This window comes from Bos indicus x Bos taurus, chromosome 10 (genome assembly GCF_003369695.1).
Source record: "Bos indicus x Bos taurus breed Angus x Brahman F1 hybrid chromosome 10, Bos_hybrid_MaternalHap_v2.0, whole genome shotgun sequence".
In the NCBI taxonomy this organism is placed as follows: domain Eukaryota; kingdom Metazoa; phylum Chordata; class Mammalia; order Artiodactyla; family Bovidae; genus Bos; species Bos indicus x Bos taurus.
In genome coordinates, this window is record NC_040085.1 from 98,233,044 (window position 1) to 98,376,133 (window position 143,090).

Below are 143,090 nucleotides of genomic sequence, written 5' to 3' on the forward strand. Positions count from 1 at the left end.
CATCCTAATTTATCACCTGTGCCGGGGGCTATCTGTTGGGGGAGGTGAGGGATGGCCAGCTGGTTAGCAGGTATTTCAGCTCCAAGCTCTCATCCCAGTGTCTGTTTTCCTGACCCACTTTCGGTACCAGCTGTATGTAACAGGTTGGGCTCTCAAAAAGCAGATTCTGTGACAGAATTCAATGTGTAGGATATTTATTAAGAATTATTCTTAGAATCAACACCTGTGGAGGGAAAGGGAAAGAAGCAGGATGGGGCAGAGAGGGAAGTTGCGTTGCCCTGCTCTGCCAGTTGAAGCCTTAGCTGACCCTGGGGTGAGTTCTGTAGGTGGCATATCCTTAGTACGTTAAGAGGTGTCCTGAGTTGGGGCAAATGGGCCTGGCCTTTATATCCCCATTTTGATCAGTCACAGGATGTGTGAAGTCCTGTGAACAGGAAGTCACCTTAGGTAAGAAGGCCCTCTTCTTGTGAGGCAATCCCGGAAGGAGCTGATAGCTGAGGACTGTCTGATAGAGGCAATTTTCTGCAGTTGGGATAAAAAGTTCATTATTCTTGAAAGGGTACCTGAGTGGAATATCACAGTATCCATGCAAGGAATGTACTTATTTGTAAAAGAAAGATGAAAAAGTTTTTAGCTGGTGTTTGGCTAATCAATAAGGACTCCATAAACTATTGTATACTCGATAGGTAGTTACTTGAGGATATTTACAAGTGATAGAGCATTATTTGGCATTGGTTTTCTTTGGGATTGGAATGAAAACTGACCTTTTCCAGTCCTGTGGCCACTGTTGAGTTCTCCAAATTTGGCAGCACTTTCACAGCATCATCTTTCAGGATTTGAAAAAGCTCAACTGGAATTCCATCACCTCCACTAGCTTTGTTCATAGTGATGCTTTTTAAGGCCCACTTGGCTTCACATACCAGTATGTCTGGCTCTAGGTGAGTGATCACACCATTGTGATTATCTGGGTCGTGAAGCTCTTCTTTGTACAGTTCTTCTGTGTATTCTTGCCACCTCTTCTTAATATCTTCTGCTTCTGTTAGGTCCAGACCATTTCTGTCCTTTATTGAGCCCATCTCTGCATGAAATGTCCCCTTGGTATCTCTAATTTTAATGAAGAGATCTCTAGTCTTTCTCATTCTGTTGTTTTCCTCTGTTTCTTTGCATTGATCGCTGAGGAAGACTTTCTTATCTCTCCTTGCTATTTGGAACTCTGCATTCAGATGCTTATATCTTTCCTTTTCTCCTTTGCTTTTCACTTCTCTTCTTTTCACAGCTATTTGTAAGGCCTCCTCAGACAGCCATTTTGCTTTTTTGCGTTTCTTTTCCATGGGGATGGTCTTTATCCCTGTCTCCTGTACAATGTCATGAACCTTAGTCCATAGTTCATCAGGCACTCTATCAGATCTAGTCCCTTAAATCTATTTCACACTTCCACTGTATAATCATAAGGGATTTGATTTAGGTCATACCTGAATGGTCTAGTGGTTTTCCCTACTTTCTTCGATTTAAGTCTGAATTTGGCAATAAGAAGTTCATGATCTGAGCCACCGTCAGCTCCCGGTCTTGTTTTTGCTGACTGTATAGAGCTTCTCCATCTTTGGCTGCAAAGAATATAATCTATCTGATTTTGGTGTTGACCATCTGGTGATGTCCATGTGTAGAGTCTTCTCTTGTGTTGTTGGAAGAGGGTGTTTGCTATGACAAGTGCATTCTCTTGGCAAAACTCTATTAGCCTTTGCCCTGCTTCATTCCGTACTCCAAGGCCAAATTTGCCTGTTACTCCAGTTGTTTCTTGACTTCCTACTTTTGCATTCCAGTCCCCTATAATGAAAAGAACATCTTTTTTGGGTGTTAGTTCTAAAAGGTCTTGTAGGTCTTCATAGAACCAGTCAATGCACAATTGCACTCATCTCACATGTTAGTAAAGTAATGCTCAAAATTCTCCAAGCCAGGCTTCAGCAATACGTGAGCCATGAACTTCCAGATGTTCAAGCTGGTTTTAGAAAAGGCAGAGGAACCAGAGTTCAAATTGCCAACATCTGCTGGATCATCGAAAGAGCAAGAGAGTTCCAGAAAAACATCTATTTCTGCTTTATTGACTATGCCAAAGCCTTTGACTGTGTGGATCACAATAAACTGTGGAAAATTCTGAAAGAGATAGGAATACCAGACTACCTGACCTGCCTCTTGAGAAATTTGTATGCAGGTCAGGAAGCAACAGTTAGAACTGGACATGGAACAACAGACTGGTTCCAAATAGGAAAAGGAGTACGTCAAGGCTGTATATTGTCACCCTGCTTATTTCACTTATATGCAGAGTACATCATGAGAAACGCTGGGCTAGAAGAAGCACAAGCTGGAATCAAGATTGCTGGGAGAAATATCAATAACCTCAGATATGCAGATGACACCACCCTTATGGCAGAAAGTGAAGAGGAACTAAAAAGCCTCTGGATGAAAGTGAAAGAAGAGAGTAAAAAAGTTGGCTTAAAACTCAACATTCAGAAAACTAAGATCATGGAATCTGGTCGTATCGCTTCATGGGAAATAGATGGGGAAACAGTGGAAACAGTGTCAGACTTTATTTTTGGGGGCTCCAAAATCACTGCAGATGATGACTGCAGCCATGAAATTAAAAGACACTTACTCCTTGGAAGGAAAGTTATGACCAACCTAGATAGCATATTCAAAAGCAGAGATGTTACTTTGTCAACAAAGGTCCATCTAGTCAAGGCTATGAGTTTTCCTGTGATCATGTATGTATATGAGAGTTGGACTGTGAAGAAAGCTAAGCACCGAAGAGTTGATGCTTTTGAACTGTGGTGTTGGAGAAGACTCTTGAGCGTCCCTTAGACTGCAAGGAGATCCAACCAGTCCATTCTAAAGGAGATCTGTCCAGAGTGTTCATTGGAAGGACTGATGCTAAAGCTGAACCTCCAATGCTTTGGCCACCTCATGAAGAGTTGACTCATTGGAAAAGACCCTGATCCTGGGAGGGATTGCGGGCAGGAGGAGAAAGGGTGAGACAGAAGATGAGATGGCTGGATGGCATCACCAACTCAATGGACGTGAGTTTAAGTGAACTCTGGGAGTTGGTGATGGACAGGGAGGCCTGGCGTGCTGCGATTCATGGGGTTACAAAGAGTCAGGCACGACTGAGCAACTGAACTGAACTGAACTGAACAAATGATAGGACTTCAACTCAAAATAATTTAAGTAATACAAGAAATGTACTGTTTACATAATTAAGAAGATGGCATGGACTTCAGGAATGGATTGGTCTAGGAGCTCAAAAGATGTCATCAGGATGGGTCTCAGTCTCTCGCCACGTTCACACACCTGTCTCTCCGTCTCTTAAGTCTCGATCTCCTCTGCATCAGCTGGAGTCTGAGGCAGTCTGGCCTTGTGGACCAGAAGATGGCCACCAACAGCTCCAAGCCCACGTCCTGTCGGCTCAGCAACAGAGGGAGCCAGCCCTCACCCCTCATCCCACCCAGGGATGAGTAGTCTAGGGTAAATCTCAGAGCTGACACTCATTGGCCAGGCCTGGGTAATGTGCCCATCCTTAGAGCTGGTGGGGGTCGGGGGGTCGGGGATGAGATTAGCCCCTCTTGATGGGAAGTTGGGAAGAAGAGGTTCCCAAAGGAAAACTGAGAAACTCTGAGCAAAACAAAAGGGAGATGCTAGTTAAAAAACAGAAGCAAACAACCTAAAGACAAGTATCCATGCCCTCTACATCTGGGAAGACCTCTTTCATTCTACCTAGAGGATGAAGGGCATCAGACTGGTCTTGTCTATTTGGGGGTATGTGAAGGGTGTGTTCGGAGAAGGCGATGGCACCCCACTCCAGTGCTCTTGCCTGGAAAGTCCCATGGACGGAGGAGCCTGGCAGGCTGCAGTCCATCGGGTCGCTAAGAGTCAGACACTACTGAGCGACTTCACTTTCACTTTTCACTTTTCACTTTCATGCATTGGAGAAGGAAATGGCAACCCACTCCAGTGTTCTTGCCTGGAAAATCCCAGGGATGGGGGAGCCTGATGGCCTGCCGTCTATGGGGTTGCACAGAGTCAGACATGACTGAAGCGACTTAGCAGCAGCAGCAGCAGCAGCAGAAGGGTGTGTCTCATATGTCTACACAGGAAGCATCTCTGTGGCTTCCTGGCCCACTGGACCTGACTCTGGGGAATGTCAGGCTGGGTCCTGGGACGGAGGCTAAATGCAGGTGGATTGAGAGGCCACCTCCCACTCCAGTTTGTCCTTAAATCATTCCTTCTGCAGTTTTGCATCCACTCAGTACACATTTTTCAGCCTCTGCTTTTCCTGGCCCCAGTGCTAAGCCGGGGGGGGGGGGGTGGGCAGGGCAGGGGCAGCTGATGGCCCCTTTCCAGTGAGAGGCTGGGGGTGGCTGAGGGCCTGGCCATGTCGTGTTTATGGGACAAGGCAGCTCAGAGCTCATAGTTGAAGGGAGTCGGACCCAGAAGCCCCCAGCCTATCTGACCCCTGGGTGTGCTCTCTTTGCCTGGGCAGTGTTTTCAAGCATTTATTTACATTGGTGGTGGTTTAGTTGCTCAGTCGTGTCCGACTCTTGTGACCCCATGGACTGTAGCCTGCCAGGCTCCTCTGTCCATGGGATTCTCCAGGCAAGAATACTGGAGTGGGTTGTTGTTTCCTCCTCCAGGGAATCTTCCCAACCCAGGAATTGAACCTAGGTCTCCTGCATTGCAGGAGATTCTTTACCGACTGAGCTACAAGGGAAGTCCTTTATTTACATTACCATTACTGTATTATTTCATCATACCTCCTGTGAGACTGATTGAAGGTGTGTCTCCATTTTATATACCATTAAGGAAGAAAAGCTCACAAACCCTGACATGCCATCAGTTGCAAGATGAACCCCAAATTCAGTGATTTTCAAATGTGAAAACGTCATTCCTGACATTTAAAAATGGGGCTAGTTCACATTAAAATCCTGTATTCTGTTTTCTTCTGGACTGCAAACTCTGGCAATGCAGGACCCACATCTTTGCATGGAAACAGTCAGCTGGAGATAAGTGGGGCTTTCTTCTTCTGTTATTTAACATTTTTTACTTGTTTTATTTTAAATAGATAATACATTCTTAGAGTTGTAAATCAAAACAAAACAGAATAAAAAGAAAATCTGAACTCCCACACTTGTTGCCATCCAGTCTGTTCTCAACCCCTCACCACAAATAAACCCTTGTATTAGATTCTTGTGTATCCTCCCAGTTTTGGTTAAGGAAAACAAACACTAAGAATAGATATTCCTTTGAGTTTGATTTATAATGGTGGTGGTTTTAGCTTCTAAGTCGTGGCTGACTCTTGCGACCCCATGGACTGTAGCCCACCAGGCTCCTCTGCCCATGGGATTCTCCAGACAAGAATACTGGAGTGGGTTGCCATTTCCCTTCTCCAGGGGATCTTCCTGACCCAGGAATCCTGCATTGCAGGCAGATGATTTACTAACTGAGCTATTAATGATGTATCTGGCAGATATTTCCAAATCTGTAGAGAGTCGCTGGCCACCCAGAGAAGTCAGTTCTCCTTTAACTGAAGTCTCCTTGCCACCCACTTTCTTCTTTACGGACCCACTGGGTCCCTGAGGCATTGATACTGTGCAAGGACCTTGTCGGTGCCCCCTTGTGCCCCCTTGGGCTCCAGAGCACAAGGCCTTTCTGTGTCCCCCATTTCTTTGATTATAGGAAGCAGCTTTCATTTAGCCTCCATGACCTTCCCTGAGTTCTGATCAGCGGACTCAAGCAGTTGTTAATTAGGGAAGGGAGGGGATGCGAGACCAGGGAGAAACAAGCAGTCAACAGCAGCCTTGGGGCAAGGTTCTGTTTCCCCATCAACAGGTACACACGACCATATCTCTGAGCCGTTCTGCAGATATTCAAACCCCCTCCAGGTGGGAACATTAACGATTAGTCATATGCTGCCCACACGCATGTAGACCTCTGACCAGCTGGACCTGAAGGTTATGATGCAGACTCCCACTTACCTCACCACCAACCCATCAGAGGAATGTCCACAAGCTGATCACACCCTCTTTGAACAATTACTATAAAACTTCTCACTGTCTTCCACAAGTTGGGGCACATGGTTTTGAGGGTGTTAGCCTGCTGTGGCCCCCTTTGCCTGGCAAAAATAAAGCTCTCCTTTTCTACTTCACCCAAACTCTGTCTCTGAGACTTTATTCAGCATTGATGTATGGAGAAGCTGAGCTTTTGGCATCAACATTAGAGGGCACCCTCCTCATCTGTCCTGGGGACACTTGGTGAATGTCAGGGCAACGCAGGTGAGGAGAAAGATGGCTAGATAAATAGGAAGGAATATTTATGAGTCTTTCTTGGTGGTCAGCCTGTGTGTGAATGCTTCCAACTGATAGTAAAGGCTCTCTGGTGAGTGGATAAGAATGCAGGGCTGCACAAGGTCAAGGAGTTCAGAATCTTGCTAGGGGTGGGGAGGGGAGAATAACATGAAACAAAATGGACCATGATACCACCAGAGAGGAAGGTATGATCCTGGGTAAGTTAATTAAATTCTTTGAATTTCTGATGCCTTATTTGCAAAATAGGGATATTTTAGTTCCCATCTTTTAGGGTTATTGTGTACCTTAATGCAATAGTACAATGCCTGGCATATAGTAAGCTCTCAATATGTAATATCTCCGTAGGGGCAGGGTTGGGAGGAATAATAAGACTGCTTGGAGGTTACGATGAGTGGGGTTTTGAAGGTTAAGTAGGAGTTCACAAGATGGAGAAGTGGAAGTAGTACACTCTAACCAAGGAAATAGTATGGGGTCTTCTAGCTTGCCTTCAGGTGTTAACTCCATTTCAAAAAGAATGTAACTGCATCTCATACAAAAGATGTAGCCTGCCTGAGGTTAAGCATGCAGGGATGCAGAGCCGGGGCCCATAACCAATTCTGTCTGACCCTGAACCTGATGGTCAATGCTCACTTCAGCACTTGGGAGTGCTATCACTCCCTAGATTCAGTCACGTGGCAACTCAGAGTTTATAAGTTTGGTTGCTGTGGGATGTGGGCAACTTTGCTTTTTGAAGGAGGGGAGATCACCTGGTGCTCAAGAGCTCAAATCAGTGTCTTTCACCATAGCTTAGCTTTGAGCTCCTCTGTATAAGCTGCCCTCACAGATGAGTTTTCCACATAAGGAGTAAAATGACTGTGGGAAGCTCAAAGCTCTTACTGGGCCAACTCAGCCACTGTACAGGAGAGATGGAGCCTCTTTCCTGGTGGTTTCAGGTAAAGTCACAGGTAGGACTCTCTCACTGGTCAGACTTGGGTCACAGGCCATTGCCAAATCAATCACTGCACCTAGGAGCCTGGGGCCCTCTCATTGGTCACACCTGGGTCATGTGACCATCCCTGAACCAATCAATTGGCTAAAAGAATGTGGCCTTCTCACAGGTCAGACCTAGTCACATGGCTACTCCTGAACCAATCAAATGGCTAGAAGGTGTGACCCTCTCACAGATCAGACCTGGGCCACATGACCACACCTAAAGCCTTGGCATCCTGTGCTACAGGAGCTGAGAGTGTGGGAGAAGTGGTTCTGCAAGGTAATATGGGGTCCCACATCTAGAAGAAGAGGAGATGACATGTAAGCAGACTAAGTGGGTATTCGTCACAGGACCCCAGAGGAGCCCAGAGAAGTGGTTTGTGGAGACAGACCTGTCCATGGGTCTCCTTAGACCCAGGCTGAGGGAAATCAGGGGGTCAGGAAAGCCCTCATGCAGTCCTTTAGGGAAGGTAATCAGGGCCCCAGACAGCAGCACACCTGGGAGTACCATAGCCCTTGCTAGTGACTGGCCTGGTCACAGGCAGCCCCGTGGGTGGGGAGGTGGCATCCTGTTTCCTCCCCACACTTTGTGGATTATAGTTTGGAGTAAGGAGGTTTAAAGGGACTTCCCAGGTGGTGCAGTGGTAAAGAACCTGCCTGCCAATGCAGGAGACATAAAAGATGCGGGTTCAATCCCTGGGTTGGGAAGATCTTCTGGAGGAGGGCACGGTAACCCACTCCAGTATTCTTGCTGGAAGAATCCTATGGACGGAGAAGCCTGGAGGGGTCGGTGCAAAGGGTCGCAAAGAGTAGAACATGATTGAAGCGACTATGCACTCATGCACGAAGGAGGTTTAATGGAAAGATCTGAGCTTCTGTGATCCGTGGGCCCAACCCTGGAATCCATCTGACAAATCACTCCAGGGGTTCGAGGTGATTAAGCAAGAGGAGGAAAAGGCTTTTCCAAATTAGTACCAACCCCTGGAGGGACAGAAACCGGCCTAGGGGAAGCCAGAGAGGGGAGGCCAGTCCAGCAGCATCCACTCACCCTTTGTACAGAGAAACCTGTGTTTCCAGGGCAACAGCCACATCCTGATTGGACACCTCACCTTGCCAGGGAGTGCAATTTGAAACATTCTGGCGTATAATTTATTGCGAACATTCTGTGCCCCAGGCCTTGTGTCAAGTGCTTTACATACATGACCTCCTTTTATCTGTTCTGCGTGAGGGGGTATCATCGTCCCTGTTTTAAGTAGGAGAGATCCAAGGCTCCAAGAAGTTAGGCTCCCAAGGTCACACATTGTGAGGCAGAGACATTCGTTTAATATCCAAACCCTGGTTCTTCCAAACCAGGACCCCTTTGATGCTGGGGGATGGAGACCCATGTGCAGCCTGATGCCCTTAGAAGAGAGGCGGGTGGGTCTGCTGGCTGTTTCCTGCAGCCACTCAGCAGACGTTCTGAGAACACTCAGATGTAAGACCTAGGAAGGGACGTTCTGGCCCCAGGATCCCCTGCCCCAGACAGGTGCCTCCTTTTGTGGCCTCTCCTGGAGCCTGGAGCTCCCTTTGTCATCTAAAGCCTGGCAATTTAGGGCCCAGATGGAGGCCCCCAGGCCTGAGCGCTTCAAAGGGGAGAGTGGGAGGTTTGACAGGAGGGGTGGGAGTAGGCGGGGAGGGGCAGGGCTCAGAGCCCCAAGGGCTGCAGGAGGCGGAAGGCAGCTTCATTAGTCTGTCCCCAGGAGACCTGGCAGCCAGTTATTAAATGCTCCCTAGGATGGTGAGCTTGGCAGAGGGGGGAAGAAAGCAATTGTGGAAGTTGCGGGAGGTTGTCTGCCTCTGTCCAGACCAGGGAACCCCTTCTCATTATACGAGGGCACGGCTGAGACTGGGGTTCTCCAGGCTCTAAACCTGTGACCATGGTACCAGGACTTTCTTGGCAGTAGGGTTGGTGTCCTAAGCATCCTCGGATGCAGTCATGGAGGTGGATTGACCCCAGAGCCATCCCTAGGCCTCTCCAAGATGCACTGCCGTCCTGGAGTCTCCTTGGCTGCCGTGGGAGCTGTGGGGTCTAGCGGACCCTCAGTCCTTGCCTTGTCTGTCTCTGAGTATCCTGACAATTCTCTTCGTAGTCTTGAAGTGTCTTCCTGCTCCCAGTTGTGGAGAAATCTGTTAAGTGACTGAATTGTCTGGCCTCTCCTCTTCTCCCTTCCCAACACTCCGTTGGGCCATCAGCTTCCAGAGCCTCGAAGCTCATCTGTGCTAACTCACATTCCTCCCCTGGGGCTCAGACTCACTGCTGAACAGTTGCCTCCTGGACGTCTCCTGGGGCTGCTTCCAGGTTAAGTCTGCTCTGCCTCTGTGGCGCCACCACCTTGTAGAAGGGCTCCCACTAGAGCAGACCAGGAAATGCAGTTATTCCCAACTCCCTCCCTTCCTGGATGCACCATGGGCAGGCCACACCTAGCCTGTTCCATTCTTCATTAGCTCTTCAGTGTCTTCTTCTCTGCGCCCTTCTCCATGGGTGTGCCCTAGTTCATCTACCCTTCCTTCTTTCCTGGAATCTCCATGTGGGTCTCTGAACCTCTGCTTGACCCTCCTTGCTCCCTGTTCATATCTCTCTCCTGCTTAAAATTCTCCATGGCTCCCCACACCTGTGAGCTTCCCTGATGGCTCAACAGGTAAAGAACCCGCCTGTAATGCAGGAGACAAGGAGACATGGGTTCAATCCATGGGGTTGGGAAGATCCCCTGGAGGAGGATATGGCAACCCATGCCAATATTCTTTCCTGGAGAATCCCACAGACTGAGAAGACTGGTGGGCTACAGTCCAAAGTGTCACAAAGAGTCAGACACGAGTGAGTGACTATGGGCTTCCCTTGTGGCTCAGTTGGTAAAGAATCTGCCTGCAATGCAGGAACCAGGTACTGACTACACATGCATGCATGCCCCATGCCTGTGGATGATGTCTATATTCATCCTGGCATTCTGCACTCTACATGGCCCAGCCCCTGCTGGAGCCTCTGCTTCCATACCCCTTCCCAACCTCTGCATGCTCCACGTCCCACAATGTGCCATGTTTCTTGACACTCCGAGCCTTCGTTTCTGCTGTTCCATCTTCCAAGAACAACTTTCCCTGCTTTTGGTTGTGATCTCAGCTTTTGACTCCTCCAGGAAATGTTCCCTGAATATGTCCCTTCTCCCTGCCTTTGGTAGGTTTAGGTGCCTCTCCTGTGGGCTCTCATAGCATCCCATATGCTTCTGCATCATGGTACTTAGCACTGTCCATTCAAATTGACTACAGATCCTGTCCTCTGCTCCGAGCTGGCTGTGGGAGCCCAGAAGGCCAGGGTCAGGTGTCTGGTTGGTGTTCCCAGTATCCAGCTTAGGCATATGGTAAATGCTCAACCAGAACTGCAGAAAGAAATGAGATGTTGACCAATCTCTCTAATGTAACATCAGGGTCCTTTAATGTGTATATTACTCAGTAGTCATGTATGGATCTGAAAATTGGACCATAAAGAAGGCTGAGTACCAAAGAATTGATGCTTTTGAACTGTGCTGTTGGAGAAGACTCTTGAGAGTCCCTTGGACTGCAGGGCAATCAAACCAGTCAATCCTAAAGGAAATCAATCCTAAATATTCATGTGAAGGACTGATGCTGAAGCTGAAGCTCCAATACTTTGGCCACCTGATGCAAAGAACTGACTTGTTGGAAAAGACCCTGATGCTGGGAAAGATTGAAGGCAGGAGGGGAAGGGGATGACAGAGGATGAGACGGTTAGATGGCATCACTGACTGGATGGACATGAGTTTGAGCAAGCTCTGGGAAATGGTGAAGGACAGGGAAGCCTGGCATGCTGCCGTCAATGAGGTTGCAAAGAGTCAGCCACAACTGAGCAATTGAACAACAACAGCGTCACTATTGTGGCAAATCACCCCAAATTCAGTGGTTTAAACAGCACATTCATTCTTCTACAGTTCTGGAGATCAGAGATCCAATGGGAGTCAATCTCACTGGACCAGCCTCAAACGGTGGACAGGGCTAGGTTCCTATTGGAGGTTCTAGGGGAGAATCCATTTCCTTGCTTTTTCCAGCTTATGGGCCCTTTTCCACTTTCCTTGGCTTGTGGGCACTTTCCTCACTTTCAAGGTCTGGAATGTTGGCTTGAGTCTTTTTCATGTTGCCTTTCTCTGGTTCTCCCTTCTGGCTTCCTCTTCTTTAAGGACCCTGGTGATTACACTGAGCCCAACTGTATTCAGTTCAGTTCAGTTCAGTCACTCAGTCATGTCCGACTCTTTGCGACGCCATGGACTGCAGCATGCCAGGTCTTCCTGTCCATCACCAATTCCTGGAGTTTCTAGGATTATCTCCCATTTTCAGGTCAGATGATTAGCAACCTTAAATTCATCTGCAGGATTAATTCCTCTTTGCTGTGTATAGTAACAACATATTCACAGGTTCCAAAGATTAGGACGTGTACATTTTTGCAGGGGAACCCTGTTCTGCCCAACACAATGTGGAAGAAGGGCAAAGTAGTACTGTGTGAATTTACAGGCCAAACCCTGTGAAACTCTAAGAGTTGGGGAGACCAAGAGCAAAAGTGGTGGGGTGGGGTCAGAGAGTAGGTGATTTGATGCAGGTGAGAGAGTTTCTGAGAGAGCTGGAAAGGGATTCCTGTCTGCAGTGGTCAGATCTTCAGGTAACAGAAACCCACTCCAAACTGGCTTTAAGCACAAGGCAGATTTATTGACTCATGAAGCTAAAAAAGAACCACAGGTGAGAATTCCTCTCAGTATGGCTTGGTTGGGGTCAGAGGATGTCCCTGCAACTCCATTTCTCTTCATTTCCCAAATGGGCTCTCCATCCCAGGCTGGCTTAGTCCTCAATCCACACGAAATAACAATATGGCAGCAGCCATTCCTGCCCCATAGCTCAAGGTTCCAGAGCAGCTGCTGGGTCTCTGCTTTGCCTCCCCTGGCTCCTGAGTCTTGCCCACAACTGATAACAGGACCATGGGAATACTTGGTGCTGGGTGGATTGGATTTGACCCAATCCTGGGTAGAGAATAGGGGAAGAGTGGGTTCCCAAAGGAAATTCTGGGAGCTGTTTTACCACACGGGCAATGCTCCCTACACTGTCTTAGGACAGAGGGTAGCAGAGAGAGCACTGAATTAAGAGGAGACCCAGGTTCCCATTCTGGTTCTGCTGTGGGCTTGCTGTGTGACCTTGAGCAAGTTACTTATTGACTTCTCTGGGCCTGGCTGTAAAATGAGGGGGAGAGGTGGGATGCTTTCTAAAGGACCTTCCAGCATCAACAACCCTACCACTTGGGGGCATTTCCCATCTGTTTAGTCCATCTGTTTTCTTGTGCCTCTAGATACTAGTAGTAAGAATTCTTAGAAAACCCAGTAGTTTCTCTGTGGGGGAAGTTTCGGAGAGTAGGGCTAAGTTTGGGATCTGCAGTAGGGCTAGAGAGGCTTGATCTTCCAGATGAAGTGCTGGGTTCATGTGAGAATTTGGGGCCTGAGCAGGTGGTCAGGGACTACCACGACTTAGGGCTTGTCTGCCCCTGGGGCTAAACCTCACCCTGTGCCTGGTGTCAGGGCTTAGAGTGTGACCAGGTGGGGGTCTTTGTGAGAGTTGGGTTCATATACGGCTGAAGGGGAGACTCAGCCTAGGTTTGGTCGGCAGTCGGGGGCAGCTCCAGCTGGTGTGTGGGTAACTCTGGTGTCATGTAAAGGTGGCTCTGGCCACATGTGACCTTTCAGGCATTTATTCTCATCTAGCATATTATGTATTTTCCTTATAATTTTGAATCTCATCTGCCTCTCTGATCAGAATGTCAGCTCCATGAGCTCAGGCGGTGACTTGGTCCTCTGTGGACTCTCCAGCTCCTAGAATAGTGCCTGGCACGTTGTCCATGTTCAGTAAACAACTGTCAAGTACTAAATGAATGTGGAGGACATGCATCTAGGTAAAGCTACTGCTGTGTGCGCCAGACTAGCAGTTCCCCAACCCTGCTGCCCATACGAACCTCCAGAACTGACAAGAACCCCAGTGCCCAGGGGGCACCCCTTACCAATTGTATCAGAATGCCTGGAGGCCTGAGCCAGACATTGGTATTTTTTAAGGACCCCAGGTCATTGCACTTTCTGCAAAATTTGCCAACTGCTCACTACATTAGACCATGTGAAGTGTGGATGTGTGTGTGCCAGGGCTGGGGTGGGGGTGCATGTTCCACCTCGTGGGGACACACGAAGTGGGCCACACACCGGCAGGAGAAGGGGGACCGGTGACGAGCTGCAATGAGCTCAGGTTCTGGGTGCAGGATGGAGACTTTTGTCCGAGATCTCTATCACAGTCTCCGCACACCCGCCACGGAGGTGATTACTTTGCTATCACAGAATAGATTTTGGCTGTGAGTCAAGAAGAGCTCTTGCTTCCCAGCTAAACGATGGCAAGTCAATTTGAGGTCTCGGCTGGAGCTTCTGATTAGGGCTGGCAGCCAGGAGCCTCAGGCTGTGAGAGTCACTGCAGGGCTCAGCTAGGCCTTTGGGAGGAGGTGATAGGCAGGACCCAGGGGGCAGCCTTGGGGTCAGAGAGCCCCAATTTTCTCTTGCGGGGCAGGGGAAGCCTAGATGGGGCCACTGTCCAGATTTGGGAGTGCAATCTCCGTTTACTTAAAGTAATAATACTGAAAGTATTGGTCATCATTTATTGAGAACTTGCTATGTGCTAGGTATTTTAATACACTTGTTGCAAATTGCTGGGGAGTGCCGATACTATTATCCTTTTATATGGAGGCTCTGAGGGGTAAAATAATTTGCTCAAGGTCATTCCATTACAAGCTGGATTTGGGGCCAGAACTGATGGGAAAAATCCAAATGTTTGCTCATGGTGACTTACCATGTGTTGGTGTGTATGTCTGAATTTTCAGCTCCTATGACTATGTCATTCAGATTGGAGGGTCAGTGCCTAGCCCAGCATTTGGTCATGAGGAGGCCCTTGGGAAGAGTTTGCCATGTGGATGGATGAATGAAGGAATGTGAAGGACTACTTCACGATCCATGAAGTAGTCTGCCTCCAGGATGCCCCCCGACCTCCAATGCCCTTTCCTCCTGGTGCCCATGTCCTGTGCAGTATCCTCCCACACTGAATCAGAGCTAGTTTATGTGACAAACAGAAAATTGCAGAAATGATGATGGGTGACTTCTGAACCTGGGTCATGGAAGATGTTGCAGCTTCTACCTTGCTCTCATGGATTACTCACTCCAGGGGAGGCCAGCTGCCATATTGTGAGGACATTCAAGAAGCCCTCAGGAGAGGCCCTCCTGAAAAGGTAGCCTCCTGCCAGCAGCCAGCACCAGCTTGCCAGCAATGTGTCTGGGCCATCTTGGCCGGGGGTCCTGTAGCCCCAGTCAAGCCTTCAGATGAGACTGCGGCCCCAGCCTCACCAGAGATCTCAGTGCAGGACCACCAAGTCCAGTCACTCCAGAATCCTAGCAGCTGTGAGAGACAAGAGATGTTCATTGCTTGAAGCCACTAAGCTTTGGGGTAATTTGCTATGCAGTGACAGATAACTAATACATATTCCTAAGTTTCTTTTGAGCTGAAGAGAGCTTCCTGGAAAAGACAGTTACTCCCTTCTGCCTCCCTTCTCACTTGTGGCCCTTGTCTCCCAGCTTGTCTTGTGTTACAGGGAAAAGACATGAAATACATTTGGCTTTAAATCCAGGCTTCTCAATTTACTATGGAAATTAATTCTTTTCCTTCTCATTTCCATATCTTCTCCCTCCTCTCCTGTCCTCCTCTTCTTATTTGTCTTCATCAGTCTGCCCTTGGTAGAAGTAGCGTTTTGTAGTAATGGCTGTCACTTTTTAGGTACCTGCTCCATGCCGGGTACTGTGCCAGTAGACCTATAGACATTATTTTCTTTAATTCCTTAAGAGACCCTGGTGGTGTTAGTTAGGTTGGGCATTATTGCACTCAATACTTTTTTTTAAAGATAAAGAAACCAAGGTTCAGAGAAATTGAATCATCTGCCCAAGACCAGACAGAAAGAATCAGGATTCAAAGCCAGGATTGTCTGAAAACCAAAGCCTGTGCCTATTCCCATTATAAACCTCTACTTCTGAGCATTGGTGTTCTCCTGAGGAAAGTGAACACAAACCTGACCTCAGAGATTCCTGTAAGGATGAGCAGAGGTGATGCCTTTAAAGCAATCAACCCTGTGGATGCCATTTAGCAGGGGCTTAGTAAGTGGAAGCTTCCATCCCTTGCCCCATGTACTTTAAGATGCACTGCCTTGACCCTCTTGTAGACAAGCTCATGCCAAGTGCCTCTTACTATGAGAGTTAATGTGAGTCAATGTGGCCAAGAGCTGGAGTCCATGGGCCTGTCCCAGGATGGAGTGGGTGCCTGGCCCTGGGGCCCAAGGAGGTGGTAATATCAGCCCCTGGCCCCACCCATTCAGCCTGTACCCTGAGTCTGAACCATTCGGTGCTGGCCTGGAATGGGGAAGAGCCCTGCAGGAGCCTGCAGTCACAGTCAGTGCACCGTGGAGAGGCCAGTGTGCAGAGACAGCTCCAGCTGGAGAATCCCAGCTAAGAAAACATTGTCCTTGGGGGGTATCAAATCATCTCTCAGATAAGGCAGAACACCCCAATTAATTACAGGCACTAAGTGAGTGGTCTGAAAGCAGAGTTTTGCAGCCAATTAAAGGGATGCTGGAGGAGGCTTCATTAACTCCCTGTCTCCTGGCAGCTCTTGGTTTAGGACCTGTCCACTTCTTTCTGAAAGGATCTCTTCCACACTCTGGGGGACGGGAAACGTGCAAGCAGAGTGCCCTTCACTAGAGATGGCACAGGAGTAGCCTGAGTAGCATAGGAGGATGCATTTAGCTAAATCCTCTTCCCAGTCCAGGTTTCTTGATGTCCTGTGCTTTGATGCCTGTGGTGAACTAAATGGTCAAGACATCACTCCATTGGAGGGCTAGCCCAGCAATCACATGGTTTGTGCTTTTTCTGCCCTCCAGACTCCCTACTGGACTCTTTCTCAGGTGCCTCAAACCCAGAAACCCAGATCAAACTCATTATCTTCCTCCACACCTGTCTCCTAGCACCATTCTAGATCTTGGGGAATGGAACTATTAATACTTAAGATGGAGACACAGGCATTGGCCTGCACCCTCCCTCTCCATACCCCTCACAGCCAATCCTCATGTCCTGCCAATCTTCCCTCCTGTATGGCCTTCTGGTCTACCCACTTCTCCCCACTCACTTGCCACTGCCTGAGGTCAGGTATTGCCATCTCTGATCTTGATATTGCCCCAATTCCTCCCTAGGCTCCTAGTTCATCCTCTTCACCACCCTAATGGTCTTCCTCAATCTGATCAGGTCACACTCTTCTAAGGACCCTGCAAGGGCTCCCCACCACCTGCAGGAAGAGCCCAAGCTCCACTGTGTGATATCCCACCTTGGTTGATGTCCCCAGACTCTCAGCTTTTCACCAAGAACTCAAGTTCCTGTAGACATCTCTCACCTCTTCCTACCCTACTCCACCACCCATGTCAGACAATGCCAGCTCGTTTGCCTGCAGTGTCCTCCTCTACCAGCTTGACTCTTCCTAGTTTAAAATTCATTTCAGATGCTGCCTCTTCCAGGGACCCTTCCTCAAGTGCCTGGAGTTTGCCTGTATCATTGCAAATATTTAGGTGGGTAATAGGTCTGTTTATCTGCCCGTTTCTTCCACTAATGAGTAGATTTCTGGATGGAAGGGCTGTTAGTTGATGTTCTTGGTACCTAGAACTACCTAATGCTGCCTGGCAGGTGGTGGGAGCACAGTAAGTACTGTTTAACTGACTCTTTAGGACAAGACATTCAAGGCCCAGAATCAGAGGATGCTGGCATTTCCCACCAGGGCACTTTGGGGTGCATCTGAGGTAAAGGAGAGGAGAGGGAGGCAGAGAATAAACATCTGAACACCTGGAGCTGTTAGTTTACTGAGGAGGGACCTGGGCCTTGGAGGGACACTGGCTGGCCTACTTGTGGAGCACACAGGTGGGCTCCCAGGGGAGCAAGAAGCCTTCACGGACCACTTTTCTCCAACTCCCAGGCTAGAAAAGGGTTTTGGAACCTCGACCCCAGCTCTGAGAATGGCCTCAGTCTTGCAGAAGCCCCAAGAGAGCATACCATTGGCCCCTGCCCTGCTATGAGACACTTCCCCCACCACCCAGGGCGGAAGTTTGTGGCTTGGCTCCACTGAAGCTCTGCTCAACTCCTGCTCCTCTGTGGGGAAGGGGCTGCCTCGGGCTCTGTGGGAGCAGACTCTAAGATGACCCGAGGGATCCCTGTCCCAGTGTTTGTACCCTTGTGCAGTCCTTTCCCTGCAACTGTGGTTGGATCCTGTGACTCCTAACCAATCAGTTCAATTCAGTTCAGTCACTCAGTTACATCTGACTCTTTGTGACCCCATGGACTGCAGCACGCCAGGCTCCCCTGTCCATCACCAACTCCCAGAGCTTGCTCAAACTCATGTCCATTGAGCTGGTGATGCCATCCAACCATCTCATCCTCTGTCGTCCCCTTCTTCTCCCGCCTTCAATCTTTCCCAGCATCAGGGGCTTGTCCAGCGTCCTGCAGGAGGTGACAGTGGAACTGGGTCTTGAGAAGCTAGGGAGGGGACAGGTACTGTTCATTTTAGGCAGAGGGGACCGAATAGGCAAACATGAAACAGCATGAGACATGTGGGAACTACTCGGGGGTGGTTGTTTGAAGCACAGTTAGGTGGGGTCAGACCTGGCCAGCGGGGGTCATATCACACATGGCCATTTTGACAATGATGATTTTGCCCTGTAAACCACTGAAGGATGTTGGGCAGCAGAGTGACATGGCTAAGTCTGGGTTTTAGATGAGTTTAGGTGGGATGGGGTGGTGCGGAGAGGGTGGGTAGGAGGGAAGAGATACAGTTTAGGAGACTAGGGTGTGAGGAATGAGTGTCTATCCAAGCAGAGAGAAGAGGCTTAGCTTAAGGAAGGGTTATGCGGGGGAAGGGTAGCCAAAGGTGGTCTAGTCCTGACCCTCAACAAGGCCTGGCATGTGTCTGTGTCCAGAAGCAATGCTGAATGACATCCTTTCTCTGGGTCCCCGGCCTCCTGCACACAGCCTAGCAGAGGTAGAAACTCTATCAATGTTGGTGAGACAGCCAGTGACAGACTTAGTTGGACTATAAGAAGGCTGAGCACTGAAGAACTGATGCTTTTGAGCTGTGGTGTTGGAGAAGACTCTTGAGAATACCTTGGACTGCAAGGAGATCCAACCAGTCCATCCTAAAGGAGGTCAGTCCTGGGTGTTCATTGGAAGGACTAATGTTGAAGCTGAAACTCCAATACTTTGGCCACCTGATGCGAAGAGCTGACTCATTTGAAAAGATCCTGATGCTGGGAAAGATTGAGGGCAGGAGGAGATGGGGATGACAGAGGGTGAGATGGTTGGATGGCATCACCGACTCAATGGACATGGGTTTGGGTGGGTTCCAGGAGTTGGTGATGGACAGGGAGGCCTGGCATGCTGCGGTTCATGGGGTCGCAAAGAGTCGTACACCACTGAGCGACTGAACTGAACTGAACTGATGTGACTTGTCTCTGTGTCAGGATGCCACACCCAAGAAACTTGTGAGAAAGGGTGGCAAGAGATGGGGTGTGGGGCTTACAGTCAGGCTGAACCACCAGCTCCTGGGGTTGCCAGCTGACTTTGAAGGGCAGGATGTGAATGGCCCTGAATCTCTGGAGCCAGCCTTCACTCTGGCCTCAGTGGTTTCTGGGGGTCATTCATTGCCACAAGGTCCTGGCCAGAAGTGAAGGTAAAAGGGAAGGTTTTCTGGGGCCGCTCCAGCTCTGTGGGTTGGCCCCTCACTTCAGCTGGTGTCGCAAGTCACCCAGGCGGTGCCGATGGACAGAAGAGGACAGACAGACCGAGAGCTACTGTACAAGGTCTTTTCTTTGTGTCATGGTTGGTTTGGTACATCTTAGCATCTGCGTCATACAAAGGGGGAGCAACAGCCATGGCTTTTGGTCAGGTTCAGGGGGCATGAAGGGGTGCCCCTCCCCTCCCCCCAGGCACTGACACATTTAAAGGAAGCAGAGCAACAAGGACACAGCACAGAGGTGGGGAAGGGGCTCCCCCACATGGGTAGGATGGCCGTCCTCGCCCAGGCCTCACTGGGACCCCCAGCCCCCACTGCCCCAAGGGCCAGCAGGAGTGCCTCTTACTCTCTTTCCATGAAGATAGGGGACACCGGGGTGGGGAGGAGAGCAGGGGCTGTTTGTGGGGGGCACGTCCTCAGTGCCAGTCTGACCCCCAGCCCCTGTGCTGGCCCCCACATCCCAGCCGGATGGAGCAGTGGCGTGGCGGTGGTGGGCAGCCCTGCCAGCTGGGCTCAGGGGCTCGTGGGGCTGCTGCTTTGCCCCCCTTTTACTCTAGCCAGGAGCCTGTGGGGAGGCTGTTTTGCTCACCAGCTGTCTCATCTGAAAGGGACCTGAGCTGGAGTTATTCTGTACCCTTCTCTCTCTCTGGCTCTCGCCCTCTCTCACAGCCAGAAAGGTCTCTTGACCTTGCATTTGGAGGAGACTGCTTCCTAGTTAAGGACACCTTCTGGCCCTGGATTGGAGGATGTACCTGTGTGGAAACCCTAGCCCTCACCAGTGCCCAGCACAGGGGACCTGGAGAAGCCCGTTCTCTGGTCTCTGGCGGTCAGCTCCCAGGCACATTGAGGAGGAGGCCTTCCCTGGCAACTTGACCTCTTGTTCTGTTTTCACTCACGGGTGCTGATCACTCCTTCCTTTCTCCTAGCTAGGGGATGCCTCCCTTGTGTGCTGTGTGTGTGCGTGTGAATTGTGGGGTCACTCCCTCCCTGCCCCGCCTCCTGAGTGTGTCGCATGCACACTGCCCCATTTGGGTGTGATACACTCTGCGTCCTCCCATCAGCGGGCCTCACGTCCCTCTCACCCCATGTACTTCATGGGACCATCCATTCCCAACTAGAGTGCCCCACAAATATTCTGTGCCCCCACAAGTGTGTTGCCCATGACATCCTCTCTGGTCACATGTTAGCCTCTCTCCACAGTGAGGTCTGTGTCAGGAACGATGGTCATTGTGTTTCTCTGGACCCAGGAGTCATCCCCTGGAAGTGGGATTTCCCCTCAGCAGAAATTCTTCCCCTGTCTCCTCCTCTGGAAAGATGGCTAGTCCTGTAGCTCAGAAGCAGGCTGGAGGAGTCTGGGATGTGCACCAGCCTGAAGCCAGACAGCTTGGAAGGCACTCTCCTCTGGGAAAAGCCCTGAGCCCACTCTGGGCGTGCAGAGGGGCTGTGAAGACTGTGAGAGACACCCTCTGAGGGTCTGGTGCTCCTCGGGCCTGCCTGGGATGTCCTGCATGTATGAGTAGGTTCCCCTGTGCATCTGAAGCGCCCTGGGCCTTGGTCTCCACTGCCCATCTCGCATTCTCTGTGCCTTGGTACCACCTCTGAGGTCTGTGGGCCCTTGTCAAGAGGGAGACCTCTCTAAACACGTGGGGTCCATCCCTCTGTCTAGGTGGAACCTACACACAGGGTTGGGGAGGTCTGGGGCCCCAAGATTGGACCCCGTCTGTTTCTGCCTCAGGCCCCTGGGGCCCCTGAGAATGACCATCCTGCCCAGGATAACAGACACAAATAGACAAGCAGACAACAGGGGTGCAAGGTGGCTCCCCATCACAGACACAGGCACAGACACGGGCCCCTGGGGCAGGACACAGGGGCACAGCAGCGGTGGTAGGGGCGGGGGAGAAGGGCAAGTCCAGGGGACTGCAGCTGCTGAGGCCCTGCTCCCCAGAGAAGGGACAGACCAGGGGACTTTTCTGGTTCCCTAAACATATGGATTGTTTTGTCTTGTCTTTAAAGTATTGCAGTCTAACTGATATGGCTTTAACTATTGGAAACAGACAGAGAAGACACATGTCTGTCTCTGAAATAAAAGCATAAATTCACTAAAATGGAAAACCTGCAGAATGCAAACTGGGGCCAATGGGGCAGGGGCTTCGGGGCAGGCAAGTCGCCCCCTCCCTGGCCCCTGCTTTTGGGGTAGGCCCTGGTGGGGGCCAGCATGGCTTCTTGGGGCACTGCCTGGGTCTGTCTCAGTGGACTTCTAGGACTTCAGGCAGGAACCCCCCAAGGGCAGGAGGACTCCAGGCCAAGGACAAGGTCTCCTGTTGGATGTGGCCACCCGTGACTAGTGGTTTTGGGTCCAAGAGCAGCCATCTTACCTATCTTCCTTTTCCCCAAGCACACATCCAGCACACAACTGCTTTTTCAGAGCCCACACACATGCATACAATAGTCTCAGCATATCTGACAGCTCTCTCAAACATGTACTTTTACAACATTTAACACATTCTTATCACTCCTGATGTATACACTATTTTTGAAAACAATTGCAGACATGAGCTAACTCATGCAAGCTGTAACACACATACGAGATGGTTAGTTTGCACCTATGACACAATCTCAACTCATACATACCACCTCAAACAAGCATACATATACAAGGCTGCCTAACATACATGGATCTCTGACACAGGGATGATGACTAACACACACACAAAATCTCAAGACACTGTAATCACAGGGCTATATGTATAACCTCAGGACACACAATTGCTGGTACAGTCTCTGCCATGCACATTCATGCATGGCTGGACACACACCTTCCTCTCTCACGTGCTCCACGACTCCCTCGTTCTCACACAACTGACTGAGAAGGAGGCCTTGAAAATTTGGGGTGGGGGGAACAAATGTCCATCTCACATCCCAGAGGAGAGATTGTTCTTGGCCAGTGAGATGAATGAACAGACACCTTCTGTCAAGTGGGAACTGGCTTTTCCCCAAAAGCTTGGGGCTTTGGCCAGGAAGGTCAAAAGTGGTCTTCCTGGGGTCTGTGGAGCCCTGGAAGCCCATGAACAGGACAACGTGAAGAGGGGTGGGTAAGAATGGGGGCAGCGAGGCTGCGCCAGGGGGGGAGTCCCATGGCATAGGCCATCGCTGCCCAATGGCTCCAAGTGTTTTCCGGGGGCCTGGGCAGCCCCTTGGCTGGGCAAGCTGGGCCCAGCCTGGCAGTGGGGCTCCAGACCTAAGTGGAGTGGGGGGAGGGACAAGGGGCTGCCCTACCCTGGGGTCCCTCCATAGATGAGTCAAAGTCCACAGAGGATCCGTGTGGAGGGACTGGCTTGGCAGGGGCTGTGCCTCTTCGGGTGGGGGTGGTAGAGGGGTGCTCCTGGACCGGGTGTCTTTAGAGGGAGGCAGGAAGGAGAGCCCCAGCCTCCTGCCCAGCCCCGGGCCTGGCCACAACAGAGCAGGCCAGCCTCAGGCTAGGCCCTGACAGGCCAGACTTACCCTGACTCCCTTTCTCAGAGCCAGGCCACTCAACCCCTGCCCTGACCTGGAGGCCCACGGGGATTTAGAGGCCAAAGGTCAGCATGCTGGGCAGGGCTGGAATGTGTCATTACTTTGGCTGGCTGGGGACAGTGGTCCTCCTGGCAGTGGGGCGCATGAAGGAATGTATGGGCATCACCACACCAGCACAGACTTCAGGCTTCCGGAGGGGGCCTCCAGTGCCTCCCGCCTTGGGCTTAACACCTCCTGTTGGAGAGAAGCTGTCTTCTTCTTTTCAAGCAACTTGGGAGTGAGGTGATGGAGGCGGGATACCCTGGATGAAGGAGGGCATGAAGGAGTGCTGAGGGGGAGGAGCCCCTGGCCGGGGAAGTGGGGCAGAGGCCAACTGAGGTTTTCCCCTTCAGAACTGAGACTTAACAGAATAAAAAGAAAAGAAAGAACCAAAAAGAAAAGAAAAGTAACAAGTGGATGGGCCGGGGGTCGGGGCGGGGGGGCTGGTTACTTCTTGAACATGTCCTGCAGCGGCCCGGGCAGGTATTTGAGCACCGTGTCCAGGATGCTCTCCTCTTCCTCCTCCTCCTCGTCCCCGCAGCCTGCTGGGATGGCCTTCTTGGGCCGGGTCAGGCTCCCCTCGCAGGGCTGCTCCAGGGCCGCCTTCTCCTCGGCCTCCTTCTCCTCCTTTTTCTTCAGCCCATACTGGGGAGAGGAAGGGTGGAGAGGAGCGTGAACGGGGCAAGGAGAGAGAGCTGAGTCTCACGGTCATGCACGTGCAGCTGGGGCAGCCCATGGGAACTTGCTAAGCCTCGGGCCTCCCATCTGTAAAATGGGCATAAGGGCATCTTCCTTGTGGGACTGTGCCTGTCTTCTGTGGGTTTTTAACAAGAGAGACGATGCACGGGGTTTCTTTTAAAATAAATACCTGCCCTGTTAATTTCTCTGCTTTTGTTTGAAATCTTTCAAGATCTGAAAACTGAAGGGTCTCCCACATGCTTGGGGCCCAATTTTGGTGACAAAACTTGTCTTGAGCTTATGGAAGGCTACTTAGAGCCTTGATTTTTCTGCAGGGCAAGCAGACAAGTATTGAACTGGCACAGGGCGGCAGCTGCAAACCCACCGGAAGTGATGCATGACCGTGCTCGGGACACTATAGTCCTTCCCCCAAACATCTAAATTCTGGATTCCAAACTTGTATGGTCTCCAGGATTTTGGACACAAGGTCATGGACCTATAGCAGCAAACATTCAGGACTGTGTGCACTATCTTAGTTAATCTCCAAAACGGTCCTTGAGGGAGGGTGTTCTGTGACATGCATTTTTCTGATGAAAAGAGTGAGGCTCAGAGAGAACCAGGTCTAAGGCAAGCACCAAGATTCAGGGAAACCTGAGGTTGTGGGGCACCTCTTTTACACCCTACACTCTAGGATGGGCAGGAGGGCGGCGCTGACCTTGTCTCGTATCTGCTGCCGGACCTTCTCACGCTCGGCCTCCATGCGGGCGTGCTTGGCCTTGCGTTCCTCCTCTTGCTGCCGAAGTGCCTCCTGCCGCTCCTCTTCCTTCTTCTGCGCGTCAGGGTCCTTCTCCTCCTCTCCGCCCAGCATCTTCCCCATGTCCTTGGTGGCCCCTGTGGGGGAGGGTTGGGGAGGAAGAGGGCGGCGTGGTGGCAAGGCTGGCATAGGGAGGCCCGGGGCACTGAGGCCCCTGGGTTGGGAGTGGGGAGCGGGTGCGGGGGGCGGGGAGAAGGGGGTGCAGGACTAGGGCCTCACCTCCAAGGGCCTGCTTCATGACGAAGTCCATGCCTACAACGTGCGTTAGTGTGCCCTAGCCAGCAGCTGAATTTGCATGCAGCGCTCCAGGCAGGCCTGGCTTGGGGGCGATGCGGCTACCTGCAAAAAGAGGAGTTGGAGGTCAGATGGGCGAGGCCTCTGCATAGGCAGGATGGTGGAGTCAGACAGAGGAACGCCTCACTCTAGTTCGGCATCAGGCACCATCAGTCAGACCCTAAAATCCAGTGCTTGGTACTTCAGGGAAAGGGGATGGAAAGGAGCTGTTTCCTGAGCACTATGCTTCATGCAAGGCATGAGTGCGTGAGCATGCTCAGTCCTGCAGTCCTGTCCGGTTACTCTTTGCAACCCCATGGACTGCAGCCCACCAGGCTCCTCTGTCCATGGGATTTCCAAGGCAAGGATCCTGGAGTGGGTTGTCATTTCTTCCTCCAGGGGATCTTTCTGACCCAGGGATCCAACCCATGGTTCCTATGTCTCCTGCATTGCAGGTGGATTTTTTTTTTTTACCGCTGAGCTATCGGGAAGCCCTGTGCCAGGCACATATATGCTGTCAAATGACTTCTGATCCATATTTTAAAGCCTTCATCTTGTCTGTATTGTTTTAATTTGATTAAGTCCAGGAAAGCTGGAGAAAGTGCAGAATCTGGATGCAGGTGGAGCTGGGTTCTAATTGCCACCCTAACTCCTTATTTACTGTGTGACTGCCACACAAGTAGTCCAATCTCTTTGAGCCCCCGTTTCCTCCTCTGTAAGACAGAGATGGCAGTGCCTCCTTTCTCAGGGCTGCTGTGGAGACTGGAGAGAATTCCAGCCTGGGTTGCTGCATCAAGCCCTAGAAGGAGTGAGCTTGCATTTGGGGTCCCAGCAAATCAGAGGTGGGTGGAAAAATGAGAACAGCCCGCTTATATTGAACATATCCAGGCTTCTGAAATTAGACAAATGGAGAAATAAGTTATTTTCATTGCATCATACATGTAAGTTTTCTGTTTTATAGCTTAATACTGATTTTTATTTTGAATTATGCATAGGGAGTTAGAGAAATGGTAATATTCTTGGGGCTTAGGCCTTTAAAGTATCAAGCACTGGGTGTTGTAAGCACTCAGCTTATGTTAGTCCTCCTTTCCTTCTCCCTAAATCACCAACTTTCAGTTTCTATTATATTTTTTATTGTTATTTTTTTGCCTCAGAAGATTTTCTCCAAATAAACTCTTAATGGGAATCTCATTATGCAAAACATAAATATGGAACTATTCCAGCAGTGGTGGAGTGGAGGGGTAGCCTAGAGCCTTTCTCTACCCTTGGCCTCCTTCTTATGCTGATCTTCCTGCATCCCTGAGAATTTGAACCCAGATGCTCTAACTCTCAGACTCTTTCTTTTTATTTTAATCATTCAATTTCACTGGTGCCTTTGTAGGCAAATGCACCACAAATTCTTTCTCGGGTGTGGGGGGGACATCCATGAGCTAATCAAAGTGTGCCCTGATGGTCAACTGAAGCCAGACCTACTCCCCGAGGCTTGGGGGTCTTTATGCTTGGCGAGGAGGATAAAGGGGTCCTAGGAAATGGTGGCAGAGGAGTCAGGCCGGATATTACAACCAGGCTGAGTTCAAGGTCACTGGCTGTTTTCTGATCTTGGATTTTCCTCATTTCTTTCAAAATGAGGAGACGTATCGGCAGACTGAGATCTTTTAATACAATGGTCCTGGAAGTTCATCTGAGGACTTCTACGTGAACACATCACCTGATTATGGGTTGTTTTGTGGGGAGAAAGTCATGATGGAGTTGAAATCCATCCCCAGCGACTTTGGTATCAGACACACCTGGTTTGAAATCCTGCCCCCACCCCCAGTCCTCACTGGCTGTGGCTCCCTGGGAAAGCTTCAGCTTGTTCCCTGCAAAATGAAGGAGTGTTAAAGGCTAACCCTGCACTGATGTTAGAAGGGGAAGATAAGATACCGGTCAGGTGCCTGGTGTGTGGCTGGTCCTCCTTAATGTCAGCCATCGCTGACTGCATGTTTATGAAGACACTCCAGAAAGGAACAGGATTTCCAGGAAATGCAGGAGAACCCACCCTGATCCAGAATTCTGAGTTTGAAGGCGGCTCAGCTCAGTCAAGATGTTTTCATTTGACTAAAAATATTGTAAAGAGACTGCATTTCTAAGAACAGGAAACGAATAATAATCAAATGATTTCAGGAACTCTTGGGTTCCTTCTCTGTGTTTACATGCAGCTCAAGGAATTGCCAGGTGGTGGTGGAGGACGCAGGAGTCTAATTTGAGATGTTTCAAATTGGTCCACAGGGCACCTGGGCTTTAGTGCCTGCCTCATCCCTAACTTGCTGATCTGGCGAGTCTCTCTCCAAAGTCAGATGATCTACTGGGCCCTTTTCCCAGCTCTTCTGTTGAAGCAGTTCTGAAACATTTGAACTGCTCCCTACCCCACTGTATCCCCAAACCCCTCTCCTTTCTTGCTTCTGTGACTCAGTTCTTTCCTCGCCTCCTGCTCCTTCTTCCCTCCCTTCATTTGCTGCTTCTTTTCTTCCTCTTGTCTCTTCAAAGTGAGTTCTCCAGGACTCTGACCTCAGTCCTTATCTCTTTTTCATCTCTAATCTTTCCCTGGGGGAACTCATCCTTTCCAGGGGCTTTGATGGGCACCAACACTGATGACATCTAGGCATCTTTTCTGGGCACCAGATACTCATTCATCCAATAAGCATTAGTTGAGCCCCACCTACTGCATGTCAGGCAGTGTGTTAGGCACTGGGGAGATAACAGTGAACAAGACAAAGTCCTGCCCTCATGCAGATTACATTTTGGGGTGCATGTGAGTGAGTGTGTGTGTGTGCACGCACGTATGTGTGAAATAGGCAAATTAGTCCAGAAATACACTTGCCTCCCTCTTGAACGCCTCCCCCTGAATGTCCCCTGGCACCACACTCGACATGCCACCTCTCTATCACCAAACCATCTCCTTCTCCAGACTCCTCTGTTTCCTGCATTCATTCAGAAAACTTCGATTGCCACCATCCACGCCCCTGCATGCAAAGCAGTCAACTCAAGGACTCGAGTCTTCTCCATGCTACACCCCTGTCACTCCAGGGGCCTCTTACTCCCAGCTTGCCAGGATCATGGAGCCCAGCTTCTTGGGTCCACCACCAAGGTCCTGCGGCTGACTCCCAGCATGGCCCTTTCAGCTGCTGAGCCATTTGTTCACCCTAGTGAGACTCCCCCTAACCAGTTTCTTAAGGCCCAACCTACTCCTTCCTCATCCCTCTCAGCAGGTGATTTCCTTCTCACTCTGTATGATGTGGTTCAGCTGAAGGTTCAGGAGGCCTGGAGTCAGGCACATCTGACTCAGATCCCAGATCTGCCACTTTTTAGCTGTGTGATAGTGAGTAATCGACCTAACCTCTCTGAGTCTCAGTCTTCTTTATAAAGTAAGGATTGTAATAGCCTTTTGAAGGCTTAGAAATAATCTATGGAGTGCAGTTGGCATAGGATGGAAGTTCAGTAAATGGTGGCTGTCATCATTATCAAAACAATTAATGTTTTGGTAGTGTAAGCTCCCGGAGAAGGCGATGGCACCCCACTCCAGTACTCTTGCCTGGAAAATCCCATGGATGGAGGAGCCCGGTGGGCTGCAGTCCATGGGGTTGCTCAGAGTCGGACAGACCTGAGCGCCTTCACTTTCACTTTTCACTTTCATGCATTGGAGAAGGAGGTGGCACCCCACTCCAGTGTTCTTGCCTGGAGAATCCCAGGGACAGGGCAGCCTGGTGGGCTGCTGTCTATGGGATCTCACAGCGTCGGACACGACTGAAGTGACTTAGCAGTAGCAGTAGCAGCAGTGTAAGCTCCTGCACGCCGCAACCCCCCTCCATCCAACTCCCAAGGGAGAAAAGTCTCCCTCCTCCCCCCCGAAGCCTATCCATCTGCCTTAGCTTCAGAGTTTCTCTCTTTGCATCTTCTCCTTGATCCGTTTACTACTCCCATTCCCTCACATCGTCAATCTCTTCCCCTTAGGTGCCTCTCATCCCCTTCCTTCTCCAGCCCCTGCTCTGACGCCCATCTTTCTCTTAATCTCTGCCTCCTAGCTTCATGATCAAGTGGTTTCCCCTTGGTGTTACCACTTTTCCACCTCCCAGTCAAACGCTTTGTCTCTGTGAGATCAGAGACATGGAACTGCTGTCCTTGCTGTCGAAGCTGCCCTGGCTGGAGTTGCCAGAGTCCTCCTAATACCAGACCCAGGAGTGTTTCCATGGCCCTCCTCCTCCACCACCTCCATCCCTCTGCAGCATCAAGGCCGATGAAGACCCCTCACCACCCTTTCACTGGCTCCGCTGTTTTCAACCTTCTTCCTAAATCTCCTGAATTCCATGACACAGCCCTCCTGTGGTCATCATCCTACTTTTCAGATGGTCTTCCTCTATCTTTTGCTGACTCCCCTCCATGGCCCCTCACTCTCCCACTGTTTAAGGGGAAATTTCACCTCCCCTTAATGGTTTATGCCCTTCTTCAACCCTCTGTCTCTCCCCAAACCTGCACATTTAACTCTCTGCTAGATAGTCTCATTTTGGATCTATCCAAAGCTCCATCTCATCCTCATCTCTTTTTCCCCTTACCCTTACCAACCACCTTTTCCTTAGCATGCCTTGTTCCCATGGCCTCAGTGAAAAACACCAGAGTCGGTGAATGCTTCATTCATTCCTTCACTCACTCACACTACAAATGTTCTTTGAGCATCTTCTGTCTGCCAGGCATTGTTCTGGGTGCTGGGCTGCGGCAGGGAACAAGGGAGTCATTGCATTTGGTCTCACAGCATTCAGTCAGCTGCGGAGGTAGACGCTGAACAAAAACCGCAAAGGGAATTGGCAAGTTATAATTGGGATGGGCTTCTGAGGGAGAAGCCCAGGGATTATAGCTTCATAGTGTTTCCTGCATCCACACACCCCCTCTCCTGAGGCTGCTAATGCCATGGTTCAGGGCCTCCGTGTTCTGAATTTGCACATAACCGCTAACTCTATCCCTCCGCTACCTTTCATCCATCCTCCATAAGGCTGTCCGATTAATCTTCCCAAAGGGCAGATGTGCTCCTGCAAACATACCCTGCAATGGCTCCCCATGGCCTGGTTAAACCAGCTAGAGTCCTTGTGGTGACCTTCAGGTCCTGCACAGTCTAGCATCTGCCTGCCTCACCATTCATTTCCCATTCCTTGCATGTGGCTCGGTATCAGCTATACCTCCACATATATCCTTTCCAAAAACTCCTGGGCATCTGTTCAAGCTATTTCCACAGCCCTGGAACCTCTTAACCTCATCTCTGCCAGTTCAAGCCCTGGCCTCTCAACTTAGAGTGACCTTGAGCAAATGACTTTATCTTTTCTCATCTGTAAGATGGGGACAATAAAACTTATGCCCAATTCATGTTGTAAGCATTCAATTAAATAATGCAAATAAAGTGATCAGTCCAGCATTTGGCACATAGTAGGTTCTCAGTACATGTTAGCTGTCATCATCATCACCATCAGCAGCAGCATTAATTTTCAAAGGTTCCCTTCATACATCATTTTTGCCATAAAATTTCCCAGATATCTTTGGTGACATGTGATGGAGTCTTCCTCTTTTGAGACCCATGGCACGTTCTAGGGCAACCCTGCCTGCCTCCAGCTCATGCACCCTGTCCACCTATGCGTCTTTCCCTTTCCAGCCACTCTGAAATCTTCCCAGGGCAGGGTTTGTATCTTGTGCTTTTTTTTTTTTTTTCCTTTCCCAGAATCTACAATCTCTCCTAGCTAATGGTAGAGCCTCAGGACATGTTTGCTGGATCGAATTGAATGCTGTGTTTAGCGAGTATGTGGGAGTGTACTCGTTCAAGGTATGCTCCTGTGTGTTTGAACTTAGGCATCATTGTGATTCTTCGTGAGCGTGAGTGCAGGCGTTTGTGTAGATATGCCTGGAGGAGTGCTGAGGTCCGGCCGGGTTGCCTGCAGTTGATTTTGGCCAGACCGCCAGGAGGCGCTCCTCAGCGGGTCTGCGGGAAGCTTGGTCGATCCCTGCGCTGGAAGGGCGATGGTGGTGGTGGTAGTGGGGACGGAAGGCTGGGGGAGGGGATGCAACGAGGGGTGGGGGAGGGATGCTGCTGCAGCACCAGGTTTCCTTGCCCTTAGCGCGCCCGGGATGCAGCACGCGCCTTCAGCTTCCGCTCCCAGACTCTCCCAACTCATCCCAGCCCGAAGGCAGCTGAGGCACCTCCTCAGGCTCGACCATCTGAGCCCCGGGCAGGTTTTAGGACTGGGCCCCGCCACCCGACAAGCAGACTCGAGCACCTGCAGTGTTTGTTCTTGTGACTGTTTATCCGTTTTTGTTTCTTTTCTTTCTTTCTTTCTTTTTTCTTTAATAGCTCATGTCCGGGCCATGTTCGCTGCAACTCAATTCAACACTCATTTGCTTTTTGCGGGGAACTCTATGCAAATGCGGTACAATGACAGGGGATGTCCCCCCATCCCCCTCCCCACCCCCACCCCATGCTAGAAGGGAGAGCGCTGGGGGAGAGAAAGGAGCAGTGGAGGGTGGGAATGGGTAAGGAACTGGCTTCTGGAGAAAAGCGGAAGAGGCGGGGGCTTCGTAATTCTCCCAGCAGAAGAGGGGGACAGAAATCCTGGCGCCCCTCGATCGGTCCCCCGCGGAGATCAACGTAGCCGGCTGCTCAACCTGGAGCTCGTGGTTGGCCACTGAAAGCGCCCCTCCCCACCGCCCCCCAACACTCAGAGCTCCAACCTCAAGACCTGGCCGGGTCTCAAACTTTGCTGAGGGAGGGGGCAGAGTAGGGCCGGCGACTGTCCTAACTGACCCCAGGCAGCGAACAGGGGCAGCCTCAACCCCGGCCCCTCCTCCTCCACGACAAATAGAGTCCTCTAGATTCCCCACCCCCAGTCGACGTGTGGGCTCTCCTCCCCACCACCTTCGGTCTGTCCGCCCCACTCCCGCCGCCCTCTGACTCACTCCGATACCCGAACCGTACCCCTTGGCGGGTGTGTGTGTGTGGGGGGGTGTAGTCCCTCTTCCTGGGCGAAGAGGGCCTTGGCTGTCTCCAGGTTAACCACAAACCTAAAGTAGCTTAGATTGACGTGCCCCCATCCCTCCGCCAAGAGCTCGAAGTTGTTCTCTAGGTTCAGACTTGAGTCGCCCGCCGCCTTCGGGGCGGTCCTGGCTCCCCGGGAGCCGGGCAGTTTTGGGCTTCTGCCCGAGGGTCTCTGGCTCAGGGACCCACCCCTCCTTCCCAGTTGGCTAGCGCTTCACTGCCTTTCCCTTCCGCCTGCAGGCGTCCCCTTCTCGCGGGGAGCTGTCCTTTCAGCACCACCGCGAGCGCGCCCGGAGGGTCCCTGCAGCGGCCGCGCAGCCTCCGTTTCCAGCGCCCGGGTAGTCGCGGGGAGCTGTCCCTCCGAAAGCGGTACTCCGCAGCTTCCCGGGCTGCGCTGCGGCCTCGAGGCGAGAGCCCAGACCCTGTTGCCCACAGCCCGGCTCCGCCCTCCCGGCCCGCGGCCAGCACCGACCTGGCGGTCCTCGCAACCGTCTGAGCCACTGCAGGGCTCCGGCCGAACTCAGCGAGGCAGTTCCTTCTGCGATTCCAGCTCCCACTGCCGCCTCGTGCAACTCCGCCCGGTGAGCTGGGGCCGCGGCTACTGCCGCGGGCGGCTGCCGGAGGCGCCCTCCAATCACGCCCGTCAGCCAGGCCCTGACGTGCTACCGCTCCCCTTCCAGATGGGAAATTCAAATCTCTCTCTCTCCCCTCTCTCCCCCCCTCTTCTTCCTCCGGCTCTCTCCCCCTCTCTCCCTCTCTCTCCGTTTCTCCGTCTCTCCCTCCCTCTTCCTCCTCCCCCTCCGTTTCCCTTTCCCATTCTCCCTCCTTTCCCCTCTCCTAAAATAGAGATATCTCCCCTCTCCTTCCTTCTCCACCTCCCCTTCCACCTTCTCCTCCAGATACCCCAGCAATCCCTCCCGCAGGGATTTAGGATAGAGCTGCCTATCCCGGCCAGGCTCTCCGGACGGCAAGCTTGCTCCTTCAATATTCCAAGCGGTAGTGCGAGTCAGGAGACGGAGGGAGGGTGTTTTTTTTTTTTTTTTTTTTTTAAAAAGCAGAAATCCAAGATCCATTGCTCAGGAAAGCCCACCTTGAGCCGCTTTTTTTGGGGGGTGGGGCGGTGGCGGCAAGAATACTGGAGTAGGTAGGAGATCCTCCCGACCCAGGGATTGAACCCGAGTCTCCTGCATTGTAGGCAGACGCGTTACCGATGAACCACCAGGGAAGTTAGGAAAGCCCACCTTGATTCCTCCAGGCAGAACTGATCACACTTGCCTCAGCACTCGCTCAACCCCCGCTCAACCCCCAAGCACACCCCTGTTTCTCTGTTTGCTTGTCTCTTGCCTGTGAGCTCCTACAGGGTGACAGGACCACCGTCAGATCATCTTTGCAGCCCCTCCACATCCTGTCCTGTTATGGGAGCACTCAGGAAACGGATGGATCATATGGGCAAGGCCTCCATAGGCAGTAAGGAACATTCCACGTGGACCCAGAGGGAGAACACTGCTGCAAAACTGCTGTGGACCTTGGGCAAAGTGAAAGTGAAGTCGCTCAGTCGTGTCCGACTCTTTGTGACCCCGTGGACTGTAGCCCACCAGGCTCCTCCATTCTTGGGATTCTCCAGGCAAGAATACTGGAGTGGGTTGCCATTTCCTTCTCCAGGGGATCTTCCCAACCCAGGGATCAAACTCAGGTCTCCCGCATTGCAGGCAGATGCTTTAACCTCTGAGCCACCAGGGAAACCATTGCTAAGACGTTCTAGATCTGATATTCTGTGAAGAATAAGAATAAGGAATTCTTTGGCAAAGTTTATTCTGGAAGGCCATATTTTCTCTCCTTTGCCCAGGGAAGAAAAGGAACTACCAAGAGGCAGGACAACATATGCCCCCCCACCACCCCAGTCTTTCTTTCCTCCTCTCCTCACACTCATCTTTTCACTTTATGACTCTCTCCTTATGAGCCTCTCTATTCTGCTTGCATCTTTTGGCTCTAAAACGCTTCCTTTAATCCAGCCCCATGTGTAGGAAAATGGCTTCAGAGAGGAGGGGCCATGCACCAGGCCTTTGAAAGATTTGCTGGAGTTTATGCATCAATCAGGGTTATGTCAGAGTGGAGATGACTCCTGCTTCTGTAGGGGATGGCTTCCTTCCAAGAAGGGAGCAGTAAGAGCGGCAGAAGGGCAGGATCTGGGAAAGGCAGGAGGCCTGATTTTATTCCAATAAACGGGGACTATTCCTTTATTTATGTCAACAGCAAAGACCTCAAAATGCAGGACCCACCCCACCACCACCCCCAACCCCCCGCCGCACACACACACACACACACACACACACACACCAGAAGGCATTGGAAGACCTACCTTCCTCACCTATGGAGTCACTTTCTAAAGCTTATCTCAGGTTGTGAGACTGGGAGTAGGGGAGTCCCTTCCTTTATGGCTGAGTTTTCCATTCCATGCTGTGTTGGCCCATCAGCAGGCTCATTTAAGATTTTTCTTCCTTTTTTAGAGGCAGACACTAATGGAGGGGGCAGAGGGGAGGTTGTTTGATTAGAGTGACTTAGACTTGCCACTAATGCCTGGAGGGGAGTTCTGGGCAGAGAGATCTGACATCCTGTCATTTCAAGAGTCATAGTCCTCCTCTCTCCGCTCCCCTCTTTTTCCCTGTTCTCCTAGAACAGAAGCTCAGCGAGTGGATCTGGCTGGCAGCACTCTAGTTGCAATTTGGCTTTTTCCACAGTGGGCATCGCCTTTGACATGGATGTTGACTAAGCTGGGCTAAAAATCCAACTTAGCCTTCAGAAAAATACTAAGCTCAATTTTGGTCACAACACTTTAAGATAGATTTTAGTAGGCTCAAATATGATTAGAAAAGAAGCAGAGTGGTTAAGTGGTGGGTGTCTGGAAATCAGGTTAAATGAGAGATGGTTGAGGGATTTGAGGATGCATTTTACCTGGAGGAGAGGGTTCTTAAGTGGGATTAGCCCTTCAAGGACTGGCAAGTTTTGCTCAATTTGTAATTCCAGCACTTAGCATGCCCCTGGCAAAGCAGGCGCTAAAGAATGGCTGTTGAATGAATAAGTGACCATTGCAAGGGAAAAAAGGAACTATCATTTTTACCAGTGCTAATGACAGAATGGGGGCAATGGGGGAAAGGTAAAGGAAGGCCAACAGAAGCTCTAGGAGGAAGAACCTTCTGCCAGCTGGAGCTGTACAGCTATAGTATGGACTGCCCATGTGAGGTGCTGAGTTCCCTATCCCCAGAAGATAGCAGGTGGGCGGTAAGTGACAGCTAAAACCCCCTTTGAGCCCAAGTTTCTATGAGCCTATTAAAACTGCATGAGCTGACATGAGTCATGTCTAGCTGCAGAAAATCTTACTGGCGAATAAAAGGGCAGCTCAATCAAGTTTTGGTGGCTTTGTCCTTTGAACGACTAAGACATGATATTAGCCACTTCCTGTCAAAAAAAGATGGTAAAAAGATGAACACTTGCTCCTGTTACCACTGTACCAGTGGACAACGTTCAGTGTCACCACTGAACCAGTAGACATGGTTCCCAAACACTCTTTTATAATTGCCAAAATGTTGCTAAATATTGTGAACATTTCCTACTGATTATATTATTGCTAATCATATGACCATCAGGCCCCAGTTATGTCTTAGGTGCTCACTTTGGTGCTTTGCATAAAGTATGCTCTCTCCTCTAGTTCACACAGACCCCTATTTTCAAGATACAGAGGGCAAGGTCCAGGGAGATACGGTGAGTTTGGGGCAGATCCAAGACTCCAGCCCATGATGGCATGACACTGAGCTCCAGGGGCCTTCCACCAAGCTGGGCTGCTTCTCTTCTGACACATCCCACAGCCTATGGAAATGTAACTTTTGCTCTGCCGATATATTTTTTTTACATTGACATTTATCGTCTTCCCTGTTCTCCAGTTTCTCGCTTGAAAAAAGAAAAACCTGCTATGAGTTCACACTCGGATTGAGGTCCTCATGTCATGTGGGTTGTCAGCGTGTCCTTCATCTACTGCATCTCTAACCCAGCCTGCTGAAGTCCCCACCCCACCCTGAGTCTTGGACCTTGCAGAGCCTGCTCTGTAGACAGCTTCTAAGACACCTGCTAAAATATGAATATGGCTCTGCTTAAGGTGTCTAACCCTGGCTAGTGTTGGATTTCTACTCTTATTTATGAGCCCTGTGGGCTGGGGCAGGGGGCCAGGTTTGAACAGATTTTAAAAAATGATCATGTGCATGTCTCGAATGCTCACTAAGAAGCCAGTCAAGAGAGCGAATGTCAGTACTTTGTGTGAGGAGTGAGGGACAGTGTGTGAGGAGTGACAGCTGTCAGAGACTATAAATGTGATCAGTGAGAATGGCTCTTGTCCAAAGGTCAGCCCGTCTCTTCCCTGCAGCTGCCTCTGTCCAAAGGACACCCTGGCTGCCATGTGGGAGATGAGGAGGGTCTTGCTGAGCTGGCCCTGACCTCCGCTAGGAGATGAGCTGGTCAGTGCAGGGAGACATTTGAATGCTCCAGATGCTGACTCTACATCCTGCCATTCCTAACTGGAGCCTGGAGGGGCAGAGTTGGTCTTGGTTTGAGGGCATGGCTGCATGCCAGAGGAGGACCAGAGCTGTGGGGGTGGTGCACAGGGAAGGGCTCTAGGCCACCTTACTCCTCTGGTGAGTGCCTCCCCCCTTGTCCCTGATAAGGCTAGGGTGCCATCATTGTCGGGCTATGAGGTCAGGGGCCCAGTTTCTCTCCTTCAACATGGAGTGACACAGACAAAGGCAAACCCGCGGATGTTCAAAGCTGCGTGTGTGTGTGTGTGTGTGCCCACTTCTGGACGCCGTGCAGGTGGGAGTGGGCAGCATCCCTGTGGGGGCATACAGGGGCTAGCAGGGCAGGTGTGGGTCTGTCTCCACGTGTGGTGGTGTACCCCTTCTGACCTGAAGTGACTCTGGTGTGAGCGTGTGATTTTGTGTAGAGCTTAGTGGGTTGTTGTTACAGTAGAATGTGATAATGGCATGGGGTGATGGTTTGGGTGTAAGGCACAGGTATTATATGCAGCTAGACTCTTGAGTTATGACCAACCCAAAGAGCATATTAAAAAGCAGAGACATTACTTTGCCAACAAAGTTCCATCTAGTCAAAGCTATGGTTTTTCCAGTAGTCATGTATGGATCTGAGAGTTGGACTATAAAGAAAGCTGAGCGCTGAAGAATTGATGCTTTTGAACTGTGGTGTTGGAGAAGACTCTTGAGAGTCCCTTGGACTGCAAGGAGAGCCAACCAGTCCATCCTAAAGGAGATCAGTCCTGAATATTCATTGGAAGGACTGATGCTGAAGCTGAAACTTCAATACTTTGGCCACCTGATGCGAAGAACTGACTTATTTGAAAATACCCTGATGATGAGAAAGATTGAAGGCAGGAGGAGAAGGGGACGACAGAGGATGAGATGGTTGGATGGCACCACCGACTCAATGGACATGAGTTTGAGTGAACTCTGGGAGTTGGTGATAGACAGGGAGGCCTGGCGTGCTGCAGTCCATGGGGTTGCAAAGAGTTGGATACGACTGAGCGACTGAACTGAACTGAATGCAGGGTGTGCTCTGTGCAGCGACAGAGGGTGCCCTTTATGTAGACCGTGCCAGGTGCAAAAGTTCTGGGGCATGTCACCATGTCTGTGTGATGATGGATGTCCTGTGTGTTCCTGCCCATGAGGGATGACACCGTGTGTCAGCGTCAGTGTGGAGTGGTGCTGTCACTGATGGTAAGGGTGCAGGGGTAAGTGTGTCACAGTGAGTTGGCACACATGCCACTGTCCCTGTGTGGGACAGAGGGGCTTGCACGTGCAGCCAGGAGTGTGTCATCACCACCGTGCAGGCAGACAGCCTAAATGTGTCACCAAGGATGAGCGATACTTTCTTTTCCATTCCCCCACTCCCAGAGAAACCCCTGGTAACCCAGCCTGTCCCGTCTGGGAAGCCGGAAACTTTTGCCTCCCTTCTCCATCCTCTGCTTTTGTTTCTCAGGAAAAGAATCCCAGGTTCCTCAGCTGAATCCTGACCCTTTGGTGGCAAGTGGAATGTGTGTGGGAACATTCTGAGGAAACCCTCTCTATTCCAGACTCTGCTCCCCAACTCAAAGCTCCTCCCCAGCCCAGCATCTGCCTACCAGCTCCTCAGAGGTCCTCCCTACCATCCTCCCGTCCCCACCCTCCCAGATCCAGGCACTCATTAGCATGTCAGACAGTCCTCTTTCAGCCCACACGTTGTACCCTGGGATATCCCCACACAGTTGGCTTCCTCTCGTCCTGGGTTTTCCTAAAGCCTTACATTTTCATGTCTGCCAAACCAGTCTGCACATCCCCCCCCATCCAGCACAGGCACAGGGAGGATGTTTTGGGGTGAATCCTTCCTCTCTTGCCACAGGTTCTTTTTTGAGCTCTCTGCTTGGCTACTGCCTCCACTCCTCAAGCCTCAGCCCTTCCAGCTCTCTGGGACATGGTTGGATCTCTCTGTCCATCAGGAATCCCCCCGATGGTCCCGCATGCATGTGTCATCCCAGAACCAGCCAACGCACCCCACCAAGTTTCTTCATTTGAGTCCTAGTGCTGGACTTGCTCAGGCATATCAGTAGAGCATCAGCCTTTGGGCTGTGCCCTCAGGAAGTTCCCCTTCCAGAATGTCCCTCTAACCCCATGACACTGGGTCCCTTTTCCCCTCCCCCAAGTAAAAACCTTTACTCAGAAAGATAATCTTTAGACTTTGGAATCTTGTCCTTAGGCATATGGAAACAGAATAAGAGTTGCAGAATACTAGAATCATGAGCACGGAGAAGGCAATGGCATCCCACTCCAGTACTCTTGCCTGGAAAATCCCATGGACGGAGGAGTCTGGTGGGCTGCTGTCTATGGGGTCGCACAGAGTCGAACACGACTGAAGCAACTTAGCAGCAGCAGCAGCAGCAGAATCATGAGCAAAGGGCCATTTTAGAATCACATTTAGAATCACAGACTCTAGAATGACAGGCTCTCTAAGTGGTCGCCTCCTACTCAGATCCCATGCGATGGGGGGAAGTGTTAAAAAGATTGCAGACTTTTGGGGCTCATCCCATGTGAACAGGTAACAATCTTAGAGATGGGAGCCCAGGAATTTGCATTGGTTACCAAGACCCCAATATACCCTCTAGTTCTCAATACACCCACTAGTTCCCTGGTGGCTCAGACAGTAAAGAATCCACCTGCAGTTCGGGAGACCTGGGTTCGAGACCTGGGTTGGAAAGATCCCCTGGAGGAGGGCATGGCAACTCCCTCCAGTACTCTTGTCTGGAGAATCCCCATGGACAGAGGAGACTGATGGGCTACAGCCCATGGGATCATAAAGAGTCAGACACGACTGAGTGACTAAGTACGCACACTAGTTGAAACAGCCTTGTCTTGGGTCAGTAGAATCTGACTACCATATGATCCTGGGTCTTATAGGAAAAAAAAAGACTGGATCAAGGAATCATAGAATATTTTACAAGCTAAGTTTCAACTAATCACACACACGCACTCACACTTTGACAATGTCTTGAACTGCGGATTGGAAAGCCATCCTACAGTGTGATTTTGTTCCTGTTCTAGGAGGAATTTTTCTTTTGCAGCCTCGCCGCTCCTTTTGGAGTGGAAGGCTTTCCCCCCGTCTCTGCCTCCATGGTCTTGCCTCCATTTGTGGAGTTAAATGTTCTTTCCATCTGGGTGCAAAGGCGGCCGACAGAACCCCTGTGTTTACGGAGCAAGTGAGCTGGAAATGACTTCTACTTTCCATTTAGGACCAGCACACCCTGGCCCACAAAACAGATTTTGCTGCTTGATAAAATGAATCTGAGGGGACATTATCGCTGTTTTACTAAAGCAGTCGTAGCTGACGAACATGGACAACAACGGTTAGTAACCTCACGGAGCTTCTTCTGGTCAAGGAAATGAAAGACAGAAAATGCCGAGGGGCAGCAGAAGGCTATTTTGGAGACTGACGGGAATGCATGTGGGGGGTGTGTGTGTGTGTGTGTGTTTGGGGAGGGGGAGTGAAGGGAGGCGATTAAACATGCATGAAAAAGCACATGTATTTCAGCAGCACTGAAAAGGTACATTTCTGGCCATCTCACCCAATGTGTTCAACTCACAGATGAAGAAACCGAAACCCCCAAAGCGGGGGGACTTTCTAAGGCCACACGGCAAGTTACTGAAACCCCTAACTCCTGGATAAGTGTTCTTTCCCAGTTGCAGCTCAGCATCACGTTCTTAAAACACCTCCAGCATGCCAAGCACTGTTCTAGGGATGTTATAGACATCAACCCTTTCAGCTCATGACAATGCTATGTGGTAGGTCTTTTTCACTCAATTATTCTTTTATCAAGCATGTGTGGAAGGCCTCTGACACCAGGCAGTCTCCTAGGCAGACAAAGATAAGAACTTTCAGAGTTTCTCTTCTCCTCTTGATTCTGCAGCGAGAGATGCAAATATTCCCCAGAGAGATAACGCAGGACCAATTCACACGTTCAAGATCTTTTCAGATCGGAAGCTCTGATTTGAAGCACTCAGGAGTGAGCGGGGAGAGGTGCCCACCAACAGTCAATGATAAGACAACATACCAAGTGCTATCCTAGTGAAGAGGCAGCTCTGAGGAGGAGAATCAAAAACACAGCTTGCAAGACAGATGGGACTGGAAGCCCAGAGCAGGGAAGGACAGGGAGGCTGGCTCCAGGGCTGCGCGAGTCATCTCAGAGGCACCATGGAGGGGACAGCAAGGGCTCTGCTCACACAGAGAGATGGGTGAAATCTCAGCAGCTCTCTGCCCTTTCCGGAGACAGTGGCTTTTCTCTGAGACTCAGTTTCCTCTCAGTGAAATGGGTTAACAATCCCGAGCTCCCAGGGCAATTGTTAGACTCAGACAAGACAGTGCCTAGGGAATCACAGCACAGTCTCAGCAACCTCTTTCTCTCCAACAGCTGAGGAAGGTGGGAATTTCTTCTGGTGTCTGGGGCAGGGTGATCATTAGACAAAGCCTCCTTTTATGAACTTCTTGGTCAGAGGACTCTGCATCATGAGTCCTCTGAGTTTGGTTAAGTTGGGGTGAGAAAGGAGAATTGGAAGCTTAGAGGAAGCTGGGTTTGGGGAGGGGGATGTTTCTTCTCCGTCTTTACCCCTCCTTGGGCTTCCTCTCCAGCACAAGTGGGGTTGGAGCATCATGTCCTCTCATGTGAATTGCCTGGTAGAAGTCCAGAGGGGGCTTAAATTCGGGCCTGAGAACATGAAGAATTTTCCACCCACAAATCTAAAAATGGCTGCTCTGTGCCACTCAACCTCCAGTTGTTTCTTTCTGGCAGGAAAAAAAAAAACCACCTTTTATTTGGCAAACAAGCAAGGGGTTGGAAAGGTCTTGGGAACATGAAACCAGGGAGAAGCTGAAGGGTTTGAAGAGGAAGGAATTTTCATATCCTGAACCTCTCACTGGGCTAGGTGATTCATATCTTTATCCGCTTTAATCCCCACACAGACGCCTCCCATACCTTAAATGTCACCATGTCCACTTTATATTCAGGTAGTGATATTCACACTCAGAGAGGTTAAGGGCCTTGCGTGGGGTAGCACAGCTGAGAAGTGGCAGCAGCAGCAGCATTGGAACTTGGTAAGTCTGTACAGGTGGCCACATTTTCAGAGGGGGACCAGGTGGGTTTCTGGCAACCAAGCTAGGATCTGCAGCTTTGGGGCAACTGGTCCCAGAGTGTAGGTGATCCTGCTAGGGCACCTATATGGGGATCATGCCACAGGCTGGTCCTTTATGGGGCTGGGTGTTCCAAATCTGAGGTGATTATAGGTGATGGGGGCTGTAGGTCAGGGCCCTGAGGATTTAAATGAAAAAAATCCCCCCTCTGCCACACTTGGCTCACTTCTGCTCAGGCTGGCTCAACCTGACTCTTCACACTGGCATCTCACCATTGCTTCTGCCTCTGGTCTTCCTGCACGTTGACTTTCTAACTGGCTTCCAGATCTGTAGGAGAACCATAGCTTTCTAAAACACGGCCTGATTGCATCAGTCTCCTCCTCAAAACACATGGTGGTCACAGCTTATTTTGCCACCTCGCACCCACTCCTCCCGCGCGTGCCATCAGCTCTGGAGGAGCCAGCCTATGTATCTCATCTGGAGCCACGGATGGATCACATGACCTGGGCTAAACCAATCAGCATCTCGTTCTCCTTGGTTCCCCAGGTCAATTCAGGGATAGTCCCAGGACCCAAGTCAGACCAGTTGGGGCTACAGAGACACTCGATTCTGGAATTACTGCTTGAGCTAAAGGACGTGGACTCTCTCTCGCTTCACTGATCTCTATGAATCGAGTTTCCCAAGAGCTACCGTGAGGAGCTTCAGAATGGGGACCAGCTCAGAGTCAAAAAAAGGAGAATGGAAAAACCCTAGCCTGGTGACCTTCTTTTCCCCCTTGGCTCAAGCTGTACCTAGAGCTCTCCTAGATCTTATCATTTTTATGAGCCGATAACCACCCCTTCCCTTTTCGTTCTCCTTAAAGCTGCTTTAGTTTTTTCTCTTCTTGCAAAGAAAAGGATCTTAACTGACACAAAAAGTCCTTTAATGTCTTCTGATTGCCTTCAGGAGAAAGTGCCAACCTTTTAGACTGGTCCTTCAGGCCCTCCCAGACCAAACGGTCTCTCCAGCTCCATGAATGCCATCTGTGCTGCCCGACCCCGGTGCCTCTGCACCTCTGCCCACACTGGCTGCTCCCAGCAGAGGCCTGCCTGCCCTATTCCGCTTTGACTGGCATGGCTCAACTGAGGTAGAAAGGAACCCTTCTGGAAAGTGAGGCTGAGTCCGGGGTGTCCTATGTGTTCCCACGTCGACCTCTGCATTGTAGCACCCTTGAGATTTTACATTGGATGTTGATTTCCTTGTCTTTCTCCTGAGATTTTGAGCCCTTTGAGGAGGGGGGACTCACTGAGCATGAGGGATTCAGTCAGTCAGCAAATATGGACTAAGCGCCTACAACAGGCCAGGGACTCCTGTAGCTCCTGGAGATACCATGGAGAGAAGAAAACAACTCACAAACTTCTGTCTTGTCTGAGGGGGGAAGCAAACGCTGCTCCAGTAAACAGACACAGCACTGGGTTCATTTCAGAAGGCGCTCAGGCTGTGAGGTAATAGGGGAAGCCTGCCCCTGTCTCTGGGCTCAGAGGCTAGAGGAGAGCCAGGCTCAAAGCAGGCCCTCAGGAGCAGTTTTTTTCATGAATGAATATTGAACATCCCCAGACACCCGGGTGCCCCTCAGCCTTCCTTTATGACGACTGCTCAGAACTCTACCAGGACGTCTTTGTTAGTGATTTATTCCCCACTTCCAGCCTATGCCCCCTCTTGTGGGGATGGGGGGGGGGTCCCAGTGACATAAATGACATTTTTTGTTTGTGTGACACTCACCTGTCCCCATAGGGGTTAAACAAAGCCACCTTCTCTGTGACTTCGTGATGTGGCTCCACCTGCAGCTCGGTCCCGTGTCAGAAAGCAGGGTGCGCCTCTGCCTGACTTGGATCAAATCTCGGCCTGGCCTTTCTCTTTCCAGTCCTCGCTCTGTCGTCTCCCTCCACAGACCTGTCGCCAGCCCTTTGATCCCCTCTGTGACGCTCCTTTGGACTGTATCTGGCTCCATAAAGCCGATGAAACCTCTTCCTGCTTGTGTCACTCCCGGGCTCCGAAACCTTCGGTGACTCACTACTGCCTACAGCAAGCCCAGACCCACGAGGGGTTCCCTTGATCTGCCTCCTGCCTCCTCCGCCAGCCGCTCCCTGCTGCAGTCCACTCCACACTCTGAAGTTCACTTCGTTCCTCTATTAGTTCATATATCCTTGGTTGTCTTCTCCTACTGGGGTGTAAGCTGCTTGAGGGCAAGGAATGTGTCTTGCTCATTCCCGAATCCCCAACATCAAACAGTGAACTTCCTCGCTGTGAACGCTCCATGCCTGTCTCCAGAGGCAGCATCTGTGCATTGCATCGCCCTGCCACTTGCGGTTGAAATGGCTTGTGGGCCTTAAGACCTTCATCTTAGGTGCGGGAACTTGGAGACCTAGGCTCCTTGCTGGGCCACAGACCACAATAATAGTGCTAGCATCCTCATTTAAATCTTGTACTGCTCCCCTCTGTCCCCTTCTTTTTTTTTTTTTTTTGGCATTTCGTAGTCCATACACATAACCCCCGGGAGTCCCTTCCATGCCTTGGTCCCATCACTATGGTGTTTTGTCATTGGGATGTTTTTGGTGCCATTTGCTGTGGTGACCACATTTTGGCCTGTTTGGCATCTCTTTGACATCTTTTTGTTCCCTGCTTTTAGACTTTATGATCCCGGTGGGCATTAGACCCACAGCCAGCCAGTGAGCACTATGAGCTCACGCAGCTCTGGCCACTGTGATTGGCTCAGGGTTGGCAAGTGACGCAAGTTAAGCCAATGAGAGTCAGCTCTGGGACTTTAGTAAGAACCAATGAGAAAGAAGCTTTCTATTTCTAAGGGATTTGCAAGGTTGGCAGAATGTGGGCCTGAGCAGCTGGACCTTTTTGTCACCACCCAGAGAGAGCCTGCCTGAGGGTGATGCCAACACAGAGAAGAGGAGAGCCAAGAGAAGGGAAGGAGACAAATTCCTGATGGCAGCGTTTGAGTGTCCAGATCTCGATGTGCCTTTAAGCATCATCTGCTCGTGTACTTTTCCATTATGGGATCAGTAAATGCCATCTTTCTGCTTAAATTGTTTGGAATGAGGCTTCTATCTTCGCCACCTGTGAGGGACTTGCTGGAATCTGTGATGTTGGAGCTGTATGTCCCCTCCTTCCGAAAACTTCTAATCAAGCAGGCTCTGACCCTGGAAGGACCCTCTGTTTAATGTTCTCACATCCCAGGAAAGAAAGAGCTGCTCGTCCTGGTCCCAGTTTTCTCTCTGTCACCAGTGCGATGGTTCCCACGGTCATGTTGATTTCAGCGAGAGAAGGACCTCACATTGCCAAAGCCCCAAACTTTACATCCACAATTCCAGTTCACATATCCACATCCCCTCAAAAATGCACATATTTTTGGCCAAGAGCTATGCAATTTCACCCTTGAGTGGCATCAGCTTTCTTGGGCGGGTGCCATCTCTTTCTGGCGATTTGTCTGCATCTCATTTGTCAGTTGGAGTTGGAACATTTGCCCGTCAGAACAGTGCCTTTGGTGTCCCCACTTCCAAAAAGCAATTTGGGAGCAAGAATTTCCCTGAGGTCCTCCGCAGTCAAGGCTGACGCCGAGGCTCCCTCAGATAGTCCAGACTTCTCCTTTTCGTCTCTGAGCTCTCTCCCAGAACTGGGATCAGAAAGCATCTTGCTGGTCCTTTATCTGACCTCTTTCCATCTGATGGATGTGAAAGACTTAGGATTCTTGTCCCCACATTCCTTCTCAAGGTGACTTTTGGGGTGTCTTTGGACTACATCATTTCAAGGTCTCACTGTCCTGGGTAAGCTTCTTGAGCCTAAGTCATTAGTTTGTAAAGGTTTTTCAAAAGTTGCCTTTCTCCTTGCAATGCCTCTGAGGCACCTCTGTTTAGCTTATTGTTTTATCTTGTTTTGTTTCTGACTATAGTAGTCAGACCATGATGAGCTGTGGCTGGGAGAAGGAGGTTCTATGCAAGGTTGATGAGGCTCAAGGAAAGTTCTACCATCTTGATGATGCTGCCAACTCGATATGTGGCTTCCAGGGTCACTGTGGCAGGAAGGGAGAGCTGGAGTGTCACAGAGGTTCCCACAGCCTCAGCTGGGAGGCGATCTTGTGGGCTTGCTTCTGTTTGCAGCTCGAGATCCATGCTCCCACTTCCTGCCCAGCTCTGGGCCCACAAGCCTCATCCATATGGACCAATCACCAGGCTCCCTTTGCCCCTGAGCTTCTTTGTCTGTGTGTGTGTGTGTGTGTGTGTGTTTATGGGAGTTACTGGCAGGGATTAGAGGATGTTTAGAGCAAAATGAGAGCGGCCCTTGTCTGAAGGCCACTGCTCCTGTCAAGTGGTCCTTTCCGCATAGGTACCTGCTCCAGGTTTGGCAACTACTCCCTCCTTGCCCTTCAGCCTTGGAGGTGGTGATGGCTCCCCACCAATGCTGGCCCAGGGGAACCGCACTGTCCCCATGGGACATGCCTGTCCTGCCTATGTTTCCTCATCAGCAAAAAGGGGCATTGCCACTTTCTTTAAGATGCACTGGAGAGCTGAGATGGTGCATGTACAGGTGCTGGCACATGGAGGCATCCAGGGAATGGCAGCTAGAATTAGCCATCACATCCCTGCCTTGGAAAGAGTGGCATCCAGGTAACACGTTTCCCCATGCACCTGCTCAGGGTTGGGTGTGTCTCGGTGCTGGAAGAGGGGTGGGCAAGAGAGAAGAGGTATCTGCCTCGTGGAGTGTTTCTGGTAGGCGTGGTCAGGCAATTAACAAGTAAATGGAAAGACAGATTATTTCAGAGTGGTGAGTGCGCTGCCGGAACAGAAAGGGGAGATTTGCGAAAGAAAGATGGGGTAGGGGTGTCTGGGAAAGGCTTCTGGGGATGACACTGGAGCTTGGCCTGAATATGGGATGATGTGGGGCAGCAGATTTGGGCTGAAGGACCCCTCCCCTCCCCGAGCTGAGTGTGAGAGTGGCCTATTCCTGGAACAGAAAGGAGCCTGGGTGGGAGGAAGTGTAGGGAGCCAGGGGTACAGAGCTGGCATCCTCTGAGTCCTTGTCAGCCACACTGAGAGTCCAGGGTGTTACTCAGCTGGGATGGGGTCATTTGCTAGGAGGTCAAGGGTCAGGTCAAACTCATGCAAAGTCTCTGGTTGAATTTTGCTATCCCCAACCCCAAGTGCTCTGATCTCATCAGCTGGGGTAATTTCTTTCTCAAATTGCCATTTGGGGAGAACTGAGGGCCTCCGTTGCAGGGAATCTGGGGCCTGCAGTCCCTCGGGTCAGGCCATAGTCCCCTTGGATCCCCTCTGAGGGAGAGCACAGCTGCTGAAGCCCCTCTGTCCTCCAGGCACAGTGCGAGCCCTGCATGCATGCTCTCTCCTTTCCTGGCTCCACCTCCCAGAGAAACTGGCGTGATCCCCTCAGCTCTCTAGATGTGGAAACTGAGGACCCAGCACCTCCTGTTCCCTCCTCACCTCAGGACGGCTCCCTCTCTCCTGCAGCAACCCACACGGCATCCTGTAAATAACTGCATGTTCCCAACACCTCTCCTCCTTCTCCTTGGAAACCTGCTCTCTCTTTGGATTAGGGCTGCCTGGTTGTTAGATTCCCCTCTGTGGTTCAGAGCTGAGCATGGTGGAAGCGGGAGCTGAAACGCTGTATCTAAAGGCCTGGCCTCTTTCCCTCATTAGCTGGGTGACCTTGGGCAGGTCACTTCACGTCTCTGAGCCTCAGTTTCCTCACCTGAAGCTTGAGTAGTGGATGGTAACTAACGTTCATGATGGAGATCAAATGGGAATCTGTAAACAAGGGCCCAGCTGAGTGTGGGACAGGCTCAGGGTGATTCATGAACGTGATTTACTGCTTTTCTTGCTGCTCTCATCAGTTCTGCCTCCTAGATGTTTGGGTCGGGGAGGGGTAGATCAGGGTGCACACACTAGGGCACTGGTAGGATCAGACAGATGACAGACAGGGAACACAGCTGAGCTCCTTGGGAATGTCCTGTGAAGCAGCTGGTTCTCTGAGCAGACCTGCACAGAGCCTGTAACAGGGAAGGGAGTCTGGTCCCCGGGAGGAGGTAGCCAGAGTAGTCCAGGTTCTGATGCCCCCTCCTGGGAGTTCACTTTAACTCAGGGCTGGCTACAGACTCCCCCAGATTACAGGATCCACTCACTTAGGTTTCCTGTTGCCCCAGAGTTTCATATTTCCATCTAATTTCACCAAGTGGAAGGTCAAATATGGCCTTTTGTTGGCTTTTGGTGGATGTTCTGGAAGCAGGGGGAAGGGGCTTTATCTGCGGGGAGGGATGAACCAACACGACCCCTGAAGTTCAGAACCTGTGGACTGATGGTAGTGACAGGAGCCAACCTGACTGAGCGGCTGTGTGCTTCATACCTGCTACCCTGTTTATGCTGCGCGACCGCCTTAGGAGGTATTACCGCTGTGCCCATTTCACAGATGAGGGAACAGGCAGAGACAGGACAGGAAAGTTGTCAAGGTCACACAGCCAGAAGCTGCCCTTAAGGATTTGCATCCAGCCTGTCTGGTCCTGGAGTAGGTGCTCACCCCTCTGGGACCAGGGAATCTACCTGGGGGTGGGACTCACGCCATGACCAGGCTCAGGCTGAGGCGACTCTGAGAGATTTTTGAGCACGGTTAGTGTGTCCCCGACTGCCGTAGCCCAGGTCCCTGTGTTTCTGTGTGTTTGCTATGGCAGACACAGCTGTCTTATCTTATCCTGTAGCTTTTATTCTGCTCAGCAGCTTAGTACTCCCTTGAGGACCCACCCTCCCCTTGTTCTCTGGCCGTGTGGTTTGCATGGAGTCCTCTGGTCCTCTTTCCCTCAAGCTCTAAGGGACTGGTACATAACCCAGGCCTAGGGATGGATATGTGACTCAAGATGGCCCAGGGACACTCAGTCCTGAAGCTTGTTTTGGAAACATTAGAAAAATTCTCTTTCTGTTGGAGTTACTGAGCTGAAAAAGTGTGTACCTAGAGCTGCAGGGTCATGGTGTGGAGAGAGCCTGCCTAAGGGGGAAGCCGTGCCAGAGAGAAACTGAACTGATAGAGAGGGAGAGAGACTGACCCCTCACGATTTTGCATGACTCCTGGATCAAGCCTTTCCTGAAATCCAATACACTTGAATTTTTCAGTTACACGAACCAGTACAATCCTTTTTGCCCTTAAATCACTTTGTTTGATTTTTCTACTATTTTCTATTTCTAAAATAGGATTGACTGGCATTGTGCTAACTATTCCATGTATGTTATTACCTTTAATCCAGTGAGAATATTGGCGTGGTGCCCATTATGCAGCTGAGGGAACTGAGGCTCAGAGAGATTTGTTATACTGGCGAAGGTGTCACAGCTAGTACATGGCAGAGCTGGGATTAGACCTCAGGCATTTTGACTCTAGACACCTTGATCACTTTGCCTTATGATAGAAGGCTGGTTTTACCCCCTAAATATCTCTTATAATCTCTACTCTCCGATCTCATCCAGCTGCTCTCCCTGCTTCTCCTCTGATCCCCTTTAATCCCCACTTCCTATGAGAAAGAAGCCTTCACCATCTACACCCTCAGACTAAGCTCTGTTTCCTAGCAGACATTTTTATGGCACAATGTACTTTTTCTTCTTAGCTCCACTGGACTTCAACAATGATTTGTTCCAGGTTTATCTCTTCTGCTGGGTGGGAGTCCCACGGGGGCAGAGATGACGTCTGTTTGGCCATTCTGCAGTGCTGACGCCTGGCACAGTGCCTGGCCTGTGGTGGGTGCCTGGTAAATGTTTGCTGAATAAATGAATTGTGCAGTTTTTTCGCTCCCACGGTGGCCCTGGATCACTGTGCACCTGTTTGACTGCAGTTTTGTATCATTCTGACACTGCAAAATTTGCTTGCGCTCTATTCTAGTTCACTCTAGTGTAGGGTACCTATGACCTTGGATGCTTACTTATCTTAGTGTATATACCAGAGAGTGCATTCTTTGGAGACTGGGGCAGAGTCTCCAACCATCATCCCTCAAGTAGTAGGAATAATAATAACAACAACAATACAAGGAATAATACTAACAATGAGCACTTACTATTTGCTGGGCTCAGCTCTGAAGCTTTAACATGCATTGCTTCATTTAATCCTTATGCCAAATGTATGTGTGTATACTATGATGACCCCTTATACTTAAGGGCAAACTCAAGCTCAGAGAGGTTATATGGTCTCCTTTGTGTCTCTAGTTTAGAGCTCAGATTCTGTTGCATGCACTCAAGAGAACTTGCTCCCCTAGTGACTTTAATGCAGGAAGGCGAGCTGGGTTGGAAGGCAGGAGGAGTAGCAGAACGGCTGAAGGGGGGCTAAAAGGGCCTCTTGGAAGGAAAAGCATCTTCACTGTGAAGGTCAGTGGAGGGTTGAGCAGTGAGGCGGGAGGGGAACCCTGAGGGCATGGGGGTGGGGTAGGAAGAGAGCTCAGGGGTGCCATAGAAAGGGCACCGGATTAAGCTGGAGAGCCTGGGTTCCTGCCCTGGCCCAGTGCTTGCTGGCTGTGTGACCTGGGGTAAGGGGCTGCATGTCTCCAAGCCCACGTTGCAGAGCAGATATCAGCCTCGAGATAACACCTGGCAATTGCCTAGCCGGGGTCTGACACCAAGTAACAGGCACCATGCCAGGGGTGGGGTGCAAGCCACTTGCTGGGGCTGCTGTGAATTCCTCCGCTGCCTGAACTCAGGTGTCCCTCTCCAGACCCCTAGGAAGTGGGCCCTGTGACGGCCCCACCCTGCAGAGCAGGGGCCTGGCGGGCCACGTGGCCTCTTGGCTCAGCATCTCCCAGCATATGCGAGGCAGCTGGACCGTGCTCTGGCTGGGTGGGTCCACACCTCCCTTTACCCTTGCACTCTTCTCAAGAAGGTTGAACTTGGATTTCAGTGGGAGAAGGGGCCAGGTGGACAGTTACTCGCTTGGTACTGTCGCTTCTTTGAGGCTCCAAGTTTCTCTTTTCATGATTCTGCCTCTAGGGCCATGCCCTTTCTCCCTGGTGATCTCAGGGGGCAGCAGACAGGTATGTGTCAGCCCACGTGTGGGGGCCTGCGCTGGCACGGGGCCCAGGAAAAACAAGACCCCGAGCCCAGCCTGCTCTGTGAGCAGGGAAGCGCTGGAGCCGGCTTCTCAGGGGCCCCACCAGTCAGCTCCAGGGACGCCGCGTGGGGCTGGTGCCAGCCCCGGCCTAGAGGTGAGGCGCCCGCTGTGGCAGCCTCACTCCCTGGAGTAGCACCTTCACGGGTCTGTCACATCTGTACAGCACCTCTGCTCTTTACTTAACGTCACCCTCTAATTCCACTCACTTGCAAAAATAAAACCCTTCACTGCGTTCACTTAAAAAGGAAACCTCGACTTCCCGCTTCACACCGGAAAACCAGTGTCACTTGCTGTAACGGGGTAACGGTGTGCACACACACAAGGAAAAGGAGCTGCGTGTGTGTGTACAGCTCTGTGCTCGGGGGCGGGTGCGCCCCGCGCCTGAGGGCAGTGAAGGGGAGGGGCTTGTATTGGAGAGTGGTGAGGACTCGGCCTGAGCCTGTCTCCCAGGCGCGATGAAACCCTGAAAGAGAACTGAAAAGGAGGCGTAAACCCAGCCAACGACTTTGTCTCTAAAGAGGCACCTCCCAAAGGACCTGCAGTCATCGGGGGACCCAGGCTTCTGGGCCCCGGCAAATACCCGCAGACACCTCACTGCTCACCTCGCTTCCCCTCTGTCCAGAGGCCTCCTTGGCCTCAGCTCCTCCAGCACCGAGGAAGCCACGACCTTGCAGACTGGTTGCTGGAGGAAAGGCCCCAGGTCGAAACAGCTTTCCCTGTAGCCAAGCGGGAGGGCACTTTGTCTCTCTGACCCTCAGTTTCCCCATCTAGAAACTGGGGATGACAGTTCCTATTTCCAGGACTGTTTGAAAAATTAAAATGAGATGCTGTGTGTCAGAGTGACTTTGTATGGTGCCTGGCACAGTGAGCGGGACTCAGGCGGCGTGCCTTCCTGCCTTTTTATCCCAATCCAATCTAATTTAAAATTCTGCCGCCACCTTTGCTGCAATTCCATTTCCTATCTCACAGGCTCTTTTTTTTTTTTTTTTTTTTGTCTAGAGACTCTGACAGCCTTGAACTCAGATCTTCTCTCCTTCATGTCCTCCAGGGTCAGGTCACTTCTCTGATCTTCAATTTGCTCATCTTTAAAATGGGAACAACAGGGAATTCCCAGGTTAGGGTTTGGTGCTTTCACTGGCAGGCCCGGGGAGGAAATCCCTGGTCAGGGAATGGAGATCCCTCAAGTTGCAAGCATAGCCCCCAAACCCCCCAAACAAAAGGGAGCAATAGCAGCCACCTCATCAAGTTGCTGTGTGGGCAAGAAAACACATCATTGGCAAAGTTTGGTACACATGGACTGACTTATTTTTATGGTTTGTGACCCTCTGGGATGCGAAGATTGCTGAAGTGTTTCTGAGGTTGGACTGCCCATATCCTCGGGGGAAATTATCTGAGTTTGAGCCCACGTGAAAGACTTCTGAGTTCACGACAGGCGCGAGCTGGTAGCTCTGCAGAGGGGGATGTCGTGGGCTCCAGCTGAGGCAGCTTCTGTTTTTAGCTGGAACCATTGCTGCTGAGTCCTGCCCACCCCCAACCCCCCACTGCACCCCTCCCCCATGTGGGAAAACGGAACGTGGTGCAGAAATAGCCTGGTCCCAGGGGCTGCCCATGAGAAGGGCTTATTTTGACTCAGGATGCTGTAGAAGCTGTGGCAGGCTTGTCAAAATACATCTGCCTCTTCCCGAGCGGCCCACGGAACCTCAGACTGGCGCCAGGACCAAAGCACCGCTGCCAGACGTGCACATGTGGAACCGGGCCCCTGGGAGCCGAGGACAGGCCCTGCTTTGTTTCCAACAATAACCACCTCCCAAGCACTGGAGGGCAAAAAATAGATACCCTCTGACAGCGGCGTGGAGGAGCCCACCTGGGTCCCGAGGCTTGTTCATCGCAGTGACTCCCCCACCCTCTGCCTCATTCATCTCCGCACAGGGCCTGGCAGGGCCTGGGAAGTGGATGAGAGGGCATCACAGCCCTTCCTCTGTGGTCCTTACAGAGGAGCCTACCATGAGGGTTGTTATACCCATTTCACAGGTAGGAAATCTAAGGCCCAGGCCATGCAGTGACTTCTTGTGATGAGGCCTCTTCTCCAAGCCCTTCTTTGCACCTTGAGCTGCCGTCGCTTTCCCCCTGGGGTGCCCTTCCTCCTCTTAGGATGGCTCGTGACTCAGGACACACGTCTTCTTCTCTGCGCAGAGCTGGTCCCCGCCTCCTTGGGACTTGTGCCTGTTCCCAGATGGCTCTTGTTTGCCTGCCTGGTGACTTGGCATAGTGGCTCGTCTCAGAGATGGCAGCGTCTCTGCACTGCTGGGCTGAGCCTGGCCGGCCCAGGGTGGACCTGACAAATTTACTGTAGGAACGAATGGCTCTGGAGTATTTTCATCCAGGGGCTCCCCACTTAAACCCAGGGATTGACTGAGTGCTCAGTTAGGGAGCAGAGGAGGGCAGGCCTGCATGGGGCTCCCTAACCCGAGGGTAGCTTCAGGATGACAAGAAAACAGGCTCATGGCTTTAGAGGGTGCAGCCACCTGACCATGGGCTCTTCCCGTGCGAGGTGCCTCAAACTGGACTCCTGCATCTACCATCAGGACCGTTGTTAAGTAGCGGCTCTGTCATCTCCCTGTTTCCTCAAGCCCAAAGCCCCGGGCAGTGTGAATGCCCAGCTCTGAGTCTGGACTACCCACCCCATGCCATCTCTGCCCTTTCTCCTCCCCGTGGACTCCTCAGGCCTTACCAGCTCCCCCTGCACTGTGGCCCAGCCACCTGGTGTGTTTCCCCACCTCTGCCTGGCTCCCTCAGCCCCACCTCCCTCCATATCCCTTGCATGAGGCTGACTCACAGCTCCTCTGTGCGCTGAGCTCTGACCACGCAGTGCTGACCCTGCTCAAAACACTTGGCAGCTCACTCCTTTCTCCACCGGCATTTTTCCAGTGGGTCGTGCAGGTGTCCACAGGGATTCTGTGAGGAAGGGAGCCCTCCGTCAGGTGAGCGGGGATTGCTGGGCTAAGTGAAGTCAAACAGATTGTTCCCTGCAGGAATTTTCAGGGCCTTTGATGTGCTGTTTGGATTACGATTCTCTGAGAGACGACACAGCGCCTGGCATTTCTAGAGCTTATTTGAGCACAGGACTTTCCGGTATGGAAGGAACATCAAGGCGAGGGGTGTTCTGAGGCGTGCACTTGGGAAATGCTGCAGTGTTGGCTGGAGCCTGAGTGCCTTGCCCTGGAGGTCAAGGTCCTTCACAGCACAGCCCTAGCCTGCCTTTCCAGCTGCCAGTCCACAAACATCCAGAAATTTCCACCCAGAAAGCGACCCTTCAGATGCTCCCTGTGCCGGCTGCGGCTGTCTGCCGCCCCCTCACCCACCTGCCAGCTCACTCTTTCCGTCTGTCCAGAGCTGCCTTTGCTAAGAGTGAAGATGGAGTCGCTCAGTTGTGTCTGCCTCCTTGCTACCCCATGGCCTGTAGCCCACCAGGCTCCTCTGTCCATGGGATTCTCCAGGCAAGAATACTGGAGTAGGGTGCCATGTCCTCCTCCAGGGGATTTTCCTGACCCAGGGACTGAACCTGGGTCTCCCGCATTGCAGGCAGATTCTTTACCATCTGAGCTGCCAGGGAAGCCCCCAGCCCAAATGGCAGCGACTCTCCTGAGCGATGGCATGGGAGTTCTCCCGTCTTCCTCTGGCTCCATGGGTCCCAAATCTTGCTGCCCTCAGGTCATTCTGAACATGACTTTATTATGGGGAACTCTTTGGATCCCCTCTAATTTGCTTTTAAAAATTTGCAAACTTGAGTATTTTAACCCATATCAGTGCAAGCCCCTCACTTACGATGCATGTCTGGTGTATCTAGCTGCTGAGGGTGAGGCTGCTACGCAGACAGTGCCTCCCGTGTGTGTGTGTGGTGGTGGGGCATTAAGAACTCCTGATTCACTAGGCAAACAGGACGTGTGCAAAGCCGTGCTTCTGATGCTCAGCTCACAAGTTTATTCCCCCTAAAGGAATGATCTTATTAATATTCTGGGAGAGGCTAGCATTTACTGAGAGCTCTCATGGTGCACGATACTGTCTTGATGCTGTACACCTGGCACATTACCTATTGGCCAGAAAGGTGCCAGGAGGGGAGCTCCCAGGAGTGGAGCCATGGAGCGCTTGAGGGAACAACGTGGAAACGTGACCCCAGCCCAGGGTGGTACCAGAGCTGGGCTTCTGCTCTAAGGTCCCCAAGCAGGACTCACGTCACAGGACTCCTCTTCCAGGAGCCTTCCCTCACCCCACGGACCAGGCTGCCTACACTCAGCCAGAGCCTCTGCTCCTGTGTTTGAATCCCCCACTGGGCTGGGAGCTCCTCAAGGTCAAGGCTTACTTGTCTTTACACCTCCAGTCTCTAGCATGGGGTTTGGCTGCATGCATGGAGTCGTGTGCCTGAGGGAGGGATAAATGTGTCCAGGCCTAAGGAAGATTCCGGGCTTTTGTGGGAACAGTCCTGGGAAGATACAGGCTGAGGTCCAGCGCCCTGAATCTCACATCACACATTCCTATGAGTTTCCCTCTCCTTTGGCTCCAGGGTAGCTGGCCTGCCTGATGACTAAGAACATCACTTCTAGCTGCAAACAGCCACCTGGAGGTGGCTGGTGGCAACAGGTAGGCCAGCCCCACCCAAACAAGAGGACTGACTAACTTTTGTTCTCTGTTGGTACCTGCTGAAATGTGGACACGGTTCAGCATGCTCTACAGCACTGATTGGCATCAAAACACACCAACACAGTCTTCCTGGCATGCGGAGGAATCCTGAGAAAATGCAAATTAGATCATTGCATGCTTTTGATTAAAACCCTCCATTAGCTTTGGAAAAACAACAACAACTACACTTAAAATGAAATACGACATCCTGGGACTTTCCTGGCTCTTCAAGGCCCCCGCGGGAGCTGGGCCCTCTTGCCCACCATTTGCCCTTCATTAGCTCCACTCCAGTCATACGAATTCTTTGTCTTCCTTGCGCTGCCAAGCTTATTGCTGCCCCGGGACTTTTGCACCTGCTGTTCCTTCTGCCTAGGACACCTTTCTGCCATATCCTCACCTGGCTGGCTCCTTCTTGATATTCATATTTGCCTCAAACATCCTCTCTTCAGAGGCTGCCCCTCTTTTACTCTATCTAAATTCTATTTAAATGAGACCATCACTTCTTATCTCCATTTAATGGTCTTCATGTCACTTGCCGCTGTCTGAAATCGCTTTATCTTTTTTGGATGTGTTTGTTTACATGCTTATTGCTCATCTCTCCAGCTAGAATACCGTCTCCACGCAGGCAGGAACCTCCTCTGCTGTGTTCACTGCTGTGTCCCACCGCCTGTTTCACCCATTGCCAACAAGAGGGCAGCTGGGAGACAGTGGGGTGGTTTGGAATGTGGGCTTGGGCTGATGGCCAGGGTTCAAATCCTAGCCTGCCATTCACTGGGAGGTGACATTCTCACTGTACAGATGATGAAACTGAGGCACGAGGAGGTTTACCCTGCACACAAAGCACCCTGGTGGCCCTGGGGAGGAGTCATGGTCCCATTAGCTGTGGGGCTGGGGACAGGAGTGTGGGAGTAGAAGCTGGCGGTCCGCGGGCTTTGGACCTGTGTCCTTAAGCCTGCTGCCTGCACCTCCACTGAGTCGCTGCCTCTTTAACCAGCCTTCCCTCTTGTCACCAGGCCACCCCCATGTGGCCAGGCCCTCTGCACCAGCTGGACTGTCATTCTGGCTCTCTAGCTGGACTTGGGTTCCCTGAGTACCCCCACCCCCCTGTCCCAGATCTGACCAGTGTCACCCCCCTACACAGAAGCTCTCAAGAGCTCCTGCCTGCTTTCCAGACGCAATCCTGCCTCCCCCACGTGGTGAATAAGGATCTCTGCCATCTAGTCCCTGTGAGCCTCTAGGGCCTTAATCCACCTGCACCCAGCCCCCTGCCCCGGCATCTCTCCTTTAGTTGCTCTGAACTACCTGCGATTTCCTGAAAACATCCCGTCTGTTCTCGCCTCTGTATCTGGGCCCCTGGCTCCTCCCTTTGCCTGGGACACCCTGTTTGTCAACCTGGCTCATTTACCTCCCCAGCAGGCTCAGCTCCGCACCACTTCATCCGGACACATTTCCTGACCACCGAGTCTGTGAGCCCCATCAGCAGCAGTCCTGTCCCTGGATTCTCACCGTGCCTCAGCCTTGGTCGCTCGTCCGTCTTCCCCGCCCTTCTCTGTACCTGGCTCCCCGTGCCCCCAGCTCTGTAAGCAGGTGTGGTGGGCCCTGGGAGCCTTCCTGAGTTCCTTGGCTGGGTGAGGCACCCCTGTCTCTGGAAGCTGGCTGTGCACCCCTATCACACACTTACCATCCTGCAACTTCCCACCTTCCCCTCCAGCCTATGGGCTGTATGAGGGTAGGGATCTGTCTAAACGTTCTCCAGGGCCATGGCCAGGACCTGGTGTCCAGCAAGCACTGCAGACAGCTTACTGAATGAACAAGCAATGATTGTCAGCCCCGCGAGGCTGCTGCCAGGTGGTGGCTGGGAGCCACGCTGACAGCATCACTGACTGGAAACCTCACTGATTACAAGAAGACCTGAGCCTCACAGGGCACTGGCCAGCACAGCGTTTGGGGAGGGGCCCAGGCTGGGCCAGAAGCGCAACCTGCTGGGGGACCTGGGGAACCATGGTGCTCGGCTGTAGGCAGCTCTTTCTGCTACTGACTAGTCAGGCCTGGGGAAGCCGGGGTTAACTCCGTCGTGATTGGTACCAAGAAATGGAGCCTGTGTGGATCCAGGCATGTTTTGTATAGGCTGGCTGGTGCCTCTCTTGGAGTGGAGGGCCCTGGGCTGAGCAAGGCTTTCCACTCTATCTAATCCTGTCCTGGACTGAGATGAGGGCAGAGAATGCCTATCGGAGACTCAGGGTTCCAGGGACTGGCCCATTCCCACCCCCACCTACTTCGAGTTTCTGTGACTGCATGGAGGGGCATTGAATTCGATGTCCTTATAGACCTGAGTTCAAATCCCAGCTCCCCAGCTTCAGCCACAGCTCTGAGATGGACTGGCTGGCCAAAGGCGATGCGCAGGAAAGTGCTTTATCATGGTGCTAAGTCGTTCAGTCGTGTCCGACTCTTTGCAACCCTATGGACTGTAGCCCGCCAGGCTCCTCTGGCCATGGGATTCTCCAGGCAAGAGTACTGGAGTGGGTTGCCATTTCCTTCTCCAGGCTGCCATTTCCTTTGTCATTGCCAAGGGGCTAATGCAGCTCAGGAGGGGAGCTAGCTGGAGAGTTTCCATGGAGCAGACCTTCAGCCTGGGGCCATAAATGCAAGCTGGGTGGGGGAAGAAGAAGCCCCCAGCCCCAACCTGCTTCTCAAACTGCCTCGGATGCTGGAGTGCTGGGGAAGGGTAGGGGGGCTCACTTATAAGCGTTTTCCAGGCACAAATCCTGCTCACACTCCTCCACACAGCTCTTCCAACCCAACCTGTGCTGTGTTGCCAGAAGAATCTTCCTAAAATACTCCCATCATATCACTCCCTTGCTCAGAAGCTTCCTGTGGTGGCCCCATGTTGCCTGGGACGAGCCCACCTCCTCTGCCAGCACCCACAGCCTCGTGTCTCTCTGTCTCTGTACTCAGGGTCCCATCTGGAACCTCCTTTGTGTCCCTGGCACCACGGTCTCCTTGAGTCATCTCAGTGTCCCCGAAGATCAGAGGTGCCCCCTACCCATGTTGTATATGAGGAAGCTGAGGCTCATAGAGGTGGCCTGACTGGCTTTGCTCTTCCTCTTTGGAGCCGCAAGATTTCTCAAAAATCACTGCATCCAAGCTGCTTTCCTTTTGCAGATGAGGGAACTGAGCTTCAGAGGAGGGACTGATCTGCCCAAGGTCACTCTGCTACAAGTGGGTGGAGAAGCCTGGAGCCTGGGTCCCCAGCTTCCCACCCAGCCCTGTGGTCACGTCACCCCACCGCTGGGCTGACCACGTGCTCCCTTGAGCTGCCGGGGACACACAGGCGTGGAGCACTGGTGTGTCGTGCTTGCCCTGTGGAGTCACAGGTCGGCATTCTGGGGGTCCCGAATGGCTAGTGCTGGAACTGTGCCCACCCCTGGGGAGGACTGGCCTGGCACCAGGCTGAGGGGTGTGTGGGACACGGTCAGCAGTGAGTAACTGTAAGGCAAGCCTCAAAGGGAAGGGAGGAAAGAGCCAGGGGTGGCAGGAGGGTTGCTGTCCCCACTGAGGTCGGGTCCCAGTGATTCAGGAGGGGGAGGTGTGAGCCAGGAGACTGGTCGTTTGTATCACTCAGGCTGCAGAGGTTGAAGTCACAGGTGACTCCCCTTTCCTGCAACCAAGACCACCCATCCTGAGTTCCCTCCCAGTCCTGGGCCCCTGAGACCATCTCTGGCCTTAGAGGGTCAAGGGCTTGGGTGACCTTGGACACAGGTCTGTCCATCCATTCCAATAATCTCCCCTGGGCTCTTGCTCTGGGCCAGGCAGTGTGTCAGGCCCTACCAATGAGAGCCCTGCCCTTAGGAGGCTCTCCATCTAGCAGGGGCATCAGACAACACCTAAACAAACAAAAGACAAGGTAATGTCAGACAGTGATGAGTGCTCTGAAGACAGTGAGCATGGGATGGGGGGGAAGGGGCCATGGGAGGGCTTTCTCTCAGAGAGCAAGCCCTCCCGAGGAGGTAACATTTACACTGCAGGCTGATCTGCCAAGGGAAGGAAGTGGCAAGTGCAAGGGCCCTGGGGCAAGAATGACCTAGAGCTTTGCAGCAATGGACAGGAGACCAGTGTGGCTGGATCTTCAGCAGCAGGAATTTGGGGAACTGAGCCATGAGAAGCCACACGGGGCCATGAGGGTCCCAGAGAAGACTGGATTTTAGCGTAAGTGTAGTGGATCCTTGTAGAGTTACAAGCAGGGGAGGGACAGGTCCAAATGCCTTTTAAGAAAACCTCGCTGGGTGGTGTGTAGAGAACAGATTAGGGCAGGGACCTGAAACGGGGTTGATGGGATAGAAGCGGGTAGGTGGGTGGCTTCCTGGGAGAGGCAGACAGTGAAGGTGTTATGTGTTTGGCCTCTTAACATCTTAGAGCTTAAATTTTATGTTCCAGAAAAGGGATCTGCTAGTGACTCTTGCGCAGGATTGCTGAGAAGTTAACATGAGAAGCCTTCAGGAGAGTGAGCAGTTGGCCATGGCATCTGCAGCCATACGCTGTCCAGGGCGTTGGGAAGGCCTTCCGGAATCACAGGTCAGGTCCGTCTAGGGTTGCTGTCTCTAAGAACTTATCACTTTTGGAGATATTCTAGGCGGAGGGGGAGTCTGGAAGCCCACCAAGCCATGTCTCTAAGTCTATGCCAGCCTCTTCTGTCTCTCCCAGGGGCTACTGCATTGAAACAATATTTTCCAAAAATACAACCTAGCTCCCAAACAGAGATGCCTCTTTCCAGCCTCTGCAATTCACAAACACTCCATTTGTAGGACTCAATGTCCTACAGAATCTTGTAGGAGTTTTGTCCTACAGAATGTGTCTATAGAATGCCCTCCTCTGGAAATGCACTTTTCTACTCCCCCCTTCTCTACTCACTCAGTCTCAGAGGGTCTCAGTCTGCTCCTCTGGGTGTGACAAGTTATTCCTACCTCAGGGCCTTTGCATTTGCTATTCCCTCTGCTTGGGTTCCAAGGGAACATTTCATGAAAAGATGGGGACAGTAAAGGACAGAAACAGTATGGACCTAACAGAAGCAGAAGATATTAAGAAGAGGTGGCAAGAATACACAAAAGAACTATACAGAAAAGATCTTAATAGATCTTTTAAGATAACCAGATAGCCATGATGGTGTGATCACTCACTTAGAACCAGACATCCTGGAGTTTGAAGTCAAGTGGGCCTTAGGAAGCATCACAACGAACAAAGCTAGTGGAGGTGATGGAGTTCCAGCTGAGCTATTTCAAGTCCTAAAAGATGATGCTGTGAAAATGCTGCACTCAAGATGCCAGCAAATTTGGAAAACTCAGCAGTGGCCACAAGACTGGAAAAGGTCAGTTTTCATCCAATCCCAAAGAAAGGTAATACCAAAGAATGCTCAAACTACTGTGCAATTGCATTCATCTCACATGCTGGTAAAGTAATGCTCAAAATTCTCCAAGCAAGTCTTCAGCAGTATATGAACTGAGAGCTTCCAGATGTTCAAACTGGATTTAGAAAAGGCAGAGGAACCAAAGATCAAATTGCCAACATCTGTTGGATCATCAAAAAAGCAAGAGAGTTCCAGAAAAACATCTGCTTCTGCTTCATTGACTACACCAAAGCCTTTGACTGTGTAGATCACAACAAACTGTAGAAAATTCTTCAAGAGATGGGAATACCAGACCTCCTTACCTGCCTCCTGAGAAATCTGCATAATGTCAAGAAGCAACAGTTAGAACTGGACATGGAACAGTGGACTGGTTCAAAATTGGAAAAAGAGTACGTCAAGGCTGTATATTGTCGCCTTGCTTATCTAACTTATATATCATGTGAAATGCCAGGCTGGATAAAGCACAAGCTGGAATCAAGATTGCAAGGAGAAAATCAATTACCTCAGATATGCAGATGACACCACTCTTATGGCAGGAAGCGAAGAGGAACTAAAGAACCTCTTGATGAGAGTGAAAGAGGAGAGTGAAAAAGCTGGCTTAAAACTCAACATTCAAAAAGCTAAGATCATGGCATTCAGTCCCATCACTTCATGGCAAATAGATGGGGAAACAATGGAAACAGTGACAGACTTTATTTTTTTGGTCTTCAAAATCACTGCAGATGGTGACTACAACCATAAAATTAAAAGACGCTTGCTCCTTGGAAGAAAAGTTATGACCAACCTAGACAACATATTAAAAAACAGAGACACTACTTTACTGATAAAGGTCTGTCTAGTCAAAGCTATTGGTTTTCCAGTAGTCATGTATGGTTGTGAGAGTTGGACCATAAAGAAAGCTGAGCGCCAAAGAATTGATGCTTTTGAACTGTGGTGTTGGAGAAGACTCTTTAGAGTTCCTTGGACTACAAGGAGATCCAACCCGTCCATCCTAAAGGAAATCAGTCCTGAATATTCATTGGAAGGGCTGATGCTGAAGCTGAAACTCCAATACTTTGGCCACCTGATGTGAAGAGCCAACTCATTTGAAAAGACCCTGGTGCTGGGAAAGATTGAAGGCAGGAGGAGAAGGGGATGACAGAGGATGAGATGGTTGGATGGCATCACCAACTCGACGGACATGAGTTTGAGCAAGCTCTGGGAGTTGGTGATGGACAGGGAGACCTGGTGTGCTGCAGTCCATGGGGTCCAAAGAGTCAGACATAACTGAGCGACTGAACTGACTGACTACTTGGGCTGCTTTTCTCCTTTACCTTCACACGGCTGGTAGCTTCCCATTCAGATGGCAAGACAATTTCAGGCCACCCCCTCAGAAGCCTTCTCTGATTTTTTCTTACCCACAAGCTACCTTCCTAGTCACTGGGGATAATTGCTGTATTTTATTTTTCCCAGCAATTATTGTCAGTGGGGCCATTATCTGTGTGCTTGTGGGCTGTCTTCTCCCGCTAGACAGAAGACCCTTGAGGCAGGCCCTTGTCTGGCCCTGTTGGTTTCCATAAACCCAGCACCCAGTCCACAGTAGCAGCTCAATAAAGGTTGCTGAATGAATAAATGACCAATTCTTTTACATAGACACTCATTTTCCTGATGAAGAAAACAGAAGATGCTTGCCTTCTGGCACCTCCATTTCTCTCTCTCTCTCTCTCTTTTTTTAGTAGCAAATACTTTATTTCATGTTAAAGAAATTTCAGAATAAAAAATGTTTTTAATTTGACCCAGGATTATCTGCAATGGCAACCCACTCCAGTACTCTTGCCTGGAAAATCCCATGGACTGGCTGCAGTCCATGGGGTTGCGAAGAGTCGACCGAGTGACTTCCCTTTCACTTTTCACTTTAACGCATTGGAGAAGGAAACGGCAACCCACTCCAGTGTTCTTGCCTGGAGAATCCCAGGGACGGTGGGCTGCCGTCTATGGGGTCGCACAGAGTCGGACTCGACTGAAGCGACTTAGCAGCAGCAGCAGCAGCAGGATTATCTGCGTGCCATTTATCTGACTTTTTAATAAACATTTACAGGAATGTTTTGTCTGGTTATTACTAATTCACTATTCTCCTTTTTTGAAAATGGAAGTGTATCCACCGCGTTGTGTTAGTTTCTGGTGATGAGCAAAGGGATGAGTTATACACACGTACATGCATTCTTTTTCATACTTTTCCATCATGGTTTATTAGAATATATCAAATATAGTTCCCTGTGCTAAGACCTTGCTATTTATCTTGGGGGCCCCGTTTCTGTTGGTGGTCCCCACCCTCTCCCCACTGCCTTCCCACTGCCATTCAAAATTGCGACACAACCATTGGCTGTTCCTCCTTGCCCCGCCCCCAAATCCTGCGGGCCACTAATAGCTCCACTTGGACACTGCTTTCAGTCTGCAAAACTCTCCGGAGACAGCCTCTTTTTATTAATAACAAGGCTCATTAACCTCGTCCTACAGACAAGGAAACTGAGGTCAAGAGTGAGGCTGAACGTGCCACCCCAGGCTAGCCCCTGGAGGAGAACACAGTGAAGCAGACCTTTTGGGCGGAGGAGTTGTGAATGGCTGTCTCGGTGGTGGAGGGTGGGGTGGGGCCTCCCCAGGGCTCCGTGGCTCCTGCGAACCCTCTCATTGCTGGTTTGCCCAGTGCCCTCCTCCCCATAATTTTGAAGGGTCATCAATAGGGCCTGAAGAGCCAACCATCCCGTCTTGCTCTCTTGATCTCTTGTTAGCCTCTTGCTGGTGAGAAGTGACAGCCTTCTTCCCCTGAAAGGTCTCTTCAATCCTTTAGGTGATGGATTTAGGCAGAGACACTTGAGTGCCTCCATTACAAAAATGCGAGGAGACAGGAGGTGGTGTGTGCGCTCTGGTGAGGGGGTGTGTGTACACACGTGTGTGTTGAAGGTGTGTGTACCTGGATGTGGCGTGTGTGGATGCACATGACTCTGTGAGTGTGTGTGTGTGTGTGTGTGTGTGTGTGATATTGCACAGTGTGCATGAACCCGTGTATGTGGGCGGGCGGGGAGGGAGAGAGGGACCGAGATCATAGTATATGCTCCTGAGCTCCACTGTTTACAGCTCAGGGCTTTCTGGCTGGTGCTCCAAGGCTTCATCAGGAGCTGAGGAAGGTCAGGCTGCCACAGTGATACAGCTGAGCTTGGCCAGTCCTCTCAAGACTCTTGAGGAAGGCAGAGATGAGAGGGAGCCTTGGAGGAGGGTGTGAGCCAGGGCTGGCTTGTCTTTGCTGTCTGACCAGCCGCCCCTGCCCGGCTGACTCAGACACTGCCTGCCAGATAGTGACGCTGTCCCCCCGGCCCGCTGACCTCCCCGGCCACCGGCTGGCTGACCCTGCTGGCTGGGAGATGCGCCTCTCTCAGGAGCCTATTCCCCGGGAAGCCCGCCTCAGTCCTAGCTCAGCCTGAGGGCTGGCTGCTGTTCGGAGATATGAATTCTGATTCCCTTGGTAAATTAAGAAGGGTCTTTATGCCTTCCGACCCACTGTTTCCCCAAGGCCTCTGGACCTCATCTCTAGGGCTTCTGGTTGTACGTTCCCCAGTTTCCTCCTCTGTGAAATGGCCACAAGTCAAATGTGCTGTGAGAGTCGTGGAAAGGCAGAGCCAGCAGATCCCGGGCTCGGGAAGGCTGCCTCAAGTCCCAAAGGCCAGGCCCTTTGCCTGGGCCACGGCAGAACAGCCTGGCAACTTCAGGGGGGCAAGAAGGGCCACTGAGGTCGCGGGCCAGGCAGGGCCAGAGGAGCAGGGCTGAGAAGCTGGGAGCACAACCCCGTGGCCATGCCTCCATAGGCTCGAAGTGCTCAAAGAGATGTCAGGTTGGGAGGATGCCATGTGACTTCCTGTGAACGGGGAGGAAGACAGTCAGGTCGTGGGGGGACCTTTGTGGCAGCAGCTGAGAGCGGGAAATGGAGGGGGAGAGCATAGGTTTTGGAGTCAGGCTTGGCCCAGATCTCAGTGACCTCGAGAAGTTCACACCCCTTCTCCTGGTTTCCTCTTCTGTAGGATGAGATAATAATAGCTGTCTGGCTGTATCGTTGGGAGCGTTGGTTCACTGAACAGGAGCATGTGTGTGAAGTACCCAGCCACGCTGGGGGTCGTCAAGGAAATGATTATGAGGGGGCCCTAGTGGACCAGCTGCTCCTGACTGTACGTGGCCCTGTGGTACCACCCTGCAAGGCAGCCCCAGAATCGCCCCGCTAGGCAGCCTGGCTGCCATGTCCTCCTCTCAGCTCCCAGAATGCCCTGTATCCCCTCCTTCCCAGCGCTTCCTGTCAGACAATTATTATCAATTATTTGGATCTCTGTCTTCTCCATAATTCTTCAGCTCCTGGCAAAGGGGACTAGGGGAGAAATGCTTGTGACTGATTGAATGGTGTCTGTCTGTCTGTCTGCTGCATTGAGCAGTGAGCAATGGAAGGGCAAGGTCAGGGAAAGGTAAACAGATTTATTCAACTCCTTCTAGCTGTTCTACATACTTCACATCATTTCTCACTAAAACTTTGCAAGGTAGGTGTCATACTCCCATTTTGCTGATGGGAAAATTGAGGCTCAGAGAGAGGGGGGACTGGTCTGAGATCACTCACAGCAGGAGAGGAGGGGACCTGGATTCCCTCTCAGTCTGTGTTTCTAATCACCACGCCATTCTGACCTCAGGTGTAGAAGGCAGGCCCCTCACCTGTCCACCCCAGGCCCGCTGAGCAACACATATCCAAGAGCCAGCTCTGCAGTAGAGGTGCCTGTGTGTCCCTGTGAGCCAGGACCTCTGTCCTCTGGCGCTGCAGGGGGCAGGGGTGGGGTGAGGAGGAGGAGGCGGCTTGGGGTCCCAGGACCCTAAGGATCAGATCAGGGCTTTGTCCACAGCAGGCACAGGCACACAGCAGTTCCACGCTCCAGCTGTCTCCACCTGTAAGTTCAGGCTGTGTGTTCTGGCGTGTGTCTCCTGTGTGTCTGGGTTATCTCCATGTGTGTGACTGCTCCCTGGGTGGGCCTCTGTGTGTCACTGTGTTTGAACTCAGGTGAGCACATGGGTAAGCCTATGGTGCATCCGTTGGGGGTTTGTGCAAAATAAGCACCCGTGCGCCATGGTTTCCGACTGGGCCTCTGAAGTGTTTGTATCCAGGCGCAGGTTTGCAGTTTGGGGGGGATGTTTGATCACGTGCAAGTCTAGGGTGTAGGGTGAGAAGCAGCCACTGTCCTGAGTCTCACCTTCCCCTTCAAACTCTCTGCTTCTGGAATCATTCAGGTGACCAAATGTAACACTTTCCTTGTCTCTACTTTCAAGCAGTTCTGGCACCGCCTTTCCAGTTAGAGAGTTCTCAGTTCGAATCCCAGCTCCACCACCTGCTGTGCGGGAGGCTGGTGGGTTACTCACTCTCCCAGGCCCTGGTTTCCTCCGTCAAATTGTAGTGACGACCCGAGATGACACCCCTGTGCCCAGCACAGAGGAGATGCTTGGAGCTCAATGTGCTCAGAAAGTTTTGTCACACCGCGAGTAGTTCCTCTTGCTTCCCCACGTGTGTGGAAACCAGATATTTCCCAGATGTCATTACCAGACAGTCGCCTTGCTGTCTGGCCACGCTCATCGCTTTCTCGGACACCAACTAGTGCAGAAGAGGCGAGACCCTGTCAGACCTGCTGTATCTGAGAATAAGTGCATACTTGGCGATGGGGCCATGTGGCTGGTGTGATTGACTTAGCCCTGCCATGAATTGTGCGGACTTTTCACCTCTGTGGAAGGCCAGATATGAAGCTCTTAAACTAAAGACAGGTGTTTCCTATTTTTAAATGAATGGGTAACCAAAATTTTTGGAGCTACAGGCTTGATAAATGAACGTGTGAATTTGTTTTGAGGATCTTATGACCTTTTCGTCGGAGAAGGCAATGGCACCCCACTCCAGTACTCTTGCCTGGAAAATCCCATGGACGGAGGAGCCTGGTAGGCTGCAGTCCATGGGGTCACGAAGAGTCGGACACTTACTGAGAGACTTCACTTTCACTTTTCACTTTCATGCACTGGAGAAGGAAATGGCAACCCACTCCAGTGTTCTTGCCTGGAGAATCCCAGGGACGGGGGAGCCTGGAGGGCTGCTGTCTATGGGGTCGCACAGAGTCGGACACGACTGAAGTGACTTAGCAGCGTGACCTTTTCGAGCAGGGTCCACCTAGTGGTGAAGTCAGACATTGCAACTCAGCTCTATTCGGGCTTGTTAAATACCCAGGGGAAAACAAATTCAGGTTTAAATAAGCTTTTTGAGAGCTTCCACTGAGCCAAGCTTTGCACTGGGTTTGTCTCCATGTGGTCTCATTCTTTTGATTAGATGGCAAGCTCATTTTATAGGCGAAGCATCCAGCCTGCTAGGGGTCATTTGCTATTAAGTGATACGTCTGAATTTAAATCCTGGTCTCCTGACTCTGGGTCACCTCCACAAAGACGGCTGTTTTTTCAACCTCTTTCACAGAAATGGAATTCTCTTTTTAGAGAAATTTGAAAATAGATAAGAACGTTAGAATAACTTTGCTATCTGGGGTGGTTGTGGGCCTGGAGACCCCTGCATGGGTTCCTTCTCATCCCAGAGGTAGACCTCAAGTCCTCTTGTTGAATATTGGTGTTTCAAAAAACACAGCTGGCAAACCACATGCCCCCGCCAACCCCGACTCTACCAGAAAGGCCTGGCTTTGGAAACTCTGGGAAAGTGTAAAGGTGATTGATACAAGAGGGGAGATATGGAAAATGCTAGAAACAGCTGACTCCTACCTGGGAATGTACAAGTGGGAAGCTGCTGTTGCCCTGGATCTGCCAGGATATGTTAGGGTGCCCCCAGCTTCAACAAGATTCTTAAGCCCATGACTCTGTCCACTGTGACCCCTCCCTCCGGTTTGGGAAAAAGTGAAAGTGTTAGTCACTCAGTTGTGTCTGACTCTTTGCAGCTCCATGGACTGTAGTCTGGCAGGCTCGTCTGTCCATGAAATTCTCCAGGCAGGAATATTGGAGTGGGTTGCCGTGCCCTCCTCCAGGGCATCTTCCTGACCTAGGGATGGAACCCAGGTCTCTTGCATTGCAGACTGATTCTTTACCATCTGAGCCACCAGGGAAGCCTAATTTCTAGATGAACATTACAATAAAAATAAGTCATTTTGGAACAGGAGGGGGAAAAAATGAGGAGGGAAGGGGGCAAGGCACAACGTTTAAAAGAATGACATAGCCCTTGAGGATAGGGCATAAACTGATTAGAACCAACTAGACCAAAGATGTCAGAAGATTTGACTTCCAGCGGACCTTAAACCTCATTATATGCTCATTGTAATTTGGACTGCAAGGAGATCCAACCAGTCCATCCTAAAGGAGATCAGTCCTGGGTGTTCATTGGAAAGACTGATGCTGAAGCTGAAACTCCAATATTTTGGCCACCTCATGCCAAGAGTTGACTCATCGGAAAAGACTCTGATGCTGGGAGGGATTGTGGGCAGGAAGAGAAGGGGACAACAGAGGATGAGATGGCTGGATGGCATCACCGACTCAATAGACATGAGTTTGAGTGAACTCCGGGAATTGGTGATGGACAGGGAGGCCTGGCCTGCTGCAATTCATGGGATTGCAAAGAGTCGGACACGACTGAAGGACTGAACTGAACTGAACTGAATACATTAACATCTAAAGACATGCCCACTAGCGCCGTGACAGTTCTGAGGCTGACTATCAAAGGCCCAAAAGCGGGCAGTAGCCCAATTCCTACATATCTCTTCCCCTTCTCCAAACCAGTTGGAACAATCCTCCCACTCATTAGCCTATGGAAGTACCCACCCCACAAAACGAACCACCCCTTATCTCAGGGCCCTTCTCATCTTTTGAGAGGACAGAATTCTGTTTACAGGATGTGTGTCTCTCTAAATAAATCCACTTCTTACCTATCTCTTTGCCTCTGAATTCCTTCTGCTCTGAGATGTTAAAACTTGAGCTTCGGTAAGTCCTGATACAGATGAGCAATTTCAACTAAAAGACAGTTGGGTTCAACTCCCAATCTGAGTTTTGGCTGGGTTCAAATTCCATCTGAAGTGTGGTTTCAACTTTATTACCCAGAAGAATTTAGAGGTGTGTTGTGGTTTAAAAAAATACATTTATGAATTTGTTTTCTAACAACTTCACTGTCAGCAGCTGTGATTATCTTGCTTGCTCTGTCTCTCCAGTGAGACACGGACCAGCTGCAAGAGAGCAGGAACCTTGTCTATCACATTCTGCGGGCTCCCAGGGCCTGGCCTTGGGCCAGCAAGTTGGGTGCTCAGCCAGCAGTGGTGAATGACTAACTGAAACAAAGGGGAAGACTATTCCCATTTCACAGATGAAGAAACCGAGGCTCAGAGAGGCTCAGGGGCTGCCCATGATCAGGCAGCTGGTAGACAGCCAAGTCAATTTGCATCCAGCTACAGCTTTACTGTTCGCTGTGGAGCAACAATGAATTGGATGAATTTATTCACCCACCCCCGTCCTGCTGAGCAGAGATGGAGATTGACTAGACTCTTGCCCAGTAAGCCCCCAATTCGCCCTCCAGCCTCCTGGTCTGGGTCCCATTAACCTGTCTGCCGAATGGGGATATAAAGACAGAATCTCTCTGGGGCCTGGGGAGGATTAATCAGCAATTAGTGTGCAAAACATTTTCCAGACAAATGTTAAGTATTATTAGTATTTAAATTTAGTTTCATCTTCCCCTGCATCCAGACAAAAGGGAACAGATGGCCCTGGCTCCAGGTGGAGAGGGGGAGGGCGGGGCCGCGCCACACCAAGCGGGAAGTTTCAGCGCTCTGCCTTCCAATTAGCCCCTGCCTGATGTGGGAGCCCAGGGTGTCGCGCTGCAGTTGCAGGGAGATCTTAATAAAAGCCACGTGAAGGTCATGGGATAGCAGGGTTTGGGGTCTGAATTTCCCTTCCTAGCTGCCTGACCTTGGCCAGGTCAGTGCTCCTCTGCAAGCCTCAGAACAATGATATGTGCTTTGCAGGTTTGGAGTCGGGGGTGAATGAGACCCAGTGTGAGAAAACGCTGGCTGTGGCCCCCGAGCCGTGAACCAGGGTCTCCTTCTCATCCACGCCTTCAGGATGCCAAGCTTGGATCTGCTTTCCTCTGGAGAGGCTTTCTGGGAACTGAAAAACCCTGGGACGTGGAATCCTGGAGATGTGAACGCAAGCTCTGGCTCCACCACTTTTGGGTTCTCTTCTCGCCGTGACCACGAGCCTTACCTGTAAAATGGGCGTGATGCTGGTACCTGCTCTGTTGCCTTGCAGCATAGAGATTGGCTGAGACGCTGGCTTTGTAGACTTTAAAGGAAGGTATAGACGGCAGTGTTTGCTTCCTGTTTTTTGCTCCAGGCCTCTGTCCTTCGGGCTGTGGAGGACAGTAGTAGCAGGTAGGAGGCTTGGACAAAATCCGCATGTATCTCACTCTGGCTGAACCCCACTTCTGGGCCCCATCTCTCCACCTGCCCTCTTCAGTTAGGAGACCAGAACCCAGAACACAAGTGTTCACAAGTGGGCTCTGGATTCCAGAGTTGCAGGGAATGACCTGAGCAGGAAAACCAGCGTAGCCAAGATGGCTATGCCGTTCACGTTTTCCTTGGGGCCAGAAAATATGCCTGAAGTATATGGGCAGCAGAGGGACTGTGGGCAGCCTGATATGCAAGAAAAATGGGCTGCAGAGACATCAGAGCTCAAATCTAGAATCTGCCCCTTCTAATATCTGGGCCCCTGGGTATGCAGTTTTATCTCTCCAAGCCTTCATTTTCTGATCTGTAAAGTGGGAATGCTAACACCCTCAGAAGGGCCACTGCTGCTGCTGCTGCTGGTAAGCCACTTCAGTCGTGCCTGACTCTGTGCGACCCCATAGACAGCAGCCCACCAGGCTTCCCCGTCCCTGGGATTCTCCAGGCAAGAATACTGGATTGGGTTGCCATTTCCTTCTCCAATGCATGAAAGTGAAAAGTGAAAGTGAAGTAGCTCAGTCGTGTCTGACTCCTAGTGATCCCTTGGACTGCAGCCTACCAGGCTCCTCCGTCCATACGGATCAAATTAACAGAAAATATGGAACCCAAAGCTGGAGTGCCTCCTGGGATGACTCTGAGTTTTCTTAAAGCAGAATAGAAAGGGGAAGAACTTCCAGTTGGGTACACTGCCTTGACATTGCCATTATCCTTATTTTCTGTGCCTCCTTATTTTCTGCGCCCCTTCTGATAACAGCGCCTTGCTGTATTATCTGGGAAGCTACCATAGTTCTGTTGTCCATCCGCGTCTAGTTCATCAGATCACTGCACCCCTCTAGTTTAGGGAGGCCACGTGACCTAAGCCAGCAGTCCGCAACCTTTTTGGCACCAGGGTCTGGTTTTCTGGAAGATCACTTTTTCACAGTGGGAAGGGATGGTTTGGGGATCATTCAAGTGCGTTACATTTATTGTGCATTGTGTTTCTATTATTATTATTATTGTATCAGCCCCACCTCAGATCATCAGGCATTAGATCCTGGAGGCTGGGGATCTCTGACCTAAACAAGCCAATTTGAATGAAACCTAGGACTTCTGTCGGCATTACAAGGAAAGGGGTCCTGCCCTTCCAGCTGGCTAGGAGCTGAGGGACAAACACTTGATGCTCACGGCAATATTTTGTGACCTGAATTCTTATTTTGGGCTGCACACAGGCGCTGACAGTTGTTATATCATCTGAATTTATGTGTCATGGTTTTCTGTTTTTACTTAAAAAAAAAATCTAATTGTTTACAACCTGCTTAAAAGATATTAACATAATATAGTTAACTTTGATCTTATCTCAAAGCAGATATGCTCTGCTTAATTTTCAACTTCTTTCACTCTGCGATGTCCCAAATTGACCCCTTGGTCCTCCCTTCTGGCCTTTGCCCATGTTGTTGCCTCTGTCTGCAACTCTCTTCCCTGACCCTGCCCCAGCTTACACCACTGGGATCTTGCTTTTGCCAAGTTTTTTTTTTTTTTTTTTTTACTTCCCATGCTGAGCTGGCTGACTCTCCTGGCTATCCGTAACCCCTGTGCCTCTCCACAACCAAGCACAAATCATGTTATATTGAACTTGTCTATGGCTATCTCTGTCCCAGATACTGAAGTCTTTGAGGGCAGACCCTGCATCTACTCAGTTCATTGCGGGGTGCCAGCTCTGAGCACAGCGGCTGGCACATTGGTCCTGGATAAATGCTTGTTGAATGAATGAGCATTTATCACTATTCATGCCACAATCACAGCAATAATAACACCTACATGTGCACGTGCCCACGCTCAGTCGCTCAGTCGTGTCCAACTCTTTGTGACCCCATGGACTGTAGCCCGCCAGGCTCCTCTGTCACTGGGATTTCTCAGGCGAGAATACTGGAGTGGGGTGCCATTTCCTCTTTCAGGGGATCTTCCTGACCCAGAGATCTAACCTGTGTCTCCTGAACTGGCAGGTGGATTCTTTACCATTGAGCCACTTGGGAAGCCCCTATGTACGCATATCTCTGAACAGTCTATGAGCGGTATTCACATGCATCATCTCATCTGACTCTTCACAGAATTCTGTGCAGCTGGTGTTATTGCCTGATTTTATATTTGTGTGGACACTGAGGCCCAGAGCCGTGTGATGACTTCCCAAGCTGTGTAAGTGGCAAAACTACCTTTCAAAGGTGAGTCTTCCTGTCTCTAGATCCAGTGATTCCCCCTCCATTTCCATTTCATGCCAAGACGCTATTGGTTTGGAAAATACGGTAGGATTCACCCCGAAGTGAAATCGTGTGTTGAAACTGTGGCCAGCTGGAGGGGTGGTGCTCCAGGAAGGAGCACTGGTTTGTGATGGGGGCTGGAGCCAGGCTGCACTTCCAGGTTTGAGAAGTTCACAGCTCACAAGGAAAGGAGATGTGATGCAGGAGAACTGGAACAGGGAGCAGGAGGCTGGCAGTAGCTTAGCCCAGGGCCCGGGTGGGGTTTCCAAAAAGGGGCCAGTTATGACAGGAAGGAGAGTCCTCTCCAGTCTGGGGACCAGCTGACTCTGGAGATGAGATCTACTATCCTTTCTCTGGTCTCCCATCCCTACCTCAGACTCTTGTTGCCAAAGCTTTCAGACCACACCCATCTGAGGACTGTTGAATTAAGACTTCTCAGAGGGGGTAGAACCTGGGCTTTGGACTAGAAGCTTTGTTCTATTGTTTATCATTTCTTCCTGTCCATATTTTCCTGTTTAACTTTGACTCACCCTCAGGTCTCAGTTTAGAGGTCTCCTCCTCCAGGAAGCCTTCCCTAGTTCTCCCTGTTGGAAAAGGAGTCTTTCCTGTGCCCCTATCTTCCCCCTCCACACTTCTATCACAGCCATAAGTACCCTCAATCTATCACAGATAGATTACCCAAGTGGTGCCAGTGGTAAAGAATCTGCCTGCCCATGCAGGAGATGCAAGAGCCATGCGTTCAGTCCCTGGAGAAGGACATGGCAACCCACTCCAGTATTCTTGCTTGGGAAATCCTGTGGACAGAGAAGCCTGGCGGGCTACAATCCGTGGGGTTGCAAAAGAGTCAGACACAACTGAGAACACACTGCCACTGAGTACCCTAGAGGCCCCTTGTGGGTTTGTATTTCTTGACTGTGATTCTTTGAGGGTGAGGGCCGTGGTTTGTTCATTTCCACAGAGACAGTGCTTGTCATCTGTGAATGGATGTAGCCATACCTAATCACAGGGGGGCGGATTGTGAAGATTCAGTCATAAATAAGATTTTGAAAACCTACAAAATGTTATGGCTGACATGCGATGTGGACTAGTCACTTTCTTCTTAGCTAATGTTATGGAGAGCTTACTCCCAGCAAGCAGAATGCTGAGAGTCTCACGTGCGTGGTCTTGCTGGGTCCTCTCTGTGTGCACTTCCTTTCTTAGTCTGAGTAGTGAAGGGTTCTGGGCAGGGATGCTTTTTTATTAATAGAAGGCATGGAAAACTAGGAGGTCCAGCCGTGTCCCCTGAGGCCTCCCCATGTACTCTGACCTCAAGTCTTCTGGGCCTACATTGGCTCCTTAGAGGTGGACGTTTGATCCCATTTTCTTTGAACCCAAGGGCAAAGAAGCCCCCTACTGCCTAGGGCCTTGCTACTGACTTGACTGGCATTTCCAAAAGGAACATAGCTGAAAGCTTAGAGGACTCAGTGAAGAGATGGGTACAGACAAAAGAACAGCAGAAGCAGCAGTTTCCAAAGCCTATGTTCCCGGTCATGCAGACAGCCAGCTGGGCCTGGCAGAAAGGACCCAGACTCCAGAGTCCCACAGACATGGCTTGCCTCTGCACACTGTGCTCAGTCTCAAATAAGTCAGTTCATCTCTCTGAGCCTCAACTTTCTTTTCCAGAAATGGGGCCATCAGGACTTAAGTTTCTATGCTCTAGTAGGGACTCATGCCTGGCATGGCAAGGTCGTCACTGAGCTTCCTTCCTCTCCCCCATGGTCCTCTCATCCCTCACTGTGCTGAGCACAGGCTGAACACATGGAAAACAAGGAGATGCCACTGGCGGGCTGAGTCTCCTGCTCTGAGTCTGGGACTGCGCTCGAGTCCTGTCTCTAGCTCCTGCACCACTTTCAGGGCCAGGCACCTATTTGGGGCCCAGGACACGTTTGCTGAAGGAGAGTAGGTTCTACGTGGTGGAGATACAGGAGCACAGGAGAGAGAGGTGGAGGGTAGACTAAGGTGAGGGTGAAGGTATATCAGGAAGGAGCTGGATCCAGCTAGAATAAAGTGTGAGGATGTAAATAAGACCCCTTTGTATAGGCTGTGCCCCAGGCTTGGAATGCCCAACTTCAGTGTCTGACGTACTTACTGACATGCCACATTGCCTCTCTTCAATCCAAACTCAGATGTCACCTCCTCACTAGCTTTGCTCAATCTTCTGGGCAGGCTCACGTGCCCAGGCCTCTGTGCAGAAAAGCAGGTGCTTTTACCCCCAGGTCATAGTTTTTGGTTTACTTGCCTGACCTCCTGCAGCCTCCTTGGGGCGGGCACCATCGAGCTTCTCTTAGGATCTCTGTGGGCCCAGGGTTCAGTAGCCAGTCAGCTCAGCTCATGCTCTTTCCCTGAATCAAGGCTGTGTTATACTCGTGAATGTTCTGCTCGGAGCCCAGAACAGATGCGCATGTGCCTGGACACCTCTCCTTTCTCAGTCACCAGTTCAAAGCCCAGTGGGGATGAAGGGCTCAACTGACCCTTATTTGTATGGGAGCAGCTGTTGACCTTGGAAATGCAGCTTGTATGGTGTGATTGGGTAGACAGGCTTTTTTAATGGGGAGGAAGGGAACCGGATTCCAGTCCTTTCTTCTGCTGCCTGACGTCAGGCAAATCCCTTTCCTTCTCTGTGCTTTGAATTCTCCTTCTGTGACTTAAGCCGTGGAGATAGCAGGGGCTGAGCTCAAGAGATAGCTTATGTTCCTCCAGCATCTAAAATTACATCATTTACCTTCTGGGCTTCCCAGACACACATAAACACTTATGTGTATACACACCTACACACAGAAATAAACAGATAGAGCCTACCCAGACACACACACACACGCACACACATAGATTCACATCAACATACTGACCTTCAGAAGCAGAAACACCCAGTCACATGTCACACTTGCGCGAGACACAGAGACACTCGGGCTGCCATGGACACACACCACCCCCAGATACACAAGACTCCACTTTACGGTACTCAACAGATGCAAAGTCTCTGATACCCACGAGTGTTGGCGCACAGGCACACACACATCGCCTTTGAGGAATCGGAGGCCCCGTCCAGCTGGTAGGGTGGGGATGCTTTGAATGAGAAACACGGCCCTTCCCCTGGCACGTGACATGTCCCCCTGCCCTGTCTCCCAGGCCTGGGCCAGGTGGGGGCCCTGTGGTCCTCTAGGCTGAGCAGTGAGCGGGATAAGCGTCGCTTCCCACCAACAGGGGTGAAGACTGGGCAGGGGACCCATCTCCCAGGTTACTGCCTACGGATGAGCTTTTTAAAATAGCTTCCTGCTGTTTCCAGGAAAGCCCTGTGGAATAAAGACTCCAGAGACTGGATTTTACTTGTTCCTTGCTGTCTGTGTTGCTATGTGCAAAGTACCCCAGAGAGACCTCCAGCACGCCTGCCCAGCCTCCCTGGTCGTGGCTGTGGGCTGCAGCCAAGAGGCAGAGGCTGAGTGTATCTGATGGTGAGGGCTGGGGTGTGCTTCACCACTAAACCGGTCCCTCCTGGAGGAAGGCCACTGGCTCAGCAACCCTGGGTGGGGGCTTTCCGCACCTCCTGGGGGTGGCATGACATAGTGGTTTACACCTGGGTTCTGCCACTCCCTGGCTATGACCTGGAATCCCTTAACGTCTCCGAGCATCAGTGTTTTCACCTGAAAAATGGTACAAATCATCTCTCTCCCACGAATTGTGAAAATTAAACCACAGACTGTAGGTCCCATCCTCTCTCCCCCTGCATGCTGCCCTGCCTTGCTCCCCTTGCTGAGGCCCTGAGCTCTGTGTCTGTGGGCTCTGGGCAGTCGCCATCATGCTAAGGGTCTGGGCCTCATCCCCAGCTCTGTGACTCCTGACTGTGTGTCCTTGGGCACAAGACGCAGCCTCTCGTTTCTTCATCTATACTGCGGGACCTCTATTGTCCGTGTCTCAGGGTCATTTCTGGGTCGACAGGCCATGGAAAATACTCTGTCAGCCTGGATGTGGCCAGAAGACATCATCCCCACCCAGATGGAGACCTGGGAATGAGAAGACTTTGGACGGTGGAATTCTAGACCTTAGTGTTGAAGGGACTAGGTCAGTCCAGAGAGGGCAACAGCCTTTCTGAAAGGCCCAGTAGAATTCAGAGGGCAGGTATTGCTCCAGGCCCGCTGTTCCTCCTGATGCTTTGGCAAATGCTGACAGAGGGACTTGAGGTGCTGGTCTGTCTCTCACCCACTATCCTGGCAAAGGGGCACATTCCTAGGAGGAACTGATACTTCCTTCTGGCAGGTGAGCTGGTGAGCATCCTTGGGAAGGGAGCATGGTGCAAGGCATGTGGACCTCCTCCAGGGCCCTTTCCACTGCTTATTTGCTGGCTGATCTCCAAGAATTGGCAGCTTCTCTGAGCTTCAAATCTCCAAGAAATTGGGGATGCCTGCCTTGCAGGGAGAAGAAGAGAAGTGAGAAAAGCCTAAGACCACTCATGAAAAGGTAGAAGGAACGTTCTACCTCCATGACACTGGTTTCTGCATCAGCCTCTTCTGCCCTTTGCCTGACCTGGGGGGATGAGGCCAATTCGCAAGATGATTTGTGGGTGGAGGGCCCATCCTGGGTAAGAGAGATGATGCATGCTGGAGGCCAAGTCAGGAGTGTGGGGTATATTCTGCCCCAGGGGCTGCTTTCCCTCCACAGACCTGCCTGTCCCCCTGGCTATGAATCACAGCATCTCTACAAACAGAAGGTGCTTCACACCTGTAGGTTTGCTGGCCTGCTTTTCTTAGGCATTAGGAGCCTTGGGGTATACATAAGACAAAAGTTGCCTGAGTATACAGAGACATGTATGAATACCTGAGGCAAGACATTTAGATGAAGAAGAAGATAGAGTTATCTAGCTCACTGAGGCTCAGAGAAGGGCAGGACCTCACCCAAGGCCACATTGTAAGACAATGACTGAGGTAGAACTCAACCCTTGGTTCAGGAATCTCCCAGTTGGAAGAGTCTGAATCTTTTGGTACAACTTTCTATCCAAAAGTTCCTGCTTACGTGCCTCCAGGGGTGAGGAGCTCACTACCTTATACAGCAGCTTATTCATTTTGTGATAGCTCTGTCCTTGGATATTTCTCATTCACACTGAGCTAAAATTTTATCCCCAATGACTTGAACCTCTGCCCTGAAGACCAACATTGCATTGCTTCCGCAGGTAGATATTTGACAATAGGCATCACATGCCACCAGTATTGTGTTGTCTGGTCTCCAATTTTCCCCTGATCTAACAGATCTTTCGGAGAAGGCAATGGCACCCCACTCCAGTACTCTTGCCTGGAGAATCCCATGGATGGAGGAGCCTGGTAGGTTGCAGTCCATGGGGTCGCAAAGAGTCGGATATGACTGAGCGACTTCACTTTCACTTTTCACTTTCCTGCATTGGAGAAGGAAATGGCAACCCACTCCAGTGTTCCTGCCTGGAGAATCCCAGGGACGGGGGAGCCTCATGGGCTGCCCTCTATGGTGTCACACAGAGTCGGACACGACTGAAGTGACTTAGCAGCAGCAGCAGCAGCAGCAGCAGCAGCAGCAGCAGCAGCAACAGATCTTTACCATCTTAGTCTGTGGAGAGACCACCACACCTTGTCATATCTAGATTTCCAAAGAATAAATCATGAAAACATCAGAGGCTGCCTCAATGAGAATGTTCAATAAATGCAATAACAACTAGATTTTTTTTTATTAGTAAAGGCAAAATTGACTCAGAAGTAAAAAGGGAATTTTAAAGGCCTTTTCAATTTGTGATTCTCATGTGAGGCAGTTAATCTAAAAGTAAATAAAAGCATCCAAGTGCCAGAAAAAAATATGCAGTGAAATGTAATTTTTTGCGGGTAAATCTGACTCTACTAAATTATCAGAGAATTATACTTAAAATAGACTGTGAATTACTTGGGGAAGAGTCTGAGTCTTTCCATCATCACCCACAACAGCCAGAGCTGGCCAGGGCACACAGACTACGTGAACGGATAGTTTCAGTTGGTTGTTACTTTGAAAGTGCAAAAGGCCAAGCACATCTCCTTGCTCTAGACCTTAAAGATGTATTGAGCAGGCCTGGGTGCAAGATCTAATATAGATGCCAAACTCCGGAAGGCATAGTGGTCCTTCTGTATAGCTCCAGGCTGCAATGGAAAGGAGGTCAATAGCTGGTAGTTTTGCATACTAAGCACCCATTTCCCTTTCTTTTAGTAAGGCACCCCCATTTCCTTTGGGGGAACAGCTCCTCTCCCAGACTCCTTTCATGCATTAACTAGAATGAGCCTGGCAACCTGAAGCGCCAATAGATGTCACATGGCCAGGGTTTGGCCAATCAGCGCCGCCCATTCATCTGGGCTACAGTGATTGGCTCGAGGATGGGCATGTGACCCATGAGAAGCCAATGAGGCTCAGCGCTGGAAATACTGTTGAAGCTGTTGGGAAGCCTCTTTCTGTGGTGGGTTGCTAAGCTAGCGGGCTCTAAGTCTAGAACTGCAGGGACCCGAAGCTGACTGAACATGAAGCAAACACCAAAGGAAAGAAGAGCCAAGACCTGGAAAGAAGCTGAGATCTACTCTTATCATTCTAGTTGCCTGATTCAGCTAGGGAGGAAGCCAATCATCCTTTGAATTTCTCATCACATATGCCAATAAATTGTGTTTTTGCTAAATTTACTTTCAACTGAGTTTCTTTCACTTGCAACTGGGGGATGTGTTGACCAGTAGGAGAGTACAAGAGTTAAACTTCCTCTTCAATTTTGGAAGATAGCTGATAGGAAGTCATCCTTCTCCAAGCTTCCTTGGGAACCTGAGTTGGCCTGGACATTGGTAGGTCAGGTAGAGTAGAGGGGCAGGTAGGAGCCAAAAAGCAAGGTGCCATCTTGAGAGATTTCTTGCTGTCTCTCATCCCCACATCCAATCAACCATAAAATTCAATACATTCACCCTCCACAAAATCTCTCTAGCCTAGTTCAAGGCCCCTCTGATTTTTACATGAATTATCACTCATGTTTCCAAACATCTGCCTCTAGTTTCATCCTTGTGAATCTTTTTTCTACAAATAGAGAGCTCTTTCTAAAGTGCTAGTCTGATCACAGACACTCTTGTGCCATGGCTTTCCATGGCCAAAGCCTAGAATCCATTACCACTAGCAACGGCATTCAAGACCTTTCACTCTCTAACCTAACCCAACACAGTTTTCCTTTTGTCCACCCTCTTCCATTCATACAACCTAGAATCATCCTGAAAATGTTCTCCCATGGCCCTGTCTTTCCATCTGTCCCACTGTCTGAAATTGCCTTTTATACCAGGTTCAGCATAAACATCAACCTTTTGTGAAGTTTCCCCATGTTTCTCTCCCCACTCAGTCAGCCCCACCTATCCCTGGGCTCCCACACCTGCACAGAGTTCTAGCATAATCTCTAAACTGCCTGGTGGTCCTAGCTTGTCTTTGCATCCATCTCTCCCTCTAGTCTGGGAGCTCCTGCAGGGCAGAGCCAGACCCACTCATCCATCAGTCCTCAGCACCCAGCTCACAGCTGGCCCTGGGAGGAGCCTCACAAATCTCTGATATACTGCATATTGCCCAAGCAATTCTTAGTGTTCCATCCTACTTACCATGTCTATTGAACTTAATCATTTAAAACCATTTCGGGGTGGGAAGGACCAGGGAGTCAATTGCTCAACCTCCCCTTTGTCCAGGGCAACAACCATGGCAGGTCGAGGAGGTCGCCCTCTCCAGCTGCTGGGAGCTAAGATTTCCACTTAGGGAAATAAATGGGATTTTCAGGAGGGTGGGGATGAGGTGTAGAATTTTCAAGACATCTGACCTGATACCAACAAAACCAGACATAAGATGGTGATGGCCAGGAGAGCATTCACACTGGAGGGATAGGGCCTCGTCCCACACTTGGCTCCAGTCTTAGAATTATTGGACCAGAGGAGGACAGTCCATTTAATTGATAACAGAGGGAGAACAGAGCAATACTTTTCTTATCCCAAGTCTAGGAGATGCCCCCGAACATAAACAATCAGATCTCTCATGCTGACTTCTGTCAGTTTGGATTTTTAATAAATAAAGGAGAAGCCAATTCCAAATGCTGTACCCCAAGATCTGTGCTGGACTCTTAAACATCCATTGTCTCTTTTGACCTTCCACAATCACTCAAGGAACAAGATATTACCCCAGTTCCCCAGGTGAAAGAATGGAATCTCAGAGAGATAGGATCATTAACCAAATCACATGGTTGGTAAGAGGTGGGCAGAACTTGAGATCCAGTCTGAATGGCTGCCTTGTTTCCTCCCAGCTAAACCAGTGAGGTAGAATGAGTATGAATTTCACAGTCAATGGGAGAACCTGCTGGAATCCTGATCTTTCACTTTCCAGCCAAGGGGATTATGTAACCCACAGAGCTTCTTTGATGCCCAATTTCCTCCCATGCATCATGAGGCACAGTAACCTCTCCTCTCAGGGCCATTGTGTGAGAACAAAGTAGAAGAATATATCTCCTGAGTCAGGTGCATAGTAGGGTTCCAATGAAGGTGCTGGCTATGAGGCTTTTCCCCCCTGCCATCCTCTTACTTCCATATCCCTATCTCACTGCCAAGTTCTAGATCAACTGAAGCTGGAGAGGTCAGACCTCAGCCTTCAGTTCGCACTGATTCTGAGACTGCAGGCAAGTCCATTCATCTTTCTGGGTCTCAGTTTTTTACTCTGTGAAGTGAGCATGCTGCCAGAAGCCCTGTACCCCAGTTGCGTGTGTGTATGTGCTCAGTCGCTTCCATTGCGTCTGACTCTTTGCGACCCCGTGGATTTTAGCCTGCCAGGCTCCTCTGTCTATGGAGATTCTCCAGGCAAGAATACTGGAGTGGGTCGCCACGCTCTTCTCCAGGGGATCTTCCCAACCCAGGGATGGAACCACCATCTCTTGCATTACAAGCAGATTCTTTACCCAGCAAGCCACCTAGGAAGCTCCTGTTTTCCAAAGCAAGCCACCTAGGAAGCTCTTGTTTTCCAAAAACAGTAATGAATGGGGGTTGGGGAGAGAAAGTGGGTTTTTTCCCTAACAGCAAGGTGGGTTTGTCTAAAAATGTTGTCAAATTTCTCACTTTTGGGTTGGAGTGATATCCTTGTGACTTACTTCTTGCTGAACAAAGCTCTGACTGGCAGTTAAGTGTCTTTGATTAATAAAAAATGGGAAAAATGAATTAATCATGACTTAAATGCAGTGTGTTTGGGAAACAATCTTTAAAAGCTCAAATCTCCTGGGATCAGGAGAGGGGAAAAAAGTGTCCTTGATGGTGAAAGGCTGAGGACCCCCGACGTCCATGGACCCTCCAGCTGTGGACAGAGGACTGTGTGACTGGGGTGTGTGGGGCTGCCCCTAGGGACCAGAGGCTTGGTCCCTTTAAGGCTCTTCTCCCCTCCACCAAGCCCCGGCCTCTGCGGAGGAGGACATGCATTATTGAAAGCGCATTTCAATACCTATTCACTCTCCTTCTCCTCCTCCTCCTGTGGGTGGCAATCACAGTTTACATAATCTGTCTCTCTGTCCTCCCCGGCAGCTGCTCCCTTCTGGCTGAGAGGTTTGAGGAGGGGGAGGGAGGGGAGGAGGGAGACACATTAACTGTGCTGCCCCCGTCAAGGAGTGGCCAGGTTCCCTCGGAGTGAAACAGTGAGAGCAGACCTTGACACCGCACAGCCCTGAGTGCAAGTGTCACTGATGTGATGGGTGTGACCTTGCATGCATCACTCACCCACTCCTGCCCCCTCCCTGGTGATCTTGATCAACTCTCAAGGCCTCCACAATTGCCTCCGGGCTGATAGCTCTCAAATCTCTATTTCTACCCCAGACCTGCCTCCTGAATTCCAAGTTCATCTGTCAACAGCTTAAGGGACATCTCTGTACTCACAGGCAGCCTATGCTTAGCACATCCCAAACTTGTCCTGCTGGTTTTCTTCCAGACCATTCATTCGTCTATCTAGCCAATCATCCATCTCTTCATTCTTCCATCCATCTCCATCCATCCATCCCTCCACCCACCCAGCCACTCATCTATTCATCCAACCACTCATTCATTTATTCATTTCAACCACCCATCCGTTATCCATTCCTCTAACCATCTATCCATCATCCCTACATTCAAGCACTCATCCATCCATCCATCCACTAAGTGTCTAGCATTTGTCAATATGAAGGCTACCATAACACATAAGACAGGCACTGTGGTTTTCTTCCCAGCACTGTGAAGGAAACAGACAAGTAAATAGAAAGTTATAATGAATGTGATGAGTATGACGGTAAGGGAAGCATAAGGTGCTGTACCATGAGGGTGGTGGTCGTGATGGTACCCTATACAGCCTTGAGAGGTCCGAGAAGAATTTTGGAGGTGCTGACAACTAGGCTGAGACCTGAGAGACAAGGAGTACATCTTCTTTTCCTCTGTGTTCTTTGTCTGCATTACCCAGGTGAATTGACCCCCAGTACCCATTACCCCACAAAGAAGGCTGAGTGCCAAAGAATTGATGCTTTCTAACTGTGCTGGAAAAGACTCATGAGAGTCCCTTGGACAGCAAGGAGATCAAACCAGTCAATCCTAAATGAAATCAACCCTGAATATTCATTGAAGGACTGATGCTGAAGCTGAAGCTCTAATTCTTTGGCCACCTGATGCGAAGACCCAAGTCATTGGAAAACACCCTGATTCTGGGGAAGACTGAGGGCAGGAGAAGAAGGGGGCAACAGAGGATGAATGGCTGGATGGCATCACTGACTCGATGGACATGAGTTTGAGTGAACTCTGGGAGTTGGTGATGGACAGCGAGGCCTGGCGTGCTGTGATTCATGGGGTCGTAAAAAGTCTGACACGACTGAGCAACTGAACTGAACTGAACTGATGCAAAAACCCAAGTCATTGGAAAAGACCCTGATTCTGGGAAAGACTGAGGGCAGGAGAAGGGGGCAACAGAGGATGAGATGCTTGGATGGCATCACCAACTCTTTGGACATGAATTTGAGCAAACTCTGGGAGATAGTGAAGGACAGGGAAGTCTGGCGTGCTTCAATCCATGGGGTCACAGAGTCGGACACAACTTAGGATAAGTCATAAGTCACAACAACAACAACAACCTGTTAAGTAAATAAATAGGATATCCATTGTCCCTACTTGTAACAGTGTAACAGTGCCTCTCTGGGAGGACCTCGCCCTTTCCCACTCATAGTCATGGGTTCGGTAGGAGGATCACGTCATCACCAGCTCCGGGGTGAGTGTGTGACCCAGGTCTGGCTATAGGGATGGACTAGGAATCAGTTCCCTGAGATTCAGTCCCCACTGGGAATTTGGTAACCTATTTCCACTGGATTGACTCAGCTAGTGGAAGGTGGTTGCTGTGTTGCCACTCAGAGTGGGAATGCATGCCTAAGAATGATGCCAATGTGTGGAGGAGCAGACCCAAGAGCTGCAGAAAGAGATGCTTGAGGTTATCATTTGAGTCTCTGGGTCCAAGAGTGCGTGACACAAGCCATGTCAGACTTTTCTTTTTTACTTTAAGCCATTCTGAGTTGCATTTCTGTCCTTTGCAGTCAGAAGAGCCCTCATTAACGGTAAAGAGCCTCATTAACAGTAGGAAAGCATTTTCAGATCCTTTGTCTTATTTGATTTTCACAACAGCCCTAGGAGGCTGTTTACAGATGATGAAATGAAAGCTCAGAATGTTGAGTCAGTGAGACTCAGACCCAGGTCCTTCAGACACAAAGTCCACGCTTTATTCAGGATTTCTTGGAGGTTAAATAAGGAGGACACTGAGCAAGACTTCCACGTGAGAGGAGTGCACTGAGCAGCTAGCCCATAGGAGGCAATCTTCCTCCCCGTAGTCAGCCCACATTCCACGACACGACCGTGTTCTAATGTCTGACTAAAAGTCACCTCCTCCATGAAGTCCCCAGGAACCCCTCTCCTTGATTCCCTTCAGCCCCTATCTGTGTCTCCTTTATCACATCAGTCACTTACAGCCTCCCCATCTCACTTATTCAAGTGCATGACTCATCTCCATTCCAGGGAATTGCATGCTTTACTCATCTTTGATTAGACCCAAGCTCCTTGCCCCATGTCTGGCACCCAGTAGGGGCTCAATCCATTAAAAAAAAAAAAAAATCAGTATTTGAAGTAAATTAATGTCTGAAAAAGACATACATTTAGGATGTGAATTAGAGTGACAGGGGAAAAAAAAATAGAGTGACAGGGAGATGGTGGGGGGTGGGGGTGGTGATCAAAATGAGACACAGAGACAGACACACAGCGAATGAGTCAGCAAGAAGGTAAAAGGCAGAAAGAAGAGGGGGTCTGAGAAGAGAGAGTCCTGGGTGTAGGGAGCCAGGAGGGGCTGCTGGCCTTGACTGGGGCTCAGTTGGCCTTGTCCTATGTTGGGGCAACCAACTAGAAAAGACTGTTTTCTCCGAATCCAGTAAGATTGGAGGGTTCAACCTATGGGATGGGTAGGGAAAAGCTGGGGGATCGAGAAAGAATTCCCAGGACCCTCTCCCTGCCACTAGGGCCCAGAGTAGGCAGACTTTGAAGGAGCTGGTTCGAGAGGAGGGGGCAAAGCAGTTGGGAGTCAACAGCAGCTATGACCTTCTGTTGCAATGTCTTGGGATCTCCCCACAGCGGTGGCTGCGGTGACCCTTCCCTCCAGGAGTTGAGATTGGAACCCAAACCAGAGAAGGATATAGCCTTGCAGGCAATGGGCCTATGACTCTCCCACTCTGCTCTGGGACTGAGTGGTTGCCCACGTGTCCCCCTCCATCAAATCTTCCCCTTTCCCCATGTCACGGCTCTAAGGGAGGTAGAATAGGGAAAAGGAGTCCAAAATGGCGGTGGCTAAAAGACAGGGAAGGGAAAAGCCCACGAAAATAGAACAAAAGAAGGTCTGAGGACCAAAGAAGGTCTGAGGACCGGAGTGCGGATCTCAGGTAAAACAAACAACACTCCTGGCTGGCCCAATTTACATAGGACAGGCCCAGGGAGAGATAAACATATAAATAGAGGAGCCAAAGCTAGCTCTCTCTCTCTCTCTCTCTCCCACGTGCTGGGGTGCTCTTCTCCTTGTGTCTTTGGATCGACGTGTGCTCACGCCTCGAAGATGGATTTTCCTGCTATCTTCTAAATAAAATAGAGCTGTAACACTGATTTGTCTAAGAGCTATAACATGGTCCATTCGAGACCTGAGAGCTATAACATGGTCTATCCAAGACCCGAGAGCTGTGACACGCCAAGGGGGCTTTAATGTCCGTCACTCCAAATCTTTGTTGTGATGAGACAAAGAGCCGAAGAACATACACTCGTGTGACAGTACCATCCAAAGTGATCCTATTTACAGTAGCCATCTGCTTGTTTATTATCCATCTCTTCCCCGAAGGGGAAACTCCATGATGACAGAGACCTTGTGGGTGTCCCAGTGCCTAGCAGTGCTTGGGATGCTCACTAGATGCTGAGTGGATTAATGAATGGGAGGACAGGCAGGATGGCACTGTGGGGTGTGTGTGTGTGTGTGTGTGTGTGTGGTAGGAGTGGGAGGGTTGCTTGGAGGTGGCGTTGACAAAGCACTTCGCAAAGCGAGGCTCCCAAAATAAAGACGTCTGGGCTGAGAGCTGAGAGCCCTTGAGAAGAGAAAGGCCCTTCTGGGGTTAACTGTGTGGCTGTCAACCTGCATGTGGGCAGCTGTGGGGAAATGGAGCTCCTGGTGGGAGGGGAGGGGCGGCCTTCCTGCCCCTGCCACACCTGCGCTTGAGCAGTGAGGAACCCTCCAGGGCCTGTTGTGGCTGCCGGAGACAAAAGGATGCTGCTCCTGCCACTCAGGAAGGCAGGAGGCAAAGAACAGGGCAGTGGGCAGGATGGGGAGCCTTGTCCCCAGTCCTGGAAGGCTCAAGGGAGGGAATGGGAGTGTGTCACCTAGACTGGTGCTACCTCACGCCAGGCAGGGAGCTGGCTTGCTGGGTCCCCTCCACAGGCTCTGAGGAAGGCGGTATTGAAACGGATGAAGAGCGTAAAGGCCCAGGGAGGTAGTGACAGGTCGAGGGCCCACAGTGGGTGGTGGAAGGCGGGGATCTGACTTGGGTGGGCCTCGCTCCTCCTTTCACGTCACTGGGCATCCAACACAATATTGGGGTTGGTAGGCACGTGGCTTCTGATGGCTGCCCACCTTTGCTAGACTTCTGGGGAGAAGGAGGAAGGGAGAGGGGAAAGGGAGAGAGAATCTTTTCTGGTGTAAAATAAGAGAGATAAGTGTCTTTGTAGTTGTTTTTTTACTTTTCTTTCTTTTTTTTTTTTTTTCCTATTCTTTTTTTCCTCCCACAATGTCCCACTCTAGTCTGAGACTGATGAGGAAATGAATTGAGGGTCTGAGGCCCCCATCCGTGGGCTTCACTCTCAGCCCCAACTGTGAAACCTTGGGCAAGTCATTCCTCCCTGTTACCCCAGTCACCTCATCTGTGAGAGGTCGATAAGGAGGCATTTGAAGAAGCAGAGGAAGTAGATGAAGTCCAGCACCTACATGAGACGCCATTGGTATCAGCCAGAAATTTCAGAGAACCTACTTCTACCATCTCCACCATGCTACTTGGCCACCCAAGGTGACTTTCTGAAGTGCAACGTAGACCTTGTCTGTCCCCTTCCAAGGACTTGAATAAGTACTTCAGGAAAGATGATGGTCAAATGGCCAGCAAGCCTACACGTCAGTTTTCAACTTTACTAGTCCTCAGGGAAGTGCAAATTACAATCAGTGCATTCTCACAAGAATGGCTTAAATGGAAAAGTCAGAAAATGCCAAGTGTTCGTGAGAATATGGAGCCACTGGAATGTTCATGCAGTACAGCAGGGACTGTAAGTTGGGTCTACCATTTTGGACCAAAAAATGTTTGTTCTCCACAGGGAACCTGTATCCTCTTGGATGCATTGATTCTACTTCTTGGCATAAACGCAACAGAAATGTACATAAATGTTGATCCAAAGCCACGTAGAAGAATCTACATGGCAGAACTTTTCATAAGAGCCCGAGGTGAACACAACCTGAATGCCCCTTGGCACGAGAGCGGTGGACAGACTTTGGTACAGTTGCACAATGGAATGAAATTTAGCAATGAGGATGAACACCGTGAAAGAGTGCAACATGATGCAACAACACAAAAGACATAATATTGATTGAAAGAAGCCAGACACAAACACTGCATGATTTCATTTACATGAAGTTCAAAAGCAAGCGAGCTAATCAATGGGGTTAGAAGTTGAGACAGGGGTTCCTCTGCAGGGGATGGCGTCTGGGAAGGTGAGTGAAGGGGGCTTTGTGCACTGCTTTTAACTTTCTGTTTCTTGGTTGGTTACAGGGGTATGTTCATTTCGTGAAAATACATTGAGCTGTAAATATATGATATGACCACTTTTATGAATGTAGGTTGTGTTGCAATAACAATTTCCCACAAAGCCTCACACCTTTCCAAGCCTCCTCCTAGTCTGGGGCAGGGTCTCAGCTCTGCGCTGTCATTCCAGGCCCTCTGCTGCCTGCTCCGGCCACCCGACCATCACTCCCTGCCCTAAGCAGCGGGACAGTGCGTAGGTCTCTCCACAGGCCAGGATATTTCTTATCCTTGTGTCTTTTCCTACGTTGGCCCTCTGCCTAGCATCCCCATTTTTGCCCACCTCCTCATCCTTTCCTAAATCCCCCATCCTCAGGTGGGCCTGGGGCCCCTCTTCTGAGCTCTCACAGTCCCCATACTTCCCTTTATCTCAGCAACTCCCATCATATGGGTTTAATATTATTATCACATGGTCTTCCCCAGTATCAGGGCCTATGGCTGATTCATGACTCCAGTGCTCAGCATGGAACCTGGCATAGAGGACTGTGAATGCTTGCGAAATGAATAAAGGAATGTTCATTCTTATTCTGAACTCCTGTTGGCGCCCTTGTAGCTTCCCTTACTCCCAGGCTAGGCCCCCATCATTGTCCTGTGACAGTCTTCCAGATATTTCTCTTCTCTGTGATCTTGTCTCCCATGTGATGAGTTTCTCTGTCCTCTCTCTGTAAGCTGGAAATGGACTCATATTCCCCTTCTCTGAAACCCTCACCTCCTTCATTCTCACTACACTTACTTTCTCCTAGGGGCAGAGGTAGTGATCAGTCATCTAGAGAGGAGAGTTGGGCCAGGCACCTTTCCCTCCAACTCCAGTCCCCAGGGACATCAGATCCTCTCATTACAGATACCATGGGAGTGGTTCAAAAATGGAGCAGGATGCTTGGGGGTTGGGGGCCAGATATATAGTGGACTTCTTATCAACAGAGGCATGCAAATGGGAACTCGCTGACTGCACTCAGGAGTGCTATTGATAGGTTAGAGTCAGTCCTTTCAACCCAGTGGGGAAAAAGAAAGAAAGTGAATTCGCTCAGTTGTGTCTGACTCTTTGGGACCCCATGGACTGTAGCCTACCAGGCTCCTCTGTCTATGGGATTTTCCAGGCAATAGTACTGGAGTGGATTGCCATTTCCTTCTCCAGGGGATCTTCCCAACCCAGGGATTGAACCCGGGCCTCTCGCATTGTAGACAGGCTCTTTACCGTCTGAGCCACCAGGGAAGTGGGGAAAAAGAAATGATGTCACTTGAGGTACTACTGTGTGCCAACTAGGCCCTTTACATGTACCTCACAGACTTTGCACAATTGTTCTGGGAGGAAGGTGTTACCATTGTCCACATTTCCAAGATGATGAAACTGAGGTTCGGAGAAGTGAAGAGTCTTGCTTAGAATTTGACTTATTAGGAAAGAACTAGAATTTGAACCTAGGCGTTTCTGGCTCCCAAAGCTTGCCCTCTTTCTAGAGCATATCTACCATCCTGGGATTCCATTTCATGGAAACATCTGTGATTGCATTGTGCCCAGCCTGTAGAAGGCATGATGTGTGTCTCTGAGCTTCTGGGGGGCCCACTGACCCCCCCACCTGCCCTTGGCTGAGTTTCTGGCCAAGGGTGGCTGCAAGGGTCAGGATCCCTGAATGCATCGGCATTTGATCACAGAAGAGAGACCCTCTGAGTAGTGGCAATCATTCCCAGGCCATCATGGACCTCAGATGAGATGCCAAGGGCCCAGACGTGATTTCACTATAAATGGTTTGCTCATTGGTGTTTGACCTCTACTTTCCATCGATTTGATTTCCAGTTCCTAGTGTTTACTGATTGGGGAAAAAAAAGCTCAAGCTAATGAAATCTCTCCCTACTTCTTTCCTACTTTTCTGGATGTCATAAATGAAGAGGTGTTTCCATGCGGTGACCTTAAGAGTCCCATTGTTTCCTGTGAATGATGGGCCCTGGCTGCCTTCCACCCATATTTCCAGGCCTTTAGAGTGAGACTGGTCATGGGCCTCCTTCTGGCCAATGGCTGTGAAGAAAGCAGGTAAGTGTCGCTTCTAGGCTGAGGCTTGTAAGAGTGGGTGTGAGTTCTCCTGTGGCGCTCTCCCCCTGCTCCCTGATGATGGAGGTAGTCTGGTTCCCCAAGTCACTGCTCGGAAAGAAGCTGCCTGGAGAGCTGCAGGTCCCACAGCAGACTTCACAGGAGAGAGAAACAAGCCTTTGTTGTATTAAGTCACAGAGATTGCAGGATTAATTTGTTACCACCGTATAACCTAGCCACCTTGACAAACGCAGTCCCCACAGCCCCCCTTCAGCAACACCACAGCACCTCGTACATGTCAGGCACTGTGCTAGGAAGAGACATGAGACACAGTGGGTGTCCTCACCCTTGACGAGGCAGCAGATGAAAACAAATGAGTTTTTATAAAGCAGAGTGTCAGTACTGTGACAAGAAGAAGTGCAGCATCCACAAGGAATCCAAAGAAAGGGTGGACAAGGTGGAGGGACGAACAAGTCACAGAAGGCTTCCCAGCTGGGAAGTCCCTTCTCAGCTGGGTTGTAGTGGATGAATAGAAGTCAGTCCGATGGCTGCAAACTGGTGGTTTGTACCATTTGGTCAGCACGGTATTTTAAATGTTAATAATATTTAAAAATGAGGAGTCTTGTAAAATTCTGGATTTGGGGCTTCACTTTAAAAACTCAGGATAAAGGGATTTCCCTGGTGGTGCAATAGTTAAGAATCCACCTTCCAATGCAGGAGATGAGGGTTCGATCCCTGGTCAGGGAGGTAAGATCCCACAGGATGCAGGGCAACTAAGCTGGCCTGCCACAACCATTGAAACCTACATGATCTAGGGCCAGTGCTTCACAGCCAGCGAGAAGCCTCCACACACGCAGCTAGGCAAAGTCTTCATGCTGCAGTGAAGAGCCCATGCACCACAGCAAAGACGCAGCTCAGCCCCTCACCCCCAAAAGAATCCAGCTCCAACAACTGGCTGGAGCCGGCAGAGGCGTCCCCTCTAGACAGGCACGGCTATTCCAGGTCATCTCAGTTACCTTCATGCATTTGCTCCCTGCCAGCCAGCAGACAGTTGGGTTTGCAACCCCTGAGTGAGCAATTCTCATTAGACTTTGTCAACCCAGCAGATCCTTTTCAGCCATGAAAAGTCTGAAGAACCACGAGCCAGGCTTGTCCAGCCACCTTCGTCTCCCAGACCATCAGAGGCTCCAGGAGATCTTCATGGGAAGCACAAGAGGCCCTGCCTCGGCTGACCATGTCCCCAGAGTGGGAGGAACCCTGGTCCAGCCAGGGTGGGAGAAAGGAAGCCCCGTTATGGTCCCAGAGAGGCAGGCCTGCGCCTCCCACACACACCCCTTGTAGAAGACATGCGCTACTGGGCTTTGGCTGCCCAGAATCCATTTCTCCTCCTTTTAGTAATAGTCCTTCTATTTTCTTTTCAGGAACAACCCCTTCCTCAGTGTTCAAACTTGGAGTGAGTCTAATCAAACCTCCATGCTGTCTGTTGGCCAAGAGGAGGACACAGGACACACGGCAGGCCCGCTTGTGCCCCTCCTGGGGCTGTGAATCACATGAAGACTGAGGCGAAGAAGAAACAGCTGTTGTGGCTGATGCAACCCAAAGGGGAACTTAGGGAAAAATGACTTCAGTTCCTGCTCCCGAACTCCTAGTCTGCCCCAGCCCCTATCCTTTCCTGGGTCTGACAACAAGCCTGGCCTTTGATTCTGGGAGCTATCTGATACTGTCTTCATAATCCCTGCTTCTGGTTGAGTGAGGCTGAATGGTTTTCTTCCTACCAACACACCCTAACTCATACCCAGCCCCTCTCAAAGGCTGGTATGAATGGCCTGGGTTCACACCAGATTTACCCTGAGCACCTAGCTGTGGAGGCAGGCCTTGCCTGTCCCCAGTCCTCAGCTCCTTCCTCCCCTCTGTCAGAGCCACCTTCTGCAGGCCCAGCCTCACTAGGAACTGGGATCCCTCCCGGGCCCACCCTCTGGGGTCACCCCTAGCTGTCCTGACTACTGTGTGGCTGCTGCCCTGGTCAGCCTGGCAGCTCAGGGTCATCTGCCCAGCAATCTGACTACTCAGGATGCGGCCTCCTCTGCCCTCCCCAGGACAACGCTTGCCCCAAAGCTTGTGGCCAAGTCAGAAGACATCCTGCTTGTGGGCCGGCCTGGACTCTGGGGCCGTGCCTCTGCCAGCCTGAGTTTTTTCTTGGTCGAGGACTACCTTTATGTGTTTCTATGTCTCTATCCTACTTGTACTTTTATTATCTTTATACTGAACAAAAGTAACACTCCCTTTTTAACCTTTAAAACATGTACTTGAAAAGGGAACAGGAGATCCTTCTCATAAACAGAATACCTGTATTGTGTTCTATACATAGAAAGTAATAGTAAAAAAAAAATACATGGAAAAGACAACATTGTTATTCATTTTCAGCCAGATACTCTTGGCAGCTGAAGACTGGGTCTCTGTCTTGGAAATGAAGATCAACAAGCATTAGAGAGGCCTCAAGGAGATGCTCCCCTACAACTGAGACTTCCTCCTTGATGGAATCAGCTGAAGAGGAAGTAACTCTCTCCCGGGGGTATTTGACTTGTGTCTGAATAACTCTCCAAGTAATCTCATAGACCACTTGTGGTTGGCACCCGTGGATGCTGCCTCAGCAGCCTCTGTCTGCTTCAAGATCCTGTGGCCAGCTGACTGCCAGGACCCGCTCACTGCTGCCCTCTGGGGCTGGCCCACTGCTGCCTGCCTGAAATTGACCACTGCTGCCTGCCCCACCGGAGAAGGCAATGACACCCCATTCCAGTACTCTTGCCTGGAAAATTCCATGGATGGAGGAGCCTGGTAGGCTGCAGTCCATGGGATCACTGAGAGTCGGACATGACTGAGTGACTTCACTTTCACTTTTCACTTTCATGCATTGGAGAAGGAAATGACAACCCACTCCAGTGTTCTTGCCTGGAGAATCCCAGGGGTGGCAGAGCCTGGTGGGCTGCTGCCTATGGGGTCACACAGAGTCGGACACGACTGAAGCGACTTAGCAGCAGCAGCAGCCTGCCCCACGCCCATCAAACACTGGATTCCAGACTGACCAGGCCTGGACAATTGCTTTGCCCGAGTGGAGAGCTTGGTTCTAGGCTGAGCCATCCCAGCAAGGTACAGAAAGTTATAAGAATTCACCATCTTGAGCCCGCCTTAAATGACAGGCACTATGGTAGCTGTTTTATACACATCATTTCAAATTTTGCCACCTTACAGTCATTCATGTATCACCTTCATGATTTCTGCTGTTATCAGTGCTGTTCATTTACTTAGTGTTTTTCTTTAAATCGATTTGCCTTTCAAAAAGCAGAGAATTTTATTTTAAAAGGAAATGCTGTATTATTTTCATAAATCATGAAGTCTAATATGCTGCTTATATTTTTCTAACATGCATCAATCGTGAGCTATTAAAATAATAAATGTTTATCCCTAACCACCTAAAACCATCACACACACCATCAATCACAGGCGCACCAGCCTTTGGGAAATACGACAGCATCTTAGCTAATGCTCAAACATCCTTGGAAGAAGGATGGTTTACAGACAAGAATGTGGAGGCTCAGAAGGGCCCCATCTCATGTCCATAGGCGGAAAGTCTAGGGGCTGAGATTTGCATCCAGACAGCCTAACGCAGATGCCTAGACTATTTCAACACTGGTGCTTTCCAAATGATTTTTTTCAATCCAAAGAATCCTTTAAAAATGAAAATGTGTGGATACCCAATATACATGTGTGCGAAGTCACTTCAGTTCTGTCCAGCGCTTTGCGACCCCATGGACTGTAGCCCACCAGGCTCCTCTGTCCATGGGATTCTCCAGGCAGGAATACTGGAGTGGGTTGCCATGACCTCCTCCAGGGGATCATCCCAGCCCAGGGATCGAACCCACGTCTTACGTCTCCTGCAGTGGCAGTTGGATTCTCTTTACCACTAGCACCACTTGGGGAGCCCAATCCAATGTATAAAATAGATAAAATTGCAGGTTTAAAAATCTGAATGGCATGGTCTAGGGTGGGTCAGGGGAATTTCCCTGGCTCAAACTCATCCTCTGGTGGCCCCTGAGAGTCTGCCTTCAAAGCCTGGTACTCTGAGGAACATTATTTTAAACCTGCACTGTACCACTCTTTCTTGACTCTCCTTAGTCCAATTTTCCCTATAGGCCACACTTCTGAGGGACAGCTTTTGAATCTGTGCTATCCTTTCTGGCTGGACGTCTTCACCCTGGGCTTTTGCCATCTTGAAATCTTGACATTTTCCATCTTTCCCTCTGGAAATCTTCTACTGGCATTGCAAGCCTTACTCTGCTCTCATAATTCATTCATTGAACACTGGCATCTAACCTGTGCCCAGCTTTTTAGACGGCATGGGGGACTGAGGAGAGCAGATGCCGTGCCTCTGATGGGTTCTGAAGCCAGCGTGGGAGAGGGACTCACAGACACAGCTGCGCAGACTCACATCGCAGCCGCGCTTCACCAGAATCCCATTCATTTCCTCAGTTCCCTCTCCCTCAGATGCCTGGTCACATCCTGTGATGGGTGGTGACTGAGACGGAGCCAGCAGAGGGGACCCCAGCAGTGCTGGCTGGCCTCAATGTTGGGACTCCAGAGGTCTTGTCTGATTACTCACTAATGTTCCTGCATTGCTGCTCCTTTAGTAACCACTGCCGGATGGAAACCTTGAATTAGACTCATACTCCCTAAGAACCCCAAACCTCCCCTCCAGCAGGAAGACCAGTTTATGACTCTGCCAGCATCTGCAGTATGGGAGCTCTGCCTAACTGTGGGCTACCACAGGCCTTCTCCCCTCATGGTGGAGCTGATTTGGCCCCTCAAAGCTAGAGTCCATCTCCCACTGAAGTGGGTATCCCCCCAAGTCCTCTGTCTCCCAGGAAGAGAAGACTCTGTTGCCCTAAAATATGGAAAGATCCTCACAGAGTGCCAATAAGTTTTAAAGATTCCTGAAGGACACTCAGCCTTGCGGTGCCCCCACTGCTGCTACTTTTTGGCAATGGCCCTGTCCTCTCTGAAATGCCTGCATCTTTGGAAGGCTCTGAATGCCCAGAACAGCACACTAGGGGTCTCCCCTGTGGGACCATGTCTAAGTCAGGCTCAAGTTCTAGGAAGCTTCTCCCTTGGTAGTCCTTAATTTGAGTCCATTAACAAATGCAAAACAAGTCAGTTCAAGCCAAGTCAACTCAAGTCAATTCTACTCAACTCAACCCAACAACCCATTTGTTGTTGTTCAGCTGCTCAGTCTGAACTCTTTGTGATCTCATGGACTGCAGCACACCAGACTTTCCTGTCCTTCACTATCTCGGGAATTTTCTCAAACTCATGTCCCTTTAGTCAGTGATGCCATCCAACCATCTCATCCTCTGTTATCCCCTTCTTCTCCTGCCCTCAGTCTTTCCCAGCATCAGGGGCTTTTCCACTGAGTCAGCTCTTTGCATCAGGTGGCCAAAGTACTGGAGCTTCAGCTTCAGCATCAGTTCTTCCAATGAATATTCAGGGTTGACTTCCTTTTGTATCGATCTCCTTGCAGTCCAGTGCATAATTACTGCATACTCATACCTCAATGCATACTTACTGCACATCTCTTTGTCTTACTACCCTGAATCCAGCTCTTGTTTGGGGAAAGTTAGAATCTGACAACAAGACACAATCTTTACTCTCAAGGAGTTTTCTATTTTGAACCTAGATTCAGCACAAAATTTCCTGAGGGAATGGATACCTTCCAAAGGGGCCACAGAAAGAATGTCCCTTTCTGGCTTGGAGACAGTCCAACTGGTAGCTTAATCCCTGTGGTTGGCACCATAAGACTTTTCAAACCGCCCTTGGACTTGTCTGACCTCAAGACTTCAGACTGCAGAGTCAGTTGGCCTCTCACACTTCAGAGTAGGATAGTTTATTCATAAGAGTCCTGAGTAATTCATTCATTCATTTATTCATTCACAAACACGTATTGAGCATTTTATGTGCTAGGTACTTTACAGTCATTATACCATTTAATTCTCACAGCAATCAGTTTGGATGCAGAACCATTAAGTGGTCAGCTAGGAGGTAACTCAGCCCTAATTCCAAAGCCTGTTCTCTTTCTGTCTCATCCCACTGTCTCTTAGAACAATTGAGTAGAATTCATAATAAAGCATAGAGATCCCCGAATGCTTAAACAAACACATTCTATATGGAGGGAAAGAGTGGATTAATGAATGTTTTATGTGAGGCAAAATCCCACCTGACCAGTTTAGTAGAATGCTTTGAGAAGTGAACTATATACGGAGATAAAGGGTGACTTTTACAAAAAGCCTTTGTCAAGTTTTCATCCCAAAGCCTATTAATAAAATTGATTCATTATAGAACTGGGCAGAGGTGGGTGGTGAGTGGGAGGGAGTCTATTTTTGCATGGATAGAGAACTGGCTTAGAGACAAGAAAGAGAGGGTGGAGATAAATGGGTGCTTTTTCAAACAGGGAACTAGGATTCCCCAGGAATCGGCGCCGAGTTTGGTCTTATATAACACCAGCACACTAGCATCGAACCCCTAGTGTGCACAGGCCCTGTGTTAAGCATGGGGGTATCCAAACAAGCCAGGCTCAGTTCCCCTCTTGGAAGAGTCCACGAAAGGGGATGCTCAGGGACAGCTCCAGGTTTACAGAGAAGCTCCTGTGAAATGGCATGACCTCGGAGAGCAACTGGAGAAGGCTGCTGGGGGATGGAAGGGAGTGCCAGACAGCAATCAGAAAATCTGAGCTCTGGGACCAGCTGCACTACCAACTTTCTGTGTGACTCTGGGCGAGCCCCTTCCCTCTCTGGCTCCCAGTTTCTGCTCCTATACAATGAAGAAGTTGGATGAGATGAAGGGCTGTGGTGTCCTGGATGGGGGACAAGGATTTGGAATAGGGCTTGGTTATGAGACAGTCTGCATATATTGTGGCCAACACGTCTCTTTCTGTCCCTGAGCTGTGGTGGGAGAGACCACTCTGTCTCTGTCTCTCATTTGTGAAAAGTGAGGATGAGGCAAAGAGCCACGAGGTCTGTGATGCTGGGGCTCAGAGCCCAGCCTGGAATCCCTCAGTGGCATTCTCTGCGAGTGACTCAGCATCATAAATAGCTCCCATCTGGATGAGCAATGATATCTATAGCGATCAAGCGATCTCTATATCCACACACACTCTCTCTGTGCAAATATGTGGCTCAGTGTATGCTAAATACGAGGTGGCCTGGAGACGTTCCTCCTCTTAAAAGACTATTTGGTATGAAACTCAAGACTGTTTATTTAAAGAAACAAGTTTACAACTATGCACGTTGGATTACTGGTAGTGGGTGGTGAGGAAGAGGCGAGGTGGATGGATGAAGGGATGCTGGGTGTGATCCAAGCTTGGGGGCCACCTGGAAGAGGAACCAAGGCTGACAGGTCCACCTGCGGGGGTGGGGGTAATGAACATCCACATGAGACGCTTGGGATCCCGGGGTGGGGGTGCAGAGGGGAGTGTTAAGCTCATCAACGCAGAAGCTCAACAAAAGGCATAGGAACTGGGAGTGAGAGGAGAGTAAGCTGCCAGCTCTGCTCTGCCCTGCCATTGATCTTAGGCAATTCATTAGTTCACTCATTCATTTGTCAAACAAACACCAACCACATAAAAGGTATGTAGACCACTTGGGGATACAGACAGGAAAAAGAGGGTAGGAGCTCAGGCTTAGCCACCTGCAGCTGTCCGTCTTCAGGCAAGTCCTTCCCTTGCTCTGTGCTTCAGTTTCCTCATTTGTAACCTGGGATAATACCTCAAGGTGTTTTTGGGGAAGGGAGGGTCTTCACAGAATAAGGTAGCACACACAAAGATGTTCTTCTCTGTTGTAAGCTAGCGCCATTCTAACACGTTGCCAGGTTGACCCATCTCATTCCCACTGGGGAGTGCTCTTGGTGACCGCCAAGGGGAAGTGACGTCACGACCACCTTCCCCAGGAGCGGGGGTGGGGGGCGGGCGGTGCGCTCTGAACACCGCGTATGGGCGTGAGCCTGGGCAGTACCCTCACCTTTGCTTCCTGGCTGAGCTGAGATGCAGGAGCCTTCAGTTACCAGGCAGAGCAGGTAGCATGCCAGAGACCCACAGACTTCCTGGAACCGGGGAGAGGGTGGTAAGGGCGGGGCGGGGAGAGGGCTGCAGGGGGTGGAGCAGCCTCCTGAATGGGCATGCCTCCCCAGCCCCCTCTGACAGATGAGCCCTTGCCCGTGTTGAGGCCACACTGATCCTCTGGATCCTGGCAAAGGGCTGGGCAGTTCAGAATGGGGTCCTGCTTGGCAGGAGACCGAACCCTGACCCCACCTCACCTGCTCCTGACAGCAGTCGTCCGTCTTAGTCACCAGTTCAGGCAATGATGCTGCGGTACCACTGACCACACTGCTTTCTGGCTTCATTGTGATTTCTGACTGGTGTCAATGGGTGGGATTTACGGTCGGTCAGATATGGCTTTGAGTTCTGGCTTTGGGGAAATCCATTCCATTTCTCTGAGCCTCAGCTTCCTCCTGTATAGAATGCGGCTACTAATAGCACCAACCTCATGTATTGTGCCATATAGTTGCTTGTTATTATTTTTGGTTAGTTAATATTAGTGTTAGTCACTCAGTCGCGTCCAATCCTTTGTGATGCTGTGGACTGTAGTCCCCCCAGGCTCCTCTGACCATGGGATTCTCCTGGCAAGAATACTGGAGTGGGTTGTCATGCCCCTCTCCAGGGGATCTTCCCCACCCAGAGATTGAACCCGGGTCTCCTGCATTGCTGGCAGAGTCTTTACTGTTTGAGCCACCAGGGAAGCCTCTATTATTATTGGTGGTGGTGTTACATAAGATAATGCCTGTGAAGATTTCTATTTCATGGTAGCCCCTGAAATCCTAGTTACCTTCCTCTGCTCTCTTCTAGGAGGTACCAGATATACCTAAAAAGGCAAAGGGTACCCAGTAAGTATTTGTCGATCGAGCAATGCTCAGCAAATTCGCTAGATTTGCCTCCACATGGCTCAGAAGAACGAGGTCGATGCTCCGCTCCCAGATAGGTGCTCACACAGGGGCTGGAAGGGGGCATGATCCGCTCGGTTTGTGCAGGGGTGAGCATGGAGCCGGGCGAGACCCGGCAGCCTTCGCTCTTTCTCTCCCGCTGCAGTCCGCTCTGCTCTGGGCTGGACGCCAAGGCCTCAGCCACTGCAGGGACCTGAGCACAACCTGTCACCTCCTCCTCGAATATTTTCTCTTCCTGCCGCCACCAGCATCCTGCTTGCTGTGACACACGACGTGCAGATTCCCGTCTCGGCAACAGAGCTGGGGATGGGGGCTTGGCCCCAGGTCAGGGGTTCCAATACATCAGCCGACTCAAGGCCCTTTACGTCATTGGCGGTCTTCTGGGACCACCCTGGGTAGCACAGCCCTAAGCTGCTGGGTCTCAACAGCTCCCGGCACTATCACCTCCTCACAGAATCCCCTCTGCCCCCTCAGCCCCTCCACTGAGACAGGACAGGAGTGAGGAAGGGCCCTGCTGCCAGCTCCCCAGAGCCTGGCACTTAGCAGGGCTCAATAAATATCTGCTGACTGAGTGAATGAACAAGTAAATAAGAGGCTGGACGACTGTGCCAGGCCCTGTTCTAAACGCTGGTAACAGCACAGTGAACAGGGCAGGCAGGCTGCCTGCTCTGGGGAGGCTGACAGTGTTTGAATTTAAAGCTAGCAGCTGGATGGGCCAAAGGGCAGAGTAGCTTCTTCCTCGCTGGTGAGGTGGCGTGGGGGAGGGGGTCTCTGGTTGGGGCTGCTGGCTGCCGGGAGCATCTCTGAGCAGGGTCTGCGTGTAGAGTTGGGAGGCTGACCCTGCTAGGCAGATTGGGGTCAGTAGGTGTGAACTGTTACATTTGGAATGGATAAACAAGGTCCTACTGCACAGCACAGGGAACTATATCCAATCTCCTGGAATAAACCAGAATGGAAAGCAATAAAAAAACAATACGTGTATAACTGAATCATTTTGTTGTATAGCAGAAATTAACAAAACATTGTAAATCAACTGTACTTCAAAAAAACGGTGGGGGGTTGCCAAGGAGAGGAATGTAGGTGTTGTAGTCAAGTGCTTCGTGTCTACCTACTGCTGAGTCCCAAAGAGGTAGCATGTTGCCTGGCACATAGTAGGTACTTAGTACATTTTGTTTAGTGAGTGAAGGGTAGGCAGAGAGTGTGTTGGGACTACACAGGTCTAGGGACTTGTGGGAATCAAGGGTGTTAACTACTGGAGTTCTTATGACTCACACTTGAATGGGGCTTTGCTCTTTCTAGAGCTTTCATGCAATGGTGATTATGCTCACTGAGCAGGTGAGGGGCCCACTTGGCACAGGTTTACAAGTGAGCCCACTATGCTGGGTTTTAGTGTTATTGACATAAGCAGCAGCATGGTGACAGCAGTTTCAACGTAACTGAGTTGTCTCAAGTCCTTCACATCCACAATCTCTAATACTCTCATTAGAGTAGCCAAGGTCATACTCGTCATCACAGAGGAGGGCTCAGATGCTCTGAGAAGTGTTAATCTTGCACAGTTGGAACCCGGGTTTACTCTAGAGTGAGGTGTTAAAAAGCTCACAACCTAATTGGGACCCAAAGAGGAAAGTGGAGAGTTAAAATACGATGTGACATCCACCTGAGCGGGGGTTGGTCAGAGGAGACTCCCTGCCAGGAGGCGGTGGGAGGGCTTCCCTGAGATGAAGAGTCTGGAGCTGAGGCTTAGGGACAGTAGGGTTGGAAGGGTTTCCCAGGCAGAGGGAAGAGCATCTGAAGAGGCATCAAGAGAGCATGGTCTTCCCAGGCACTTGGAGGAGTGAGGTTTGGCCAGAGCCTTGGGGAGAAAGAAAGATGAGGCTGGGAGATTGTTGGTGCCAGGTTTGGGGGCTCAGTTTAGCAGGGTGTGGGCTTCACCCCGAGGATCCTGGAGGGCCCTGCCGGGCTTAGCTTTGTGCTCTAGAGAGCTCCTCTGGGAGACAGCTGATGAGTTGGGGGCCGGGAGGACTCAGCAGCAAGGCTTGTGTTTGATGAGGCGCAGGGCACAGGAAAGAGCCTCTCAGCCTCCAGGCTTGGGTGATGTGTCGAGTACAGAGATGTGGGTTCTCTGTGAGTCAGCCCTTCGGTTGGCTGACCCACCCTGCAGAGTTGGAAGCCCTCCTGCAACTCCAAGAAGACCAGTGGGTCAGGTCCTTATCTCTGCCCCAGCCTCAGCCCAGCCGAGCCCTCCTCTGCCACCTGACTGCTCCCAAAATCTGTCCTAGCAACCTCACAGGCTTCACCTTGGCAACTGCAGCCTCTGCACTCCCCTATTCTGGCTGGGCTGGAGTGGAAGGAGGAGTTGGGGTCCCTCCCATCCACCAGACTTGCCTTGCAACCCTGGCTGCCAGCACCCTTGGGCTGATCAGGTGGAGGCTGGCCTATGTGATGAGGCATGTGGGTCTGGACACTGGACAAGGCTCTGGACTGAGAACCTCGTGAGCTGTGTTCTGACTGCAGGGCTGGTGTGTCTGAGTAACCTTGGTCCAGGATCTCCAACTCCCAGGGCCTCAGTTTACCCTTCAGTAAATAAGGAGAGTGGACAAGACCATCTCTAGTGTATAATATTGTCTTATTCCAGTTATCCCCGTGTTTAATCTTTTCTGTGGTTATTGGTTGGATGCTCTGATGATGGCATGGATTTTAGTGTTGGACTGCAGACATTTAAATCCTGGTTTGCTTGGACAAGTCACTGCACATTTCTGAGCCTAGAGTACTTTCCTCTATAAAGTAAATAAACTGCATGCTATCTCACCCAAAGGATTGAGAGTCAGGTGATGGTATGTAGGAAAGTGCTTTGTAAATGACAAAGAGCTACACGAATGTTACCTATTTCATCACATGGACAGTGCTCAGTAATGATGTATTAAATGCCACCCACCCCAACAGCAACAAGAGCAAGCATTCAGTGATCTTTAGCACAACAATTTCATATTCACAACAACCAGTAAAGTAGCTATTATTATTTCCATTTTCCAGGTGAACAAATGGGGGGCCTCCATAATTAAGTATAGAAGGAGCTCAGCCAGACTCCCTGGCTTCAAAACTTGACTGTTCAAAATTTAATGAGGTGGCCACACCAGCATCTCGTCTCTCCATCTTTGGTTTTTCCTCTTGCCTCAAGTCAGGATGTAACTCAGGGTCTGGTGGGTACAGGGGCAACCTTGTCATTTTTTGTGCATCTTCCAAGTGCCAAGAATTGACCACTTTCTCAGGCGTTCACAAGCATGCCACCCCCTCCCAGGGAGTCCCGTTAAAATGCAGATTCTGATTCCATGGGTCTGGGAAGCAGCTGCACTTCTTCATTTCTAATAAGTTCCCAGAAGATACTGACTTTCCTGGTTTATGATCACACTTGGAGTAGCTGGGTCCCATGCGTGAGTGTGTGCTCCGTCACTTCAGTCATGTTCAACTCTTTGCAACCCTATGGACTGTAGCCCCCCAGGCTCCTCAGTCCATGGGATTCTCCAGGCAAGAATACTGGAGTGGGTTGCCTTACCCTCCTCCAGGGGATCTTCCTGGCCCAGGGATCAAACTCGTCTTCTGCATTGCAGGTGAATTCTTTACCACTGAGCCACCGAGAAGGCCCAGCTAGGTCCTAGAAGACTTTAAAGTGAAAGTGAAAGTGAAATCGTGTCCGACTCCTTGCAACCCCATGGGTTGTAGCCTACCAGGCTCCTCCATCCATGGGATTTTTCCAGGCAAGAATACTTGATTTTCCCTTCTCCAGGGAAATCTTCCCGACCCATGGATTGAACCCGGGTCTCCTGCATTGCAGGTAGATGCTTTACCCTCTGAGCTACCAGGGGACTTTATCTTATTAAATCCTGGGGATCAGGTTTAATTGGCCCCAGGGTCACAGATGGGGAACTGAGGCTTGAGATGCAATTTGCCTTACTCAGGATCCCACCATGTACAAGACGTGGGTTTGAACTGCTTGACTAATGCAGTGCCCTGGGGGTTGTGGGCCTAGCAGTGCCTCCAAGATGTGTGGTCCCTGCTTGAGCTCTCTCTCCACAACTGAAGCAAGCAGTGATCTCCGAGTCCCTGTTTGGAGATGTTTGTTTCTTTCAGTTCATCAAGAACAGACTAGTTTTAGATGCTGGCTCCCTGTGGGAACAGGGCCCTGGCCCAGGAAGTGTCCCTGCAGGGGAGTGAGCATCTGAGGGTCAGGATTACATCCTGCACATGAATGACTCATCTTTCAACCTCTTTTGGAATCCTGTCTTTATTTGAAAATATTTTGTATTTTAATCATCATAGATTTTTTGCATTAACCTTATTAAAAAATACTGCACAAAATGATATTTATGTTGATGGCTGAGCTTTTTAGCATCCCCTTACATTTTGCACCTAAGACAGGCACCTCTCCACCTGCCACCCCCCAGCCTGGGCCGGCCCCGTGTCTTCTCCCTCCCTCTCCTGCCTCGTGGCATTAGGATGCTGCCTTCGAGGCACTGCGGTGCCCACCCGGCAGCCAGCCAGCTGATGGATTTATTTCCCAGCAGGAGAATCCATCACTTTGCTTGCCTTTTGGCTGACCTGCTCTGGCGATGGCAGTGGGGACTATGGGTCTGAAGAGGTCCCAGGGATCTCTCTGATGTGGGCTTTGTCACATCATGTCCCTTATGGCTAGGGTAATAGAGGTAAATGACTCAGAACTTAGATTCTGTCACCTCTCTCCTTCAACCAGAGCCCTGCCAGCTCTGCCCTCTTCTCTCCCGCCTTCCCCTTTGCTCAGTAGGTTTCTGTCCTGTGGTCTCATCAGGCTTATTCCTACCCCAGAACCTTTGCACTTTCTGCCTGGACAGCTGCTTCTCCCTATCCAGATGTTGGTTTCAATGCCTCTTCCATCAAGCCTCCCCAGCCTGCCTTACCTAAGCAGCCCCACTCTCCTTAGCACACCCCCTCTTTTATTTCCTTCCTAGCACTTACATAACTTGGTGGACTTATATTTGTTTACTCGCTTATTTCCTCTGTCTCCACTAGAATGTGTTTTTATTTCATTCTTCACTGACTCTCCAGCTCCCGCAAGAGTTACTGGCCTGTCACAGGTGCTCAGTAAGTACTGAGGGACCAATGAGCCATATCCTGAGTTTCAGTTTCCACATTTGTGAAATGAAATACAACTCTAAGCCCACACTGTCAGAATCAGAGGCCAAACGGCCTGGGCGGACTGGCTGTAGTGTTCCCATTTCACAGTTGATGAACCTGAAGCTCAGGGAGGTGCAATGACTTGCCCAAGTTCACCCAGCTGAGAAGGGCTAGGGCTGGGGTTCTCCCCAGTTTGGAGAAGCACCCACTTCCATGCCTTGCTCAGAGGAGGCAGTCAGCAATGTGAAAACTGGATCTGAGTGCTCTGAGTATCTTGCCATCTGCTGCTTGAACTGCAAGACCCTACTTGCCCGCCCGGCTGTCACAGCTATCTGACAAGTCAGAGACAGGAATTCTAATGGCTGGTTTTTGTGGAACACAAAGTCCTGCTTCTTGCCAATGGAGAGATACATTTTCTCTGCATTGGCAATTACCACACTGAATGTCTGGGGAACGGTTCTCATCTTCCAGGCACTTTACCAAGATTAACTTCTGAACCCCATGCAGCACTGCTTGCTGCAGTTAGAGGGGGTCCCTGGGGGACTGTGGGCAGCAGTGTCTCTGTCACAGGGGAAGCTGGGGTTTGGAGGGGCTTGAGGCTCCCAAGTCAACATCTCCAGGAGTTTATTTTCCTAAGAGCAGTTTCTCCACTGTCCAAAATGCCCTGACCTTCTCAAGGATTCAAGGATTCTGACTTTCCCTGCCCCATTTGTTCATTGGCTCAGCAGTGTATCTACAAATATTTACTGAGACTATCCTAGGCATTCTTATAACCCTGAGGCTGCAATGGAGAACAAAATAAAATATATACTGTCCTGGCCCTCCTACAATAATGAATCTGTAGGGAGACAAATGACAGTGTCTAGTAACTGGCTGTGTGACTCTGGGTAGGTTCCTTTCTATTTCTCGGCCTTTGGGTTTCAGTTTATTCTCCACCCCTAATCCCCCCTGCTTAAGAGACTTTGATGACTTCTCACTGCAAAAAAAAAAAAAAAAAAGGAAAAGGAAAAAAAAAAGCAAGATGGGAAACTTCCCTGGTGGTCCAGTGGTAAAGAATCACCTTCCAAAGTAGGGGACCTGAGTTGATCCCTGGCCAGGGAACTAAGATTCACATGCCTGAGGGCACCTAAGGCCATGCGCCACAACTACTGCACCCACATGCTCTAGAGTTCATGCCCTGCACCCGGAGAAGCCCACACACCTTGACTAGAGAAAGTCCGAGTGCCTCAACAGAGACCCAGCGCAGCCATAACAGCCATTGGCTTGCAGACAAAAAACACGCAAACCAAGATGGGCCTCCCTGGCCTGATCTTCAAAATCAGGCCCCTCAGTGTTGGGCTCTAGTTGAACTTTCCCAGCACGTGTTCCCTGCCTTTCCACCCCCATTTTGCCACATTTTTATTTAACCAACACTCATTTGTCACTTTCTAAGTGCCAGGCATTGTCTAAATGCTTCACAAAATGTAACCTGTTTAATCCTAACAGAAACACCTTGAAATGTGTTGTAATTCTCATCTCCATCTTAAAGATGAGGACCCTGAGACACAGAGAGGTAGGTAATTTGCTTGAGGGCACACAGCTGCTAAATGGACCAGGCAGGCAGATGCCCTCTCCCTGCATCCACTGGCTCTGTGTTCCGTCTCTGCCTGTTTCGGAGACCAATCCTACCATCTCCTCTTCTAGATACAACTCAACAGACACTGCCCACCTCCAGGAAGCCTCCCCTGATGTCTTCTTGTCTCTGGGTTCCCGCGACGCCTTGCACATCTCCCCACAGTAGCCCTGCCCGCGGAATACTGTTGTTCTGGTTTGTGTATTGTCTTCTCTATTGGATGCTGAGCATCTCAACGGGGGAGGCTGTGTTTCACCCTCTCTACTCCCTCTTGCCCAGCCCAGCATTCCCAGATCATCCACTCTCCATGCTGCAACCAGAGGCAGCTTTTAAAAACAAAACTAGTTTTTATCACTCCACTGCTTGAACCATGCAGTGACAATCCATTGCACTTAGCAGGCTTTGCATGGCCTGGTCCCTGCCCTCCCCTCCTTATCGGCTGCCACTCTCCTTCTTACTCACTTGGCTCCTAGCCACTTTGGTTCCTGTCTGTCTGCAGACAGTCCAGGCTCACAATAAACGCTCTGTTGAGCTATTTCTTCTGCCTGGAACGTTTTGCCCCACATCCACACATGACTGACTTTTTTTGTAATTTGGGCTTCACTCCCATGTCTCCATTGCAGACAGACCTCCCCTATTGTTTGTTTGTTTGTTTGCTTAACTACTGTTTTCATATTTACCTTTTACTTATTGTTAATGACTGTGTCTATTGCAAGTCTGTAAGCCCCATGAGAGCAGGGGTTTGGAGGGTCTTGCTCAGCACATGGAACAGTGCCTGATATAATAGCCACTCAATGAGTTCATGTTGAAGGAAGAGTAGATGCTCTCCAGGGTCTCTTTGGGGAGCAACAATTCAACTAAGCCCGGATAATATAATATAACTTATCTAATTTGGTCTCATCTCAGGCTAAAAGCTGGGATAATTTCACAAGCTGAAATTCATGATCTTCATTACCCTCCTACGTCTTACCTGCAATCATACTCCTAGAAATAAGGCCACTTTATTGACTATTCTCTGCTGACTTCTCTTCATCAGGGATGCTTAAACTTCTTATACATGTTTTAATTTGTCCAACTAAGACTCAAGGAAACTTGTGAGATATTGCCCTCCCCATTTTGCAGGCAGGGACATCCCTGAAAAGCAAAACTGCTGACTTGAGAAGTGCCCAGAGCCCAATGGGAACACACACACTCGTCACAGCCATCACATTTCATCAACAACAGGAGAGACATCATGCTCCGGGAAGGCACAAGAGCTGAGCCCTGCCAACGCCTGGGCCAAACGCTACTCATTTAATGTCCCAAAGGAGTGGCTATCTGTAGCCAAGAGGGATGTGCAGCCAAAGTCAGGGCAAATGGGAAGTCTTCACATGCTTCTGGTTAAAGCAGGCAGGATGGACACACATGCACAGAATTAAGGTCTAGGTGTCCGATTGCAGAGCTATTGCTAATGTGCAGCAGTCAGAACAGAGGTACCATCGTCCTCAACTTTCTCCAAAAGATATGAGAGGGAGCTGTGTCAGGGTACCTCAGAGACCAATTGTCACACATTGTCATCCTCTTGAGAACCAGAAAGGACCCTTCTTGCCCTACTTCTGCCTCTTCCTTCCAGCTTCTTTGAGATGGGGAAGGAAATGGCATCTCACGTGGAGGGGCTGAGAAACTCTAAGGCCTAATCTTTTGGGCAAAATGGAGAACTCTTGAATTTTAAGTTCAAAGGTCTTGGCTCTGGTCTCAGCCCTGTAGGAACTTGGATACATTCCTCCCCATCTGTGTCCCTTGTCTTCTTCATCTGTAAAATATGGCTGTTGGGTTGGATGATTTCCATGACTTCATACCTTCTATATTTATGAGCTTATGATTCAGATGACTTTGAAAGGGAATCTCAGTTTTTTCTTCTTCTTTATGGGGCTCTATTTGTCTTTTGATCAGTTTTGCCAATAGTCACTGGCCCCTGGTCACAGTTTAGGTAGTAGAGAGTATTCTGGCTTGGTAAAATTTGTAAAGAGTTGATGTACCTTTTGCTTTTCCTAAAATAGTTTCTCTAAAGCATGTGGCTTATCACCATGGTGTGGGCTTCTCTCAAAACTTTTTACTAAGGAACAGGAATGTTCAGAACACATTAAGAAGAGAAAGTCATGGTTTGAGTTAGTGACTTCTAAGGTGGAATGGCATTTGAATGGCAGAGATTGTTGCTGATGTTAAAAATCCTTCTGTATGAAATGACAGGATGTCTTAGCTTTGCTTCAAAATAAGTCTGTGTTTGTGTGTGTTTGTACATGTATGTGTGATGAGAGTAGGTGTGGGTACAGATGAAATAAATTGCCCAACTGTTGAAGCTAGATGATGGGTATGTGGGGGATTTATTATACTATTCTTTCTATTTAAAAAAATATGTTTGAAATATTTCATCACAAAAGGGCCTTTGGAGACTGACTCCAGCTTTCTCTACACTCTCATTTCCTACTCCCCGTCCTGAGGACCCTGTGTCACAGTGACATCACCCTGGTGGCTGTGATTGCACACATGAGGCCCCTACTCACAGTTCCATCTGTTCAAGGTAGTTTTCCTCCTTTCCTCACAGTTCATCACTCCTGCCTCTGTGATCTCACAGCCTCGCATACTCACCTTAATTACAGCACAATCATATCATATTGCAGTTGTTTACTTTTCTGCTTCTTGTGCTGGTCTGTGCCCTTTTCAGGACACTTCTCTGTCTCCCTAGTTCACAGCCAGGGCACATAAGAGTCCTCAGCACAAGTTTACAGAGGGAATAATATCAGGAATAGTAGTTATTATTTTTTGAGCACTTATTATGTGCCAGGCACTGCCCTAATCTCATTATATAGGTATTTCATTAAAGCCTCACTACAAGTGGGTACTATTAACCTGTCTTCTCAGAAGGTCATTTCTAAGGTCACAGACTTGTAAGTGACAGAGCTGAGATTTGGACTCAACTGAAACTACTTGGCCGTTCTCTGAACATCTGGTATTTTAAGACTTCTCGATCAATCTTATACAACAAGTCCAGGATTTGGGGAGCATGAATTTTAGGCTCAATTTTGCTACAAAATTGCTAAGTGACCTTGGGCAAATTACCTTTGCCCCCTAAGCTCAGTCTTTCCATCTCCCAGTGAGACTCTCAGTAAGCGAGGATCACGTGATTCCAGGGCCCTCCCTGCTTCAGCAGAGGAAAGGTTTCCTCTTCCACATTTGATCTCCTGTCGCCGAACTGGCCTCCCTGTTTGGGAACCTCCCAGCTTCTCATCCTCTTTTCTGGCCACTTGCAACCTCCCAGAGTCAAGCCATTTTCACAACCTGCTGCCCAGGTCCCCTGCTTCCCCCTTCTTTACTTGCGGGCTTCACTCTGGAGGTGGGGGCGGAACCCCAGGCAGGAGGGAGGGGGAGCGTGTAGCCGCCGGCTTCGTGAGGCTTCCCCACGGTTTCTCGGCCCCCTTCCCCCCACGGAAACTCAGCCTCACACTTTCTAGGGATGTTCCGGGGACAGTCGGAGTCAGTGATTGCAGCTGCCAGCCTTGGGCATCTGTGTTAGGCTCTCCGATGGAGCCCGCGGTCCCGAGCTAGCGTGGAGGTGGGGATTTGGAAGAAAGAGGGGGCGGCGCACGCCTTCCTCTTAGCCTAGGCCCAACCTGCCCAACTGTAGCCCGGGACCTTTCTGTGCCGTCGCCCCTCCCATCCTCTTTCCGACTTCCAGCTGGGACCCGCCATTGCACCGCCAGGCCTTGGCGAACTGCAGACCCAAGCCAAGAAACGCGCGAATATGACTAGGCCCCCTCCCCTGCTCGCCTCTGGCACTGCTCTGGGGGAAGTCGAAAGACCCCCACGGAGGTAACCACCCACTCCCAAGGAACGCGGGAGGCCCCAGCCAGCCCCCTGTCTTTGTTCGCGGCTCGCTAGGAAGCTGGCGCCCGGCGAGAGCTGTCCGCCGCTACGGTGCTGACGCGGGGAACGGAGCCCGCGGGGGCGGAGGACTGTCCTCTGCGACCGTGGTACTGAACCCAGACAGAACCATTAGAGGAGCCGGCCGGGCGGGCGCGGTCCGCCCGTGCGAGAGCTGACCCCAGGGAGAGGACGCGGCGGGGCGCGGGAGCTCTCCCCGAGGTGGTGCTGAAGCGAGTTGGAGCCCGTGGCGCCCTCCGCCTCGCCCCGGAAGAGCCGGCGGCAGCGCAGAGCTACCCGGAGAAGGAAGGAGGGCGGAGGAAGCCGCCCTCAGGGAGCTCAGCAGCGCGGGGCCTATGGCTAGGGTCTCTCCCGCGAACCTGCTCCAGCGGAGGAGGTGGCGGCTCCGCAACGGAGAGCGAGCGCGAGTTCTACGAACCTGTTGGAAGCTGCAGCTCCACCGCGGCCGACCAGGGCGCCCGGGACCGAGGTTCTGGAGCGCCTCTCCCTGCCCCCTCTTCCTGGACTCCTCCGCGGAGGCGCTCCCTCCTGCCCGGGCTAGCACATGTGCACGCAGGGGGCGCCGAGCCCCTCTTCGATCCGCCCCGAATGTCCGTCGGGCTGCAGGGCGCCGAGTCGACAGGCCTCCCCCAAGGGCAGACCCGCTCCCAGGGAGACCCAAGCTTCCTGAGAAAGGAGGCGGGGGCTGGCGACGGGGACGAGAGAGGGCGCCAGCAGAGGTGTCTGTAACCCAGAGGGAGGCATGGGGGAGCTCCCTAGAGTCATTTCTGTCCTGAAGTTTAGAGACAACAGGGTCCTGTTGCTTAAGGGACAAAGGGCATCCTGCTTTGGAAACATCCCCCACCGCCCCACTTCATTTCTGGGATCAACGACCAAATGCAGATCTTGTACCTGCTCTGCTGCAAACTCCACTCACTGGTCCAACTGCCTTTCGTACCCAACTCCAGTCCATCATCTACCATTCCCTAGAGAGAGCTTTCTAAACCTGCCCTATTTATCGTGCATCTGTAATAAAACACAAGCTTCCCTGGTGGCTCAGACGGTGAAACCGCCTGCAATGCGGGAGACCTGGGTTCGATCTCTCGGTCGGGAAGATCCCCTGGAGAAGAGCATGGCAACCCACTCCAGTATTCTGGAGAATCCCCATGGACAGAGATGCCTGCAGTCCATGGGGTCACAGAGAGTGGGACACGACTGAGCAACTAAACACTAGCACCAGTAATAAAATATAAGTTCTTTGGTGTGGAATTTAAAGATCTTTTACCAGGAAGACCAAGGGCCTCCTCTCCAGCTGTGTTCTTGTCAGGACAAATGAGCATACCTCCTGAACAGGATCACTGCAGTGCCCTAGCACCTGCCGCTCCTTTTGACTGGAACGTTCTTCCCCCTTACTACTTATGCTTTGTCTGTGAGTCAAAGTGTCTTCATTTTTAATGAAAATTTCCCTAATCTCTAAGGCACAATCAGCTCTCTTTTCTAAGCTCCCTCAGCCTCTACATTCCTTTACTAGACTTCTTGTCACACTGTTTTGTAATTACTTATGTATCTATATCCTCTGTTACCAGGCTCATAAAAACTGGTTTCATATTTTGTCTTCCTCTGTATCTCTGTCTCCTAGCATGGTGATTGAGACACAATAGAATAGCTGAATTATATATGCTGAATGAATGCACACAGGAGAAACAGAGGTCAAAGGAACTTCCCTTTCTTCATGTGATTGCTCATTTGAATATATATCCATATATATTGACTATTTCAACATATAATTCATCCAACATATGAATATATACTCAAGTGAGCAATCTTATAAAGGAAAGGAATATATACATATATGTATATATTAAATATATATATCAAATCACAGCCTGCAAAGTCCCATGTGGCAGCATTCCTCCCTAGCCTTCCTGCGTCATCACCATCAACTCTCCCCTGACTCAGTAATTTCACCTACAGCAACTTCTGCTTTGTACCAAGCTGCTCTTTGTGTGTGTGTGTGTGTGTGTGTGTGTGTGTGTGTGTGTGTGTGTAGCAGAGTTTTATTAAAGTAAGAAAAGGGGCAGAGAAAGCTTCTGACATAGACATCAGAAGAGGGACGGAGCGTGCCCCCCTCGCTAGTGTTAGCAAGGCAGGTATAACTTTTTAAATTAGTTATTGCAATAAATCAAAAGAATGTCTCAAGGTTGTAAAGATCTTACTAGACCCACTCCCATAATTTACATTTTAAGATAACAGGATTAGCCAGAAGGTTTTCAGGAAGGAGAAACTGTCCTCAAGAAGGATACATTGTTGTTATATAATCTTAGTACAGAGTTTAAACTGAGTTGTTCCTTGTGTAATCATAACTTCTGGGCTTAAAGAAAAAAATGTTTTATGTTACTAAGACTAAGGAATGTAGAGAAAAAAAAGATGCTTGTCCTTTCCTCCTCCGTGAGAACCCCAGACCCCTCTCTCCTTGGGGACCCCCGGACTTCTTATCAATCTGCCTAGGAATTGACTCTCTTATCCCCCCCTTTTCTTTTAGGAGAATTATGCTGCCAAGGGAAAGGGGTGTCGTTTCATTCCATAACTACTTCCTGCTGTGATGGGGTGCTGTCCCTAAATTGTTGAGGCAACATATTCTCCTAACCCTTATATTGAGGGTCTCTGATCCAGGGGCCCCAAGTAATAGTTGGAGGAAGTTGTGGCACTTGTAGGAGCTTGGACAACCATTTGTAACCTAAAAGCTTTCAGACGGTTAGAAACAAACCCTGTTTTACAGTTACAGATGTAAGGCAAACAGCAAAAACAGAAAAATTAGAATTATTACGATTAAGAGAGTTTTCCACCATGGGGAGCTAGTTAACATTTCTCAAAGTGAGGTGACTGAGGCTTCAGGAGAATCCATAGTCTGAATCATCTTGCTCATGTGTTTAGTAAAGTGAGTAACATTAGCACTATGTTGGGTATGAATAATGGCATAAGTTCCTCCTTGTGCAGCTGTTAGAATATCTAAGGCCAATCTGTTTTGTAAAACCACCTTTCTAATTTGTATTTGTTCAGCATTAAGGGCTGAAAGTTAGTCAGAGCATCAACTCATAGGATAATATCTGATCTGTGGTTTCCAGAGAGGGAACAAATATTGTAGCCAGATAATCATACCAGTGAAATATAGATCTTGCCCTACGAGTTTTAGGGTGTAGCAGATTAGTGGGTGTCTCTGGAAGCTCTACCAGCTCCAAGTAAATATAATATGCCTTGCCACTGTTAATGGAGAAGGCAATGGCACCCCACTCCAGTACTCTTGCCTGGAAAATCCTATGGACAGAGGGCCTGGTGGGCTGTAGTCCATGGGGTCGCTAAGAGTCGGACACGACTGAACGACTTCACTTTCACTTTCACTGGAAGCTCTGAAAATATGAAGCCATGAGTAAAATTTAGACCTAGGGTGCATCTTCCTATCCAGCCAGGGGGAAGCCAAACCCACAGGTAAGAGCCACATATCCAGTAGGTCCTGTTTGGAGCAGACCAGCGTGACTTCACTTTCACTTTTCACTTGCATGCATTGGAGAAGGAAATGGCAACGCACTCCAGAGTTCTTGCCTGGAAAATCCCAGGGACAGGGGAGCCTGGTGGGCTGCTGTCTATGGGGTTGCACAAAGTCGGACACGACTGAAGCGACTTAGCAGCAGCAGCAGCGTGACTGAAGGATCCAGTCCCACCAAGCTGCTTTTTAAAACTTAAAAAAAAAAAAAAAATCTTTTTTTCTTTTTTCTCTATTTTGGACCCTTGTAACCTTGATCTGAGTCCTTCTTGTCTTTTGGGTTTCAGCTCAAATGTCTGCTCCTAAAGAGGCCCTTACTGGCCACACTAATGTTTGCTTTCGAATTATTCTTTGACATTGTCTGCTTCATTTTTCTTAGTAATTATTATTCTGACATTATTTTATTTGTAGGTTTTCTTGCTGATCACTGGCTTTCCTTCAACTGGAAGAGACTAGGGCAAGTATCATGAATGTCTTACTCCATGCAGTATTTTTAGTGATTAGCAATCCGAGGGGCACTTACCTCATACCAATGCATCTGTAGTCTGTTTCTCCCTGGGAAGATTTTAGCTATTGTGCAGGTCATTACGCAATCTTTTACTAGGTGTAAATTAACCGAGAATATTAAGGAAAGAAGATCATACTGACATTCCGTGGGATGGGGAAGAAGAGGAAGTGGAGGGCCACAGATATGTGGCTGTGAGATGACAGGCCCGAATCACAGTCTCTTTTCACCATGCTGGCTCCCTTTTCCATTCCATAGAAAGCACTTTCACACCCACAATCCCATTTGATATTCATAGCAACCTGATCTGGTAGATATTGTTCTCCCCAACATAAAAAATAGCTGAGGCCAAAAGAGCAAGACTCACTTAACCGAGATCACACAGCTTGTAAGTGGTGATGCCATTCCTGGCACTGTGCTGTGTGCTGGGGATCTAGAACTAAGACATGGACCCTGGAGAAGGAAAAGACAACCCACTCCAGTCCTCTTGCCTGGAAAAGCCCACGGATGGAGGAGCCAGGTGGGCTGCAGTCCATGGGGTCTCAAAGAGTTAGACACGACTGAACAACTAACACTTTCAACAACTTTCAATGCAGTTCTGTGAATAACAGTAGTGGTTCTCAACCTGGAGATGGAAAAGAAATGAATAGGCTTCCAGCTGCAGAATAAACAAATTCTTTTCAATAACAATTTCAATTTGTCCAGTCCTTCCCAGGTGTCAGGTACTATACTAAGTGTCTTACACATGTTGTCTCCATTTATCATTCTTACCTATTTCTATCCTCATTTTTTCAGAGCTAATAGAACCTTTGGGCCAGGAAGGTCCCCTGGAAGAGGGCATGGCAACCCACTCCAGTATTCTTGCCTGGAGAATCCAATGGACAGAGCAGCCTGGCGAGCTACAGTCCATGGGGTTGCAATAATGGGACACGACTGAGTGACTTAGCATGCAATAGAACATTAGGGAGGTTGACTAACTTGGCTAAGGTTGTGAGGCTGGTAAACAGCTCAGCTGGGACTTAACTTGTTTGTTTGACTCAAAGCCTGAATTCTTAACCATTATGCACCCCAGACCTACTGAATCTGAATGTCTGGTGAGCAGGGATGGCCTAGAATTTGAAGATGATCTTTAGGTCATTCTATTGTATCTTAACCCCTTTGAGAAGCACTCCTGTAGAGAGTGTGGCAGAAGGAGAGGAAGAAGGGATGAAAGCTATCCATGGGGAGGGGAGGTTGAGATTTGGTCTTGAAGGATTAAGAGTTTCTAGGCAGAAAAAAGGTAAAGTATATCAGTCAGAGGGAATGGAATGTACAAGATCCTTGAAGTATGGAAATGAAGGGACTTGGTTTGGTGTGAATGGAGACTAAGGCTGATGGAAGGGATGAGAGATGAGAAAGGAGTCTGGAATGCAGTTTGGACTTGACTGTATGCCTTTATCCTACAGGCAGCAGAGAGTCATTGAAAGGCAAGAGCACTTCTTTAATAACTGCCATCATCACCTTGATCATCTCGCAAGAACAACATTGGATAAGTCCTTTATAATTTGCAAAGTGCTTTCTATAATACGAACAGAAATACTGCTCTAGAGTGATGTGGACCTGAAGCTCCATGAGGGCCCCATATCCTTGGGCTTTTCTTATTGTTCCTAGTACCTAGCAGAGAAGCTGGTACAACATAGGAGCTCAGTAAGTATCTGTTGAAGAGGAAAAAATTGGAGGAATCTAGTTTAGAGGCTGCTGCAATAATTCAAGTAAGAGAGAAGTGATGAGAAGCATCACTTAATCCAAGAGTGTATAATTCTTTGAACTACTGACTCTGGAAAGGAAAAACCTATGGCTGCCTACCTCCAAGCACCTTCAAGAGGTTGGAATTTAGTTATCCAAAATGGTTGCTGAATAATTGCAACAATTTTCCTCTCCAACATACCAAAAATAAAAATGGCACCTGGGTGGCCAACACCCAGTCAAGCCAGGATTTCCTCTGTTGTATGCTCTTTATGTTTTTTGGCTCCTGAATTTTGTCCCAATGGTCTCTATTATGTGGCAATAACATTCCATGCCATTGTTTGCTTCAGTGTTTTAAAGGGCAATCACCATGCTAATGAAACTCAGTCTTGGCTCAAGAACTAAAATCTACCTTCTGTTTCTCCACCCCTCTGGGAAGTCCACATGGACCCTGATAATAGCTAACCTACAGATGACTGACTTATATTAGGCTCCTTTATAGCACTCGGGGCTTCTCTGGTGGCTCAGATGGTAAAGAATCTGTCTGCAATGTGGGATACCAGGGTTTGATCCCTGGTTTGGTCTTGCCTGGAGAATCCCATGGACAGAGGAGCCTGCCAGGTTGCAGTCCATGGGATCATAGAGAGTCAGGTGACTGAGCAACTAACACTTTCACTTTTTTTTCACTTTATAGCCCTTGACATATATTAACCCTGTGAGGTAGGTATGACTCAGATGAGGAAAAAAAGAAGTCATGAGATTTGCTTGACAGAGGCAGACCTCAAACTTTGGCTATTTGACTTGAGTCTACTGTTTCCAACAATATACCTGACTGTCTCCCAGATACAAAATTTCCTATTTTGTTTCCTCCCAGACTGCCTGTGTAAGCCTGGAAAATAATTTAATCTCTGAGAGCCCCAGTTTCCGCTTCTGGAAAATGGGGATAAAAGTAGCCACTCAGGCAGGTTGGTGGGGGAATAAGTGAGGTAATATACGAAGACAACTAAATGGTGCTGTTTCCTTTCCTGGTCTTCCTCATCTGGGTCAGCGGTTCCACATCTGCTCAGCTGCTTGGGCCACTATTAAATTCTTCCTTCTCCTCAGCATCCAGTCCATCAGCAGATCATTCAAGCTTTCCCACCAAAATAGTTCATGTATAAGTTCACCTCTTTCCCTATTCACCACATCCCATCTTGTCCACACCATCATCTTCTTCATGGACTACTGCAAGAGCTTTTAAACTGATCTCTCTGGTTCCACTCATTCTCCCAAATGTGATTTTTAAAATGCTTATCCCATACAAAAAAGAACAAAAATTGTGAAAACGGTTGTTCAGTTAATCACCACAGAGTGATCACAACTGTGCAACCAGCACCCAGACAGTACAGTCCCTTTCATGGGATCTCAGTTATTACTCGCTTACTCTGCCTCAAAGGTAGCTGCATGTCTGACTTCTGACACTACAGATGAGTGTTGCTGACTTTTAAAATCATATACCAACGTGTTTTGTGTTTGGCATCTTTTGCTCAATACCATGTTTGACATTGTTGCTTTTGCCAGCAACATCCCACTACACAGTGGGAAAGATATACCCATCTGAATGAAGAGTTCCAAAGAATAGCAAGGAGAGAAAAGAAAGCCTTCTTAAGCGAAAGATGCAAAGAAATAGAGTGAGACAATAGAATGGGAAGGACTAGAAATCTCTTCAAGAAAATCAGAGATACCAAGGGAACATTTCATGCAAAGATGGGCTTGATAAAGGACAGAAGTCGCAAGGACTTAACAGAAGCAGAAGAGATTAAGAGGAGGTGGCAAGAATACACAGAAGAACTGTACAAAAAAGGTCTTAATGATCTGGATAACCACAATGGTGTGTGTGGTTACTCAACTAGAGCCAGACATCCTGGAATTGTGAAGTCAAGTGGGCCTTAGGAAGCATTACTAAGAACAAAGCTAGTGGAGGGATGGAATTCCAGTTGAGATATTTCAAATTCTAAAAGACGATGCTGTGAAAGTGCTGCACTCAATATGCCAGCAAACTTGGAAAAGTCAGCAGTGGCCACAGGACTGGAAAAGGTCAGTTTTCATTCCAATCCCAAAGTGCAATGCCGAAGAATGTTCAAACTACCAAACAATTGCACTCATTTCACATGCTAGCAAGGTAATTCTCAAGCTACGCTTCAACAGCATGTGAACTGAGAATTTCTAGATGTACAAGCTGGATTTAGAAAAGGCAGAGGAATCAGAGATCAAATTGCCAACATCTGTTGGATCATAGAAAAAGCAAGGGAATTCCAGAAAAACTTCTGCTTCATTGACTATTCTAAAACCTTTGACTGTGTGGAACACAACAAACTGTGGAAAAATTCTTCAAGAGATGGCAATACCAGGCCACCTTACCTGCTCCTGAGATACCTGTATTCAGGTCAAGAAGAAACAGTTAGGATCAAACATGGAACAACAGACTTGTTCCAAATTGAGAAAGAAGTAAGTCAAGGCTGTATATTGTCTCCCTTCTTATTTAACTTCTAGGTAGAGTACATATGTGAAATGCCAAGCTGGTTGAAGTACAAGCCAGAACCAAGATTGCAGGGAGAAATAGTAATAACCTCAGATATGCAGATGACACCATCCCAATGGTAGAAAGCAAATAGGAACTAAAGAGCCTCTTGATAAGAGTGAAAAGGGAGAGTAAAAAAGTTGACTTAAAACTCAGCATTCAAAAAAACTTAGATCACGGCGTCTGGTCCCATCACTTCATGCCAAATAGATGTGGAAAAAGTGGAAACAGTGACAGACTTTATTTTCTTGGGCTCCAAAATCACTGTGGATGATGACACCACCATAAAATTAAAAGACTCTTCCTCCTTGGAAGAAAAGCTGTGACAAACCTAGACAGCATATTAAAAAACAGAGGCATCAATTTTCTGTCAAATGTCCAGATAGTCAAAGTTATGATTTTTTCAGTAGGCATGTACGGACATGAGAGTTGGACCATAAAGAAGGCTGAGTGCTGAAGAATTGATGCTTTCAAAATGTGGTGCTGGAGAAGACTCTTGAGAGTCCCTTGGACAGCCAAGAGATCAAACCAGTCAATCCTAAAGGAAATCAACCCTAAATATTCTTTTGAAGGACTAATGCTGAAGCTGGAACTCCAATACTTTGACCAGCTGATGCAAAGAGCTGATTCATTGAAAAAGACCCTGATGTTGGGAAAGATTGAAGTCAGGAGGAGAAGGGGACATCAGAGGATGAGATGGTTGGATGGCATCACCGACTCAATGGACATGAGTTTGAGCAAACTCTGGGAGATGGTGAAGGACAGGGAAGCCTGGCGTGCTGCAGTCTATGGGGGTCACAAAGAGTTGTAAATGAGTTAGGGACTGAATAACAGCAAGTATATGACAATATCTCAATTTGTTGATGGATTTTTCAGTTGTTTTCAAATTTTGTGTAGATCTTTTGATATATATATGTAAGGGTTTTTTTAATATTCCCATGAATGAAATAAATGTGTGAGGTGTGTGTATATATTCAACTTTAGTAGTTATTTCCAAAAAGTTCTCCAAAATGGGGATACCAATTTACACTCTTAAAAGCTATGTTTGAGAGTTCTGCTTGCTCCACATCCTTGACAACACTCTGCATTGTCAACCTATTTTCACTTTCGACCGTTTTATGTATGCAGTGAATATGTAGTGGTTTCAATTTGAATGGCTGATCAAGTACATGTTTAATGATTATTTAGAAAATTTCTTTTGTGAAATGGTTGTTCATTTCTTTTATCAGCTTTTCTATTGTGTTATCTGTCATTTCCTTATTGATTTATGGGAATTCTTTACGTATTCTGGGTCAGAATCCTTTCAGGTTATATATATTGTAAATATCTTCTCCCAGCCTGTGACTTGCCTTTTTCCTCTCTTGATGGTATCTTTTGAGCAACAAAAGTTGCTAGCTTTATTTTTATCAAATTTTCCTTTATAGTTAGTGCTTTTTGTGTTCTGTTTAAGAAATTTTTGTCCATGCAAGATGACAAAAACATTCTTCTTGTTATCTTTTAGAATCTTTATTGCTTTATCTTTTATATTTAGATTTACAACCTGCAGAGAACTGATTTTAGTCATGGTATGAAGTAGGGGTTAAGATCAATTTTTCTGACTGTATGGCTACGCCATTGACACAGCACCATTAATTGAAAGACCATTTTCTCTTGCACTGTTCTATATGCTATTTTTGTCATAAATCAAGTGTTCATATTTGTTTGGGTCCAATGTGGCTTTTAAAAGTGTGAAACAGGTCAAGTCATTAGCGTCTTACATCTCTGATAAATCTTTCCTGTTGAATCCAGAATAAAATGCAAACTTCCTATCATACCCTTAACGATTTCACGTGGTCCGGTCCCTGTTAGTCCTTTTATTCCACCACTTTCCCTCTTGCTCACTCCACACCAGGTGAGCAGTTTCTTTTCCGTCCTTGAATATATACGTCTCATTCACAGCTCAGGACCTCAGCTCTTTCCATTGTTGAGTATTCCTCGACATGCAGACATTTTTACAAATGTCTTCTCTGGGAAGTTTTAGCTGCCTATGTTCTCCAAACAGCCCCTTCTCATCCCAAGTGACATTCCATAGGATTACCTTGTTTCGCTTTCAATAACGCTGATTGCCCTTTGAAACATTTGTTTTCTGTTTCTCTTACCAGAACATAATCTCCATGAGAGCAAGTCAATTGCTTTTATCTCTGAGCTCACGGTGCTGGAAAAGGTGGCTCAAGGAATGTTTTTTGACTCGGTGAGAGTGACAGCTTCTCCACTCTGTTTTCCATTTCATCCAACTCTTGAGTTAGTGCAGTGCACAGCATCTCAAAAGTTGTAGTGTTGTGTGACATGAAAATTTCCAACATTATCAATTTCATGCTTGACTTATTTGCCTATTTTTATTGATATTCTTAAAATCCCAGCTGTCATTATTTCATCAAATCAATTTATGAGGGGAATTCTCCTAATTTTTGAGGGGAATTCTAATTTTTGAGAGGAAAAGGAGAAACATTGTTATTTTTTGAGCACTTATCTCATTCAACCCCAAACAGCCATTTGAAGGAAAGTGTTCTCACCCTCAGTTTACAGATGAGGAAATAGGGACTCAGAGAGGCTCATAGTGCAGTCAGTCCTCATAAAAATAGTTTAATCAGATTGCACACAGATTTCACAATGAAGCCAGTTCAAGCCCATGTCAGAACAATTCCACAGAATTTGTGGCATATGAAAATGAGGCATTTAGCAGAGGATTTAAATTTGGTTTAGGGGAATAGAACTTGGGTTCTAGACTTGGTCTTATCCCTTAAGAAATTTGTGACATTGAAAAAACCACATGAAACCAAATTTCCTCATACCTAAAGTGAGAATAAAATAGAATCTATTTTTTAAGATTATCTAGGGGATTAAATGGTAATATGCCTGTAAAGTGCTTGTATATAAAAAGAGTTCAGTAAATGTTGGTTGCTATTATTATTGCTGTCTTGAATAGTAACCCAGCTTGCTCTTTCAAGATTTGCTGAGGAGTTGCAATAGGAGATAAGATGATTAGAAGTAATTAATGTAGAACTTTAGAGTTGTATGTAAAATCCTGCAAAACAGAACTTTGAGAGTCATCTTCTTCTGGTGGAGAAGAACATTCTGAATATGTTTCCACTTGCCTGTACAGAGAAAGGGAATAGGCTAGAGAGGTGAACTGACTTATTCAAAGTCACGGAGCTTGGATCCAAACCCAAACCCCCTTCACCCTCAAGCTGGTACAATTCAAGGTACTTAGTCCCCTCCCCTGGCTCCTGAAATCACAGCCCCTCCCCTCTCCATTGTGTCTGCCATAGGGATAGAGAAAATCCAGAGATAATCCCTAAGCCTCATTTGAGCTAATAATCACATCCATTTATCTCCCCACCAAGCTGCTTATTGCAGCAATGGACAACAGTCCAGCTGATCGGGGTCAGCAACTCCTCTGGCACTGCCTGGTTGGGGGTGGGGGTGGGGCGGGTAGAGAATGTTCTAGTGACATGGTGGGAGGCAGAGTCCTACAGAGAAAACAGCAGACAGACCTGGACTCACTGGTTGGGGGTGGCATCCAGGACCTGAAGACAGCGTTACCCATAGCTCTTTAGGGCAAATGAGAGACAAGTACTTCATGAGCATTTATTCGGGTTCAGAGACCAGAGAGGGTAGACTCTCTGAGCTTCAGTTTCCCTATCCACAAAATAGAGATAAATACATCTGTGTTGCAGGGTCCTTGTGAAAATTCAATGATATGTTGAATCTCAGGGTGTTGACATGTTGCGATGTGTTGAGATGGCCTGTTTCTAGCTAAGTGTCAGTTGACACCACAAAAGCCAGAAGTAAAATATAGGTGCCAAGCACCCTAGGCAATGTGAGGTGCCAGTCCACCCATGAAAGACATACTAATTGATTCTGAAGCAAGCTTGTCATCATCGTTGTTGTTCGGATGCTCAGTCGTGTCCGGCTCTTTGCGACCCCATGGACTGCAGCATGCCAGGCTTCCCTGTCCTTCACCATCTCCCAGTGCTTGCTCAAACTCATGTCCATTGAGTCAGTGATACCATACAACCATCTCATCCTCTATTGTCCCCTTCTTCTATTATCTTCAATCTTTCCCAGCATCAGGCCCTTCACATCTGGTGGCTAAAGCATTGGAAGCAAGTTTGGCCAAACTTAAGGGCATAAAAAGATTGAAGTTAAAAGAGAGAAAGAGAGAAGGTACCTTTGGAGTTAGTGTCTTTCTGGGTACCACCCTACCCTCCCTCTGTGATGGGGATGAAAGAGGAACACCTTAAGAGCAAGAAGGGCTCCAAGGAGATTTCCCTGGAGAGCCTCATCTGTATCTTCTGATGTCAGAAGACACGAGGCTGGTATCATCTATGTCTAGAGAACCCTAAAGAGTATGATTAGGAGGCTATATTGATAGAATTCATTATTTCAACAAATATTTACTGAACATCTACTATGTGTCAAGAATAGTTTCAGATACTTAAAATTCATCCATGAACAAAACAATCCCTGACTTTGAAGTGCTCACCTCCTCATGGGAAGGGAGATACACAATAAACATATATATGAGTAAGACATTTGCTGTGAACATTGTAATGGGAAATTATTGAGCAGGGATGGAGCTAGGAAGTGCTGGGGATTTTAGTATTTTTTCTGGTGGGTCAGAGAAGTTCTCACTAATAAGGTGCTATTTAAGCAACGGCTTGAAGAAAGCAAGGGAACAAGCCACGTGGGCATTGAACAGGGACTGCAAAGGCCCTAGGGTGGGAGTGTGCTTGGCACATCTGAAGAATCCAGCTAGAGATTCAGTTGGCCCGACTGGGGTGAGCAAAGGGGAAGTGGTTAGAAGGGGAGTCAGAGAAATAGAAGTGGGGGAGCTTGATTGTTATGGTGAGGACTTTGGGTCTAGGTAGATACTCGATAAACACTGAATGAATAAAGGCAAGAGCAGAAGAAAGGACTGGAGTCCAGGGCAGTTGGTTTGGATCCTGGCAGTGAATCTGCCCAATGGGAAACAGCACTGTCAGGGGGCCTTAAGGCAGGACAAATCATCCCCTAGACTCACAGATGGTGGAATGCAGGGTTTTCAGAATCATAGACATAAAACTGGCTGTCATAGGGCATATATTTGTGTACTGAGCGGAGGGCAGGGACCAAGAACTTAGGCCTGGACCAGGTTTTGCCATTTAGGGGCAGGTTTGAATTTGGTTTTCTAGAAACTTATCTTGTAAGAAGTCAGTGGCACTTTCATGGAAAAAAAATAGAATTTAGGAGTTCAAGTCCATCTCCACTGCTGACCTGTCATGTATTCTTGGCTTGAATGTCAGTTTGCTCATCTGGACAACTGGGTTACTAGTATTTACCTTTCAGAGGAAGTGTGAGGCTCCAAGAATGTAGTGGGTGGAAAGGAACGTGGTAAAATGTAAAAAGGTGTGAGACTTAAATTGTTATCGCCACCTTGGGGGCGGTTAACACAACCTCCATTCAGGAAGTATGTAGGACTTGTGGTCTCGAGTCAATTTCTAGTCATCCAACATCTCTTTTCCCCTTCGTAAGAGTAGCTTTCATCTCTCATCTCATATCTCATCAGTATCTTTCATCTCCGTCGTCATGGAAATGACATGAGGATCAGCCAGTGACATAATCAAAGTCAGCCAACCAGGGCCAGTAAGACTCACCACTTTTTCTCTTGTTCAGCAACCTCCATCTCCTGTCCCCCTCACTTTTATTTTTCCTGGAGTATTTTAAAGCAAGTCCTAGAATCTTACTGTTTGACTTAGTTTGTGCCTCTTACCAATAAGAACTTTTTCTTCCTTTTTTACGAGTAACCATAATGCCATTATCACAGCTCATAAAATTAACAATAATTTTATAAAGGTTTTTGACAATAGCAAACTGAAGCATTAGCTCAAAATTCTAAATAAAAACACTGGTGATTAGGAAGCTTGCAAAGATGTACTGATCCAGGGACAGAATTAGATGGTACTATTAGAAATTATATTGTAAAAGAATATTAACATGGGGAAAAGTTCAAAATGAGTGTATATAGTAAACATTTTGTAAAGTATGAAGTAGGTATAACATTTTTATTGTGTACAAATGTATATGTGTATATATAAATATACATATATATACATAATCTGCAGATGGTGACTGTAGCCATGAAATTAAAAGATGCTTTCTCCTTGAAAGGAAAGCTATGACAAACCTAGACAGCACATTAAAAAGCAAAGATATCACTTTGCCAACACAGGTCCATATAGTCAAAGCTATGGTTTTTCCAGTCATGTATAGATGTGAGACTTGAACCATAAAGAAGGCTAAGTGCCAAGAATTGAAGCTTTAGAGTTGTGGTGCTGGAGAAGACCCTTAGGAGTCCCTTGGACTGCAAGAGATCAAATCAGTCAATCCTAAAGGAAATTAATCCTGAATATTCATTGGAAGGACTCATGCTGAAGCCAAAACTCCAATACTTTGGCCACCTGATGCAAAGAGCCAACTCATTGGAAAAGCCCCTGATGCTGGGAAAGATTGAAGGTGGGAGGAGAAGGGGATGACAGAGGATGAGATGGTTGGATGGCATCACCAACTCAATGGACATGAGTTTGAGCTAACTCTGGGTGATGGTGAAGGACAGGGAAGGTGTGGTGAAGGACAGGTGTGCTGCAGTCCATAGGGTCCCAAAGAGTTGAACATGACTTAGTGACTGAACAATAGCAACAACAACATATATTTTAAGAAGCTGAAAAAGCACATACTGATATCTCCAGGACTATCTGAGAGGTGAGACAAGTGTTTATTTTTTTCCTTTGCATCCTTTTATGCTTCTGTGTGTGTGTGTGTGTGTGTGTGTGTGTGTGCACGCACACATGTGTGTACTGGGGACCAGGGACAGGAAGAATGTTGGGGAAGGATTATGGTCACTCTGATGGAACTGAATTAATGTAATGATAAAGACTCATTTCTGAGACTTATATAGAGTTGTTGGCAAGTGAACTTCAGTAATCTTTGGAGATACTGACAGATGTCCTCTGACAAGGGATTAGCTAGCTTTAAAATGAAGATATTGTTGTAGTAGGCAGAGAGGAAAGATGGAATGAAATTGGATTTTTGGTGGCATCATTTGAGAGCCTGAACCAAGCCTTACCTGAAACTAAGCCAACATCTGCCCTTTTCATTCATGTGAGGCAACAACCTTGTTTTATTGTTTAAACCAGTTTAAGTTGGATGTTCTGATACTTTCAACATAAAGAATTCTAACCACTATATAGTTGGTTCTGATCCCAAAGTTTGATGAAAAAAGACTGGATTTGGAATTTCCTGATGTGAAGTCCCATTCACAGACCTCCTGCCCCAAGGCAGTGTAGCTTGTCAATCTCAGTGAACGCATGGTTAACTGCTACCTCTTTCCCTTGGTGATAAATGGGGCCAATCCAACAGAATGTAATTGTTGTGAACTGGTGTTGGGGACTGGCTGGAACTGGTCTGGGTTATTTCCTGGAAGAGGCTGGTATCGTCTGAGCAGACATCTGGAATGAAGAGGAAAACTGAGGACTGCACAGAGAAGAGGGGAAAGAAAGACAAAGAGCCAAGGAGGCAGAGACACACGGAAAAGCAGGATGGGAGGCGGGAGATGAGCTGTGGCAGGGCGTGGTGGGGTTGTGGAAAGGGACAGCTGTCCCTGATGCCCCTCTCAGTGCGTGCGAGGAAGGCCTGGGGCATATACTGAAGGATGGGCAGGCTGGCAGCGGGAGGATATCCTGAAAGATCGGGGAACATCCTCCTTTGATGGGGCAAGTCTGGTAGCCAAGGAACACAGCAATAACATGGTGGTCAAGGTCATTGAAGAGGATCTTGATTTCTCAAGATTAATTGGGGACAAGAAAAATACTCCACTTAACATGAACCACCTCAGGTAGGGGCTACCACTTAGTAGTAAATGCAGGCTAATAGATTTGATTTGGACTTGGTCAAGGGTTTAAAAATGAAATAAAATGAATGATAGCCTATATTTAACAAAACAGAGGTCATAATGAAAACGATATGTTGGTTTTAAGGACAAATAAGAATTGAATCAGGTGTTGAATTTAAGGGTGTTTTTTTTTTTTTCAGTAAAATTGGACAGCTCATTACAACCTTCTTTATTTTTCACTTGACTTTTGTAGTACATTTATCAAGAGGCTCATTTTTGAACAAATATTCATGGATTAAAAAAAAATTCCCAAGGGTGTCTCATAATACTTTGATATCAAAATTATGCTCCTTTGAAGTGCCTTTGCATCCATTTGCATGGCGTTTCAGTTACTTTGCTACATAATAAGCCACTTCAAAAGTTAGTGGTTTGATAAGAAACAATCATCTATTTAGGTCACTAATCCAGAGTTTGGGCAGGGTTTGTGGGGAAGGCTGGTCTCGGCTCCACGAAGCATCATCTGGGGATACTTGGCTGGGGCTGATGACTTCAGCCCTGAGGTTGCTGACTCACATGGTTGGCAAGTTGGTGCTGATGGTAAGCTGGGATTGAGGATTGGAGAAGGCAATGGCACCCCACTCCAGTATTCTTGCCTGGAAAATCCCATGGACAGAGGAAGCTGGTGGGCTGCAGTCCATGGGGTTGCTAGGAGTCGGACACAACTGAAGCAACTTAGCAGCAGCAGCAGCAGTGCCCCGATAGCTCTCCACCTGACCTTGTCACAGCTGGTCAGCCTTCCTCATGTCTGGATTCCAGAAGCTGCACGCCTTGTCTAATCTAGCTTTAAAAATCAAATAGTGTCCATCTTTCCATACTCTGTTGGTCAACCAATTGCTAAGTTTGGCTTTGATCCAAGAATAGACATAGACCCAAGCTCTTGATGGAAGGGATGTCAAAGAATTGTGGAGTCATGTTTGAAAACCACCATGACCTACTCCCTAATCAGAAATCATTTGTTTTTCCCATATGCAAAATATATTCACTTCTACTAGTACTTTCCCCAAATCTCATCTGTTCTGTGGTCAGGTGCAAGCTCAAGGTCTAGAATCACACCATCTGAATCAGGTTCGGTTGTCGGTGACGCTTCTCAGCTGCAGGATCTGGGTACGTGGCCAGAGTGTCACTCCTCTTAATCGAAGAGCTGGGGAACTAAACAGGTCAGTTATAGGCCTCCTCCTTCAACCTAAGTGATGAGGCAAGCACAGCATATCTGCTACAAACACTTTCACTGGGAAAGGGGCGAAACAAGCCAGCCCCTTTTCATCAATCCCATATTAAGCAGTGGGGTAACTGAGGCAGGAGATGTGGCCCTGATAAAGAAGGTGTTTATTTTTGAGGTTCCATATCTTAATCTTTGTTTGGAAGGCTTTGATTTTTTGTAGTTGTTGTTGTTCCTTTATGCACAGCCAGCCAACCAAAGCTTAGAAGTTTCTTTCCAGTGCTCCCAATATTCTGAACAGCTTTGCTGAATACTTCCCCCTTTTCTATTATTCCCTCAGCAAAGATAAAGCAGATATCAAGATTATATGACCTTAACCTATGGGGGCAAAACATGGATAATTCACTATAGATATTTTTAAAGTTTTATTTGGAAATGATTTCAAACTTACAGAGAAATAGCAAGAGGAGTAAAAAGAAACTCAAAATGTTTTTTATTCAGACTGAAGATAAAGAATCTCAACTAATTGGCTCCCAACTCCAAAAGAGAGTGTAAAGTGAAAAGAGAGGGCAGGATGTCTCTGAGAATATAGGCAAAGCCTGGGCTCACCTCCAGGTGCAATTTGAGCACAAGTCTTTAAAATATCCAGTAATGGACATCATTTGACTGCTGGCCAGCAACCTTCCCCCTTCCTCAATGTTAATAGGATACAAAATTTCCAGATATGTGCTTTGCTTGGGACTGACCCCACCATGGGTCTCTTACAACAATCAAGCATGGGCTTTGGTCCTAAGCTGGACCAATCAGAATTAATTTGCTAGAATTATCCTAAGAATTCTGTGACAAAGAGCTGTTCTTCCCTGTTGGTCATAAAAGTAGAAACATATAGCCTAGGGAGCTACTTGAATCTATCTTGGAAATACTAGAGTAACAGCTTTGGGATGAAGGCAACACTGTAGATGATAGAAACCAGATCTTTGGTAATGTCACTGAGCTACTGGATCTAGCTTTGCCTGAAGCCTGAAATCCTTCTAAAATTTTTAATGTCCATCAGCCGATAAATTCCTTTTATTTTTAAAAGTCCATCTGAATGAGGTTTCCTGTTATTTGCAACCAAAGGTTTGTTGATGTACTCACCCAATGCAGATAGTCAGTTAGGGACTGAGGATATTGGGCCAAGGATAAATTCCAGTGAAGGAAAGAGATCCCAAAGTTGGAGGGATAAGCGTGGTATTGTGTGATATGCTTTAGAGAGTGCAGCTGGGTTTCTTTCAAACTTCCTGATTTGTCCAGAATTGGAACAGAACTGGGTCTGTAGAATGGTGGTCAGTGGGCCTCAACTATGAGGATATGATGACAGTAAAAGCTGGTACCTGATGCTGGGCAAGAGCTCACCAGCTCTGGAGCAGATCTGCCTCAGAACCTGGAGAAAGATGAGGGCAGGGGCTGGACAGTTTCAGGGGGCAGGCAAGCAGGGGAAGCCTCGGGCTCTCAGAAACTCTGAGTGCAAAGAGCCTTCTTCTTGAATAGTAGAAGGGGCTACACAGGGGGCAGTGGCTCACAGGAGCACACAAGTATGACTTATCATGTGCCTATGAGGGTGAAAGTGACGGTAATGATGTTAGTGATGGCAGTGGTAGTAACAATAATGATTTCGATGATGAAAATTAACCGTTTGTTGAAAATTAACAAACCCTATGCATGCTTATGGATGTCTATATTTTGACATGTCCAGTACAATTATCTTATCTATAATAGCCTCCTTACTTTCCTTTGGATACTTTTTTCTCCACCATCAGTCCTTGTTGGAACTGGGTGGGATTGAGCCCGCCTGGAATCCAGGGTTTCAAACACGGCCGCTGCTTAAGCTTGGCCAACAGGAATATGGTACTTCCCTGGTTATAGTGATTGCTTGAGGAGTAGACATTTAGCCTAAAGTGTGCCAAGCAAAGCCCTTTCCAATCTTTCCAATCTAAAGAAACACTCTCTGCTGGTAGAATATAAGTCTAGGGCTGCTTCAAGGGAACATTTATTTGAAAATAAAGCAATTTTGGAGAACAGCAGAAGAAAGAGGCAGCAACAGAGAGAGATTTCTGATGATGTCACTTGACGGCCTGGCTTTTGAAGTTAGATGTACTCTTGACTCTTCACAGTTACACCTTGAACCAGTAAATGCCTCCTCATTTTTTTCCCCTTGAGTTGCATTCAATGAATGTTGGTCATTTCTAATCAAAATAGTTTGAATAGTGTATCTCTCATACGACCCTTATAGTAACCCTATGAAGTAGACATGTAGTATGTCTCTTTTCCAGATAAGGAAACAAGCTTAGAGTGAAAAGTGCCTGCCTCCACCTGCAGAGCTGGTAGAGGGCCGAGTTTGCTGAGAATCAAGACTTTTTCTGGCTCCAGGGTCAGTGAGATGCACACTCTATGGCCTGGATGAGTTCCACATTCCTTCCCGGCACTCAGATTCTATTTCTCTGTCCTCACTGCCTCTGAGTTGGACCCGTGCCGGGTCGGGGGTAGCAGGTAGTGGACCAGCTGCTGCCTGGGTCAGGAGCCCAGCATGTTCTCAAGGACACAGATGGGTTGGCAGCCTTATGCATGGGCAGGGAGCCTGAGGCGGGGGTGGACACTGGCTCCTGGAGAAAAAGCTCATTCAAGACTCACTGATACCCAGCATTGGGCTCTAAGCCCCCAGGGTGCAGGCTTGGCACGATTATTCTCTATGTGCCCAGTGCCCAGCATGCAATGTCTGTTTAACTCAGCCCTTGAGAGCTCTTACACAATCGGGGGGAACCCCCCTTGGCGATGGTGATTGTCTGCTTGGATGTGTGTGCAGTGGGGAGAAACATGGAAAACTCTGGAAGCACATCCTAGATTTTTAGCATCCAGGGGAGCCCCAGAAAAATCTTGTTGAACCGAGAGGAATAAATATCTTAAATCCCTTGGAGTTGCTAGACCCATCAGTCTGGAATTACAACTCTCGGATTTCTGTAAGATTAATAAAGGAATAGATGACATTTTCTAGATTACAAACTACTAATGACTAGTTAGCACCATTTATTGAACAACTATTATGTGCTCGGTACTAGTTTGGAACTTTACATTCGCGATCTCATTTGATTCTCAGTATAGTCCATAAAGAAAAGAATCTGCCTGCAATGCGGGAAACCTGGATTTGATCCCTGGATGGGGAAGATCCCCTGGAGGAGGGCATGGCAACCCACTCCAGCATTCTTGCCTGGAGAATCCCCATGGACAGAGGAGCCTGGCGGGCTACAGTCCATGGGGTCGCAAAGAGTCAGACACGACTGAAGCGACTAAGCACAACACAGCGCAGCTCAAAGTCCATGAAGATGTATTTTTATTTCCACTTGATAGATGAAGAAACAGAGGCTTGGAGACATGAAATCGTATATTGAAAGCCCCATGGAATGCATATTAGCAGAGATAGGAATTTCTACCCAGATCTGGATGTTCTCAAAACCGTGTTTTTTTCCACTGTACCTGTTCTGCTGCCAATTATTGAATCAAGCAAGAGCAATCAAATATCCTCAAGGCCGAGTGGCTTTCACTTGATTTAAGCATCTAGAACAGCTCTGCTTCTGAGAGGCATCTCCTCAGTAGGTCTGAGCATCTCTGGAAATCTCCTGGCTGCCTCTCAAGCGTATTAAATGGCCAACACAGAGGCCTTCATCTTCCATACCCTAAACCTGTCCCCAACCCTGCCTTCCCCATCTTACTGGGGGCAGGGTGGGGACACTTGATCAAGACAGAAACCTGGACATGACCAGAGACTTTTCATTCCTGTGTCTAATCCATTGTTAGTCTGGTGTGGGCCCCCCTCCCCATCCCCACCTTGCTCCCATGTTAGTTTAAACCTCTTCATCTCTTGCCCAGGTGGCTGCAGCAGCCTACTCAGTGGTCCCTGCTTCCTTTCTCCTCCCATTCTTCCTCTCTATGTCAACTGTTCAAGCGACCTTCTTGAGCACAGATTTGTGTTCAATCACTTCTTGTTGCCTGGAGGATAAAGTCCAAATGCTTTAGCCTGGTAGCCAGGACCTTCACAGACAGATGCCTGCCTACTTCCTCCTTCCCAGCCTCATCTTCTACCAGATCCACTTGTCACTTCAGCATCTCACACGATACGCCCTGATGACTTCCTATCGCCTATGTGAGGCAGGAGACAAGAGCTGAGAGCCCCAGAAGCAAGAAGAGAGATGGCTGTGACAGCGAGCTGCCTTTTCCTGGCATGTGGACCCTATTCATAGGCTGTTCAGAGTTGTAGGGTCCTGCTGGTTCTTTCCTCCCTTTTGGGAGAAAAAGTGACAGAAGGATCAGGCCAGAGCATGGACAGATCCCCGCCCAACATGGGCACCATGGGGAGGGGGTCAGAAGTATAAAGTAGTCCCTATCTGGCTTTCACTAACTATCTCCCTCAATAAACGACTCGACTCTAATCCCAGAAGATGGTGGCAGGCAAAAACCAAGGCCAGTCGCTTATTGTCCAGTTGAGTTGACACAGTCTTTATGCTCTGCCAGGTGAGCTGCAGTGTAGCAGGAGCCATTTGTATTTTTTACCTTGAAATAACTCATTTTTATGGAGTGTTTCCTAAGTATTTAACCTAGCTTTCACAGAAACAGCCACATTGTCTTTTTTGCATTTGTATTTTATCAGTTCATGTTATGTTCAACTAAAGAATGTAATTACAAGAAGGAGTTCAATACGAGTGAAATATAGGGAAGAAAGTCCTATTTCTTTGAGAACTAAGTGGAATGCTTTTGGAAACACTCCATAAAGGTCAGTTGCAAAAATTTCTTTTTTGTCAAATTATGTGTGGGTGAGATAGCTGTAAAATATTAGGGAAATAAGCATAGAAATTCAGAAAGATTCTGCACTCAGGTTGCTTTTTCTAGTTTCATTTTGAGGGTGCCTGAAGTGTAAATGTTAGACATATTATGGCTACAGTTTATGGAGAAAAGAGAGGCAGGATTCTATTAACAGGGCTATTCTTCAAAGCCTCAGAGGCTTCCATCTAAATATTGTTCTGATACATGTACATTTTACATGTTTTAAGTTAGAACAAGATGTTTAGCAGTAGTATGGGTCTGAGTATTTGAGTACCCCCCTCCACCCACTAAATTTGTATGTTGAAATTCTAGTGCCCAGTGTGATATTATTAGAAGGTGGGGGTCATGAGGGCAGAGTCCTTATGAATGGGATTAGTGTTCTCATAACAGAGACCCCAGAGAGCTTGCAGCCCCTTCTACCACGTGAGGACACAGCCAGAAGGTGCTGCATCCAGGCAGGGAGCCTTCGCGAGAACACGGCTGTGCTGACACCTTGATCTTGGACTTCCCAGCGTCCACAACTGTGAGAAATTCCTTTTGTTTGTAAGCTATCCTATTTAGGGTATGTGGTCATATCAACCTGATTGGACTAAGACAGGCTGCATATATTATCTAAATGATTTTCCTGCTTTAATGGACTTTTGTGATTAACCAGTCAACTCCCAGCCCCAGCTATGTGCATTCAGTTACAGTCACCATACATAGTGCAGAGGGAGATGACATTTTTGTTCGGGGAGCTTAGGAGTTGGGAGACCAGACGGTAGATACAGACATGCAGAGATAGAAGAGGAGAAACCCAGACACGGGGATGCTGCTGCTGCTGCTGCTGAGTCGCTTCAGTCGTGTCTGACTCTGTGCGACCCCAGAGATGGCAGCCCACCAGGCTCCCCCGTCCCTGGGGTTCTCCAGGCAAGAACACTGGAGTGGGTTGCCATGTCCTTCTCCAATGCATGAAAGTGGAAAGTGAAAGTGAAGTCGCTCAGTCGTGTCTGACTCTTAGCGACCCCATGGACTGCAGCCCATCAGGCTCCTCCGTCCATGGGATTTTCCAGGCAAGAGTACTGGAGTGGGGTGCCATTGCCTTCTCTGAGACACAGGTATAGAGAGATCCATATACAGTCACCATTCTTCCACCATTCCCAGTTCACGAGGATGCTCTGTGAACTGTTTCCCACCCCCTCCCCAGGCAAAGTCATGCACTGTTACCTGCATTCTGCTTCACTTTCCACATTGCACACTAACTCTTTTGTGTTTTGGACATCCAGAGATAAGTTTGCAGCAGCAGGAGCCCGCGTTTTGAGACCAGACAGACTTGAGTTGGAATTTCAGTTCTGTCCCTTGCTGGCTGTGTGACCTGGGGCAATACTCACAAACCCTCTGAACCTGAGCTGTGGCCTTCAACAGGAGCACATACAAACAGCCTCATAAATAAATGACAGGTGTTATAATTCTTGTTATGGGACATCCTCTTGTTTTGTACAATTCTGTTGATGCATCGTTTTTCTCTGGAGCTCCCCAAGTGCATGGCAGTGTCCTATTCTACTTTGTATTCTCGGCGTCCCTTGATTAGAATGAGAATCCCCTGAATTTGTAGAATTAAATCATCTTGTTCCTCTTTGATGTTAATAATTTTTGAATCATCATCAGGGGCCCTAGGGTGCTTCCTTGAAAATTTCAAGGGGGATGAGGGGAAGGAGAGAGGAGTCAGAGTTGGGAGGAAGGCAGAGGGAGAAAAAGAGAAAGGCAGGACCTGGGGCGTCGGGCTGGCTCTTCCACCCTCTCATGGCCTCATTAGTGGCCGGTGACCAGGTGGAAGGACGCTGCTGAGGAAGATGCCTGAGATGGGGGCAGGCTGATGGAGATGGAGCTGCTCTGTCAGCCAGAATGTCAGTTTCCGTCAGTCACTCTGGTCCCTCTGGCTGGGAGCGAAGCTGGTGCCAGGAGCCCCAGGGGAGGCAATAACAGATGTACGGATGGGGACAGGGGAGGGAGTGATGGCATTCTCTGAGGCCTTGCTGTGACTTTGGCACGGTGCTAGTCCTTTTTACCCCATCCTCATTTCCTGCTCATGTTGACCCCAAAGAGGAAGGCAGTAATTGTACTGCCAAGTTAAATATGAGAAGCTGAAGACTAGAGAGGCTAAGTGTACCATACCACAGTCACACAGCTGCAAAGAGGGTTTGAAACCAGATTAGCCTGAAGCTGGGTACTAGGCTTTTTTTTTTTTTTTAAGCAAGATGTCATCCAGTCTTCTGCTCTGGCAGAGCCGACCAAGAGCCAACCAAGAACACAGGATCCTGTGAAATAAATTACCTTAGGACTCTTATCATGGATTGTTACTGACTTAGGGTCAGGAGCCCAGTGCAGAGTGCCAACCCTGCCATTTCCTGGCTTTGTGACCTTGAGCAAACCATTCCACCTCCTTGAGCCTCACTTCCATCACCTGCAAAAAGGGGCAATAATATGCATCCTGACTAACAAGGGGACATGTTGGAAAGTTGGAAAATATTAATAACAGTTACGGAGTGCTTGTCCTGTGTCAGGTACTGTGACAAGCCCCTAAGAGTTTTATTGCATGTAAACTTCACACAAACCTGGGATAGAGGTTACTGTTAGTGCCATCTGAAGAACGTGGAGAATGAGGCTTTGAAATGTTATATAAACTTCTCCCTGGTCACACATTTAGAGTTGGAGGCAGGCTGCCTCATAGACCATATGAGGCAGAGCCTGGATGCTCACCTTCCCTAAAATGTGGGTAAAAGAGCTTTTTAGAATGTAAAAGAAGCACAGAAATCTATTACCTAGTGAGGCTACCATGGAGCAGGTCTTTTGCTTATGGCTTCATCTGCATCATTTCACATACTCCCCAACTGCCCTGGAAAGCAAGGTCCAGCAACCGCGCCTCAGAGAGGCTGATTCATCTGCCCAAGGTCACACAGCCAAAAGTGGGATACAAATCAGGGGTGCCTGATCCCACAACTCTAGGGTTGATGCTCCCATTGTAGACAATGATGGCGGTTAACTTGGTCCTGGGGTGACGAATCCAGAACGTGGCCCCAAAGTGAAGCCGTCACCTCCTGAGTGCCTGGATGAGGTCATGTTCTCAGTGGCTCTCTTGCGCTTCCGCCTGGAGACAGCCCTGTGGATGCTGCTGTTTTGTTTTCCTTTTAATGTTTTCACTCATGTTTCAGCTCGGCTTCTCTGTCCCGAGGCGCTTTAATCACCAGGGGCCCTGTTCCAAACGTGCCATGCATAAATAATGAAGGAAATAAAGAATGCCTGCTGCTTCCACTACCAAGCTGAGCGGGGGTGGGGGTGGGTGCAGGGGGGCAGGTGCAGTGGGGGATGCGGTATGCTGGGGAGTGGCAGGAATCTCCCAGGGTTTGCGCCCCACCCTGCCTCTGTCCTGCGGTGTGACCTCTGCCAGCCCTCGGAAGCTCTCTCTGCTTCAGTTTCCTCACTTGCCAAATGGGGAGGAAAGCGCCCCTGCAATCCTCACAAGGATGGCCCAATCAAACCGTCCTCAGGTCGTTTGGGGAGATGTGAGCAGGTGAACAAGGCAGGCGGAGGGTGTGTGGGTGTGACTGCTAACTACCCGTGCAGTTTAGGTGGGTGACCTCCCGTCTGCTTCTCTCTGTAGCCCAGCCAGGAGGCACCAGGAGCCCAGGTTTACAGCGCTCAGAGGGGAAGCCTCCAGCAGACACCCCAGATCTGGGATCACGTGTCTCCTAGGCTGGTACTTTTTACCTCCAGGATCCAACCCTGTGGGGAGCGGGTGTCCCAGGCTGCTCTTCCCCGGGGAGGAGGTTTTTCCTTTGAGCAGAAACCCAAAGCTCCTGCTTGCACAAGACATACACAAGGGCTTGTCAGCTGGAGTGGAAGGGGCCCAGTGCCTCTCTGCGCCCCGCACGTGCAAGCCAGATGTCCTTAGAGACACTCAGGATGGTCGGGGTAGCGAGCGGCTTCAGAGGGAAGCATGCTGAAGCTAGGCCCACTGTTTAAAGAGCAAGGGCCACCCAGGGCCTGGAGGTAGGGGACAGGCATGGCACAGAAGAGGCCCCGGGAGACCATCCCTGGGACAGTGGTGGACCTCGGGGTCCTGGAGGAGTCATCCAGCCATATCCCTTTGCTCTCAGGATTGCAGGCTCTGAGGCTGGTGGGATTGAATCCTATGGTCTGTCACCTCTCAGCTGTGCCCTTGAGCAAGCGACCTAACCCTTCCAAACTTCACTTTCCTCATGTTGATACTCTCGTCTCATAGGCTGGTCATGAGGTTGAGTGAAGATACATAAAAGTGTGTGATGCCTGGCAAGCTGTGAGTATTCAAGAATTTCTGTTGGTTATTCATGTTTGCAAAAGTAGAGTTTGAATATCCTCCCATTCCATACACTAATCCATCTGGTCATTTGTCCTTCCACCCATTGGTAAATCCATCTATCCACCTATTCTTCATTCTTTCATCCATTTATTCAATGAACTTTCATTGAGCCCTACCCACATTCTAGCTCTTATCAGTGCTGACCCCTGGAGTCCTGCGATTTAAAACAAAACCAAGCAGAATGGAAACACACAGTTTTCATGCGCTGGGAGCTCATAGTTGAGCTGCAGGGTTAGCTATGTGTGTCAGATCAGGGCCTTGTCAGGAAGAATGTGAGTCCAACTGCGAAAGGCTCAGTGGAGGAAATATTCACAGGACAGGGACCAGGTTAAAGGGCTAACAAGAGATGGTGTACTACCTGGGAAGCTGTTACCACACTCAGGGGACAGAGGACAAGAGGAAGAAATGGTTACTTGAGCTCTACCAGAGCTGTGGCACAAGCTGGAATGAAGCAAAGCTGGAATCAAGATTGCCGGGAGAAATATCAATAGCCTCAGATGCGCAGCTGACACCACCCTTATGGCAGAAAGTGAAGAAGAACTAAAGAGCTTTTTGATGAAAATGAAAGAGGAGGGTGAAAAATCTGGCTTAAAACTCAACATTCAAAAAACAAAGATCATGGCATTTGGTCCCATCATTGCATGGCAAATAGATGGGGAAACAATGAAAACAGTGACAGACTTTATTTTCTTGGTCTCCAAAATCACTGCAGATGGTGACTGAAGCCATGAAATTAAAAGATGCTTGCTCCTTGGAAGAAAAGCTATGATCAACCTAGAAAGCATATTAAAAAGCAGAGACATTATTCTGCCGACAAAGTTCTGTCTAGTCAAAGCTATGGTTTTTCCAGTAGTCATATATGGATGTGAGAGTTGGACCATAAAGAAAGCTGAGTGCTGAAGAATTGATGCTTTTGAACTGTGGCATTAGAGAAGACTCTTGAGAGACCCTTGGACTGCAAGGAGATCCAACCAGTCCATCCTAAAGGGAATCAGTCCTGAATATTCATTGGAAGGACTGATGCTGAAGCTGAAGCTCCAATACTTTGGTCACCTGATGTGAAGAGCTGATTCACTGGAAAAGACCCTGATTGAAGGCAGAGGAGAAGGGGACGACAGGGGATGAGATGGTTGGATGACATCACTGACTCAATGGACATGAGTTTGGGTAAACTCTGGAAGTTGGTGATGGACAAGGAGGACTGGCATGCTGCAGTCCGTGTGGTGGCAAAGAATCGGAAACAACTGGGCGACTGAACTGAACCGAACCAGACCAGAGCTGTGACTCTAGGAGGAGCATTGCCTAAGGGTGGGATAGGGTGGGGTGCAGCTGGAAGGAAGCCAGAGATTCAACCCCCACCCAGTCTCCTCCTCACTCCATCCTTTACTGGGGCCTCCCATTTGCTAAGCCAACCAGATTAAGGGGTTGAAGGAGCCCAGCTGCGAGGAAGGTGCAGAGGTAGAGGGCGAGCAGCAGTCAGTGTGGGATCTCCACTCTGTTCTGCAAACAGCCAGGAATGATGCTTGCATCTTGCATGGGGAGACGGTTCTGTGGCATCACAGCAGAGGACTCTAAATGCTGGTGGGAGTGATGAGGGCTTCTTGGATGACAGGACCCTGGGGTCTAGGGATGAGTACGTGTTAGATTGCATTCCTGACCAAGAGCTGCCTGAGCATGGAGATCTGGGTGCAAAGCAGGGCAGCATGGCATGCATATGCAAGAGGAGGGGCAGACAGAGAGGCTCCCCTGGGGCAGGGCGGTGGGGGGGCAGAGTGGGGCGCAAGTGCTTACTGGTGGTCCTAGAGCAAGGAGGGGAAGGACTGGGATTGGATCCAGGTCCAAGGGCTTCTCTGGTCTTTTCCTCCCTCTAGGACTGCATTTCCCAGTTAGAGTCATTTTTGAAAAATTAATTTTTAATGACACAAGTAAGCCCTGAATATATTCTCCTTGTCAAAAATGAAAGTGCTGTGGATCCATCACTCCTGCTGCACTGCCTGCCACGTGGCTGGGGTTTGGTCTGCGACTTCCTTTATTTAGTAGTTCTCCACCAGGGGCAACTGTGCCTTCCAGGGACATTTCTGATTGTCACAGTGGGCTTTGGTACTACCTGCATTGAGTAGGTAGAAGCCAGGGAGGCTGCCAAACACTCTGGGATGACAGGACAGCCTTATACAATGAAGACTTCTCTAGCATATCAGTAGGGCTGAGACTGAGAAATACTGGCCTAGGCTAGGAATTCTTAACTTGTTTTTTTCACTATTGCCCCCCTAAAGAGTCTCTCTCTTTTTTCCTAAATACTAAAAAAAAAAAATACTAAACATATCTCCTCTCACCCATGATGTATTTTTATTATATCATTTATCTGCTATGTAGTCTATGCATATCTGTGCTTTATATACAAGGAGGGTAAGACTTAGCCTCCCTCAAATTGATTTTTGACCCTTGGTAATTTTGAACTCTGGTGTTGGAGAGGACTCTTGAGAGTCCCTTGGACTGCAAGGGGATCCAACCAGTCCATTCTGAAGGAGATCAGCCCTGGGATTTCTTTGGAAGGAATGATGCTAAAGCTGAAACTCCAGTACTTTGGCCACCTCATGCGAAGAGTTGACTCATTGGAAAAGACTCTGATGCTGGGAGGGATTGGGGGCAAGAGGAGAAGGGGACGACAGAGGATGAGATGGCTGGATGGCATCACTGACTCGATGGACGTGAGTCTGGGTGAACTCCGGGAGTTGGTGATGGACAGGGAGGCCTGGTGTGCTGCGATTCATGGGGTTGCAAAGAGTCAGACACGACTGAGCAACTGAGCTGAACTGAACTGAACTGAATATTGCTGTCATTGAGAATGTAGGGTGTGGGTATTTACACAGTAACCACGCTCTGTGTGTGTGTGAATTTTAATGTAAATGGTTCCATGCTACATAAAGAGTTCTGTGACATAGCTTTTCAGGTCAGAGAGAGGTTTTTTTCTTTTTCCTTTAGGTTCTACACAATATTCCGTTTTATGAAGCTGATGTTATAGACAACCATTCCCCTTCTTGAAAGTGAAAGTGAAGTTGCTCAGTCGTGTCCTTCTCTTTGCGATCCCATGGACTGTAATCTAGCAGGCTTCTCTGTCCATGGGATTTTCCAGGCAAGAGTACTGGAGTGGGTTGCCATTTCCTTCTCCAGGGGATCTTCCTGACCCAGGGATCGAACCCAGGTCTCCTGCATTGCAGGCAGACGCTTTACCCCCTGAGCCACAGACAACCATTCCCCTTCTTAATCTGTTTCCAGTTTTTTTCCCCTGAATACAAGCAATATTACAATTATTTTTTAAATAAACGGTCTATTTTGAGGTAATTGTAGATTGACATGCACTTGTAAGAAATGATACACACAGACCCCATATACCTTTCAATCAGTTTCTCCGATGGGAACACCTTGCAAAATTATAGTACAATATCAAAACCAGGATATTAATAATAATAGAGCTGAGATATAGAACAATTATAACAGTGAAATGTGTATATATATGACATTATATTATATGGTATATATAATGTTATTATATATAAATTACATACTCTTAGAACTTCTCAAATATATATATAATAAATATATTCTTCATTTACCCTAGATACTCGTCCTTGTTGGATACGTAGTTTGCGATATTTTCTCCTAGTGTGTAGCTTGTCTTTTCATTCTATTAACAGGATCTTTCACAGAGAAACATTTTTTTAAAAAATTTTAATGAGATCCATCCAACTTATCAATTTTTCCTTTTATTGATTTGACTTTTCACATCAAATCTAAGAAACTCTCTGCCTGGCTCTAGGCCCTGTAGATTTTCTCCTATGCTTTTTTTTTTTCCCAGAAAGTTTTATAGTTTTACATTGAACACAGAAATTCATTTTTAAGTTAATTTTTATATAAGCAATGAGATTAAGGTTGAGTTTTTTTCTCCTATGGATGTCCAATTACTTTAGCATTGTTTGTTGAAATCCAATGAAATGCTTTTGCACCTCTGTCAAAAATTGGTTGAGTGTATTTATGTGGATGTGTTCCTCGGTTCTCTATTCTCCTCTTTTGTTTCCTGAATATTTATTGTAAGGTGTGATGCTGAAGATGAAACTCCAATACTTTGACCACCTGATGAGAAGGACTGACTCATTGGAAAAGACCCTGATGCTGGGAAAGGTTGAGGGCAGGAGGAGAAGGGGACAACAGAGGATGAGATGGCTGGATGGCATCACCAACTCGATGGACATGGGCTTGAGTAAACCCCAGGAGATGGTGATGGACAGGGAGGCCTGGCATGCTGTGGTTCATGGGGTCGCAGAGTTGGACACGACTGAGCAACTGAACTGAACTGAAGTGAATACCTCCATCAATACCATACAATCCTGATTACTATAGTTAAATAATAAGTCTTCAAATCAGCTAGAATGCTTTTCCCACTCTGTTTATTTATTGAGGCCTCACTGCATGGCGTTCAGGATCCTAGACCCCTGCCCAGGAATGAAACTGAGACGGAAGCATAGCATCGAAACCACTGGGCCGCCAGGGAAGTCTAGTCTTCTTTTCAAAACTTGCATTAACTATTTCAGCTCCTTCACCTTTCCACATAAATTTTAGAATAATCTAATCTATATCCACAAAAATATTACTTAGATTTTGATGATAATTTTTTAAAAAACTTAAATATTAATTTGGAAAAAATTGACCTATTAAGTCTTCTACTTCATGAACAGAGTATGCCTTTCCACTTATTTAGATCTTCAGTTTCTTTCATCAGCATTTTATAATTTTCAGTGCACAAGTCTTATACATGTTTTATTAGATTTATGCCTAAATATTTCTTTTTCCAAGTGTTTCTAACTGGCATTGTAATTTTAATTCTGGCATCCATGTGTGCATTGCTAGTATATAAAAACACAATTGATTTTTGTATGATTATCTCATATCCTGTGACCTTGCCAAACTCATTTATACTCAATATGGTATAGGTTTGCTTTTGGGTTTTTTTGTTTGTTTTAAATTCCTTGGAAATATTTGTGTGCTTGTGTGTGCTCAGTCATGTCCGACTCTTTGCAGCCCCATGGGTTGCAGCCTGCCAGGCTCTTCTGTCCCTGGAAGAATACTGGTGTGCAGTCCTGCTTCCTACTTCAAGGGATCTTCCAATCCCGGGATCAAACTCGTGTCTCTTGTGTCTCCTGCATTGGCAGGCAGGTTCTTTACCACTAGTGCCACCTGGGAAGCCCAGGAAATGTTTACATATAAAATTATAATCACGTCATCTGCAAATACTGACAGCTTTATTTCTTACTTTCTGGCCTCATGCCTTCTTTTTATTTCCTTATCTTGCTTTATGCTGCTGCTACTGCTGCTGCTAAGTCGCTTCAGTCGTGTCCGACTCTGTGCAACCCCATAGACGGCAGCCCACCAGGCTCCCCCGTCCCTGGGATTCTCCAGGCAAGAACACTGGAGTGGGTTGCCATTTCCTTCTCCAGTGCATGAAAGTGAAAGTGAAAGTGAAGTTGCTCAGTCCTGTCCGACTCTTCACGACCCCATGGACTGCAGCCCACCAGGCTCCTCCATCCATGGAATTTTCCAGGCAAGAGTACTGGAGTGGGGTGTCATTGCCTTCTCTGTCTTGCTTTATTGCACTGTCTAAAACTTCCAGCATTGTGTTGAATAAGAAGAATGATGAGATCAGACATCTTGGCCTTGTTTTTTAATCTTACACTGGGCTTTCAACATTAATGCTAGCTTTTGATTTTGTGTAGAAGCTTTCATCAAATTGAGGAAGTTTCCCCCATTTCTGTTTTTCTTGGAGTTCTTATCATTCATCATGAATGGATATTGAATTTTATCAAATACCTTTTTTGGGTCAGTTGGTATATCCTGTGATTTTTCTTCTTTAGGCCGTTAATATAGGCTTCATTAATTGTTTTTCAAATATAGACCAGTGTGGTGTTTAATTCTTTTCATATAATGCAAATTCCATTTGCTAATATTTTGTTAAGCTTTTTGTGTCTATATTTAAAAAATTTTTGTACTGCCTTTATCTGATTTGGGTATAAGAGTAATAGTAGATTCATAACATGAATTAAGAAGTTTTTCCACCTGTCCTATTTTCTGGAAGAGATTGTGGAGAATTGATGTTAACTTTTCTTAGATGTTTGGCAAAACTCTCTGGTAGTTCAGGTCTGGAGATTCCATTTTTGGAAGTTCTAATATTAAATTATGAATTTAATATCTTTAATAATTTTGAAAGTGAAAGTCATTCAGTCTTGTCCAACCCTTTGTGACCCCATTCACTATACAGTCTATGGACTTTTCCCGGCCAGAATACTGGAGTGGGTAGCCTTTTCCTTCTCCAGGGCATCTTCCCAACCCAGGAATTGAAGTTAGGTCTCCCACATTGCAGGTGGGTTCTTTACCAGCTGAGCAACAAGGGAAGCTCAAGAATACTAGGGTGGGTAGCCTGTCCCTTTTCCAGTGGATTTTCCTGTCCCAGGAATTGAACTGGGGTCTCCTGCATTGCAGGTGGATTCTTTACCAACTGAGCTATCAGGGAAGCCCTTAGGGCTATTCAAATGATCTATTTAATATTTGATGAGTCGGGGGTAGTATGTGCTTTCCAAGCACTGATCCACTTTATCAGAGGTGTCAATTGTGTGAAGAGTTGTCACAGTGTTCTCTTCTTATCCTTTTGATGTCTGCAGGATCTGTAGTGATATCCCTGCCTTTAGTCCTCATTTTCCCTTCCTCCCTTTGTTAGTCACGCCAGAAGTTTGTCAATTTTATTGACCTTTTCAAGGAACCAGCTCTTTCTTTCCTTGACTTTTCTCCATTTTTTTAAAATGATTTTCAGTTTTATTTATTTCCCCTCTTTATTATTTCCTTTTCTCTGCTTACTTGGGGTTTATTTTGTTTTCTTTTTTCCTAAGTTCTTGAGGTAGGAGCTTTGATTACTG

At 49.0% G+C, this 143,090-nt stretch overlaps 1 protein-coding gene and 1 long non-coding RNA gene across 4 annotated transcripts; one reads left to right on the top strand and one right to left on the bottom strand.

The window, feature by feature from the left end:
• Positions 1-19,300: 19,300 nt before the first annotated feature.
• On the bottom strand, positions 19,301-110,488 carry CPLX2 (complexin 2). 3 transcript variants are annotated; one of them, XM_027552654.1, is made up of 5 exons: positions 109,877-110,488; positions 53,292-53,410; positions 24,508-24,627; positions 24,190-24,365; positions 19,301-23,441 (listed from the first exon to the last, which is right to left on the bottom strand). In XM_027552654.1, the coding sequence occupies exons 3-5, from the start codon at positions 24,536-24,538 to the stop codon at positions 23,244-23,246; spliced, it is 405 nt and encodes a 134-aa protein (XP_027408455.1). In that variant the 5' UTR covers positions 24,539-24,627; positions 53,292-53,410; positions 109,877-110,488; the 3' UTR covers positions 19,301-23,243. The 3 variants fall into 3 exon arrangements, with proteins under 3 accessions (XP_027408455.1, XP_027408454.1, XP_027408453.1); XM_027552653.1 differs by lacking the exon at positions 53,292-53,410; XM_027552652.1 differs by lacking the exons at positions 53,292-53,410; positions 109,877-110,488 and adding an exon at positions 32,082-32,405.
• On the top strand, positions 87,518-92,575 carry LOC113899239. The gene is made up of 3 exons (XR_003512877.1): positions 87,518-87,624; positions 89,597-89,738; positions 92,160-92,575. It is a non-coding gene; the product is annotated as an uncharacterized LOC113899239 (long non-coding RNA).
• Positions 110,489-143,090: the final 32,602 nt, after the last annotated feature.

Bases quoted from the DNA above. Each gene is read 5' to 3' on its own strand.
- CPLX2 (XM_027552653.1), bottom strand. From the start codon at position 24,538: ATGGACTTCGTCATGAAGCAGGCCCTTGGAG. The intron at 24,366-24,507 runs GTGAGGCCCTAG...CCTCCCCCACAG, and splicing joins CATGAAGCAGGCCCTTGGAG to GGGCCACCAAGGACATGGGG. The intron at 23,442-24,189 runs GTCAGCGCCGCC...TCCTCTCCCCAG, and splicing joins GGCAGCAGATACGAGACAAG to TATGGGCTGAAGAAAAAGGA.